Here is a 118,191-nt window from a genome sequence, read left to right as displayed (position 1 = left end):
CCATAATCTCCCTGCAGTTTTAACCATTTTTTTATCTTGGGCAGAAAAACAGATTTTAAGGCAGCTTTGTTTCCCATGCTGATTTTTCTTTGGCTAGAAATGGATTTGTGACTCCTTTTACTCTCCTTCAATACCCAGGATTATATTTTAAAGAATTATATGAAGTTTCAGAGTGGGAAAATACCTGAAAATGAGCAACTCTTAGCAGTTTATGGGAAAAAATGAGAAGGGAGAAAGGAAGGAGAGAAAAACAATAAACTGATTTTTGGTGATTTTAGAAGGCTTGATCTAGGGCTGAAGTGTTGCTTAGAGCCATGATCCATCTGTCCTTGTTCAAAGCTCACCTGGGAACTTTCCACGGGATGGGCTGACCCTGCCTGTAACCCTGTGGGGTTTCCCACGGTGCAAGGTACACCAAGCCCAAACGGATCAATACCAGCAAACGCTTCCAGAGGCAGGAACTGTGGCCCCTACACAAAGGGTCCTCTCCAGGGATCTCCTTCCCAGCTGGGAGGAGCTGGAAGAGGCTCAGTGCGTGCTTTGGAGTGTAACCTCCGAGAGCTGCTCCCAGGGGCGGGAGAAGGGATCTAATGGCTGAGTCGGATCATATCCACCAGAGCACAAAAGTCACTCCTGTGACAGCCAATTCTTTGGCTGCTATGTGACCCTTCTGCTCTTAATGTGCTGCCACTGTGGGATTGGATTTCTCCTGTTACCTGGATCAGTCAGAGATGCACAGACAGAGAAAGGAAGAAGAAAAAATTTGTGTGGAAAATGCTCAACTTCAGTTCAGGCAACGCTTTTTCTGACCAGTTCTCCCTTTCAGCACCACAGTCTCCGATGGCCAAGCACACAGGCAAGGGAAGGCAGGGACTCCTCCAGCTTTGATAGAGCTTGGACCCATTCAAATCCAGATAATAACAAGCATTCCCTCTTGTGCTGTAAGACGATCTCTGACAGGTCTCAGAGAAGAATTTTCCCACAGAGCCAGGCACAGAGCTGGTGGATACTCTGTGAGTGCTGTGCACTCTGTTTTCTGCAGTTTGGGAGATGAGCTGCTGCTAGGGATGGCTGGCAAACTGGATGGACCCACGGTCCATTCCAGGATAGGCACCTTTCATACAGGAAAGTTGGGGATCGCACTGATAGAAGTTATTCCAAAAGAAAAAACTGTGAGAAGCCACAATTATGATAAACACAGTACATCAGGAAATCAGAGGATACAGTAAAGAGTTGTAACTCATCTCCAGTGCTGCCATCAGAACTAGTTCAGAGCAAAGACTCCAGTGCACTTGTTCAGTAATGGCAAAAAAGCCTCTGCAAACACCTACATGTGCCTGTGCACAGTGTCCCTTTTAACCACAATCCAGTAAAAAGCAAACATTAAGATATTAAGCTGGAATAATTCAAAACTTCTGAATCTGCAGAAACACTGGACTTAATTTGAAGGCCTTTTATTTTCCTCTCTTTCATAAGTGTTTATGGCAGACCTTTCTCCACAGCCACAAAGATTTTATTTCCTCTTACTTTGTTACATAAAAGCTGAGACTCTCAGAAATCAAGCAGGAATCTAAAAATCCGGAATGTGAGCAATGCAGCAGTGTGTGAGCCCTGGCAGTGCTGTGACTGTCTTTGGAGACATCAAGGCAGGCTGCAATGCAGTGGAGAAGGCACGGAGGCAACTCAAAGAGCACATTCCCAATGGGAAAAAAAAAACAACTCAAAAGGAACAATACAAATTTTAGGTCAAGAATTTCATCTAAAAGTACAGAAAATAGTTCACAAGGAGCAAAAAGCAAGAGATATTAAGAGGAAACCTACTGAGGAATGTGGCCTACAGTAGGATTATGGGCTTTTGACTCTGATTCTTACCATGAGTAAGGATTAGCCTCGATTACACAACAGCTCTGTTACTATTAGTGACTTGCTCACTTGCCAGTTGCAATAAAAGCCATGCAAAATATATTTAGTTAATTTTGATACCAGAAATGCAGCCACGGGGCAGCCATTTAATCATAACTATGGGAGAAAAGTGCCATTTTTTTATATCTTCCAGGAGTAGATGCAGAGTCCAGTTTTTACTAAAATCAACGTCATTACTGCCTTCCTTCTAAAATCTCTCATATCTCTACCCCACACAAATAAACCCAACAGTCTCTGAGGCAATGCTTCCAAAGCACACTTGGTCTCAAAAAGAGTCAGGACCAAATAATCTTTCAGCAGAATCAACCAAACCCATTTGCACCCTCTTTTCACACAGATTGCCTGAAACTTGAGACTTGCAGCAGCCCACTGTCCTGGGAGGTGGGTGATTCAGCTGCAGCACAAACACATAAGAGCAGAGGTTTAACCAAAAGCATTCAGCTTGTCCAGGGGCTCCCTACACTCTTAGTCAGAGGATACCACCACAGAGGGTCAGGCTGGTTGACAAGGAGATAAATGCACAAGTTGTGCTCCCTCAATAAACTACCTTAAGGTCTGGTTTTAGGATTAACAGGATTTGATAACTTCCCAGGGACACCACAAGTCAATACGTAATAGGTTTTAGACTTCCTTTAGAGCATGTCTCCCCTGAATGTCAGGCCAAATAGTCATTAGGGCCAGGATAGATCCCATTCAGCCCTTCACCTTTCAAACTGTGCCTTATGTGCTGGGTTGTGGACTCCTGTTCCTACCAGTGTTCACTGGACTAATGGGAAAAATTGGTAAGGCTCTTGCCCCATCCATCTGTAACCCAAATAATTCACCTGAGAGCTGAGATTTGAATTTCACTGTTAAAAGGAGGAAATGGAACATACATCTGTTTATGAACACATTACATTCATTTGTATAAGTACTCTGATCACAGCAATTCACAGGACATTTTGGTTTTCAGATCACTTCTCTCCTTCTGCTGTCCTTGCATCCCTCCCCAGGGACAGCTCTGAATGTTTTGGGCATCAACTCTGAGTTACGCTTGCAGCTCCTCACTTGGTCTTGTCAAAGGTGATACTCAGACCAAGGAGGATCCTGAGGCAGCTACCAATCATGGGAAAGGAACAGGGGCATTTAAGGACTTGGGCATCTTTGAGTGTACATACAAGTTAAACTTCATAGGAACTCTGTTTTGGAGTTAGCCAGTAAGTGTTACTTAATATTTAGGTTCCTGTGGGTACAGTCTGGCAGCCAGCTGAAGTGTGCTTAAGACTGTTAGTTCTGAAAGGGCTGATCCTCTTTCCACCCTGAATGCTTCTCTAGTGCTTCTTTGGATTCACCTTCAGTGGTCTATGCAAGAAACTAAGTTTACTTTTCCTTTCTCAGATGAGTGTGCTTTCAGCAGCATCACCTTGCTGATCTGAGTGCTTGCAAAATTCCTCGAGCACCACTGCTGGGATAGACCAGGACCTGAGAAGCAGGAGAAAGCCCAGACCCTCCTTTTGGCAGCATCACAGACTGAAACCATTTTAATTCAGTTTCAAAACACATTCTTAACTACTTTAGGATATTCCCCTTATCCTAGCAAAGGTAAGCAGGAAGACACAAAGAAGTCTCTCTGGAGCATCAGCTCTGCCTATCTGTGTTATTCCAGGTGGGCAGATCACTGGTCCCAAGTCTCCATGCCCTTCCATACAAACCCTCCCCCTTCCAAAGGAACAAATTCAGGACTCTAAATCAGGAAGATAAAGGCGAAAACAGAATTGTGGCTTTTGCTTTTCACTTCACCCTGCAAAGGGTAGGGCAGCAGAGAAGGGAAGGCCCAGCTCCCTTTCTGACAGGAGGTTTGTTCAAAGTGAGGGATAGTGGGACCTTGGCTGTATCCATTTAAAAGCAGCACATCTTGTAAACTTTATCTGCAATAACTGCAAAAGTCTGATGCAGGCAACACTAAATCTACTACTAATCTTTGAACCAAGAAATACTTCCCTGTTTCAAATCCAAATTCTCCAAGGCCTCTGGAAGGAACAGGATTCTGCTTATTTAAGACAGTGTTAACACCTCCAGTGCCTGGCCTGGATTTTGAGAGAAAGGTTCAGATACTGAATTGAAAATTTAACTTTCTTAAGAGCTTTTTCCTTCCTCAGTACCTGTGTTGCCAAGACAGGTAATTCAAATTTACTATTTGAATTTTCAGAGAAAAAGCATTTGGAAGAGAACTTGAACTACTGTTATTAACTTTACCTGTCTGTCTTAACCTGAAATCCAGAACTGTAAATAATTCCCTTTACAGAAAATGATTGTAAGTACAGAAACCCTTCAAGTCCTCTACTTTTTTTTTGTACCCCACACTAGAAAGGTTTTCCAACACCATACCAAGCCAAAGGGAGCATGCAGAGTCCTATCTTTTTTCTGATACATTATTACTACTATTAATTCCTTTTATTTATTTAGGGGTCTTTTTGGTCAGTAAAGGGATTCTTTCTTTGAAGCCACCAACCTTAGTGACATAATTTGAAGTCTGTGATTTTAAATAATGGGGCTGGTAGCTTGCAGAATAACTTTTTGCATTGCTTTATTTATTAACTGACACATGTAGCTACAATTAGGGTGTTTAAAACATATTATGCTGTGTTAAGTAAAGGCAGATATTTTTTTCCGGATTTTTTTTTCAGCTGGAGAGGCCTTTTTGGGGTATTTGTGATGAACACCCATGCCCTAAGGCAGCGTGTACAAGCACAGGGTGCCCTCCTTGTGCCCCCCGAGGGGTGAGGGATGAGGGATGAGGTGAGTGCGGTTCCTCAAAGGTTTGCAGCAGCACCATCTACCGGAGAGCCCCTCGCTCCTGCCACGCCGTGCGCTCCTTTCACGGATCCAAAAAGGGAAGGAAAAGTGGTGACAACAGTTTCGGTACCGTCCGCAGCCACAGAGGGGCCCTCGGGAAGTCAGTGGGACAGAGACCTCTCCTCTTAGGCTGTTGAACATCGTTGGCTCTCCTTGTCCTTCAGGGAGAAGGACTGGAAAGGATGAGACAGGTAACACGGTCTCCTCTCCTAGGGTGGGACACACGACCCTTGCTTTAACTCCAGCCTGATGTGGTGGAGGTAGGAGTGGGATCTGTGCGTCCACAGGAGGAAAGGAGAAAGCATGGTTGCATCAGAGGATGTGGGAACACCCAGCCCAGCTCTTGGCATTAGTACCTTGCAGGTTTGGTTCTTCAGGTGTTCTTGTGCCAAGGCTTCCCTGTAGGTAAACACAGGATCCACTTTTCTCCAAAGTGATCCTTGTAAAGCGCTACAAGATCACAGAGTTAAAACAAAACAAAACTCTGGAGAGACCCTGGAAATGTGTGACAGGTTTGGATTCTGCTCTCTCTCCCCTAGACACCCTTTTTTTTTTAACTCTCAGAACAAACACTGAAATTCTGTGCCTAAAATAATGTCTTATGTAAAGGAGCAAAGGCAGTAGGATGTAAGGATCCTAAACACTGATCCTTAGAGCTTTACTAGACAAAAGTCACTAACAGCCTCTTATTCAGTGTAAGAATTAAGACGGACCAAGGAATGTGGGTTGGAGGTGTATTAAAAATTTTTATGCTGTATATACGCCTCTAAATGTGTGCCCATCCCCTAATTTAAGGGCTCCAGTTCTGCTGAAAAAGAACTTGCAATCTTGTAGGACAAACTGTCCTTCACGTCCTCTAAAGCCCTGCCATTAAATTCAAAGGCAGGAAGGCTGATCTTTAATGACATTCATCTATTTATATCTCACTTCTTAAATAACTGTAGAAATCTCTTTCAAGTGTGAACAGACTACAGAATATTTGTAAATGTGTGCAGGCAATACAATGCACGATTTTGTTCTGTGCTTGCTAGAAGTGCCATCCTCTCAGGTGGAATTACCAGGATTAATTTAAGGACCATTAAAGGACAAAGCCCTTCTTAAAAATGGAACCAGACCAATTTATCTCTTGGTTGCCAAGAAATGCATTTAGGAAAAATCAGCTCCTTTGCATTTTGAACATGAGATAATTTAGTAATGTCAACATCCAGCAAAATGGACTCGAGTGCTAAAGTGACTCTGCCACGGTGTAATTAAGGCTCGTGTCTTAAAGGTTATAAAGCAGATATACCTGTATTCCATGGGGGTTGACTCCACTGCAATGCCTAATTATTTTTTTAGGAACAATGGCAAACCATGTCAGACATCTTGCTGCTGATTAAATAACATTAAACTTCTAAGAGACAACCTCCCCTTTCCAGTTAAATCTGGAATAGCAAACAGCATTTAAAGAAGGGACAGAAAAACCATCCAGCTACTCACCTTTCGTCACACAAATACCTCAAAGCACATCATGCAATCTACAAAACGTCAAAGAATTGATTTGAAGGAGTTTAAACATATATCCACACAGGAAAACATCAAAAAATTGCATGGATCTTTTACTCAGTTTGCTAGGTTTTATTTTAATTATTTTGAAGGCCTTTTGCTTCCTTGAGTTTATTATTCATTGTTTAAATTCTTTGGGGAAGTGTTTCCTGGTCACTGCAATAACAGACTAGCTCTTCCATTTTCCACTAAACCTTTTCTAATACAGGTTGATCAGACTCAAGGAAAGCAATTCAGGTGCTGCTTCGCACAGAATCAACATAAGGTATTAAAATAGTTCAGTTCTATGCATTTCTGAAAACAGTCATATTTAACTCCTGAACATTAGACATCTGAAGGATTATCCATTACCTTCTTAGAGGGACTTCTGGATTTTTTTCCTGAGGGTCTGGAATGAATTTAGGAACTGTGTTATATCCACGTGAGTAGTTATAAAGATTCTTTCAAATATCCTTTGATGCAACTTTAACACCTAATTTCATTTCTTTCACAATGTCCAAACACCAACAGATATTGGTTCCCTCAAAGTTTCATCTGCCTCTCTCCAGCATTTAATTTGTTTCATCTGTAAATTTTAGCATCTTTTAATTCACACTGTATCCTCACTGCTAAAAGGTTGAAGGACATGAGTTATTAATCTTTGGGATACATCTCTGTAATTTTTTGTCACACTCAAAGTTCAATGTTCTGATGTTTCCAGGGTTTTTTTCCAGATTAAAAAGTAGTTACGAAACTGAAGAAAAATTAGCTCTCTCTTGACAGTTTACTTGTTCTACCAGTTTACAAGAGACACTTGAAAATCCAAATTTATTATCTTGAGAACCACAACAAAAAAAATTCTACTAGACCAGAAAGATGTGACTTTCAGAGTAGCCATTTTTCCCAAATATCTTACAGCGCAGTTATGGTTCAGTCAGGTTGGAAATGGGAATTTTCCCCAAGAACTTCTCTAATTTTTGTTTAAGACAGAATATGGACTCTTCATCCAAAGCCCAAGCATTCAATTTTTAACAGAGAAGACCTTGATGATGCTACTAGGAAGGCTGGCAAGAGCAGACATTTTCCAATGGAAAACAAATACAGACAAGATTTTGTAAAAAAAAGAAGTGTTATTTAGTAGTTCAAAGGTTTAAATGTTGAATTCTATCTAGTTTAGCTTGTTGTTTTTCAGGTTTTTTGTTCATTTCAGCCCTGTCATCTTTTGACATATCAATACCCAGCCCTGCCTTTGGCCCTCACTCCCTTAGTCTTACATTTGGTATATTTGAAATAATTTCTTGTTTGTCTTTCCATCTTCTGTTGTTTGCTCTTCAAATTCCCTTCTTAGTCTTGCTTGACTTTTTCCTGTAATGGTTTGTTCTTTCTGTTGGATCCATTTGGGCAGGGATTTTCATTTTCTCTGTTTGGCTTAAATAACCTCTTAAGCTGTACCAGCAGACCCAAAATCTGTGATTCTGATTGAGCAATTAAGATTCTTTAGGTATGTTAATGAAAGGACTCTGACAACCGAGCTATATACGTAATCACGGCCTTTTAGAACACCAGTAAAATAAATTCACTAATACTAGGTCTTTTAAACCCCATTAGAGAGCAAAGTGTCTGAGACAGCCTAAGCATTTCATCAGGTCTCCAGGTTTTTGCTGGGTTTATCTCCATGATGAGCTTCTCATTGCCAGACATGAACTTTCCAGATGAGATTCACTTGCCTGATTATTTCCCTGGGGGATGGGAAGAGCACAGCTCTAATTAGCAATCTCCTTTGATATGAAATAAATATTAATTGCCTTTTTTAATCTGAAGGTGTCTACAACCCTTGCCTTCTACTATTAACATAACCACATTGTTTGGGGATTTTTCTTAAAATTCTGAGTAGTTTGTTTTTCTTTTACGATTAAATAGACCTTAAACTTGCTCAGGCAGCATCTCATAGTTACAGGTTTGGTTTGTGCTATTATTGAGAAAGCACTGGGGTTTTTGGCTCCTTTCAGGGCAGTCCAATGTGGTGGTGCAATACTGTGTCTCAATCTGTACAACCAGGAGTTATTTTTATGTCTTCCTTACCCAGTGTGCTTTCCATGTTTCCAGGAAAAACAGAGGTTCTCAAGCAAAGATAAATGCTCTGGCGAAAAGCAGATGCAAAGCTAGGAAGTGTTCAGTCTTGAAGCATCACTCAACCTACTATTCTGATGGGCAATTCAGGATCCAAAAATTCATCAGGCACTTTGTGTTCTCCTTCCAGTAAAGGGCATGTGGTTTATTTGTCTGGTCAGCACATTTCGGGGAGGGGAAATACCTAAGCAAGATTGTACCAATCCAAATTTATGAAGGGCATAAACACAACTCTCTAAGAAGAGACACGAAAACTGTGACAGATGTCAGTTCTGTCACTTAAAGGGTGACTCAAAGTGCTCAACACTGTGGTAATGAGGATGAAATAAAACTCACCACTAAACGAAAAATCGAATTGCATCTTCTGTCTTGTACAATTAATATTTCAAACTAACACTTTGTGGTGAATGTGTTACTGTTGAACAGGAAAAGAATCTCTCAAACAGATGAAGCTTTATTTTCTTCTTCTTTCTGGTTTGAAACAACTGTTAACATGGAATGATATTTATCCCATATTTTTCAATTTTCTGATTTCTAGAAAAACCTGCAGGTTTATATTTCTCAAATACCAGCCAAATGTAAACACTCCTTTAAATTCCTTTCACAAACAAGTGTAGATAATAGATACAATAGCTTTTCTTTATAGTATTTTTAATTACTTAATAAAATGTTTAAGAAATATGGCCTAACCTCTGTAAAAATACATATCTGGAATTAATCTAACAAGTGACTGTCACTCCTGCTCAACATTTATGGGATAAGGTGCCATATATCAGGAATTCAGAGGTGGTTTTCTACAAAAGCAATTAGAAGTGCAGGGGAATGATTAATAATGAGGATGGGAAATGGGGTATGGGACTCTGGGTGTGAGGTACAGGGGTGGAAAAAGAAAAACATGAGAGAAAATGAGAGTTAAAGAAAAACATGAGAGAAAATGAGAGTTTTCCTTTCCAGCCCAGCAGTGTTTGTCCTCAAGTGGACTTTTTTTTTATTCTGAGCCATGTTTTCTTTTTAAAAAACAGTAAAGAAGCTTCTTTACACAACATCCACAGGAATCATCCTACTGTAAGAAACCCCAGGAATACAACATTATCTTTACAACTTCTCCTCTTCAGCGAGAGCAACCTGGCAGAAATAAGAGGCAGGCACGAAAGCCTAGGGAGGATTTTTTTCTTGTTATCACACCATTGCATCTGAAATAATTCCAGGATTCCAGCCAAGATCTTTGACACAAGTATTTGTAACGCGGAGCTAAAATACCAACCCAAAATGCAGTCAAGCACCATTTGCTAAGTCAGAAACCCTCCTGCAGGGTTTCTGGAGTTATCTGTCTTCAGAATGTGGGAAAAAAAAAAAAGACATCCAGAAGTTTTTCTGAGCTGATACAGCTTCAGGATTAAGGGTGATCTGTAGACAAAACATTTTTGCGAGGCTTTTTATCCCCGACATGGCAGCCATTTCACTTGAATGTTCTATTTCTGTAGCCACGGGGGATTTTTAAGTTTGCTAAAACAACTGAACACATTCTTCAAAACAATACAGTGGGTCTTTCTTGTGAGAGCAAAGTTAATCAAACACACATCCTGTGCTATTGATGTCAGCCAGCCGCTCACGGCACCACCAGAGGCTCTGCCTTTAGGCCAACAGGCGTATTCTGGACTGTTTCCTCCATCTGTTCTCAAAGCAAATGCCAAGATGGTCAAGGTGTCTGAACATCCCACTGAAAACCACATCAAAGAAGTGACCTGAGCTGCCACACCGGGACTGGAATCTCTGCAGAGACAAAATCTGTAGAAATCAAATACCACTGTGAATCTATACAACAGTTATAAGATAATTCAGTAGGAACAATCCTGGATGGGCTTTGAGGACCTGATGCTTTGAGGACCTGACGCAAAACACCAAGAGGTGTGGTTAAGGAAATGCATAATGTGACCCCACATGGCTCCAGCCAACTCTTTGTAACCTGAAATTAAACCTTTCCTCATCACAGAAAGAAAGAAAGAAGAAAGCTGGAAGGAAAGGTATATCCATGACTGGGAAATGAGGTGACTTAAGCCTTGAGAGGCTGAAAGAAGAGAAAAAGAGACAGTGGGAAAAGAGGGCGTGACTGACGTGGACACAGTGCAAGAAAGTAGGGAGAGTGTTGCCAAAGAACACCCTTTGATGGAAGCAAAACCACTTCCCTCAAAACTGACCACGGGGTTTGGTTAAAATCTCACTTGAGAGCTGCATAATATTTTAGAGACTGGAAGGAATGGTACTTAAATAAGAACAAGTACCTGGAAAACAGAAAGCACATAAGAATGCTGAGATATCCTTGGTTTCCAAGCTCCTTCGGAGCTATGGGATGTGCCACCCTCCTGACCTGGCCTGGAGAGAGTGCTGCAGGCAGAGCACAGCTCAGCACTGAGTATTCACACTTCCATCTGATGTCACCTCTAAGAAATTAGGAACTGAGCATGTCCTGGCTGAGCTTTGCCTTCCTGGGGAGCCCAGTCAGCCCAGCTGAAGCTCTCAGAACGTGTCACATCTTCCTTTAAATCCAGATGTTTACATCAGCTGCCTTCTAGACATGCCCAAGGCTCAGCCAGCCCTCCCAGCCATGATTTCACTGCCGTGGCAAGAGGCACATGAAGGAGAGGGGTAGCTACAGGAGGAGAGGAGGAGAAACCTACCTTTTGGCAAAAGCGGACACCACCACATCACTCCCATTCCACTGACGGTGGCAAGAACAGTAAATCCAAACGTGTAGGGCTGTCCATCTCTCCCTTCCTCTTTCCTTTCACTCCCCTTGCCACAGAAGGAGGAGCCAGTCCTCATCAGGGGTAGCAAAAAATCAATTTTATCAGTGCTGCCAAAGGTCCCAGGTGAGTTCTGGCCTGCTGTGCCCAGAAAAAATTTAATTGGCTGCAAATTCCAGGCAAGCACTGAAGTTTTCAGTGAGTTTTTTTCCTACAGCAATAGTCAGAAAAGCCTGTGGATTCAAAGCTTCCACTTCCATGTAAAGCACCACATCTCCCTGACTGGCCAGAATGGGCCATTATGATTTGTGTATTAAAGCCTTGTGTTTTCCACCTCTCGAGTGCATAAACAACAGTTTAACCTTTATCCCAAGGCATGTACACCCTTCTACTCCTAGAGAAATGAATTCATGTTTAGCAGTCAAATCAGTATCAACCTGACCTTTAAACACATCAGTGTTTCTTGGAAAAATATTATGGCTGGGATGCCTACTGTGGTAAACAATATTAGCTGCTCCAGCCCATGGCTGAGTCGTGCTGTGAGGAGCCTTATCAAAATAAGGGGGTGGAAACCAGCGGGGACCACAGATCTTCTGACAAACTCCACAGGATATGAAGAACAATGTAAATGTAACAGTACTGGCAGATATATTTCTATATTACTGTTCCAGAGATAACAGCTAAGGTGAATCATTTCCCACCACCTACAGTACTGAATTATTTCAAATTCTGAAGGGACCATATTTATTTCATTGGTAGGTAGCAATTTACTTAGCTGAAGATCATTATATTTATGTGTCTGTGAAATCCTCACAATAATTATATATTTGAGCTGTCTCAGAAGTGCTATATATATTCTCATTAGTCATGTACTTCCAAGGATATTATCATTTTTTTTTCCTTCAACAACCTTTGCAATCTGAGTGTGAAGTACTGCACTGCACATGAACCTCGATTCTTATAGTTTTCTTAAACTCCAGTTTAATCAAACAGCAGGGTGGCCTACATTCAAATGCAAATGTTAAGCTTGCTATGAAATATCTTCATTTCCTTAAATGACTGCTTATTTAAAACATACCACACTGTGCAATAAAACAGAGGAGGACATGGGAAAAAAGTCCTCTGTTTGATATTACTTTTGCAAGGCTTCTCCAAAAAAGGTCATGAAAATGTTTAGAGCTGGGTAAGGAGATCAAGGCAAGGGGGTTTCTTTCATTCCAATCCTTTCTGTGCCAAGCAGACAATTATACCTCATGGGTGGAGAGAGGTCCATTTGTCTTCTTCAATGCACTTCAGAAGTCTCAAGTGAAAGATATTTTCAAAACACAAAACGTTGTATGACTCTAAGTGCAAGTGGTAGTGCACGGAATTAGAGATTAATAACCCAGTGGGAGTCATGCCTGTGATTTGCAGCACACAGTGATGTTAAAACTCCCAGCCCTCAGACCTGGAGGAGAAGATGAGGCTTCCACTTACTCCCAGCAATGTTCCTGCAGGATCACCAGGTAATTTGTTTCCCCTCTTTTTTAAATGCAACAATGGCAGGAGGTGCCAGGCTAACAGCCCTGGAGCCTGAAGGTAGTTAATTTAACACTCCACCTTTCTGCAGGAAGTTTGAGCCAAAGAAACCCAAGAGTTTTAAAAATATTAATTCCTCACATCACTACTCTCATTCTGTGTCGTTTCTCATCTATTTGAATACCTTCCACAAGCACTAAGGAAATGGCCACAGTTGTATTTTCCTCTACCACTCTTGCCAGAAACAGACTTTGGAGTTTGTTTCTCCTGATTTGGCTGATGGATTTTTCTCTTTCTCCTTTTTGAAAACAACTGAGTAAAAAAAGATGTAATGTAGAATTTGTGTTGACACACCAGGTCATAACAATTGTTAGCCTTAGACCTGCCAAAATGACAAGTTACAGCTAAAATACACAAACAGCATAGGTAGAAGACTCAACACTACACCTCATGGATGCAGCGCAGTAACAGGGGACCAAGCAATCCCAGACACTGTAAGATTGTGATAGTCCAGTAAAATGCACTACAATTACCAAAATCTGGAAAGGAAGGTAAAGGCTAAGTTCTGCCTCAGACTGTGTAAGCACAGGTTGAAACAAAATTAAACAGTTCTCACTCCTTTGGCTGGTTTGGAAAACTGAGCAGTGAGGGAGATGCTGAGGAATATCAGCTCCTCTTATCATCAACCCACTGCAGCAGCAGCCTTTCCTCTTTCCTTTGCCAAATGCTGTGGTGCAGGTATTTGCCAGGAAAATTAAAGCTCTATCTTATTTTTGAAAGAAAAGTTTCACCGAAGAATCAATTAAAAAAAGCAAAAGTACAAAGTCTCCCATAAACCATCCAGGTAGCAAATGGAAATCAAGAAGTAAGTGACTTTGAGGAGTTCACAGCACCCCTCACCTTATATATTTATCTATATCTATGCCATATACACATACATGACACTATTGACTTGCTGGGGCTGTCTCCATAACTAAGCAGTGCAGTTACACACAGGATCCACCATTTCTCTTCAGGTGAGCACCTATTCCCACCCATAGGAAATTTATTTAATTATTTAGACACTCCGTGGTAGTGGAAACAAGCACTGGGCAAATGTAAATAAACATTACCTGGTAAACTGACATATCCATTGTGAAACCTGCCCATGGCAAATTAATCAGCCTCAAAGACTCTCACAGTTTGAAACTGGGCTTCCTAATCTATGATCGCTGCCACATTTAGTTTACGATGATATAAAATAAACATCACACCTTTAAACTTCTCACAGGGCTGATGAATCAGCTCGGAGGGGATGACTCTCACGAGAGGATCATGCCTGTGGTTTGCAGAGTCCCACAGATACACAAGAGATGCAATTATGCAGGAATGGCCAATTCTGGAGCTCTGGCACGGCTTATTATTTGAGTAGCAAACAAGGAACTTTTTCAACTTAATTGCAGCCTGGCTTTTCTACCACTGATCTTTTTCATCCTTCTTTTCCTTTAACTATGGCCTTCATAGAATTTTGTTTTATTTTAATCCTTTAGTCGTTGATGTGCCCATTTCCTGGGCCTGTTTTGTACCTGTTATGGATATGCACGGCTTCAGAACAAGTTAAGTGTGGCTGCTGATAAGATTCAGCCCATCACAGCTCACTTGTTAGAAATCTGTGATTCAGATTAAAGGAATTTGCAGCATTAATTTCAGCCATGCAGGGATAGAGGTTCTTAACTGTAGTGGTGCAACACTCCTGAAAGCCTAAGAAATGACTGAGAATCTGGGTGGAACGTTTACCTCTGGTTGCATTTTCAGATGATAATGTGCCTTGTATCATCCTGTAGGTATGTTTTATAAGGAATTTATAAGCACAGAGGGCAGCACTAAATATGTTTTAGGAATTATTCGTATGACCTGCGGGGTGTGAGAGGAGCTGAGCTCTGACCAGTTTTGGAGCTGCAGGTGCTGCTGATCCCCACCTCAGCCGCACACCAAGGACACGGACTCATCCCAACTGCACATCATTTCTGTCCCCCTGCAATGTAACCCTTGGATCACCCCAAACATAAGGAATAAATGATTTTCACTAATTAACAAACTGCCCTGGCACAGGGCCCAGGCCCCGGCTGTCCGTGCTCTGGTACCGGCTGGAAAGTGCTCGGCACAGCCACTGCTCTGGCAGGACTGGGACTTTAAAGGTCAAGTAATTACCAGCTTTTCGGAAGCATAAACTGCCTTTAAAGTCAGCAGAGCAAACAAAAACGATTAGGAGATCCATCCAACATTTATCTTTTGACTTGTTATCTCTGATACACATATACTGTTTGCACTGCGATGCATAAAATATTAAAATTAAAAGGCTCAGGGACTTCTGAGATGAAAAAAAAAAGAGTAAAACTATTTTAGATTCAGAAACATTGCATCAATATGTAGTGTATTTGCATACTGGAATCAGAGACTCCTGATTATGCATGTTTATTGATTTTGGCTTTGTTTTGATTAATGATAAAACTATGATCCATCTTGTAAGGTAGAGAGGCTTGAGGGAGCTCAGCACAATATGAATGCTTTGTGTTTTAAGAAATCCTATTTATGCAAATAAGGGGACATTCACATGCATTTTGCTCAAGCGTGGTTGTAACAAAGCACTCAAAACATTCTCTTTTATGCTCTGGATAATTTGGGGAGGCATGTTTAATACAAAAATGCTGCATAACAATTACTTTTTTCTTCATTATGAATGACTCCCATTATATCACCTTGGACAAAAGAACAAGCCTCAATTCCCACTGCACCTAATTTATTATCACTGCTGAAGATACTGTTGTGTGTCAGGGTGAACACAGTACTTCTAGAAATGGATTGCAAAAATCCTACTGGGGGAGTTCAAGGGGAATGAGGAGAAGTAAGGAGGAAAAAGCAAACCAGTGCTGCCTAGAAAAGTTTTTGCATCTCTGTAACAGCAATGCTGGCATGTTTGCCTCCAGTTGTTCCACTCTGGAAAGTGGGAGAGAGGTTTTCATCAGACAGAGCAGCTCTAGATACTCATTATCAGTGTGCCAGGAAAACGTGAGGACAGACTTCCAGTGTCCTAAGGACATCAAGAGTTGTGACAAATTCTGTTGCTGTCTTAGTTACCACCATTTAGACCACACACTGGGCTGAAAGGATTCTGAATTTCTCCAACCAGGCACCTGCACATCAAGAGAAATAAAATTATCAGATGGCCTGTGCTCTGACACATGAATTATCTCCCAGATCTCAGCAGGATCTTTGCCTGTATGACAGCTGCCATGTTGCCTTTGGATGCACTTTGGCAGCAAGATCAGAATCTAGAGTTTAAACATGAGACCAACCTCAGAAAAACTGAGGGAGTGGAGGTGAAGAAGATCTTCCTCCTTAAGTTACAATCCCCAAACATTTTTTTGGGATGTCCAAAGCTGTGTTCTAGAAGAAGGATACGGAAAAGAAACATCCACTTCTGCAAGCAACGGGTGACACATCTGCTAACAGACCATGTGACAATTTCTTTTTAAAGGACAGTAGAGTTTGCCTTCTGTGGCTGTTGGGGCTGGAGACAACAGGACCCCAACAGGACCCCAACAGGACACTGCTCCTCCCATTGTCCTCCCACGACCTCAGAATATTTGCTTCCACAGCAGTTTAGAGCTGCCTCATGCTGCAGGAAATCTGGTTGGATTCATAGTCCAGGTGCTCCTGTGTATTCCAAGAGACTCTCTGCCAGGCTCAGAGGCAAGAGGAGGGGTCAGCTGAACTGCAAGGAAGGGTCAGGCTGCCACAGTCATTCCTGCAGCTGAAGGCCTGGATTTGTCTTGGAAATTGGGCCTCTTAATACTTTCACTGCTTAATAAGCCCTCTCCTACTTCAGAGACTTCGTTACATGAAATAGATGAAATGCCCTCTTGCTCTTTCAGCCCAAGCTGCTGGGAAATTTTCTCCACTTTCAGAAGAAATTCCACTGCCCACTGAAAGCCCATCCCAGGAAAGCAGCACTCCTGGGCTGCAGGGAGGCCTCTGCTTCCCAGCTCCACAGGAATGTCCCTGTGGTGGCACTGAAGGGTCAGGAACAACAGAGCCAAACAGATACATTGAGGACATCACAATTCCTGAATCCAACACTGTCAATGAGGCACTCAGTGTAGGGGGGTCCCTCCCAATTCCTCTCCAAAACTGGATCATGTAAGCCATGAAATCACACACAATTTCTGCCTCCAACAAAACCAGCTCATTCATTTTTTCACTCACTTGAAAAGGCAAATATGGACTGAAATTTCAAATTTTGTAAGGAATTATTTAACCCAGAGGGTAAAGCTTTTTCATAGTTAAGCCTGAATTCAGCTTGAAGCATGAAAGAAAACTGTAGCATAAATTAGCACATACTGAAAAGGTGATGCTTGAGAAACAAAAAGTTGATTTAAATCCAAGTAGTAAACCAAAGAACTAAACTTGTTAATTTGCTGGATACTGTCACTGATTAAATAAGTAACTGCAGTCAGATTATAGGATCTCAAAGACAAAATTAAATATGTGTGGATTGAAAAACCTGTGAACTTTGTAAGCATCAAAACCCAAGACAGTGGCATATTTCCATTACTGCCTGAATCGAGTTGTTGCATTTCTCTGGCACAATTTGAGAGCTCACTGATACTTGTATAAATATGATAATTCAACTCACAGTTGTAGATCTTACACCAGTATAAATTACATATCAAATCAAGCCATTCAACACATCTGCCCTCCTATGGTACCAAAATGTATTGCATGTCACAAAATATTTTGAAGACTAAATGTTAATTCCAGTCCGAATGATAGCACGTTTAATTTAGAATGAAAATGAACAGCCCACATGCACTGAAAACCTTCCCAGCAATGCTTAAAAAATGACAGTGTGGAGTTTAACACCAGTAACAAAAATAGGATTAGGCATTTTTGAAGGAAAATATTGTGCTTCTGTATCAACAATCTTCCCCCTCCAGTCCTCCTTTTTTTTTTTTTTAAAGTCTTTAAACCTGGTGCTTAACTCTGTCCATGAAATATTACACAATATGTTGATCATGCTGGTTTTTAATTTCAACTCAACTGAAGAAGCATTGTTAAAAAGAATGACTACATCCCAGGGGAATCAGGAAATTAAACTTTATTTATTGGGGTTTGACTTTCCCAGAAGTAGACAGAGCCATATCCCATCTGATTACCATGTGAGGGGAGGCACAGCTTGAAAAACAGCACTGCCCATGTGCCACTGGGCCATTGATTAATTAAGCAATAAGATGAGGAGGTCTGTCATTTAGGGTCATTAATGCTTGTCTAAAATGCCATTTGAAGTGTCAGGTTAGTATTATAGAGCCTGAGTCCACAGGATTTACATCTGAGAACAGGACTTGATCCTCGTGTTGGTCTGTTTGCATCATTGGCACTGCCATTTGTAGGCACTGGAATATACTGGTCAACCTAAACACAATCTACATTTTTGGGGTGGGGAGGTGGGAGAGGGAGAGCAGATCTTCATTTTAAATTCATTTTCATTTCAGAAATAGCATGGTTTGTATTACAAAAATTGTCTCTCTGTAGAGTATTGTAAAGTATCATATATATATATATATAGACAGCAATTAGTTTCTTAAAATAATATACCAGCAGGCAACTAAGTCTCTGAAGAAGTTCCTAAGTGCTCCATAGCAAATCCACACCCAGGGAAAGGAGTGCTGGTGACAGCAGAAGTCCAGGAGTCAGGACTCCTCCATCTTACAGTCATGGCTTTGCTGCCAACTGAGCCATCACCCTCAGTGCAGCAAGCCACAATTAATTCATCTGCCAAATGAGTACTACCACTTAAATACTTCACAGGGCTGCCGTAAAGAGTAATTCATTGCTATTAGGTAGTGCTTTATGATCATCATATCACTATTTCCAGGCATCCCACAGCAAGGAATTAAAAAAAAAAAAAAAAAAGGTATTCTCAAGATTCTTCTAATTTTCTGAACTGGTTCCAGTAACCTGGAGAAACCACCACTTCCTCCCCCCTCTGCCAGAGCTGCTGCATTTTGTAAGCAACAGTTAAACAGTGGTCCTGGGAGAAAGCCCAGGGTTTTTCCTAGTTCAGTGGGCTGGGCATTCCCCTGGGAACAGGCATTCCTGAGTTCCAGTCCTTGCTGCAAGATATGTCCCAGCAGTCCCCTCTGAGCAGCACCTCTTGGATTCTGTTTGACTGGTACTTACCTATGTCAAACCACATTTTTCTCTGCACTCCACATTTATGAAATGATAATTTGAAATATTTCACTTCCAGGTGAATATACCAAAGGATAACAAACATGATCCCACAAGAGAGTAAGCTGATAACATGCTTTCCATGAAAGCAGCTGCCTGCCCAAATCATAAAATGGGTGCTTTACTTGTTCACTCACACCCACTGTTGCTAAACATCCAAAGTAAGGTCAGTTAGGATTGCTTCCCTGTTGAATAGACTTCCCTTCAATTAGATATTCCAGAAATTATGTTTTAACATCTTGTTATTTTATTACTTTGTCGGAACAAGAAATTTGGGATGAGGCAGCTCTATATAGTCCTTTCCCACTGCAGAGTGGAATGGGCCTCTGTCCTTGCCATCTACTGCTCATTGGTTAATGTAGCAACAGCAGGGGAGTGCTAAGGAATAATAATTTAAAAAAAAAAAAAGAATTTGCAGACTGTGGTTTAAAGATAGAGATGCCCAATCCAAAGTTTCTACCTAGTTTCAGAAAGTTTATTTCTTGCCAACCAGCATGGCCAGGGTCCAACACAAACATTTCCATTAGATACAGACCTGTACTTTTGGTTCAACATCAGCACCATCACAGTTACACCAATATTTTGTTCATCTAGGGAGAAGCTAAACCAGTATGAGAACATTTATAGAAGCTTAATATTATCCACACATGAACTATATCACAGTAAATAACTGAGCACCAACTTTGGGTTTAGACAGAGCTCCAACAGAATTGCCACTGTGTAACTGTGACAGCGGGAAAAGGGAAAGGGAAAGAAAAGAGCTCATGTCCAGTGCCACATTTGTATCATGTTCCTTCACTCTGACTAACCTCGAGAGGACATTCTAAGGAACAATATTTCAGCCACATGGAGTGATTCCATCACGAACACTGTGATTAGATGACCAGCAGACAACTTGGAAGTCAAATTGCTGCATCCCCATTGAATTCCCAGCTCCACGAGCAGCAGCACTCCCCCTTCCCAATGTTCCCCACAGGCCAGTCGGTTCCAGCTCTAAGGATCTCTTTAAGCTTCCTAAGACACCAAGTAAGCAAAAGACAAAATTTACATCTTGCCTCCTGTTGTACCAAACCCCATCTGCTATGGCACAACATCAACAGTTTGTCTATCAGGGTCAAAATGACTATGAACAACATTTCATAGGTCCCAGTATTCCATAATGACACAGCTACAAAGGCTGACATTGAGCTCACCAGGAAGCCCCACAGTCCAAGCCACAGCAGCTCTGAGGGACATCATGTCCTCAGATCTGGTTACCAGCAACCAGGGCTGAAAAAGGAAAAAAAACCCAACACACTTTAATCACGTGGAGATAACCATGAGATAAACAAGAGATAACCGTGCAGACACAAGCACAAGGCTGTAGCCCAGTGCAGCAGCCATGACAGCCTGAGAATGGAGGTGTCTGCAGCCAGGGTGTGGAAACTTCAGTGACAAAGTCGCTGCTCTTCAGCTCAGCTGGATTCATCGTGGAATTGCAGAATATCCTGGAAGGGACCCACAGGGATCATCCAGTCCAGCTCCTGGCCCTGCACAGACACCCCAACAATCCCACCCTGTCCCTGAGAGAGTTGTCCAAATGCTCCTTGAGCTCTGGCAGCCTTGGGGCTGTGCCCACTGCCCTGGGAGCCTGTTCAGTGCTCGACCACCCTCTGGGGAAGGAACCTTTTCCTGACATCCAACCTAAACATCCCCTGACACAACTTCAGGACATGTTGTGGGGTTCAGCTGATGAGCAGCAACTCATTAAACTAAAGGAACTTGCAGCCCATCCCCTGGTTTAACTTTTTTAATCAATTTTGCAATCAATTTTGTTTGAGTTCTGTATAACTAATAAACTGAAAACACTTTTAAATTAACCCAGAGGAGAATTCCTACAAACGCTGTACAGACAGTCCCTAAGTTGATGAAGGCTCAGGAGAAAAAACAGAGGGCAATGATACTCATTGGAAAGGATTCTAGGATGAAGTCTGTTGTTTCTGTAAGGAGGGTGGGGTTTTTTAAAAATAAAATAGTGACAAAAACATCCCTCTTTACCAGCAGCACCCAGAGCACAACCCCTCCCTCTCCAGCACAATATTTGGCCGGGTTAAACCACAGTACACTCATTCTGCTGAGCCTACCTAAACCCATCTGATCCCAATTAACTCCCAGCCAGGAGCACTTTCCTGCACTTCTAGGAAACCTTCAGGGGAGTTGCCAAACCCCCTCCCCTCTCTTCCATCCCCCAAGAAGCAAAAAAATAAAAAAATAAAAAAAAAATCCACTTTCAAAAATGTTTTAACTCAACAGGACCCTCTTCTCAGAGACATTATCATCCCAAGATTAAACAAATTGCTGGTTTTTATCCAAAGCACACAAAGCTATGACTTTTGGAATTTATCTGGGGAATTTATCAAACCTTTCCAAATTCAGTGTATTGTGTCTCCTTTTATTTACCCAACAAACACTGCCAGGGCATGAGATGTGTGGGAATCACCTGTTTTGTTCAACTCAGCACAGTGTATTTCAGTTTATAGGGACTTCATGATCTCTTCTGTTTCTCCTCTGGAATATTTATTATAATATAGTCGAAACAATGTATTAATTCACAGTTACTTTTTTGTTTGTTTGTTTTAAAAAAATCCACGTTTTAATCAAATGTGAAGAAAAAAGGAAGAGGGGAAAAAAAAGAAATCTGGAATGTTTCTATTGGTGTCTTAAGGCATAACTAACCACAGCAATTTATTTCACCACATCCAGTTGTAATGCTAAACCACAGATAAACATTACTAATGGAGCAAGAATGTGCTGCTTCCTTGTGATGGAGGTCCAAGATTGCCCTCTGGAGTTTGCCAAACAGCATGGGGCACTTTATTCACCATGTGATTGGCACACACTCCAGTTCTGAATCAGTCTGGAGACGAAATTGTTGGCTAAAGCTCTGGAAATTCTGACTCTAGAGCTGTCAGGCAGGCTGTCTTTACTCTGAGAAAAAAATAATTGTTTTTCACATGTTACTTGGCTTTTTATGTGGTTTTACATTGTTCATTAATGGATTTTAATGTATTGTGCAGCACCCCAAGAACTTTAGTAGGGGGAACTCATAAAAAAAAAAAAAGAGTTTATTATTTCAACATGTGATAATAAAATCATGTTTGGGGAAATACTCTAATCCCACCTATTTTGATGGCAAACAAAAAGGCCATCAGCCACTGCATGCTGATAACAAAAGATATATCTGTGCCCTGAAAGGCAGAAATGTCATTTCTTAACTTAGCTCATGTTCAAGGCAGCTCTTACAGTGCAGGGAATTCTAAGGGTTGAGGGTTTATTTTACCATTTATCTTGTAAACCAAGGAAATTGGCCCACAAACTTGTGCTTAATTTTTTTTTTTAGTCAACATTATTTTGCATAGCAACAACCTTATTTGTAGGATATTTTAAGACTCGCAGTTTGGCTTATTATTTTATTGATATTAATGGAAATGATCCAGAAGAGGAAAACACATCATTTGGAGGTCTGACTCTACAGCCTGCCACATCCTAACGTCAGTGAATATTCCAGGAGCAGAGTGCTTGGAGGATTGGTTCTGAACTCACTTCCTCAGGGACATGTAACTATAAAATCCTGAGTTCTTTTCAGATCCAGTCACCTCAAACTCAAATCTTCATGCAGCCTTTCACTTCAGCTCGAGCTTTTTCACCCCCTTACTCCCAGGAATCAGGTTTTGTGTGTGCACTCACAGTGTGCAAACATTGTCCACAACACTCTCTTTTTCCACTTCTACAGTGCTGTGCTATAATCCAACATGACAGCTGCTTTGCACAGCAATTTAATGCACAGCTCCTTTTTTATCTCCTTTCTCCAGTGGCTGGTGACCTGTCTTCACAGGCACTAAACCTTTCAGAAAGGTTTCTCTCTTACTGAACACACAGAGTTTTGGATCCCTGTTGTGGTAAACCCTCGAGGATCCAATTCCATTATGCTCCTGTGTCAACAGAGGTGCTGTCAGATGCCTGAGGTACAGCCATGCCACTGATCTGGAACCTGAGGGAGCTTTTGTAGCAAGATGAGGGTCAACCAGTATCAAATAACACAAGCACAGTCCCCACCTCTGTTCTCCTAATAGAGAGGTATTTCGAAAAATATGTACAATCTTTATAATGCTCCTCTTCATGAAAATCTTTATAGCAATGTATGTCTTCAGAGTAACATCAGATTGATTCTAGTGACCTCAACCGTACTGCCACACGAACTTTGACAAATTGTTTATTCCTTCACCATTGATTTGAGTAATGAACAGTTCAGATTTGGGAAGTCAGTGCTCCAGGGGTGTTTTTACACTTAAGATGACTTGTCTGGCTGCAGGTTTTTTGCATTCTCAAGAACAGGTTGCTCAATGCACCAGTTTGTGCCGTGGTGTTTTGGGAACCGCCTGAACCAGGGGCCCTCAGTGTTTTCATTGTTTTCATCTATCACAAAGGATGTCTGGTAAATGGTTAAGCCATCCTCACTGCTAGGGATGGATTCATGAGCCCACTCAAAGAAGTTAGTGGAGCTCCCTTGCTGTTTCTCTGGATCCAACTTCTTCAGGCCCATGCCCTGGGAAAAAAATGGAGAGAAAAATTCATGCAAACATATGACTTCCAGTCACAGCTTCACAGATGAATCTTGTAACAGTCACTACCCCACTGGGAAGTGAACGAAGCTGTTACCACAGTGATTTCAAGAACTCAGGGCTGATCTTTAGCAAGTTAAAAATAATATTGTCAGACTTGCCTGGATGAACGTTTCTGGTTGCATATATAATGGGAAATCTGCTGACCTTCCACCTCTTAGTGCTAATAAACCACTTTTACTTTGCATTTCTGTAGCATACCATGTACTCAAGGCTATTTATCTACACTCAGCTAAATTAATCTTCAGAGTAACCCAAAGAAATAGGTTAATAATTTTAAGTTCAGGCTGCAACGAAGAGACAGAGACAGACCATGAAATCTGAATCTTCAAAGCCATCCCTTGTGTGTCCAAATACAGAGAGACAGAACCTGATTTCCACACTCCACAGCTTGAAGGAAATTTATTTGGAATTATGGTTGATCAGTATCTCTAAAACTACGAGACACTGCACAAAGTGCACAGAAATGGAGGTTACTCAGTGAAATATGAATTCCAAAAAGTCTGAGAGAGTCAAAAATCAGACAAACTTTCTATATTACAATTCACTGCTTCCTCCTCTACTTATTATCCTGTGAACTGCACCATTTCTTTTGCTGCCTGGAATGATACCAACAATCTAAGTGGAAGAACATGAAACTGTTGTACATACAGAGAACTCCTAAACAATTTCAATCCTATTCAAAGCTTTGGTTTCTGCAGCATACATTTAAACAGGTGTGTTATAGAGACCTGCATTGGAAAAGATTACACTCTGCAGATGTATTGTGGGTATCCTGTGGCTTTTGGTTCAACTTCTGATAAAGATGAGTCTGAACCAAATGTTTGGGGCTGTGGGTTAGGAGTGCCTGAGACCCCTACAAAAATTCATTGCAAGGCCAATCACCTTCAGCAGACTAACAGGGCCTATAACTGGGTAGAAAACCAAAACAGGAATGCAAGAAAAGACCCAAATAATGGGGTTTTTTTGTTCCTGTTGAATTCTACCACTCTCAGTGTGTGCTGCTGTACATCTGTGACAGTCCCAGAGAAGTCCCACCCCTACACTAATAAAAAACGTCTTTTTCTTTTTTTTTTACATCTTTCTCTTCTCAGAAGTTTTAGCATCTATTACTTTTTTTGCAGGGGACAGAAAAGATACTGTGTTCAGTCTCTGGCAGACTAATAGATATGAGTTTGATTTGTCTCAGTGCTGGGTACTTACAAGATCAAAATACTCTGCTGCATTACATAGACTGTGTTTGTTGTCATGAGAAGAAAATGGGAAATTCTTGTTTCCTGCTTTCTGAAAGAAAAGAAATTATAGCAAAAAAATATGAATTTTCATATACCCTGTTTGCAGTCTACCAGTCTTAGTCCTTATATTCTGAAATTACAGCTGTGTTCTAGCACAGAAGTCATATTCATATGTTAAATATTCAGCTGCACATGATTTTATAGGGGTAATGTGGACTTTTTTTTTTTTAATAATCAGGAGGATTTGCTTATGTTTATATACATGATTAATATAAAAGTGTGACTTTTCAAATAAGAAATGCTACACTCTGTCTGCAGGCAGCAAAATGCTGGATATGTCAGGATTGCCTTGTTTGATTTAGCAGCAGGCCTAAAGCTAATTAAAATAAACTACAAAAGGGACCTCAAAACTGAATTAGTCTGTGATTTATGAACTGAATGTCATTGATATTGCTTGTTGCAGGGGAAGTGGAGGAGGTATTAATTGCTTAACTAATTTATAATCTCATTCTTTAACATGATGTTCATCCAGTCTCTTCAGAAGAAAAAAAAGGCCAACTGCAAAAGATCTATTTTAAAAAGAACTGAACATATTTAAATTTTTTAATGTTTGTTATGTATCATTGCAATATTCCAGCTATGATATTCCCCTCCAAACAGGAGAACAAGTTTGAATGTAACACAATCTAAAAGAGGTGTTTCAAGAGTAGGGGAATCTGAATCAGTTCTAAAAAGAAATGTAACTGGAGGCCTGATCCAGAAGAAAAGACCTCAAGTAGAAAATCTTCCTGCATGGTCATATGTCAGGACATTTGGTCTACTAGGCAGATTTTCTAATATATGTGTTTAAAAATAAGCACCTTCTAAGTCAGTAAAATGTAAGACTTATTAAAATATCCTACTGCAATTACTTGTCAAGCTCAACATTTCAGGAATAGTGTTTATTACTAATGCCTGTGTGCTGCAGGAACATTGAAAACCAGGATGGTAAATACTGAATATCATCTCTTGGAAGGATTCCCCATATTAACTAAGGACTAAAAAAAAAAAAAATCTATTTTAGAATAATTATGGGACTATCATGAAGTAAGAAATAAGGCTTAAACAGTATTTCTGAGAAAATTCATTAACCTCACAGCCAGGGAGTTCCCTCATGCAAAGAGACCAGAGCCATCCAGCTAAACATGCAGTGAGCTTCCAACTTTTTAAATGTCACATAAACAAACTTCCTCAGCTTGTCCCTGTGACATCACATTTTAGCCTTTCGTGCCCCTTCGTGCTCTCACCACTGATCTCATTTTAATTCTTGATTTATGGCAGACAGGAGTTCCCCTAATTCTGTTTAACAGTGAAGGGCTGGTAAAGACAGGACATGAAAGACCAGGTGAACAGTTACACTGGTGTTGATAAAAGGAGCCTCTAAGCTGGTTCTCCTTTTCAGACAGTGGCTAAGGCCAGATGTTCCACAGAAAGGCCAATGTAATACCAACACAGTGAACACTCAGGTTACAGTCTAATCTCTTTTTCACTAGCCCCAAGCTTCCCTTTTAAATACTCCTTCCAAGCCCATTTCTGCTCTTCATTATAGCAAAATCTGTGAAATGAACTCAATGTAATTGCTATGCTTATAGAAAATGAAAATAGAAAATGTTCTCTGCACAAAGTGGGTGGGTAAAGCAAAGCTCAGTGTGGTAATGGAATAAGGACATAAAAACATGCTTTTGAAATTGCAACATTTTGAATTCTTGTGATTTTAAAATACTGTATTTTGTTTGAGCCTAAAATCGTCCTGGATCTCCTCATTTTTAAGCAAGCCTTAAAAGCATTTCCAATGGGAAGCTTCCACCTTTTTAATGATCAAAAGAATAATCCTTTGCCTGAATATACAGAATTGCTGACATTCAATACAAAACAGACCTTCAGATTTCAATTAAACGTTCTTACAGGGTTTTACACACAGCTTTTGGACTGAGATTGATCCTAATGTATTCTGTGTCTCAAGAATAGAAAGGAAAAGTGACTGATGCTTGAAATCAGCAATAATACAGCAGGCCTTAGAGTATCCAAAATTACAAGTGAGTAACAGGGAAATATGTTTCTCCCTCAGCCCAGGCAGCAATCACTTTATCCCCCGAGGCACAAAGTCTGCCAAGCCCGCTGTGACTGCTCTGCTAACGACCCCAAGAGCTGTTCTTACTTACAACTTAGCAAGTGACAACTTGCAGAAGAGCTCTGGAAATCGACTGTATTGCCACAGGAACTCACCGGGTCCCGAGCTTTGTATTCCAGAGGCAGTCTGTGATCAATGCCCTGAGCTGCTGTTGAGTCCAGGACATGTCTTAGTGCGGCGCTTGTTGTTGTCTCGAACTCATCCTGGCACTCTCCAACATGAGCAAACTAGAAAATAACGAATATTATGACCCATTAAAACAAACAAACAAACAAAAACAAAAAAAAAACCTGCCAAAAATAAATCTGATCAGAAATGTGGCCGAAGTAGTGTTTTGCCATTTATTTTTTATTATTTGGATTGCAGCATCACCTAGTGGCCGCTGGAAAAAGCAGGAGCCTCACATACACACAACACAACGCCTCCCATGGAGACAAGAATATTAGGAACTTTCAAGAGAAGAATATCCAGCAACTTTCTGAAGACTATTTATACAGCAATAACCACGCAGGAAATCCACTTAACAACCTCTCCCCCCCCAGCCCCCTGCTCTTGCTGCTGCACGGCCACAGGACAAAACTTTTGGGAACAGCTCAAGCAAATGTCAGACCAGTGGGTTCAGAGCCTGAGGAACAGCTTGTGCCAGGTGGGTGTCACAGTGACCTGGGGTGCCAAGATATCCCAACCCAGCACTTCCAAAGGGGAGACAGTGTTCTCCTGAGGGTGAGAACCGAGGGAAACGTTGGCTGGAGTTTTCCACAAGTGAAAGAAAATTAGCTAGGACTAAAAATGTCAATTAATAGACCTCTCGCATTGATGAAACACCGGAAAAGAAATCCAGCTGGAGTTTGCCCCAGCACACTGCCTGTGAATACCTAGAGCTCTTTTTCCTCATAAACATCAGGAATGGGGAAACTAGTGTCTGGCTAAGAGATAAAGTCACCCTTAGCATGGTGGGGTTTTGAGTGCATAAGGATAAAGAAGCCCCGTGGGGGACACGGGGGGGCTCCTGCCCAGCCCTCACCCAGTCGCCAGGGCGCCGCTCCCTGGGATTGGTCCACCTGTCCTGGGACATGGCTCAGAGCCGCCTCCACCCTGGATATCCCCCCCGGATCACCGCGGCTCCTTGTCCTGCTCACAGCGGGGGACACGGCTGGAACCTCCCACTTGTGACCTCAGACCCTCCCTGGTGTTCCAGTGAGATCCAGGCAAGCAAAAGTAGCGCTGCTCTTGCCCATCGGCTGCAGGGAGGGGAAATTAAAGTTGGTAAAAGGATTGAATGTTGTCTTAAAATGCGAGAGAAGTGGAGTTCTGTTTAAAAACAAGTCAGTTTTGCACAAGCACTTCCAGGACACTTTACAACCTGAATGGCAACACCTTAAGGGGTTTTTTTTGTTTTGTTTTTGAATCTGAGTGCTGTCTTGGAAACATCCTGACTATTTAACTGTCAGCACACTTGGCCAATGTAATACAAACTAAGACTTTGCCTCCTTGGTCTTTACAGACTGTAAAGAATATGACACTCATCCCTTCTGGCTTCAAACTGCCAGAGGGCAGGGTTAGATGAGATATTGGGAAGGAATCCTTCCCTGTGAGGGTGGTGAGGCCCTGGCACAGGTTGCCCAGAGAGGCTGTGGCTGCCCCATCCCTGGAAGTGTCCAAGGCCAGCTTGGATGGGGCTTAGAGCAACCTGAGCTAGTGGAAGGTGTCTCTGCCCATGGCAGGGGTTGGAATGAGATGAGCTTTAAGGTCTCTTCCAACCCAAACCATTCTAGGATTCTATTTTTTTTTTACACACACACACATATATATATATATGTATATATATACCAGTCCTTTCCCAGGATGGGGCTAGGACAGCCGGGAGCACTAGGGACATGCAGACGATGCTGAGAGGCACCACTGTCCTAGCACAGAATCCCAGAATCAATTCAGTTGGAAAAGATCTCGGAGATCATTGAGTTCAACCTATGCCCCACCACCACCTTGTCAACCAGACCAGAGCACCAACTGCTACATCCAGGATTAAGTTCCTTTAATCCTTAAACCACTTCCAGGGACGGTGACTCCACCACCTCCCTGAGCAGCCCCTTCCAATGTCAAATCATCCTTTCTGTGAAGAATTTCTTTCCTCATATGCAATCTAAACCTCCCCAGGCACAACTTGAGGCCATTTCCTCTTGACAGCGGCCTCAAGATGCGCCAGGCGAGGTTCAGGTTGGATATCAGGAGGAATTTCTTCACGGAAAGGGCTCTCAGGCGTTGGAAGGGGCTGCCCAGGGAGGTGGTGCAGTCACGATCACGGCGATGTTCAAGGAACACCTGGACGTGTCACTCAGGTCTCTGCCCTGGTTGACAGGGTGGTGATCGGTCACAGGTTGGACTGGACGATCTCGGAGGTCTTTTCAACCCGAACTGGTTCTGTGACTGTCGTAACCGCGCTGTGGCCCCCGCCCCTCACGGCGCCGCCCCACAGCCCGCCTTCCCCGCGGCTTCTCGCGGAGTCTCGCGAGAGGTGGCTGTTCCCGGCCGGCCGCCTCCGGGAAGCGCCTCAGCTCCCGCTCCCTGTTCCCTGTTCCCGGCTCCATTCCCGCTCCAGCCCCGGGCGATGGAGGAGCCCTGCGGCGCGGGCGCCGCTGCCCCGCTCAGGGGGGACGCCGAGGAACCCAAGCAGGTACGGGCGGTAGAGGGGGGGGGGCCGGGAGGGAGCGGCGCTGGGGGGGGGTTACGAGCCGTGGTTGCAAACACATCCCCTAGTGGTGCTCTAATTTAAGTGGTGGCTTTGATCCTCTTTCCAGTCTGGAATGCCGCTGTCAGGGCCGGAGTGCGGTAGGCAGCTCGCTAATTATGATTAAGCGCTAATTGCGAGCGGTGTTGCTGTTGTTGTGCTTGAGTGCATCGCATTTACGTAAGTGGTGTCCTGTGGAGCTGCCTTTCCCTTAACGTGTGTCACTCCAGAGCTTCTCACACGTGTGTGACAGCCGCGTGTTTTGCCGTATTTAGCAAGAAACAGGCAGCCATGAGGGTTGTTTGTTATTACTTGAAGTGTTTAGCTTTAGTGTTGGTGTTAGTGAACACTTGGTGTTAGTCAGCACTTACTTTCTCAGACTTTAGTGGGAGTTATGTTTTGATTTTGGCCTTTCTGAGTGATTTCACGTTCCGTGGGGAGCTGACCTTAATGGCACTTCAGCCCCATGACTGTTCCCAGGTGGCCCAGAAGGCCAGTGGCACCTGGCTTGGATCAGCCATGGTGTGTGCAGCAGGACCAGGACAGTGAATATTCCTCCTGTGCTGGGCACTGCTGAGGTCACACCTCACATCCTGGGGTCAGTTTTGGGCCCCTCATGTCAAGAAGGACATTGAGGGGCTGGACTGTGTGCAGGGAGGGGAACGGAACTGGGGAAGGGGCTGGAGCAGCAGGAGCAGCTGAGGGAGCTGGGGGGACTCAGCCTGGAGAAAAGGAGGCTCAGGGGGGACCTTCTGGCTCTGCAACCCCCTGACAGGAGGGGGGAGCTGGGGGGGTGGAATTCAGGCTCTGCTCCCAGGGAACAAGGGACAAGAGGAGAGGAAACAGCCTCAAGCTGGGCCAGGGGAGAGTCAGGTTGGACATCAGGAGGAATTTCTTCCTGGAAAGGGTGTTCAGGTGTTGGAAAGGGCTGCCCAGGGAGGTGGTGGAGTGCCCATCCCTGGAGGTGTCCAAGGAAGGACTGGCCATGGCACTCATTGCTTTGGGCTGGAGAACAAGGTGGGAATTGGGCATAAATTAGACTTGATGACCCTGGAGGTCTTTTCCAACCTTAATGATTCTGTGATAAGTCATGAAGTGGAGCTTGTGTTTGACACAAGTGTTGGGATCAGGATAACTGCAATACTCATGAACACATGCAGGAGAAAGAGGTAAGTGAATACAGGACTGGGGTTTGGTCACTTACCATTAAAAGTACCTGATTAGAGAGCAAGCCTGATAGTTTTAATTCCCAACATTTTAAAAATAAAAGGCTAATTTCTCTTTGCAAACCAGGGGTCGGTGCTGTTCCTTGGAGGCAATGAAGTGAAGAGCAGTGCAGTGGTGAAATACTCCTCTGCCCCACCACAGGCAGCCTTTGCTCGGCTCCAGGAGAAAACAGACTTGAAGCTCCCCCCGGCCAACTGGTTACGTGAGAGTGCCAAGCTGGGGCCAGCAGGGACAACCATTCTGGGCAACAGCAAAAAAAGTAAACCCTTCTCAAGGTAATTATTTTCTTCCAGGCCTTTATGAAGAATTCTAATAGTGAACTTGGAGTCTGTGTCATCTAAAGGGTGAAGTACAGACTTCACCGTAGCAACGAGCTATTGCTTTGTCTTAACCATTCTCCCTCTACTTTTTCATCTTGAGTTCTTACCTTTATGCTCTAATCTTGTCTTCTTTGTAAATGATTAATGATGCTGGTAATGCTGTGGATGATTATTTTGTTCAAGTGCATGTTGACACCTTGCCTGAGACAGTCAAGCTGATTTTATATTCTTCACTGGTTGGCCAAAATTAAACTGCGTTGGTTCGGTCAGCCAGCCTGCCTGTGATAACAGGTGAAAATGGAACAAATGTGCTTCCCCTTGGAAGGCAGGAGCCAATTTATAGCTCTTCTGGATCTTTACAAACTGGATCTGACAAACTAATGGCAAATGGAATTTCCTGCTTGTATCAGGAGTGAACACAGGAGGTGAAATAAGGGGCAAACCCAAAAAGCAGTGTTACCTTTCAGTGTGAATGTTTGTTAAATAGTTGAATGACTTGAGTTCAGAGTGTTTAAAAACAGGAGGCTCAACTCCTGTGCTGAACAAGCAAATTCACACCAAGTCAACCAGTCAGTGAAATTAAACAGTTTGTGGAAGGTCTGTGTTTAAATCCTCATAATCTCTTTTAGGAGCTGTACTTTTTTGAGCAGAATGACATGTATTTCAGGGTTTTATGATTTTTTTCCTGTTTATTTTCGATATTATGTTTATTTATCAAATAGAGGCTGGCACTTGAATCTCTCTGGTGTCAGTATTAAAAAGCTGATAGCACAATTGTAACTTTGGACACTTGCACATCATGTATTTTGGGGGTTATAGTAATATCTGGTTTATTTTTAAAGAATGATCTGTACATTGAAATATTCTAACTTAAGTAGCTTGTAATTTAGAGAGGCCTTAATGAGGGTGGAGGAATATACAGGGATGTGTCTGTTACAACATGCAGGGCAGTTTTGAAAAATAAGAGGTGAAATTAGATGACAGTTACTAAAATTAAAGTATTTAACAGGCTTAATGCCTTAGGGAGAAACTCTTTGAAAAACTGTTCTTGTTTTTAGTGTTAAAGAAACAACTCAGTTTTGCTGATTTCCCATAGCTTCAATTTTTTCTTGAATTCAACAAAACTTGAAGTATTCTAGAATGTCTTGAAATCAGATCTAAGCACTTTCAAAGATATCTTTGAAAAACTTGAAGAGTATGAAAATGAAATTGTTTTGTTCATTAATTTTAAGTCTCATTACACTTGGTGATGTTTAGCTGGACTATTTTTTTGATGAAAAAACCTTTCAAAGATTTAATAAGACTTAAACCCAGGTCTATAATGTCATGCTGCACCTGTGTTAACTTGTAATATTTTTTTAAATAGCTTTGGGATGGCTTATGACTTCATTGACTCAGTTGGAAATGATGTAGATGTGGTGTCTGATTCAGAGGTATGTACAACTTTTTAAGTTCTGTCATTCAAACTTTGGTATTGCACAGACTTTATTTTAAGATACTGTCATGGCTCTCTGGCATCTTTGTGTCCTTTGAGGAAAAACAAAGATCCCCCAGTGAAACACAGATTCCTGAACTTTTGCCCTGCCATGTAAGGGAGTTGTGATCACTGAGTAAGAGATGCAGAGAGAAAATCATATTTTCTGTGGGTTTCTACAAATAATCTCCAGCTAAAATATGCAGTTTAGTGAATGCAGCACATCAGTCTTGCAAGGCAGTTGTCTTGAGTGTTTGAAATTACTTATTCAGATGTAAATTATTACTCTAAAGATGATTTTTTCTATTCTTATCTAGAAGAGAGAGCTGCCCTCCAACTTGCTGCTTCTTTCCTCTGATTTGTGTCAGCTTTTTGGTGGTGGAAATACCTGTAGAATTCAGATGAGGCTGTTCAGAAGGAACATACACACTCATTTACTGTGTTAAGATTTGGCAGATTTGTATTCAGACTTACATCTCTCTCCAGATTCCTCTGGACACCTGACAAAGTGTTGCTATTCCTGTGGTGAAGATAAAGCTTTAAAATCCAAACCATCCACTTGCATTTGTTTTGTAATGTTTTGTTGATAGCTCATCATGATTATCAAAATACAGAACATGTTTAAATGTTTAAATGTGTAGTGTTTACTGACTGCTTGGTCTCTCTCTCACTGTCATTTGTGTTCTCTGACCTCAACAAATGTATTTTCTTGAGGAATGGTTTAAAATCACTGGCACTGTAAGGTTTTACTTTCCTGAGCGTGTGTGCTGGTTTTGGCTGAGGGGAATTTTCTTCCTGGTGCCTGGTCTGGGATTGCTTTGGATTTGTGCTGAACACAGGGCTGATAATACAGAGATATTTTTGTTACTGCTGAGCAGGGCTTACACAGAGCCAAGGCCTTTCCTGCTTCTACTGCCACACTAGTGAGGGGATGGGGGTGCTGGAAAATTGGGAGGAATCATGGCCAGGACAGGTGACCCCAAATGACCAAAAGGGGCTGGGGGGGAAAGAACAGTAAAGGGAGGATGTTTGGAGTGATGGTGTTTGTCTTCCCAAGTCAGTGTTGATGGAGCCTTAGTTTGCTAAGAATTGTCTTACAGTGCAGTACAATTACACTGAATATTGTCTCTTTTCACTTTTCTCCTGCCAGAACATTAAAAAGCTCCTGAAGATCCCTTACAGCAAGTCCCACGTGAGCATGGCCGTGCATCGCATCGGGAGGACACTTCTCTTGGATGAGCTGGATATTCAGGAGCTCTTCATGAGATCCTCTCAGGTGAACCTGTTGGCTTTTGTTAAGTATGGCATCAAAATGCATTATTTCAGGAATAGAGTAGCCAGCAAGAAAATATGTATGGAAGTTCCTGAGGATCATATGTGAGTGCCAAAGGTGCTTTGTTCTGCAGCAATCAGTTTAGCCATGGACCACATCTGATGTCCTGTATTTAGGGTATTGTAGGACTAAAATTCCACATCCCACTTTACTGTAATTACTTCAGTATTGCTAAACTATTTGATTAATTTAATTTTTAGTAAATATTTGTTACTGTGCCACCTCTTATGTTTCTGACTTTTCTAATGAAGTCAAATTTTCAGTAAGAACTTAACTTCTAGAAGATAAATTTTCAATAATGACCAATTCAGGACTTCAGCTGTGAAGTTATTTTCTGGATTTCTTTTCTTGTTTTGGATGAGTATTTGCAAGTTTATAAGACCCTTTGTTTACTTTTGCTTTTTGATCTTAATTTCATATTTCTGATACTGCTTAGACAGGGGACTGGACGTGGCTGAAAGAGTTTTATCAAAGGCTGATTGATCAGAAGTGGCAAAGAAAAAAGAAGAGTAAAGAACATTGGTACCAGAAGGCTATACTTTCTAAATTTTTGTATTACAGGTAACCTTCTGTCTGCATGAATCTTGAATTCTGCACCACTTACTTTTACCTCGTTTCTGGTCCTGAAGTAAATATTAAAATTCCATTATGGTCTGTCTTATTTACTGTCTTAGCCTTACACAGAGGAAATTGAGGGGTGAGATCAGGAAATAACATGTGAATGTTTTACCAGAAATTGAAGTATTTTACTTTAAAATCGAAATATTAAAACATAAAATAAGCAGCCTGACTTAATTAACTGCATATTAGCCAAGTCATTTGTTGAGAACAGTGCATCACACAAAATTCTAAAATGGATCTGTTTGCACATTGTCAACTGAAGTTTCCAATGTTTCTTTGTCAGCATTAATGGTGATGGAGCTGCTCAGCCTGTTCCTTCCACTTCCAAACAGCACCAGGAGGGTCCTGTTGCAGGTGAGAGTGATGAAGCAGGAAGGGCCTCCTGGCCAGCTCCTTTTGAAATGCCTTCTTCGTTATCTGAAGATCCAGGTGCCTCCAACCAGGTTGGTGTGTAGAATGTTTTATGTGGCACCTCAGTGTTTGTAGAGACACAGGTGTTGAAATGCTGAAAGAGCTGAGCTAAGGCATGAGGAGAACTTGGCACGAGGTGCAGTTTAGTTTATGCTAGTGTTTCAGAGCTCCAGATTTCAGAAATTACTTTGTACTGTCACTGTAATGTTAAGTTGTTATTTATTCCAGCATTGCTGAGAAACAAAGCATTTGGCTAGGAGGAGTCATCAATGACCTTATCTAAAAAGATGTTCAAAAGGTGTGGGTGGAAGCTTAAGGTTCTGGCCTTTCTTTTTAAATCTACCATTAAAATCAGTCTTTTGTGGCCTTTAATTTACTAAGGGAAGAGGAAAATGAACATCTCTGAAAATGTTTGCAAAACAGTTAAGCAACATTTACGAATACTTACTGTGAGATTACACAAGTGAAAAGGGAGATGTTTATAGTAATTATGCAACAAACTGATTATTATCAGGCCCTAAGTCAGAGTTTCTATCTGTGACCAGACTTATTTATGAAAACTGTTAATTCCTGTGGAGTTTTGAGTAATATAAACCAGGAATTGATTCAGTTTTGGAAAGGTTGAAATATCTGTTGTATTCATTCTGCATTAAGAGAATAATGATGCTCTAGTTGTGCTTGCACAGTGTTACCAACTCAGTGTCCTGGTCAGCCAGCTTAGGGAGTTTCTAACCTTCATTATCCATAAAAATGTAACTGCATGTGTTGTGCTGTAGCAATATTCCAAAGTGGAGTAATATTTCAGTACTTAAAAGCTTCTAGAGAAAGGACTACTTCTCTCTTCCACCCTCTTGAGGAGCTATTGCCCAATCAGCAGACTGTTTATCATAAAGAAGCTGTGGAGCAGCACACTGTGATTTTCTTTAATTTATAAATAAATTAATAAAACAGCAGGAAAGAGGTTTTGCTTCTGGAGACTGATGATCTGGTGCTGCCCCTGGGTTAATCAGGAGTTCCTAGAAACACTTCCTGATTTCTTTCCAGAGCCTCTGAGTATATAAATCAAGTACAAAACTTTGGTACTGTCTGTAGAAAAGAAGCATTCTAGTCACTGACTAGAGTCTTGTGGTAGTTTAATACATACTTATTTAAAGATGTTAGAGGTAAAGGTTTTTCCCTTATGTGCTTTTGTTGTTCATATTCTCTTTGAATGGCCTAACTTGACCTCAGCAGCAGAATCACTCCTTATCCTTGTGCTTTCCACAGGGAAATGTGCCTCTTGAACCCTCATATATAGTGGGGCACGTGGCCTCAGCCCCCAAAGAACAAAACCTGACTCCTTTGTTCAATGACGGGGAAAACAGTCAGGTATGATATCTGTGAGATCTGAACCCCCAGTCTGAACATCACACACTTCAAATCTGGTCTAAATTGGAACCCAGAGAGAACCTCAGTCCCCTGTAGAAGTAGCTTTTGTGGCATCTGCACCCCGAGTCTTTTCAGTTCCCGTGAATGCGTAGCCTAGTTCATCACGTGCTGTCTTTTAGTTGCTGCTTTGGCTTTTTGCTGTCTCATAATTCCACAGAATGTCACAGAGACCAAGTCTGATGCCAGTGATTTATAGACCAAATCTTTTTTCTCTTAATGAAGGGACTTAAAAATGACTTTGTCCGTAATATCTTGTGGACCTTTGAAGATATCCACATGTTGGTGGGATCAAACATGCCAATATTTGGAGGTGGGAGATACCCTGCTGTGAGCCTGCGTCTCAGGTGAGCTTGGAACTTCAGGAAATAGCCCTGACTGATTTGTTGCTTTGCTTCCTATTTATCTATCTGTGTTTTTTAAACAGTAAGACAGAGGTATTCCAGTCACACTTTGATGTTGATCACTTAATTACCAGTCTTTCTGTTCCTGCCTCTACACAGGCAAAGAATGAGCAAAAACTTGAAACTCACTTGGTGTATTTGTCATCTTTTTAAGACACATCTAAGAATTAATAGCACCTTGCTCTTCAAGGAAGGTCTGGGAGATGATTTGGGCTATAATTAGTTGCAGCTAATACTGCTATTCCTTTAGACCTTGTTAAGTACATATGTTGGTAATAATGTGACATCTGAAACTTGTTCAAGTTTCAGTGTGGGCAAAAATTGCAAACTGCTGATGGAATGTGAGCATATTCCATTGGAGAGATCAGTAAATCTGTTTTGATATAGCTCATTGTTAAAACAATTTACAAATAATTGTTTTAGTATCCATCCACTCTCAGGTAACTTAAATCTAAATCCCATTAGTAAACATCCCTAATGTATTCTGAGCAGTAAATAAATACTTAAATAACACTAGAAATATTTGGTTTCAGGGATAACAACAAGCCAATAAATGTGCTAACAGGAATTGACTATTGGTTGGACAACTTAATATGCAACGTCCCAGAGCTTGTGATGTGCTTTCATGTGAATGGAATTGTTCAGGTAAGTCTGGCCCTTTGCATTAGGGGGCAATAGAATAATCTGTTCTCTAGTTTTTAAAGTGACTTCAGTTGTAGCAGATCTCTCTCTACTGTTCTGACAAAAAGGATTACAGAAATCCTGTGCTGCAGAATGAGAAGCCTCTAGACAGCTTGCAGCAGTCATCTAAAAATAGTGTTCTTTTTTTCCCCTGCCTTTGATGCATGCAAGATTACTTCTTCCCCTGATATATGAGAGAAGGCAAAAATAAAAAATACAACAGCAGAAATCATCTTACATCTTAAAATCTTGCCAAGGCATCTTTTTTTCTCCATTTACCATGTTTGTCACAAAGTGGATCCTTCTGAAAGCTTTTACTGAGTAGTTTAGTCAAGGTGGTTTTGCTTAAAATCATAGAAATTAACTCAATTTACCATAATTGTAGCCTTTGTTTCTTTTAGCTGTTGATGGAGACACTGATATATGAATTTTAGGGGTGTAGGTGGCAGAAAACCCTCCTAATCTCGAGTTTTAACATACATTCTTTGCAGAAATATGAAATGATCAAGACTGAAGATATTCCCAATTTGGAAAACTCAAATTTTTCTACCAAAGTGATAAAAGATATTGCTCAAAATATCTTGTCTTTTCTGAAATCAAATTGCACCAAAGAAGGACATACTTATTGGTTGTTTAAAGGTAAGTAGGTTTAGATTAATTTGAAAAGATTTATGGTAAAGTCACATTGATTAATGAAAGATTTTATTTTGCAGCAAGTGGGAGTGATATAGTAAAGCTCTATGACCTCACCACACTTTGTGAAGAGACAGAAGACAAATACCAAAACCCTTTTACAATGCCAGTGGCAATTCTTCTGTACAAGTGAGTTTTTCATCATTTTTGTCCTATTACTTAGTTCTTGGTGCAGTTGTATTAAGAATACAGACCAAAAATCATGATCAAATGACAATCACACACATAAACTTGGTAAACTTCGGTCCTACTAAATCAAAACAGACTTTCTCCTTTTCACCATTGCTCCCTGTAAGAAAGTTGTAGACTCATCCTAAAGTTTGGCAGTAGAATTGTTTGAAGCTTCTTTTTCTTCTAAGCACAAAGAAATTATCCAGGGATTTTACTGTTTTGTTCAACATTCTTTTAGAGTTGCTTGCAATATGATGCTGAAGAAAAACCAGAACAAGAAACACTATGGCACTATCAGAACATTGCTCCTGAATTGTCTGAAGTTGTTGGACAATGGCAGGCACCCTCAAGTAAGAATTCTGTGTTTTCTTGTACTTTTGTGTAAATAAATAGAAATGCTGCCATTGTAATACACCTGGTGTGTGCTTCTTCCTCCTTTCAAGGGAGAGAATTTAAATTTATTTATAATCCTTAAAAATTGATTTTGTTTTTAAAGAATTCCCACGCTACTTTTTTTTAATTAGTTGCCTTTGGTGACCCTCATTGCTGCACGAGTCTCCTGTCCTTCTCTAAAAAGGAACTTCTCATTACATTTGCTCTTTTACTCTTGTTCCCAAGGAGCCTTTTGGGAGCAGATCTTGGACAGACAGTGTAAAATATGAATATAAGAACATTTTTACTCTGAAAGTGGCTGAAAATCGGGGCAGGTCAACCAGAGAGGTTGTAGTCTCCATCCCAACTGGACAACCTGCTTGGAGCAAGTGTGTTGGGTTAGACAGTCTATAAATGATTTAGATTTAAGCTATTTTCAATTGAAAATTAATCCCAAAAATGTGATGTGAAAAACCTGACTTGTATTTAAAATTGATTTGATAATATGTGCTACACCTTCTCTTGTAAACTATTAAGAATTTCGTAGATTCCTTCTAAAGCTGTGAAAAGTCCTCAAAATCCCAGTAGAATCTTCAATTTTTTTTACTTGCATAAGATCCTTGTGCTGTCTCCTGTTGTCTACAAGCTCTTAGAACAGGCAATACTCTATCAGTGTTGATTTTTTTTTTATTCTCTTCTAAACTTGATTAGACTTGGATCCTTCTCCCTCTCAGGGAACTTGATCAGGCTCTATTTACAGGTTATTAAACACCTGTACTCTGTCCTCCTTATTCTAAGATAATTTATATTGTTCTTGTCTCTCAGAAGAAAAGTATACCTTGAAAATGACTTATTGTTTTTTCTCCTCTTTAAAAAGATTATTGCTTCAGCAAACTACATGCTATCAGAGCTTTTTCAGTTGGATGAACCTAAAAAAGAAGACAGTACAGACTTCCCTATAAATGGAAATTCTGATGAGAGTTACAGCGAGGAAGAGGAGGAAATGCCAGACAGTGATGAAAATGGTTCCTACAGCAACAGTTCTGACCCCCCAGATGACAATAAAGCAGTGGCAATAATCAAATCTGTTGGAGAGTTGTCAGTGCCAGAAAAGTACAAGTCTGTGCATCGAATACGTGTGAGTGACACTGGGGGGGCTTTAGGGGTTTTCTGGGAAGATTCAGTCCCTGTGACAAACTTGGGCAGTGAAATTCAGTTACCTGTTAGTTTTGTCTTCAGGGTGACTGAAGGGGGGAAAAGAAACTTTCCATGAGCTGCTCATAAAATTTGAGGTGTTTGAATTTTACAGTTTAATGTAGATTTTTCCCTACTATCTTCCCTATGTTCTTTAGGGCAAGATATTGCATATTCCTGTTTTGGCAGTAGAGAAAGAATTGTCACCCCGGCCATGTTTGAGATGACCATGAGTTTGTGTGGATACCTTGGGTATCTTTGTAATTTTTTCTGGACCCACATTTAATGTTTGATCTTTTCTCCAGGAGCATCAGCTACTTCATTTTCAAAGAGTTAGTCCTTGAATTCCCTTTTTTATTTGTCTTTCCAAGGTAACTGGTCAGAAGACAGCAATTTTGATTTCCTTGAAATTTTGGTTATAGTTAATTTTAAAATAGAGCTGACACTTTACTCTGCACATGTTTACATGTGGTGTCTAAGGAAACAGCTGGATGCATGTCCAAAGTATTCCTGAAACTTCCTTGGGATATATGTGCTTCATAAACTAATAATCAGAATTGTAACAGTGCTGCCTTCATTGCACATACTGGATGTTTTTGTAACAAAACAGAGGAACACAAAGGATCTGGGAAGATCAGTAAAGAAACTGTTCATAACATTTTACCTCTGATGTTTTACTTGCCTTCCCTAGGTAGGGATGTGATTATGAAGTTGCTCTAAATGGTCAAAAGTGAAACCTTTTTTCCAACATCTGTACTGAGGAGCAAAGATGATGATTTCCTAAGAATATTTGTAACTGCTATTGCTGTCTTAATTATGAACACTCCAAGGTCCATCAGTGCAGGTGGACCTTGGGCAGGTGCAGAAACATTTGAGTTTCCCTTTCTACTTTACCCCAGAAGAAAACAAAAATACAAACTTCCCCAAAAAACTCCAGGGCATCGAGTTGTTCAAAGGTGACAAAAGTGCAGCTTCATGTAGGCTGAAGAAATAATTTCTGTGTGGTATTGAACCTGCTTATCTTCCAGGGTCTGCATTGCAGACCCTCTCTGGATGCTTTTTTAATGATGTTATGGAATAGAGTCATCCCTGCTTTCCACTGTCCTTGGAATTACCAGGAGGGACCAAGGTGCCCAGGTACATGAACTGCTTACAGAGCAAAGGAGAGAAAAATACTGTGACGCTTCTTAGCACAGAATTCAGGTGTCCCATTAACACTTTTTCTTAATGCTGCCTCTCATTTGCATCTTCTGGCCAGTCATTTTCATGTTTCCCATGGTGAACACTCATTCTCTTCCTTCCTTCCCTGCTGCTCCCCTGAAGCCCAGCTGTGCGTTCCCAGTCTGCCACGGCACCGAGGAGCGCTGCCGGCTCGTGCTCAACCACGTCCTGGAGGTGAGTTCACTGCCAGCTTCCCAGTGCTCCCTCACCCACCACCCAACTCTTGATCTACTCCATGTTTGCTAAATATTGCTCTCAAGGTGAGTGAAACTGTTTCTTCCTTTTGCAGGGCTTGAAGTCTGTGGACAGCAGTGTTAAGAAGGAGGGTGACCTTCCAGCAGCCGACCCCAGCACTCCAATCCCCTTGAAATATGAAGATGAGTCCACCAGTGGTGGTCCCGAGTGTCTGGAAAAGCAGATGGCCTTATTTTTAGACAAAAGTAAGTTGTATTGTTGTGCAAATAAGACCTTTCCAGTGCCAACACAAACTGCTGCTGCTTTATTTTGATTGTCAAAGCAGTGTGCTTAAGTCACTAATTACACCACTGCCTAAGGAAAAGCAAACACCTAAAATTGGAGAACAGTCTGTTCCTTTTTAAATATGAAAAGAGAAGCTCATTTGGGATATTTTGCATATCAAAGAGTCTTTTATGAGTAAACACATAATTTTACTGGACCCTATTAAGATGTGGCTTTCAGATGACTTCCATAAGGGCTTGGTATTTTGGGCTTTGGTGTGTGGAGAACCTTAAGTTCTGTGGGTTGTTCTTAAAATAGTCTTAATTTCTTTGAGTGTGTGACTTGGATGTTTCCTGGAAGAACTTCTGCCTTCTGGCAGGATTTGCTCCTACATTATGCTTGCTGCTGAATTGCATATAAAATGTTAACTAGGATTTTGTTTTCTTTCTTTTACCTCTACAGTTGTGAAAGGAAGCAGCAAATAAAAGATGTTTTGTTATCTTAAATACCCAAACTCCAGAAGTTTCAGACTATAGTCTATTTTATTTTTCTCTGGCTTGACATAAAAGGTTCTAGGAAAGACTTTTCTTCTGAAAGTAGCAGAGTTCTCTGCAGGCCAAGGAGCCCTGTAAGCATAGCTCAGAAAGAAATTTGTCTTGCCTATTTTTACAATTCTTTATTCTTACCTTTGAAAATCTCTAAATAATAAGCCAGTTCAGTTTTGAGATACGACTTTCAGTGTCCTCGTGTTTCTCTTCCAATTTTTTGATTGTCTCTGGGATGACAATGTCCTGGAGATATACACACATTTTCTTAGTTATTATCAGATGCATGACCACAGAATTTAAGACCTCTATCAGAAAGTTGTGGTTTTGTACCAAGATTTCCTGAGAAGCTTTACCAAGGTCAGCTCAGCAAGAGCAGTGTGCTGATGGCAGCTCTCCTGCAGCCAGGCTCTGTCTTCTGCCTTCACAGCTTGGAACTGATGACACACTGCAGCTCCCTGCCAGCTGGCAGGGAGAGTGCCCACATATTCACTTGTTCAGTTTAGAAACAAGTGCTTCCTGGGGGATGTGGGAGGCAAATATTGCACAAAAAAATACTTGGTTTGATTCCTGGATCTGTACTCGAGTTCATCCCTGAAGTAGAAGCACTGCTACTTGTTGACTTTTGCTTTTCCAGTACATGGGTTTGTTTTCTGTGAGGCCAGTTATGTAGTTTCTCTACCACATGTATATATTTACATACATAAAGGAAGGATAAGTGCTCTGAATTCTGGAATTTCTAATTCAGAATAATGTATGTATACAGTGTATGTGCAGTGTGTGTGTGTGAGGTGTCACTGTGTTAGATTTATTTTTGTCATAATAGTGCTTAAAATTTTACTTACTGTATTTACTTCTTATATATTATTATAAGATAATGGCTTTACAAGTCAGGCTTTGTAGGTCCACCTGCAAGCAAGAGACTCATTTCTATGTGCAAATATTGTCAGGGCAAAACTCTGTCCTTTGGTAGGTACAGGCCTTAAATCAGTGACCTGTTCTTTCTGGTTCCATAACTGCTGCAGCATCAAAGAAAAACATCATAATCTTACACAGAGGATATCTTGAAATGAGTATGAGAAAGTCATTGGTTTTCCTTATGGGAAAGACCAGGTTATCCAGTTCCTTCTGTACTGGAGGCTAAACCCACAAATGGAGGCTTTGTCACCAAAACTGAAACAGAACATTTATCTTAAGGATTTGCTGGATGACATGACAAATTCTGCCTGTGGCTTTCTTGTTCTGTTCTTCTGCTACCTAAGGGAATAGTCTCGGCCTCTGCACCCGTGTTTCACAAGCTGTTTGAGGGCAGAGGTGAGCTGACCTGTCACTGTCTCACTGTGTTCCAGCATCCTGATAGCAGGAGGAGTACGTGGAAGAGTGCCAAGCATTGGGTCCATTTTGCAGATGATAAATGTAGTGGCAGACAGGCTGCCATAACTCTGCTTGTGCAGGGCTGTAATAAGGCAATTTCCATTCTGTCTGAGCTGATGAAGTTGTGTCCAGTGTCTGGCATGTGTTACAGAGAGATTTACTGATCAGGTTCTGTTCCTGTTGCAGTGGGCTCGTTTCAGAAGGGTAAGCATTCCAGTCAGTCAGGAATGATTCCTGGATCGTGGCAGTACAAAATGAAACTCCAGCTCATTCTGAAATCATCAAAAGCTTATTATGTCCTGTCTGATGCTGCCATGATTCTGCAGAAATATGGGAGAGCACTCCGGTACATCAAGCTGGCTTTGCAGTGCCATGGTAAGTTGTTGGAAGGGATTTGTCTCCTGTGCCACTGCCTGTAGACACCTCTCAGAATGTCATATATTGCTGTGCATGATTTATCCCACTGGTGTGCAGTGACAGGTCTGACAACCTTGTGTTTTGTTAAACTAAGTGTCTGGCTCATTATTCAGGACAGAAGTCTGTAGTGAGGATAACTTTAGTCACTGATTGATAGAAAGATGATTCCATTTTGACAGGCTGGGAAACTCTAGTGTGGATTTGGAGCTTCAGAGCATTTGAGTTTGGGGGATTCAGCCGTGGTGCCAGGGCCAAGACAGTATTCTGTGCTCTAAGTGCTATCCCTGCAAGCTGGTGTGTTTTTCCTGGAAATGCCTGGTGGTTTCCATGTCATTTAAATACGTTCTTGACTCTGAGAAATACCAGACTTGTTCATCAGCAGAATTGGATGCTCCTCTAAAATGAAATACATCTTCAAGTATTACTTGAATTTTGAGGAAAAGGAAAGAAGTTAAATCAGACTGTTCAGGCTAACAGTGCCATAATGAGAGTAGCAATTAGGAAATGCCAGTAGTTCTATAGTGCTGCTATTTGGCTTCCATTTTTGTAGGGCTTGGGGCAGGAGGAGCCTTATAAAGCAAAGCCTTATAAATCAAGCATGCTGATTGATAACTCAGACCACTCTCCAGCTTTCAGTCTCTTAAAGATTTGAGAATCAACTTTTTAGCTCTACCTTTTGGAAAGTAACTTTTCAAGCTGTATCTCATTTGAGTTAATCTGTAGAAAGTCAGTTTTCCTTTAGTCAAATCTGACATTAGCATTTATAATTACCAGAGTGCTCTTGTTAAACCATCAGCAACTATGAATTTAAAATAGGTTAGTACTAAGAAGAGCCTGTGTTGTCACAGTTAGTCTCTGTGTGCAGACAGGTCACATAAAACCCAGTTATACTGTCAGTCTGTGTCAAGCCTTGGGATGTGTAATTTTTTTCTTCCCCCTCCCTCATCCCTGGATTTTTTTCCCAATAGATACCTACTGCTGTCTCTGTGGCAGCATGCTTCCAGAGGTGTTGATGTTCCTGTGCCAGTGTTTAACCCTTTGTGGAGACATCCAGCTAATGCTGGCTCAGAATGCAAACAACAGAGCAGCTTATCTTGAAGAATATAATTACCAGACTAAAGAAGATCAGGAGATATTGCACAGTCTTCACAGAGAATCCAGGTGCCAAGGTATGAACCTGACACAAGTGCCAGAATTTGGGTATGTGACAAACATCAGTAATTCTGTTGTGTTTGTTCAAAACCATGCACTAGGAACATTTCTGGCAGAGGGTTTATTGCACTTCACTTCTGTTTTCTCCAGAGAAAGCTTTTCAAGCCTGTCATACTTGTCTAGATATTGGATGACAAGCCTGAAGCTGTAAAATTACTAGAGACAGTAATTATTTTAAGTAATAAGTAAAATTTACCAGATTTCAGTATGTTGGGAAATGTTTGACATGCAGGCTTTGCATTTTGTTTTCCAGTGTTTGCCTGGGCTACGGATTTGTCCACAGACTTGGAATACCAGCTTTCTGTCAGCTGCAAATGCTATGAAGCAGCTTATGAAATCTTACTGTTCAGTAATTTAAAAAAGGAAAACCCAGAGCAGCACATCCAGGTGCTAAAGAGGATGGGCAATATCAGGAATGAGATTGGAGTGTTCTACATGAACCAGGCTGCTGCAGTGCAGACAGAGAGAGTGGGCAAGTGTCCTTTTTTTCCATTTCTGACTATTTCATGGAGCTGCAGCAGTGATCAAGTTCACAAATAATATGAAAAATCTCATCTGTTTCTGATTATAAAGATGACATTTAAATAACTTAGTAGTTTTTTAATATCCATTTTAATTATTCGTCTACAATACATTACTGAGGCTTGTACACTGTACTTAATTGAGCCTAAACCGAGTAAGGGAATAGACAGCTTTGGAGAAATTCCTTTTAAAAAATTCCTAGAATGCCCTCAAAAATGCATGAGGGAAACTTTAAACTCTGTTATGAAAGGGAAGGCATGTTACCTTCTTGATATGTTTGGTTCAGCTCAGCATGAACAAGCAGAAGTTTAAATTAAGCATAAGAATAACTTCAGTAAAGTCAGCCTGTGAACTTTTTGGTAAGTTAATCCTTGAAGCTTTCCTTCTGGTTTATTTTTTGGTGGGCTTTTTTGAGGAAATGCAGTTGCATAAGCTGCTTTGTAGGGTCAGGTGTTCAGTGGGGTTTTGTTTCTGAATGCAAACCCAGCAATATCTTGTCCACAAGTAAGAGTTGTATAAACTAGGACAAATTAGGTGCTGGTGGTTCAGTGTAAAGAGCTGAAGCTTCCCAAATACCAGCTGTTTCCTGTGACCTTTGTCCAAGTAATATTTGAAGGATTTAGGGTTTAGACTTTCAATCTTGTAATTTGTCATCATCTCTGGGTCTTTGCAGAACTGTTATTTAGCCAAAGTCAAAGCTTAAAATACTGAATTTTACTTGTGTGTAGAAGTCACATTTTATTTGTTTCATGCTTTAAGTTTTTAGTAGTAACTCCAATACCCTGAGTGTTACTGCAAAAACAAAATCTGCTTTATCCTGTAGATTTCCTGGTGTTTTGTGTGTAATGTTATTGGAATTCTTTGGGAAGTACAGTATGTGTAGTGGTGCACTTCAGGTATTAAACCCTCGAGCATATGGAAATCTTAGGAGTATTTTCCATGAATTGGGTCTTCAGAATCGTTTCCCACCCTTAAATTCTAAAAGGTCATTTATGAGAAAGAGAACGTGATGGGAATGTTTGTTCAGTTATCTCTCAAGAATGAGTCTCTAAGCCTTGTGCCTTCACCCCAGTGAGTAAAAACGTCTCGACGACGGAGCAGCAGCTCTGGAAGAAAAGCTTCTCTTGCTTTGAAGAAGGAATTCAGAATTTTGAGTCCATTGATGATGCCACCAATGCTGCCCTGCTGCTGTGCAACACAGGAAGGCTGATGAGGATCTGTGCCCAGGCCCACTGTGCAGCTGAAGGGGACTTCAAAAGGGAGTTCTCCCCAGAAGAGGCTCTTTATTACAATAAGGTAACATCACCCTGGTTTTAGCATGGCCCAGACCCTAATGTGCCTTTTACTTGCAAAGACCTTAGTAAACATGTGTAAGTCTGGATGAAATACCTATCCTGCTTTCATACTATCCCAGTCCTTGCTGTGCAGGCTTCAATATTGTTGCTGAGGTTTGATGTCACTGCTCTGGGACTGTGCCATTCAGATGTTTAATGTACTGTAGTGCCACACACGAGAGAGAGAGAGAGAATTGCACAATCAGGATTAAAGTTATTACCAAATGGGTGTAAAGAAAATACTGAAGAAGGCCCAGATAGGTATTTTGAGAATCCTTTGATGATGAGTAAAGGGAAATAAATTTCTGATTGTTAGAAATACAGGCAGTAACTCTGTATGTGCATGATTTTGTCATCTGTAGGCTATTGACTACTATCTGAAGGCATTAAGGTCGCTGGGTAAGAGAGATGTGCATCCAGCTGTTTGGGATTCTGTGAACTGGGAGCTCTCCACCACCTACTTCACTATGGCAACTCTGCAGCAGGACTATGCTCCATTGTCGAGGAAGGCTCAGGAGCAGGTAACAGAGAGCATTCATCACATCTGGGAAAAATGTATAATTGTCTTCCTGAAAAACTGAACAGGGAGCAAAATTGGTATTGGAATTGTGGAATTACAGAATGATTTAGGTTGGAAGGGATCTTAAAGCGCATTTTAATCCAGTCTCCTGCCACAGGCAGGGACCCCTTCCACTATCCCAGGTTGCTTCAAGCCCTGTCCAACCTGGCCTTGGACACTTCCCAGAGATGGGGCAGCCACAGTTTCTTTGGGCAACCTGTGCCAGGGCCTCACCCCTCTCACAGGGAACGATTTCTTCCCAGTATCTCATCTAAATCTATCTTTTTTTCAGCTTAAGGCTTTTCCCCCTTGTCCTATCACTACATGGCCTGATGAAAAGTCCCTCTCCCAGGTTTGTTTTTAAATTTGGGCTTTCTTATTTATTTACTTTGTAGATAGAGAAGGAAGTGAGTGAAGCCATGATGAAGTCCTTGAAGTACTGTGATGTTGATACAGTGTCTGAACGACAGCCCCTGTGCCAGTACAGGGCTGCCACCATCCACCACAGGCTGGCTTCCATGTACCACAGCTGCCTGAGGAACCAGGTATTGCTACACACTGGGTTGGTTTTCTGCATCAGTTCCATCCTTAACACACCCAGTGTGTGTGGAGATTGATATTTATCCTTCTACCTCTAGCTGGGTATATTTATCTGAATTATTTAACCAAAGAAATGTGTGGTATTTCACAACAGTTTGCAAATAGAGCTTTTTAGTGGCTGCATCATGAACTGGGATTCACTGTCTGGGATTCACTCTGTGCCCTACTCTGAGTGCAGGTTGGAGATGAACACCTGAGGAAGCAGCACCGTGTCCTTGCTGATCTTCACTACAGCAAAGCAGTGCGACTCTTCCAGCTCCTGAAGGATGCACCCTGTGAGTTCCTGCGTGTGCAGCTGGAAAGAGTGGCCTTTGCAGAATTCCAGATGGCCAGTAAGTGTAGCTCTGCCTTACAACAGCTTTCCATACTCCCACTGCCTACTTGGTTTCATTTTTAAATACCTATGTTGTGTATGAGTGCAGGGGTAATCTGCTGCTCAGAATAGAATTTTCCTCAAGAGAGGAAACAAGGCATTTTTTATCTTGTTGGTTTTCAGCTGACTAGGACAGTATGTGCTTTGCTTCCTGAACTCCTGAAGATGGAAGAAAAAGTACAGTCTGTAACAAGCTATTTGTCCTTCATTTTTACTTTTTTTAGGTCAGAACAGCAGTGCTGGGAAATTAAAGACTTTGTTTGGGGCCCTGGATATAATGACCAAAACCAAGGGTGCTTTCCAGCTCATCAGGAAGGAGCTTGTGGCAGAAAGTGAACAGGTAAAGGAACCTCAAGTGGTGTGATATGTGTTCCCTTCTGGCTCTTGCATTCACAAAAAACTGGTCACTTGGCAGTTAAAATATTCCTGGGTGACTTTTCCATAGAGCTGGTTGCTCAAATAGTGTGGACAGAGTTAGAACCTGTTGCAGTTCTCTCCTAGCCTGGAAGTGGATAACAACATTCTTCTAGAACGTAATCCAGAGATGGATTAAAACTGTTCATGGGGTTCTTTGCAACTCTTATTATCCCTTAAAGGGCCCATGTTATCCCTTAAAAGCCTTACCTAAACTTCCAAATGTATGTCCAATAAAAAAGGGAGTTCTTTCTCTGTGGTGTGTTTAATATTTGATTATTAAAATGTGGAGGGCTGTCTGTAGCCAGTGTGAATAGGTTCCTGATGCCTGAATCAATAATTACTTGCAGTAATTGCTGATGTGTGTTTATCCCTTCCTGGCAATTTTGGACAAAACATGGAGTATTTAAGTCCCTATTTTCCACCTTTTACCACTCGGCTCACCTGCAGGTGGGGTTTTCTGAATCATTACCTGTGTCTAAATGGTGGAGTTCAGTGAAATGGTTTTTGGTTGTTTCTCTCCCTGTAGATCAGCAAGGACAAAAGTCCTGCTGAAGGTTTGTCACCAAGTGATTCCTCTGTGGGCCTGAACAAAGAAGAAGTCTTGAAGCTGCTCAGTATCTTTGAGTCCAGAATGTCCTTCCTTCTCCTCCAGTCCATCAAATTGTTAACTTCAACCAAAAAGAAGATTGGGTAAGTTGAACCTTGGCACATGTGTGTCAGTGTGATTGTCATCCACAAATCCCTACAAACTGTGTACTCTTAAAGTTTAAGGAAGTGTAATATATATTCTTTTATGGGGATGACCTTTCTGCATGGAGAAGGAGATGAGATATGCCTTGATTATCTAAATATTGAATATTTTCTGTGGGTTTGTGTGTAGTTGAGGGAATGACCAAGAAATATCTTTATTGAGTGTGTCTAGGAAGCTTTTTCTCTCCTCTTTCCTCATATCAGTCCAGGAGTGAGGACAAAAAAGTCAGACTTGAATGGCTGTATTCAAATAGGACAACACTAACTTGTAAATGTGATCTGAAATGCACAAAGCAGGTATCACAGAACGTGGTAAAGCATCAGTGATTCATATCTAACTTACCCTTTAGAGGATATAAATCCTCTCCTGGGTATAAATTCATAGACAAAGCAGTTTAACTGATGTGATTTTACTGGCACACTTCTCGTCTTTTGTTTAATCAAACTTTGTCCAGGGAATGAGGTGCATTATGTGGTGTCCTTTATCCTGAGACTGGGCTTCATGTGGGACAGAGCACCTGCTGTGTGCTGCTGATCTCTGGATGTGTCTTGATGATAAAATGTCAGTGTAGTTTGGCAAGCAGAATACTTGAGAAGAAATGTGGGCACATCAGTCATGTTGGAAACAGAGAGAGGGAGCAGGAGCTGTTTCTAATGTTGTATAAAAGTTAAGTTATGAAAAAGGGGCATTAGTTTTAGGGGATTCTTTTAGGCTTGGAAGTTCATAGTTTTTGGAATTGAAGTGCTGCTGATGCAGGAGGTGTTTTGCTAAAAGTAAACTGTGAAGTGAATTAATTCTGCTGCTAGTGGGAGAGTGGTGAACAGAAAACATGAGGGGAACACAGCCTGTGTGTGTTCTTAGCTTTGTTTAGGCAGTGTCAGGTGCTTTCACCTCCTAAAAAAGCTCCCACAAGGTGGCAATCTGAATATGTGAAACAGGATTGAAGGGTAATTTAAACATCACTGAGCAGATGTCCCAGCTCACTGAGTACAGTGGTTTAGTTCTCTGGTCTCATAACATGGGCAAGGGTGGTAAAACAGAAACCTCATTCTTTGGTTTGTAGGGTTTTTTCCCCCCATATTTACTTGGTTGTCGTTGTCTCTTGAGTGGGGTTTTGTAGTGAAGGTTCCACACAGGGAACACGTTTGAATGCTGTGAAATGGGGCTGTTAAAATGTGTTCAACTTCTTGAAACTTTGAGGCCAAGCTTAAAGGTACCTTTCATTTAACCTTTCTAGTGCCTTCTGTACATCCTGTGTGCTTTTCCTCCCTTCTGCTTTGCAGAAGGTAAGGTCTGTTTTATGCCTTAATAATGGGCTGAAAAGGGAGCAGATTGGAGCTCACAGGTGCTGCTTCAGGGTCTCAAGTGCAGAGGACAGGAGAACATGTGGGAAAATTAATGTTTGATAGCAAAACTTGCAGACTGGCAGTAGAACTGGATGAAACCAGTTCTATCCTCTCAAAGTGAAATGCGTGAGCAGAACAGAACTTGGCTGTGCAAATCGGAGGGGAAAAGTAATTGAAAGTAATACTTTGTTCTGGGAATTCTTGTAACTTATCCCAGAAATACTTTGCATTTCAGTGGCTTTTTATTGACTACCTGCTCTGTATAATAAATGAACCTGTCTGATTTCTGCCAAGTGGGTGAGGAATTTAATTTGCTTCAACGTTTCTCAGTCATTCCTGAAGTTCTTGCAATTAACCTGACTGCTGCCTGGACATTTTATTTATAATATTTATTTATATTTTATGCTCTTTCCTGCAGTATAAAGAGCAGGCTCGGAGTGCAGTTCTGTGAAACAGCAGGAATTTGGGGGGGGCTGAGGAAATAGGAGATTCCACAACCCCAGCCATGTGGTTCCACAGGGATACTCATCAATGTTGTTATTTAATAACAGTCTTCATAATTTGCAGAATAAAATATCGTGGCTGGGTAATAACTTGTATGATTTCTTTTCTTTGTAGGGGCATTAATGAAGAAGAAGTGGTTCTGAAGACAAACAAGCAGGTTTATTCCCTGCTCCTGCGGGCAACTGCCAACAAGGGCCTGACCCTGCTGGAACGCACGGATCTCATCCTGAATTTACTGGAGCAGCTGGCTCCAAATTCTGAGGGCAGCAACGGGGGGATCCAGTGACTGCAACCCTGCAGAGCAGCAGAACCAGTGCCTTGCTGCATGGGATCACTGGGCTGTGTTCCCATGGGATATCTGTATTTATTGTGGTGATGTTATCACCACGTTGTTACATTGGACACCTGGGAAAGCACAGATTCCTTTTTATCCCAACAAAACTCGTTCGGCTCCCAGCGTTTCTTTGTTTGAAATGCCAAGTTGGAGTTGTGGATGTAAATGTAACTGTTCTTACAGTTTCTTAATGGAGAAATTAATGATTTTTCTCTTACAGGAATGGGCTTTGCAGTGATATCCATGTTTTGCCTAAAAATGTAACCTCACAGCTGCTCTGGTTTGGTATTTAATGAAATATATTTTGTAAGCAAGGCTGCACTGGAACAGTTTAACTGCTGATGTCAGCCCAGGGAAATTTCTGTGGGATATGTGGATGCACTACTTTATTCCAGTGAGGATCCTGCACAAAAACCTTGTGCCTTTGAAGCTTTGATGTGACTCTTGCAAATTTATCGGCCATCTCTGGGATTTTGTTTTGGAAAGTGAATGGTTTCAGCTGTGTTGGAGTTGATCAAGAATAGTATTATCTTTTTCAGACTTGAAACTGTGAATAAATGAGAGGATATTTTTCAATAAAAATTTATTTATTAAATATAAACTCACAGGTCTGTCTTTTCTTGGTTATGACCCTCATCAGAGCAGCAAATTAAAAGAGAATTAAAACTACTTGAAAGGCAGAAAAAAAATCTGTTTGGGGGCTTATGTCAGCATGTGAGGACTGGGTTTTTTGAAATACACATTATTGAGATACAAAGTTTTTAAAAATACAGCATCTGATGTTCTAATGTTCTTCTACAAATAAATGTGGTTCACTATTGAAAAATAACAGTATAAAACACTTTATTTAAAGGTAGAGACAGTTTTTACATGTATGCACATGGAAGTAGAAGAGCTTTCTTTGAAGTCCCTTCCAACCCAAACTATTCCGTGATTCTCCTCCTGAGATTCCATTTCGTCTCAAGAAATGGAACTGCTTTATCCAGCCAAATACTTGTCTCCAGTTTGATGAACCCACACCCACAATCTGAAATGAGTTCAGTTTGCAGGAGCACAACTGGGCTCAGATTAACTCTTGTTCCAAGTCCAGAGCATCTCACCTGGCTGGAAATTCTGGTTGCATCCTCAGAATTAAGGTAACAGGACTGTACAGCAAATAAGGGCTTCTCTGTTATTCCAGGAACCTCAGCACTTTTGCTAACAACACAAATGATCATTTTTTTCAGGAGGATTATAATTGAGTATATTATGATTTAAATCTATGAATCCCTTGGCATTAGTGCTAAATCGGATTATTTTTCCCCTTTCACAGATAAATAATTAAACTACATCCAAAACACAACTCTAACACCCTTATAAACTCTGATAAGCCAGTTTATTTCCCTGTTAATAAACCCTCCTTTACAGGAACAGAAACCCAAACCTAATTTTTAAGACCCCATCCTGTAAGGACATTGAGGGGCAAGAGCAGACCTGAATTAGCCCCACACAGTGCAACTTCACTGCAAGAACTCTCCCATTCCACTGAGAATGTACAGTGATCATTTTTACACAAATATCTGAAAAGCAGAACAATAAACAAGTTTACAAAAGAACTTCATTGAAACGTGGGTTTTTTGTACAAAAGACGTGTCTGTAAAACTGATTATACAGAGAAATTAAAACCTGACCTGCTGGGAGATACCTGAGGTGATGTGAGGAACTGATTTCAGGGTACAGGTGTTCACAGCTAGTTTTCAAGGATAAAATATTCACATTCACATGAGGAAAGGGAAATAGTTGGATGTTTTAAGAGATGCTGGACAGATTCCACAATTCTTAGACGTTTAGGTGCAACCTTCTCACACCAGTCCCTGACAAGAGTGTTGTATATTCTTGAAAAACACTTTTTTTGCACGAAAACAGACCTGAAAGTGGAAACCCGTCCTACAGCAGCATGTTCACCTTCCCAGGCACCCTGGGCTCTCACTTGGGCAAGGAGCAGTTCTGGGTGTGGAGGGCTTTGTGGATCCCAGCGGCGAGATCCTGGGGAGTGGGGCTCCCTGCAGTGCAGCTCACAGGGATCCCTGCAGCTTCCAGGGCCTCTGCAGTTGTTGGCCCGATGGCAGCAAACTGGAATGACAAAATTTCCAGTTGAAATGGTCAGGTAAAGCATCACAACTCGGGTGTGTGCCCTCCCAGTTACCCGCTCACACAGCTGAGCTTCCTCAACACCACTGACCATTTCAGGTGGAGGATTTTCAGTATTAAAAAGAACCCATCAATTGAGCTACTGAGAAATTACTTAGGGAAGATTAATATTTATCCCATCATTACAAACATTTAAAGCTCTTAGTCCCTCGGAACAGCAAAAGTGAGAGGAATTTTAATCAGCTTCAGCCCAGTTCAAGCAAGGAGCTCCTCACACCTTCAGTAAGAGAAAATGAAGTCTATCCTAAAGGAGATGGGATAAGTTGGTTGGGGAATACATTCTAGATGAAAACAATTACTTCTTTTTTTTTTTTTAAAAAAAGAGACTTTCAGCTGACTCCAACCAAGGCCAGGTGGGATGGGGTTTGGAGCAACCTGGTCTAGTGGAAGGTGTCCCCGCCCATGGCTGGGGGTGGATCTGGATGGTGTTTAAGGTCCCTTCCAACCCAAACCATTCTGTGATTCTATGACTCTACATAATAACATTTGTATTTGCTGTGATCTGGGGTTTCCTTCAGAGAAATAAAAGAGAAAAATCAAAGTTTGTAATAGCTGTAACAACTTTCCTATCTCTCACCTGCCCACCCCAAACTTACTCCCTCTTGTGTTTCACTGTTTTTAACAGAAGATACCTTGACATGGTTGATCACATCCCCTGAAAGCTGCTGAATGTGCTGGAGGCAGAATTTGACACCAGATGGGCTGAAGAACACGACGCTTGCAGGGATTCCCTGAGTGAAAGGACGCAGAGGTTGGCACAGATCCCTCCCTGTTCCAGCAGTGCCTTGTCACAGAAATCCCTTCAGCTGTCTCCATATGGATGGGAAGGGTTTTTATGGATGAGAAACTGCAGTGAAGGCAGCAGAATGGGATTCCTGTGGCACAGCCAGCCTTGCCAAACCCCATCCTGCCACGGAATGCTGAAGTTCAGGAGTGACTGTAACCAAATACTTTGTCACAAGTTGCCCAAGTTCTCCCTGCCCTGAGATCCTCTGGCAAAGACAAGGTGATGCCTTAGAACACATGGAAGGGCTGCCACTCCCAGAATAAACTGAATTAGGATTGCAGCAGGAATAGGCTGTAGCCAAATAAAACTGCCAAATTCTGCCTGGAGTGAAGGTGAGTCCCAAGCTCAGCTGACAGGCTGGGAGAGCTGGGGGTGTTCAGCCTGGAAGGCTCCAGGGAGACCTTGGAGTCACTTTCAGTGCCTAAAGGGGCATCAAGAGAGCTGGAGAGGGACTTTGGACAAGGGCCTGGAGGGACTGGACAAGGGGGAATGGCTTCCCACTGCCAGAGGACAGGGTTGAATGGGATATTGGGAAGGAATTCTTCCCCTGGTGAGGCCCTGGCACAGGTTGCCCAGAGAAGCTGTGGCTGCCCCATCCCTGGAAGTGTCCAAGGCCAGGTTGGACGGGGCTTGGAGCAACCTGGGCTAGTGGAAGGTGTCCCTGCCCATGGCAGAGGGTAGAATGGGATGGTCTCTAAGGCTCCATTCAACCCAAAGCATTCCATGATTCTATAATTCTATGAGGCTCCTACAAATGGAAAATTCAGAAATTCAATATTGAAACAATCTAAAGCCATTACTATTTTTACAATGCACTCACTGCTCCTGAATGACCTTTACTAGATGCTTTTAGAAAAACACTAATAATTCTAGCAAACATATCTCAATACACTTTTCAACAGCATGTCAGTGGGAATTCTAACACTTATAATGAGATCAGTAAAGCATTCGTAGACTGGATAATCAGAGAAGGAACACAAACTAAGTAGGGCAGGTTACTACTGGATTCTGGTTTGTGCTATAGAGCAAAGGTGTCCAGTGATATTTCACTTACACTACTTAAAGAAGAGTACTCAAAAAAACCTCAAACTACATCAGTGCCCAGTACCTGCTGTGAGAAGTAAGTGCTCAAGGATTCCTGCAGATCAGGGTGCTGGGTTGTTTGATAAACAGTCAGGCTTTCCAGAGGTATGCCTGGAATCAGGACACACAGTCATAATTAAACAGGGTGTCTTTAATTTCTATTCCCTCAGTTAAACACTCACAACATACTAATTGCCCTTAAGCGTATTATTTTAGGCTAAAAAGATAAGATAGAAATTCTGTGAAGGATTTGTATGTCCCAGAGCTGTGGGCAGCCATCCACCCTCCCAGTGTTTACTCCCATCCTCCAACCTGCAGCCAACTTAACAGCAAGTTCCATTTGTACTTATTCAAATTTGGTACACAAGCTTTAGAGGCAACTTTTCTCATCACTGACTAATTAAAAGGAGTCCCCGGGGGAAGCTCAACCTTTCTCTCTAAGCACTGTAGGAAGAACTTCTCTTTTCAGGGCTCCACAAGGAAAAAGAAGAGCTGAGGAATTTGGTTTCTCTCCTGTAAACACACAAAACAAGAACTTTAATTAGCTCAGGTCTTTAATAAAGAATAAACATGATACATTTGATACATTTTAAAGGTATCAAGTGCTGATTTATCAAATGCTTCACCACAGACACAGCCCTAAGGTAGCTCAAAACATCTGCAGTGCAGCTGCATCCCCAATTCAGAGGACAGAGGCTACTTAGCATGTACATTAAAAATATTCCATAGCTGGAATATGAATACTTTGCCTAAAAAGATCTCCCCAAAGATAAACTCCATTTCTATTCCCCTTGCCCTTCTACAAAGGAATTTATCTCCTCCTCCTCCTCCTCCTCAATACAATCTGCCTCAATTTTATATTTAAAATCTCAGTCCCACTCAATATATGACAGATCTCTCTCTATAAAAGAATATTCAGGCAGACAAAGAAGAGGACAGAACATTTTTTTCTGCTGAAAAGTTTCAATCTATCTGCAATTCTACCTTACTTCCTCAAGGAAAAAAGGATTCTGGTTCCACTGCTGGGATGGAAGGGAATATCCTCACTGGCTTTTGTCAAATTAGCAATTTAACAGCAGACTTTTACCCAGTTTGCCTTTTCTATAAATAACGAAATAAGAGAAAATTTCAAGCTGAAATTCTACACAGCTGCTCCAGCTTTGCACTCAGCTTTCAAAAGAAATGGGAGTCCCTCAATAAATTATTTTAGTACTTATTTAGATTTGTTAATACATGTTTAAGATACCATTCCTACTAAGAGAAATGCTTTTAAGTGCTGGAAGGAGATTCTTGGTTCATGTAGCAGCAGAGATTCCTTGGGATAAAAAATAAAGGGCAGTATAGGAAACACCACATGGAAAGACCCTCATAGGAGTCACCACAGATACACCTGTCCTGCCTGTACACTGAATATTTACTAGAAAACATAGATATCCTTATCATAAATTATAGGAAGGAAGAATAAACTTGGCTCAGAATGCAAAAAAGGTTTTAAAATAAGATATTTCAGCATCAATTCTCCTGCAACTCCTGTCAGTTAATTGAAATATGAATATGACACCTGCAAAGAAACACAAATCCTTTTGGACTTGTGTTTACAAAGGACAGAAAAGTTTCTTACTAAGCCTGAACAACAACAAGTATTGGTATCCTCTACTTCTGTAACCAAATATTTGCCTTGAAAAACAGTAAAGCCAATTGGCCAGTTACAGAGTTAATTCCTTTATTTCTCAACCCTTTAGGTTGAAATATTTTTTGAAGTACAAAAGGTAAACAACAAAAAAATCTCATTATTTCAGATTTTCCTTTTATTCTGACAATAAATTCCAATGCTATAAAAAATTCAGAGCTGTTCTTTTCATCTACTTCTTTTATGCTTAAAAAAATGAGTATATACATACTAGGGAACATGATATAATTGAATCTGTACTTCTGAGGTTGTTATAAACCAATTGAGAGCACAAAAATGTGCACAATCCAATAAATCCTCGAGGATGATTATATGTATCAACAACAAGCAGACTCCAACGACTGAAATTCACTGTTTGGTTGAGTTTTTTCGTATTGCTACAACAGAACAAAGAGGTATTTCTCTTGTCTTCCTTCTCAAAAAAAAAATCCCTGCACCTGCCAACTGGCAAACATTGAATTCATTGCCAGAAGTAGATTTTCTAGCATTAAAAAAATCAGCTAACACCTCTCTTTGCTTTAATGTATCTGCTGAAGAACAGAGATGGGTTGTTTTCCCCTTATGGCCTTTTTGTATTGCAAGCATAATTTTTAGTTTTCACAATTTATTATTCAATCTTGTGTTGGCAACTCTGCCTTTTACCATTAAATACTCCACATAGTTAAAATGTTTTATTTTCCAGTGAATTAGAGAACACTGTGCCCAGGAAAAGCAATATTTGCCAGCTCCAATTGTATTTTCCTTTTACCTATAAATCTCTGCTACTGTGCAGACTTTGCTGATCAATTCTCTAGCATCTGTACAAAAACACAGCCTCTTTTTTCACAGTTTGTACTGACCCATCCAATCAAAAAATAATCAGCCCCTAAGCCTAGAAATGTTTCTTGTTACTACTGGAGATTTTAACAAATTACAATAAAAAAAAAGAGGAAGAGGACCAACAAGACTTTAAAAATTACCCAATAATCTGATAATTTGATGCAGCAAAGATCAGCATTACAGCTTTAATCATAATAAAATGGTTAAACAAAACTTAAAGCATCACTTTAAATTCTTCAAACCCACTCTTCTTTGGTGCTCAAAAGCAGACCCCTCTGAAACCATGTGTTAATTCAGCATTTAAACCTTATGATTAAGCAGCAATTTCCAATCTGATCTTTCACTAAACTTTGCCTACTGGCTCATGTATTATTAATCAATTAGAGAGTCTAAGATTTCATGTAAATTAATATCTTTTATTGTCTGTCAGAGTTATGACCCAGAGGCTGAATTCACAGGTCCTGCAAACGAGAGAGATTTGCAGCAGGTATTTTTCTGTCTCACTGTGCACTTGATTTTATCTTTAGGAAACTCTGAAACAATGGAAGGTACCTTAATTTGACTAGAAAATTTTAGCTACTTACTTGAGCAAATATACTCAGCCAATTTTTCAGCATTTCCACACTTTTCTCCTTGTGGGGTGAGGCCAATTTCTTCTACTATAACCAAAAGGAGCAGAGAAAAGATTGAAAACAATGAGAACAATTCAGATTTACTGTCACAGAAATAAGGGTTGAAAGGGAGACTATGTGTACAGTCTCAATCAGGTTATAATACCTCTCACCCAATTTCATTTCCAAACAGAATGGAAAAACCACATGCAAATTAAGAACAAAGGGGTGTTTTTCCTGTTTTGACCAAATTTTTTCAATTAGTGACCATCACTGTGCAATAAAAGGAGCAGAAATCCAGAAGGCAGATCCTGACTGAAGCATAGAAAGTTCTAATGTGTATAAAATTACCTATTTTCCAAATTATTCAGTTAGAAAACTTGCTCATATTTTTTTCTGAGTACCCTTGAACACCAGCTAATATTCCAAAAATGGTACTAAAAGCCAGATTTACCTAAGATTTCTTTTTTAAAACCAGCTTACCTAAAGAAGCTGTAGCTTTTCCTACCACATACGTTGGTTTGATATTCCACATTTGCTTAAGAGATTTTGACCAGGCTGAAAAACATTGAGTTAAGTTAAATTAAAGCATATGGCAACAAAATATGAATGCTAAACGATTATTTGGACTTCTTTTTAATCTACAAATACAGCAAAATAATAATAATTAATATTCCCATTACCTATTGCAGCACTGGATGTACAAAATGATTTTAAATGTGTTTTTTTCATTGTGTAAACAGCAGTCTACAACATGTTTTTAAAAGCCTAATTTAAGTAACTAGTTCTTGGCTGCTTTGGTTAAGTAGCATTTCTAATGTACACTTTGCCCTGTGCAAGATCCCAAGGAACTTCCAATGCTCATTTTTGGCATTAAAAACTTACCAGAACTCGTAGGGAAAAAAGGCACATTGTACAAAGGGAGATTTAGACATAGAAACTGCTGGTTTAAATTGAGTATTGAGGCAAAAAACCCCAAATATAATATTCTATGACAACAAACAAAAGGGCAAAAATCTGCAGCAAAATATTTCTTGTTCATGAGATAACCACAAGTGGAAAAGCTCTCACTAATTAGTAATTTGCACCAAAGGCTCCTTCCTTTCATTTTTAAGCGCAGAAAACCCAACCCTTAAAAGCTCAATCCACCAGGAGCCCTTTAGGATGCCACAAGAACTATGAGATACAGCTGTTTTTAAAAAGTCATGCTTAAAAACATCTACTGGTGGGTGAAATAAAATGCAATAAAATACAGATTTCACAAGATACTGAAAGAGAAAGACCAAGGAATATAAATATGCACTTACCTTCTTTTTTACTGATCTCTTTTAAACATATTTTGATGGCTTCTAATGCCCTTGGACTGGTAAAAACTAGGCCTCCATAGCACTCTGGATGAGAAAGCTATTTATAAACAGTAAATCAAGAAGTGAACAAAAAACAATTAGTAAATTAATTTAAAAAGCAAGTTGATCAATTCTTTACAACCTTCAGAGGAACAGAACAGCTTCAAGAGATGTCTGAAATGCCCCAATACTTGTGTCTGTCTATGGTCCATCAACTGAAATGTGAATTTTGTCTGACCAACTTAATTCTTTAACAAGTATGGACAAGATCCCTGATGTTATCCAACCACTGGACTGTGCTGTACACAAAATTTTATTATACACAGCTAAAAAAGGTACCACAAAGGGCACAATTAAACCAAGATAACACACGGGATCTTGGCAACCATGGCCTAAATTTTGTTGAAAATAAGACAACCAGAATAATTTAGAACTTACCTTTTCAAATAAGCTTTCAAGAGACAGGAATTCAAATGACAAAACTGGGATCAACGTTGCTTCAAGGCCATACAGTCCTAATTCCTATCAAGAAAAGGTTTGCAGCTCTTGAAATAGGTTCCAAAAAACAGTTTTTCAGTCTTTCAAAGAATTGACTAAGTCAGCATAAGTATTTCTTTTTACTGAAGTAAAATTAAAAGGCCTTTGATTTCCTTTTACTGGTAAATCTAGTTTGGTTTGTTAGTTGTTTAGCATTACAACATAGTATTAAACAAACAGCTGTGGAATGGAGGCCTCCTGAGTTACAGTGTAACTCTGAAATCCCCAGTCCTGAAAATATTCCTGGACATCTCTGTAATTCTGTAAATAAGGTTCTTCTAAACAATGCATTCTTCTAAAGAAATAATTCCTGTTAAACAGAAACTCTTCAACAGAACTGCTCTTACAATAAGACTCACTCACATAACTAAAGGCAGTAGCAGAAAGGACCTCACCAACAACTAACCCCTATTTCACATTACATTCCCAGTGAGAACAGTAAGAATTCTTGTAATCTTAATTTTATCCATATGAACATGATCACTATTAATTAACTAAAATGAAACTGATTTAATATCAGTACTTTGCTGAGAGCTGTAAAAGTGAATTCAGTAAAAATGCCCCATAACTAACATAACTTTTTGCAGTAAGACCATATCTTCTAGGACACTTCTTCTCTCAGCATAATTTCAGACACGTACTCCTATTTTTGATTATTTTCCTCAGAAAATATCACAATTTCAAACATCCACTCCTGATTTTGATAAAGCATGTTTTCCACCTGAAACAGTTACATCCACCTGACACTATTATTTAACAGTGAAGTGACCCATTTGTTTACTTTTTTAAAAGTTTACTCACTTTAATATATGGATCTGGTCCCGAATCTTTGTCTTTGGGATCCTTCAGCAGCAGAACCTTCATTGTTCACCAAGGAAGTGCACCAGAAATCTAAAATGCAAGAATGGAATTTATCTAAATTAGATCTACTTGAAAAGTGACTTCAACAGCTCAGCTCCAAAGAACTGGGTTGCTACCAGTTGTACAGCTCCCTACACAATGAGTAAGCAGTTACTGGGCATTCTCTGGGCAGGAATATCCACCCTGATAAGGCCAAAAAATAGCATGCTGCCTTGAGATAACACTGCTCAAGGAACAGGCTCCAATGAAAGTCATCAAGGAGAACACATTTTAAAGAGTATTTTGTAAAAGCAGTAACAACCCCTACAATGCCATCACATTCTGCAATGTGATCAGCTCCTATCTATGGAAAAGTTATTTGTTCTATTAATTTCCGTGCTGTTTTTCATCCTCTGCTCATCATAATAATTATGTAAAGATTTGATTTGATGCATTTTGGGATCTCACCCTTTTCTAAAAGGAAAACAGTGTTTCAACATTTTTTTTAAATACAACATATGTGTGTCTACGTGAATATAATATATATAATCATAATAGTCACATGCTTTCTTTCATGTATCTCTAGTTAACAATGCTACACTGAAAACACACATTCTGCCATTAAAATGGAAGATGATAGTTCTCAGTTCCTTAAAAGCTTGCACTTTGGTGTTGAATTCAGTTACAAATGTACCAACCATAAAAACAGAAATCCATTCTCTAACTGCACATTTACCCTAATTATCCACATTTACCCCAATTTTCCTGATTATATACACGCAAATTTTCTTTAAAATAAATTATTATAGAGATCTAAATGTTTTACCACAATTAGATGGGTTTAATAACCAGGGAAGATAAAACCCCACCTGTAAGGGTGCCATGGAGCATGGTCCAGAAACCTACCAAATTCCCAGATAATCTAAGACATATACAACCAAGTAACAACAACAGCAAAAGATTTAAGAATAATTCCTGCTATTTGGGTGTCTAAGTCCCAAAACTCAACAACAAAACTGGTTCAGAGGAGCAGCAAAAGGCTCCAACCCTTCTACTATATCATGCATTTTTACCAAAAGCAGTTAGTCATTAGTAATTAATTTCAAACACAAATTCACAAATGAAATGGAGAACTATACACACATAGACTGCATCCCCAGAAAGGCAGTTTTAGTGCAGCAGGAAAAATCTGACAATTCACCTTCCTACACTGAATTCTTTCCCTGTGCATCATTATTCACATTTTGGCAATGAACTAAGAAATCCCAGAGCATGTATAGCTCTCAAAAAAAAAAAAAAAAAAAAAAAGAAAAAAAGAAACAGAGGAATGATTGATGCTTTAAAGGAAACAAAAATTTTAACCTACTTGGTTTGTATTTATAAAGCTGGAATCGCATCCCAGGCCCTGTGCCTTGCTCTTGTGGCTGACAGTAGGAGTACTCAGTCCCCTTCTTCAGTGACCTCATTAACACCCACCTTTCTTCGTTAATTAGACAAAAAGACTTAAATGGAGCACGTTCGACACAACTGATGCTCAGTCATTAGTCACCACTTCGGTAATTTCAGTGCTTAGGAGTTTTCCACGTATTTTCCTGACTGGTGTTTTCCATACAGAGAACATTCACACTGTGCTTACTGTGCTGTACCACGCTCCCTTTTGTGTTTGTTAGCCTGGAATTATCCGGAACTAGGGAGTCTTGTTCTGGGGAATCTGGGAATTATCTTTTTTTTTTTTTTTTTTTTTTTTAACGAAGCAGCAAGCGCTTGATCCCTGTCTCAATTCGCAATTTTTACTAACTTCTACTAATACGAATTTTTACTAACACTAATTTTTAATCATGTCAGCGATGCTCAGGATACCCTGTTCCTTTTAAAGCGCAGAACCCCGGAACCACCGAGGTTGGAAAAGCCCTCCGGGATCACCGAGCCCAACCTGTCACCGGAGCACCGAGTGCCACGTCCAGCGGTTCCTTGGGCACCTCCAGGGACGGGCACTCCACCGCCTCCCCGGGCACCCCCTTCCAGCGCTTAACAACCCTTCCCATGCAGGAATTCCTGCCGGGAGGAAGTGACAGCAGCAGCGCGGAGAGGAAATCCGGGGGTTTGGGGAGAGGGGAGGCCCAGTGCCCTCCCCAGCACCGCGCTCCAGCCGCCTGCCCGCCGCGCCCCCCCCATCAGCGCGACTCCCTGTCGCGACATTCGGTGCCTTTCGGTGACACTCGGTGCCATTCGGTGACATTCGGTGGCCCCCGGCAGCGCTGTCGCTGTGCCGGCCCCGCAGCCGCACGTCCCTTCCGCCCGCGCCTGCGCCCCGCCGGCCATGGCCACGCCGGCCAAGCGCCGCGCTCCGCAGGGCGGGGACCGGCCCGGCAGCGACTCGGGATCGGAGTCGGGATCCGGGGGATCGGACGGCTCGGAGGGCTCGGACTCGGAGGAGCCGATCGATGAGGTGAGAAGGAGCGGGCCCGGCGCCGAGCCGGCCCGGCCGCGCCGCTCCCGGCGCCCGAAGGAGCTGCGGGAGATGGGAGAGAGCACCGGGAGCGGGGTCGGGAGGGAGCTTGGGAGATGCTCCTGAGGGTGTTCGGGAGGGTTTTTGTTTGGGGGGATGTTCCTGAGGGTGTTCGGGAGGGTTTTTATTTGGAGGGATATTCGGGAGGTTGTTTGGGAGGGAGTTTGTTTAGGAGGATGCTTGGTAAGGTGTGTAGGAGGATGTTCGGGGGGATGTTCGGGAGGATGTTTCGGGGGATGTTCGGGAGGATGTTTGGGAGAGTTTGTTTAGGAGGATGCTTGGTAAGGTGTGTAGGAGGATGTCTGGGGGGATGTTCGGGGGAATGTTCGTGAAGATGTTTAGGAAGGTGTTTGTTTAGGATGTCTAGGGGATGTTCCGGACGGGGCTGTGCCCCTGTGATGTCCCTGTGATGCCCATGGTGGGGCGGTGGGTGCTCCTCCCGTTCCTGTGCGAGTGCAGCTCCCTGTGTGTCGGTAATGGTGATACAAAGCGTGTTCGGTTTGTTGTTGTTGTTGAAAGTCTTTAGTTTTTAGACTCTTTGTCAAATGTCGGTATGCCCAAGGCCTGAGTTGTACAGACCCAGCCCGTGGGGTGTCCGTGTCTGCTCAGGTGTGGGGCTGGAGCTGCTTGGGAATAGTGATCTCAGCAGAGAGGATTTGCTCTGATTTCCTTTTATCAGAGAATCCTAGAATGGTTTGGGTTGGAAGGGATCTTAAAGCTCATCTTATTCCACACCCTGCCATGGGCAAGGACACCTCCCACTGTCCCAGATTGCTCCGAGCCCTGTCCAACCTGGCCTTGGACACCTCCAGGGATGGGGCAGCCACAGCTTCTCTGGGCAACCTGTGCCAGGGCCTCACCACCCTGACAGGGAAGAATTTCTTCCCAAGATCCCATCTAAAGCTACCTCCCTTCAGCCTAAAGTCTTTCCCCCTTGTTCTGTCACCAGGCCCTTTTCCAGAGTGTTGTACCAGGATTTAGTCTCATAAGAGCCTATAGCTTTAATTCCAGTTGTTTCTTTGAAAATGCTTAGTTTAGCATGTTGAAACTTCAAAATGTTTGGTCTGTCTTTTTAGCCTTATTACACCTGTTGTACCTGGAATATTGCTAGAATAATGGGAACTGGGGTGGCTACTAACTACCTGAAAGGTTGTAGCCATGTGGGGTTTGGTTTCTTCTCCCAGGTAACAAATGACAGGACAAGGGGGAACAGCCTCAAGTTGTGCCAGGGGAGGTTTCGATTGCATATTAGGAAAAAATTTATCCACCAAAACAGCTGTCCAGCCCTGGCACAGCTGCCCAGGGCAGTGGTGGAGTCCCCATCCCTGGAGGGATTTGAAAACTGTGAGGATGTGGCACTTGGGGACAGGTGTTAGGGGTGGCCTTGGCAGTGCTGGGGAAATGGTTGGACTCGGTGGTCTTAGAGGGCTTTACCAACCTAAATGATTCTGTGTTTCTGTGCACTGACTTTGAACTCTTACTAAAATCTTCAGATAAGACAATCTGTTATTTTCACAGAGCTTAAAAAGGCCAAGAACAGAAGCATCTGTGGATTCTAAGTTGGTACATTTTAAATTAAGTATTTTGCTGCAGTGATTGTGTTCAGTAGGAATTCACTTTTCGTTAATTATTTTCCTTTTTTTAGATGAGGCCTTACTTAAGTTAGCAAATAAAAAAACCACAAACCCTATCTTTTAAAAAAAATATGTCTTGATAAGAAGTGTAGGTTTAATTGTGTTATCAGTTGTAGTAACATGATGGAAAAGCACATTTCCCATTTGCTAGAAACGTGTGCCATGTTGAATGGGCACTGCCCTGGTTTGATCTAACATATGTTGAAGTTCTGGACTGGCACTGCTGGTACTGTGTGTCCTGTTCAGTGTTTGTAAACTGGTAGAAGATAGTTCACTACTGTTTCAACGCTAAAAAATTAAAGCTATTGACAATAATCCTTTCTTTTTCCTCCATTTTCTTAAAAGTGCACAACATCCCTGCATAATGTGAGTAGGACAGTGTTTTTTTTCAGTTCAACTGGATAAAATTTGCAGTATAACACTTATTTTAATTTAGTAGCACAGCTTTTGAGGATGATATATCACTCTTACATCTGTTTCAGTTTGGAATTCTTGACATGTTGAGTTTCCCTCAATTCTTCTATAAGACATCAAGGTGTGCACTGTCATGTTAAAGAAATGTACTGAGCATTTATAACTGTGCAGAACTTTGTAAAGTAATACTTTAAGGGCATTTTTACTTCTGCCATATTAGCCTTTCCCTTCAACTCCTAACAGCTTGCTTTGCAGGCTCTGGCTTTGCTTTGGAAGAAACATGGAGGGAGGAGATGAAGCCCATAGCAGCAAGACAGGACACACCAAAATATATGATGAGTCTGTATTTGCTTATTTTTTTAATAGATGAAATATGGAGGATTTGTGATCTCTGTCCTACCAGGGTGTTATTTTGGATAGTGGAAAAGCCATGAAGCAAGACTGGTGTTAGAACATCCAGTGCTCCCTTGGTTTATATCAAATTTATGTCAGTGATTTGCACAGCATTCAGAACAACTGTGAACTGTGTTTTGTTCTGAATTTACTGGCTTAATCATTCAGTGAGATCCTTGAATTTTAAAGCTGTCAGAAAGTTCCTGGGTGCCAGGAGTGAATGCTGTACGTCCAGGTAGCTTTTCAAGTAAATCATGTGGTCTCAGTTACCTCTGTAGACCTTCCTTGTCTTACTAGACCATAGGAGAAAATCAGAATCACAGAATGGTTTGGGTTAGAATGGACCTTAAAGCTCATCTCGTTCCCCCTGCCCTGGGCAGAGGCACCTTCCACTAGACCAAGTTGCTCCAGGTCCCATCCAACCTGGCCTTGAACATTTCCAGGGATGGGGCAGCCACAGCTGCTTTGCTTCTTTCACAGAAGAAATGATAACTAACAACTGCTGAGGTTGCTGAAACATGGAAATAAGTTTTACTTCTGATATCTGCCATTACTTGTCTTCAAGTTTAGATTTGTTTTGATACAGGTTCTTGCCAAGTGTGTTTGATATCCTCTGTTTTACTTCTTCACAGGAAGTGAATATTGAATTTGAAGCACATTCCATATCAGACAATGACTACAATGGGATAAAGAAGTTACTGCAACAGGTACTTTGACTACTTATTAGCTTGGTTGGTGTGTCCACTGTGATAAATAATATCTAAAGAGTGAAGCAGAGATATCAGTTCACATTCTCTGTATTGATTTATAGTTTTACTGTTCTTCAGCTCATGGAGATCAAATAGTTACAGCTGCATGTGAACATGTGTCTCCTAAACCATGGTTTCCATAACTTGACCCAATGAAATATAGGATTATTCTTTCACATTACATCTTTCTGTCTTCATAATGTTAATTGCTGCCCAGGAAGCCTTGTGTGTGGAGGGTCCAGGAGAAAGCACTTCACGAAGCTTATTTTTAGTCTTTACAGTATTATATTGAAGGAAGTTAAATAAAAAACCTCACTAATTAGAAATTAAAAATGGAACAGAGAATTCCATGGCAACTTAGAGACATTACTGACTTTATTTTCTACTAAGTGGCCCATGATATATTATCAGTGCCTAAAACTTAATACTTATTTCCTGTCTTCCAGTTGTTTCTAAAAGCTCCTGTTAACACTGCTGAATTAACTGATATATTAATACAACAGAACCATATTGGAAGTATTATCAAGGTAAGACAGAATTTATGTTTGTAAGTACAGTACAGTAATTGTTGTTGAAATGACATAATTTCTGTATTTCAGAAGGGGATGCTTTAATTTGTATCTTGCTTTTTGGCTTTGGGAGTAATTGTTTTATGGGAGCTGAAATTTTCTGTGCCTGCTTTCAACCAAAGAATGAATTTGATTTATTATTGGTTTCTTTTTACATATGAAAGTCTTTTCACTTTCTGAATTTTGGTGTAGTAGGGAAGTAATGCCAAAAATGCTGTGGAGAAGTTTGTTCTCATCTCCATAAGAAATAGGAGCTTGGGACTTTCCTGCATTCTCAGGAGGTACAGAAACAGAGACCAGAAATATCCTCTGTGCAGATTTTTTTTGTGCAGAGTTCTTTGGGCATAGAAAAGGATCCAGGGATGAATCCTAAACAACTTCTACTGGCTCAGGAAGCTGCTTAATATTGTGTGGTGCTCAAGATATCATGGCCACATTGCTTTCAAACCCAAACAAGCTGCCCCCATGGCACAGTTGTGCTGTTAAACCATTGCTATACATCCACTTTTTGTCCTGTGCCAGCAGTTTTTCTGTCCAGGTTTAATAGATCCTTCTGTTCCGGCTGCATGATCCCCAATTCTTTCCCCAGATTTTTTTATTGTGGAGTTTAGTTGAGCTCTTTGTCCCACTCCCTATCAAGGCTTTATTGCTCTGTGGTTTTTAAGACATTGCAGGTTTACTTCCCCTACTTTAGAAACTGCAGAAAATTGCTTTTGCTTAAGATATTGCTGTACCTTGGACCGAGATGCTGCTTATTAAATGTGAGCTATCAAACTTTAGTGCCTTTCAAAAGCCCCTGCTGCAGAAGATGCATGACCTGGCTTTATATAAAGCTGGCTCTGAGTACAGCAAGATGTTCAGTGAAGCAGCACCAGAATTTGCAGTTTATGTTTGTACAGATCACCTGGATGGTTGTCATCTGCTGAGCATCTCCTGGGAAGACAAACAGCTTTTGCTGCAGAGTGGAAATAGAATGTCAGTCTGAGTTGTTGCTTTTTCTTTCTTTCAACAGCAGGCAGAAGTCCAGGAGGACAGTAGTGATGATGATGATGATGATGATGATGTCTTTGGTTTTATAAGCTGCCTGAACTTAACAGAAAGGAAGGTTGGTATTCCTCATTAACATCTAGTTAGTGATAAATGAGGCTGCATCCTGCTTTCTGCCCTGTGTGACAAGCCTGGACAGCTGGATCAGGATTTTGAATTCCAACATGGGGTCATAAAATCACACGTGACTTAGATTTTTTTTTTTGGTTGTAGTAAATTGCTGAAGGTCAAAGAGTGAAAACTAAATCCAGTAATTCCAGGGTAACTGAGCTGTCAGTCACTTGTGTTTCTCCACTTTCATCCTCCTCAGTTTGGAGTTTTGCTGTGGAGTGCTCTGTGTTCCCATCAGCTGCCAACCTTTGCCCTCAGCTTCAGGGCTGCTGAACGATTTCAGAGGAATTGTTTAGTGCTTCGGAGGCTGCTCGAGGAAATTGCCACCAGGCTTGCAGGAAATCCCCTTGAAGGTGACATTCAAGGTTTTCTCATGTGAATAGTCCTTCTGCAAGGTAAAGAAAATACACCTTTTGATTGCAGGGTACACAGTGTGCTGAGCAAATCAAAGAGCTGGTTCTGAGTCGCTGCGAGAAGAGCTGTGACCAACACGTAGTGGAACAACTGAGTAAACTCCTGAGTGACTGTACAAAGCCTGTGGGTCTCATACTCAGTGAAAGATTCATCAATGTCCCACCCCAGATTGCTCTGCCCATGCACCAGCAGCTCCAGTAAGTTTGTTGGGTTTTTTTTTCTGACACAATGTTGAATAGTACTTCATATTTTTTTCAGAAATCTTACTTATGTGGAGCTATGTTAAGACAGGTGGTACTACAGGTGTAAGTAAGGCAGGAACAGAAAAAATTGGTTTAATCTCATATAAGGTCTTCAGTTAATTTTTAAATTTTCTTCATATCTTTAGGCTTGGGAAACTCTTTGTACTTTAAAATATAAAAAAATTTAAGAATATAAAAAAAATACAAAAAAGAGGATATAAATTAAGAATATGTGCATTTCTACTACAGAAATAGTTGTGTGTAGCTTATATTTAGCTGTGTTTAGTTTGTCTTTGTATTGCAGATTATTTTCATATTGATCTGGGAAAATTTAAAAATGAGAACTTTTTATAGGGTGCTGATTAGGAGCAACTTGGATGTTTCTTCTCATGTGTTAGTGCCTGGCTCTGGAATGGAACATTTGGATTGAGGGACAAGCTCATTTAAGGAATTAAGGAGGCCTTTAAGGAATTTTAACTTGGATATGTAAGGTAGGGTTGGTCAGGAAGGTTTTTAGAGGAAAAAAATGAGGTGCTTGAAGGCTTAACTTTGAAGTCACCACAAATACAGCACTTGTGACAGCTGAAATTCAGATTTCAGCCTCTTTCTCCTGAAGGTTTTGGGGTGTTTCAGTGACAACATGTTTAACATAAGGTTGGGCAAGAGTTATTTTCAGTGTTTTCAGTTATAATTCCTCATGGAAGTGATAATGTGATGTATTTTTAAGGAGAGTTGCACTTAGAATCACTTCACAGACTGTCTACCATGAACAAAATTCTGGGAAAAAAGGGTTATCTTGTGAGGTGTGGAAAGACATCAGTAATTTTATTGTTTTAAAGTGCAAATAGTGTATTTATGTACTAGGAATAAACATGCAAAATTTATTTTCTGGGGCACTCATAAAATAATAGGCTGCAATATGAATATCCTTTCTATGCTAATGCAATATAAGGTTTATGATATGCTTGTTTAGGATTTAAATTGTTTATCTAAACACACTTTTAAATGTGTAAATATTTGTTTATGTTTAGGAAAGAGCTGACTGAGGCACAGAAGACAAATAAACCTTGTGGGAAGTGCCACTATTATCTTCTTATCAGCAAAACCTTCACAGAAGCCACAAAGAATAATTCTAAGAGGAGGGAAGGGAGAAATCAGCAAAAGGAGGAATTAATGTTTGCAAATGCAGAGGAAGAATTCTTTCATGAGGTAACACATGATACTTTTAATTTAAGATGTTAATTTTTCTTTATGTATCACTGAAAAAGGTGTTTTACCTTAAATTTAAGAGGAGCTTTTAACAAGATATGATCACAACTCCTTTTAAATTAAATCCAGGGTTTTTTAGAGTAGTGTTGAGAGATGAGCAGTCAAGCTATTTTTGTGTATTGTTTTGTGTTTCCTTCTGGTCACCTTCTGTTACTTTCAAAAAATGCACAGAATAAAAAACTTCTGAAGATCCAAACAAGTAGCTCTCATTTCCCTTTTCTGTCTCTTCTACTCAGGGCAAGTATATTATTAAAAAGTGCTAAAATACTGAGATGAAAATATTACTTCCTATCTCCTAAGGCAACCTGTCCACACAGTTCTGGTCCCAAGCCAAATCAGGTGAGGGGAAGATGCAGGAAATTAAATAAAAAACGTGCTTTGAAATGCAAGGAATTTTTTGTCACGTGGTGGGGTTTTTTTCCCAAGCTTTAAAAAATCCTATTCTACAATATTATTGCTTTGTCAAGGGACCATTATTTTTCATTTCTGGCAGTGCCTGCAGGATGAAGTCCTTGCACATGCACTGTGTGGTTAATGGCCAGGGTTACTGTTTGTGATCATTCATGACTCAGTGAGAGGCTGTGGTAGGGCTGTAATTTTATTTCTTGGGAAGAAGGAACATGTAAGTGGAGGAATTCATTCTTAGCCATAGGAAATGTTGTTGCCTCAGTGCAGTAACAAGCTGGGGATTTTCTTTCTGTGTTCCTGCCACAGCAGCTGAACCTGAGCTCCCTGCAAACGTGTGGCTGAGAAGCTGACAGGGAGCAGCCTGTGATGCCCGTGTGTCCCTGGGTGTCACATTCCAGAAGGGCTGTTCTGTGTTCCTCTCTGCTTTGTTATTTTGGCTGGCATTCTAAAGGCTAATTGTGTGCTTTCAAGTAAATTGCAATCATTTTTGGCTCAAGTGGCTGGACTCGAACTGAACGTGCTTTTCTTTTTTTAACAGTCTTTAAAAAAAAAAAAATCATTTTAAACATTGTGGAGGGTGTTAGATGAAGTGGGTCTCTGCACTTAATAATATGTGTGTGTTAAATTAGTGTTGGAGTATATATCCTCCCTGATCACACAGAAGGTTAATTAGATTGCCATAGAATGGTATTAAATGTGATGAGGAAGACACAGCCATATAAAACAGAGAGAAACCTTTTTGCACTTGGCAGTTTCCTGGGCTTTATTCTGTTCCTTAAAATTACAACCAGGAAATCTATTATAACCAGACTTGGAACTGATTAAAGATTTAGGGCTTCCATTGCTCAGTTGTTCTTGAGCAAAGCCCCTCATTTAACGTGGTGGTTCTTCAAAAATTAAATTTACAGCCTTGAGATACTGTTAGTGGGAAGCAAACCTAAAAGGAGACTGGATTTTAACTTTCTCTGCAAAGGGAAGTGGTTAGGGAAGTTTTTCTACCAAATGGTTCAGCTCATACTCCTTAATCTGACTTGTGGGAAAACCAGAAACATTTGTTAGATACATTTTCCTTATCCATCAGGTACTTTGTCTAGGAAAGCTAATAAAAAGGGACTTTGTATGCAGTATATGTATCCCTGAAAAGAAATAATACACATTATAGACACCTGCCTATTTGGAGAAGCATAAATACGTCTTCCAGGGGCTCCAGCCTTTCCAAGAGCTTTTTGAAACTCTCCTCAGGATTCATATTGGTGCCCATGCCCTTAATATTGATTTCTACTGGCTGTGTGAAAGAGGGGAATTACTGTTCCTCATATCCTTACAGATAAGTTAATTTTTAGGACTCTGAGCAGTTTTAAGAGTAGGCCATGAAGGGAGCAGAGCCTTCTCACAGCCCCAGACCTTCCAGATGTTGTCCACACCAATCCATCATCTTCAGTGCAGGCTCAGTCCCACCTGCATTCTCCTGCTGTCCCTTTTATCTGGGTTTTGGCTAATTCTCAGAATTACACAGTGGTTTGCTCTTGTTCCAGGGTTGAAGGTCTATTAAAAGCCTGATTTTCCTGTCCAAGATCCCTGTTAGTTGCACAACAGCTTCTAAAGGATTGGCCTTTCTTAGGGTGATCGTATGGAATGAGGTGCTGCCATAAAACCATCTGAAATAAGGCACAGTAAGAGTATAAAGGGGACATTGATTTTTTTTTTTTTCCCCTCTGTCTTAGGTAATTTTTCTGATCCTAAACTAATCATAGCAGAAATTTTAGAATTTAATATGAATCATATAAATCCTGTGAAAAGCAGGATAGTTTAAAACGCTTAATAGCGGAATTTTTTTGGGTGTATCTTTTGAGATGGGAGAAAACTTCTTAATAAGCATGGCATAATAGGTTCATTATTTTTGCTTTGTTTAGGTGATGTATTGTCTTCATGCTAATGAAGAATTTTAACCTGAATGCTTTTATTTTCTGTTGTTCAGAAAGCCCTTCTGAAGTTCAACTACTCTGTGCAAGAGGAAAGCGACACCTGCTTGGGTGGCAGATGGTCCTTTGATGATGTACCAATGAAGCCTTTGAGGACTGTTATGATAGTTCCAGCTGATGGAATGAATGCCATTATGGAGAAACTCAAAGACTACCTCTCACTCTGAACTCCCCTGCAAACACCAGGTTTTTATAAGGCAGCCCTTGCAGAACTCTGACTTGGCAATATTTTCACACAAGACTTGGTGGTAACGGTTTTGTTCCACTCAAATGCCTCCTCTGTGCTCCTAAAAACAGCCATCAAATTAATATTTTTTAAATATTTCATCTGAATTTACTTTGGTATCATCATCAAGCAGTCAATAAAATCCTAATGTCAAAAGAAAACTTGAAGATCTGCTCAGTGTATTTTTAACCAAAACTAAGTCACGTATTTTTGTTATGAAATAATGGATGCAACTCCTTTTGTTGAGAAAAGTGCTTTTTCTTTGTGTTTCTTCTGTCAAATACATTTCTCAAAAGTTTGAAATAATTACATGTGTTAAGGTGGGGGTGTACTTTGCATATATTGCTTTTATTTGTAGTTGTCCACTATGTCATAGTTCAGTCTAAAATCACTGAATGACACATCTCTGTTCAGTGGGAGCCTCAGTGGGAAATTCCTCATTTTCTTTGTTGTCATTGGTAGTTTTCTGTTCCTCCTTTGTGGTTGAAACAGGTGACAAGTGATTGATCACTTCCTGCAGAATATCCTTGCTTTCACTAGGAGGAAGATTGCTAAAATAATACTGAGGTACCAGCTCAGCGAATCTGGGGAGGAAATGAGACAAAACATGATTATTTTTTAATTGAATTCTGAAATATTTGAATAACTATTTCCACTCATACACAAAAGGTGATGCATAACAGCTGCCAAGTTGGTATTTCAACCCAAAATCTAACCTGTCTGTAAGAAACCAAAATTCTCTGCAAGATATGGTAGTATTTTGTGCTTTCAGTAGACTTGCATTTAATATACTCAGTCCTCACTTGAGGTGATTGTTGTTCAGTTCTCAGTGGTGCAGATGGCATTAAACAGTCATTTTCCTGGTTTGGAACATACTGGTTCAATAACATTATGAAAAAGGCTCTCCTATAAACATGGGAAATAGAAAAGCTAGGACAGGGAAATGTATATTCTTGGTGTAAAGAGATTTTTGCAGCAGGAAGACTGTAGCCTCTTGAATCCATAGAGAGTTGATACAGGATGATTCAGCTGGCTGGGTACAGAAAACATGTTGAAAAAAAGATTTGCTGGAAAATAGGTTTTCAGGGAACAAAGACATTTCCAGCTGGATTAATCTGTGAGTACACTGGTTGGTTAACTCTTTGAATTTTATTTCTGGATATTTTACTTTGTAAGAAGCTTTTGCAACTTATGAGGTATTTTTTTCAATTCATGACAGTTACAGTGGCAGTTATTGAGACTTAGTTCAGTACCTGAACAAATCAACACATGCTGGGAAATGCAGAAGGCTGACTTAAATCATGTTTTGTTTTGCCCAAAAATAATGGTAAGGGCTGAGATCACTCATCTTCCCATTTTTAGTAGCTCTGAGCCTTAATGCAATGAAGGAAAATGGAGCCATCAAGCAAAGCTACACAGAGTGACAGAACAATTCTGGCAACAAAGAAATAAAATTTATCCCACATATATTCACCAGTGAATATAAAAAGTGTGAAAAGCAACAATTTCTTCATCTTAGAGTGATGCCAACTCCTCTTGCTTGAGTAGGTATGAAGATTATCCTTTTCTCTTATGCCTCTTTTACTGATTTATTGGTTTTTATCCCCACAAGGTGATGATGTGGTAGAGGCAGGAGGGAAGAAGCAATTTCATCATTGTTAACTTACAGATCGGGTGATATCTCGGAGACAACTCGGATGGAATTGTCTTCTGAGAGACTGAACTCATGGAATAAAACCCACTCAGGAATCCTTCTGGTGTTGTAATAGGATGAGAAAGGATGGAGCTGGGCCACTTGTCTGTGTGTCAGCATCAGGTAGTTCCCTGAGCCATCCACATCACGAGCAATCTGAAAAAAAAGAATGCAGGGAGTCATCCACTGCTCAATTGATCACTGTTTGCCTAATATATTAAAACCAGAAATTAAACTTGCCTTCAGACACTTTCAGCTGGAGAGGCTAAACCTCTTCCCAAATTTGTGTGGGAAAGCTGGGGGCTGGATACCATGAAATGAGGCTTAAAGAATATATTTGTGTATTTGAAAGGAAACTGCAACAGATGAGGGCAGGTGAGTACATAAGTGTCTGAACTTGGCTTTGAAGGGTCTGTGTGAAAACATAAACATATATTCTTTAAGATATAGACTCTTCATAGACTTCAAAATACTATGTGTGACAGGACACTTGAAATAGTGTAGTTTGGAGGAGTCATTCTTGTGCTGAGATGAAGCACAGTGATGTGAAGGAAAACATGTTCCAGTGAGAATAAATTAATCTTGTTTATGTTTACAATTAGAGTATCTTACTAGGCTGAGATGAAGTAAGCTGTGTATTATGTGCACCTAAATATATTCAAGTAATTTCTCTATTTCCAGGGTGTTTTCACAGAAACACCTTCAAAAAGGAAATAATGTTTAAGAGAATATTGCAAGGTAGAAGAATTTTTTGAGGTAAAAGAGTTCTTTAAGTGAAAGTCATTGTAATGGTTGACAGTTTTCTTGTTATTTCTTATTCTGTGATAGCTGAACTCCAGAGAAAAAGTTGGAATGGGTGGAAGTGTTTGATACACCATGGAAAAAATGGCTTTTATCCTTTTTGGTGACCAAGTGGTTTCACTAACTTAAATTCTCTGAGAGCATTTTATATGATTTAACAATGCAGCAAGATCAAACCACGGTATTTTTCCTTACATGCATGAAGTAACCCGATAAGAGAGCTTTCTTAATGTTTAGTGCATTTTCTTTTGATCCAAAGTCTGGTTGTGAAATGGGGAGTTCAATGCGCTTCATAATCTCCACCAGCTCGGCTCGGATGATTCCTGCCATCCTCAGAGCAGGACAGCTCAGGAAATAATCCCGACACCACTTCTCAGTGCTGGACTCTGGGGAGGAAAAAAACCAGTATTTTGACTCAAAGCAAAGTGTTGTTGATAGGTACAATCCACAGAGATCCTGCTCTGAAATGCTCTCTGAGTAGAGCAAGAAATTAAAACCATTTTGGAGGGAGTAGCTGTGTCTGGACTGTCTACAGTTCTGGTAATGAGCCACACAGATGTCTTGGGCTCACTGATGTTCCTTGTAAAGTCAGTGGGCAGTTCCCGATATCCTCACTTAGTTTTATAGAACTTTAACTGTTTCTTTCTGAATAAAATCCCTTATTTGGTCTGTTAAAAGTAACAGCTTCCAAGAGAATGAGTATCAGCTCTGTTTTTCTGGCTTTCTGGGTTCAGGCTGGGATATGGAGCTGAAATCACATCTGTAGTGCTGGTGATGGCCCTGCATTCTGGAAAAGGACTGGTTCTCCTGGACTTCCCTTCAGCATCCAGCATGACTGAATGGGAAATAATCTTACTTTCCCGTCTAAAGGTTTTACTTAGAGTGTGCAGATTTATCCCTCCATGGTCTAAGCACTGAACTCAGGTTTAATGACCCAGAGCAAGATGTTTGAGCACAGGAAAATGCTGTGAAGAGCTGCTGCTGCTGCTGTGCAGTCCCCTGGCTTTTAGTTGGTTTCCTGTAAATGTGACCTTTACTACTTTCCATTTTTCCCTTAGCTTTTCTTTGAGTTGACAGCTATCAAAAAACCATCGGAATTGTTGGGCTGCTGAGGGAATCAAGGCCCTCCTGAGCTGTGTTTATGTCCTTTCACATCTTAAACCTGGATTTGGGCTTTTACAGAGGGAACCATCGTTCTGGTTTGGCACAGTGTCACTTCAAATGACTACTGGAAAAGTACTTGCATATCCATGTTGGATGTGGGCTGCTGTCCTAGGTCATTTTCAATTAGTTAATAAACTAATATTCATTAGCAATAGCTACTCTCATAGGTTTCTCCCTGCAAATCAGCAGTTCTGGAAGGAATCATTCAGGAAGGGTTTATGACAACAGCTGATCAGATTTTCGGTTTGTCTTTTCCAAATTGGTCCCAGTGTGCTTCATTTTGGTATGGGCACACTCACCTTGGTTTGTGGAGCTGGCACTGGCTTCCTTGAAGGCATTGAAGATGTTGATAAGAGTAAAGTGATCTCCTGCAGGGTGGGAGAACCTTCTCCAGCAGGTCAGGGCGATCTCCTCTGTCCCAGGAGGAGTGTGTAAGAAGCAATTAGGAGCTTGGAAAAAAATCAACACAGTGGTTATGTTGGTTTTTTCCTTCCTCAGTTTCCTTTGGTGTCCAGCTGCTGAAGAGCTGAACCCACTTAGGGTTTATTTAATAGGATTCCTCTCAGTCTCTTGTTGAGTTAATGTGTGCTGTGGACACAAAGGAAGGTGAGCAGCTTTCTCCCAGAATGCTGCCAAAAATGCCTCATAGTGGCATGATCCAATTTAGCCAGAATCCATATGGTTTATTTAATATAGAAAGAAACTAAATTTATGGCTGTAATGCCTTAATTTGCCCCTATATACTGAAATTTGTGCCTCCCAGTGCATTTCACTTCTGTTGTGTCTTTGGAGGTTGTTGAATTTTTTTAAAACTAAGTTATGCCTGTGCTCAATCTTTTACATTTGTTACATGTACTTAAAAATTTTATCACAAGTTTAGGGCCACTGTTAAAAATCAACCCAGCTTGGGCATAAAGTTGGAGAACAATTAGTATATGGAGAACAATTAATGCAGCTTGATATCCTGTGGGTTTATGTCCTTCCTACCTGAGATTACGAAGTTATGTTGGTTTTATAACATACTTGAAGTAGAGAGACAAGTTCACAAAGTAATTCTTTGTAGGTCAACAGTTCAATATTGTTTATAATCAGAACTTCCCCTAACTTTGTCTGTAACAAATGTAGATTAATATGAGATAAGAAAGTTAATATTGAAGGGATGTTTCTGGCAAAAGACTGGAAGCCCACGGGCAGCTGAAGCATGGAAATGGAATGCTACTTATGGAGTCATTACTTACATTTCATTACACACCAAGGCAGGACTTAAAACAGCCAAAGATATTAATGTATTTGTAATAAGCAGGATGAGAACAACAAAAATTTGCTTTTGTGGATAGACTTGGAAAGAAAGCCCATGGATTTGGCAGGTGACACAAGCCAAGCAGTAAGACATGATATCTGGTACCTGTTACCATGGCTGCAATGGTGAGCATTTCATCCACACACTCGAATTCACACGAAGCCAGGAGTGACTTGGACAGTTGTGGGTCCAGGGGAAATTCTGACATAATAATTCCAAATTCAGAAAGGTTTCCATCGTTATCCAGGGCTGCCAGGTAATCCAGATCTTCCAAAGCCTGCATCAGGCTTTCAGGAGCTGAGAGAGAGGACAGAGAATTCAAATTCTTGAGAATGGCTACTTAAAAATGAATGAATGTTCATTATAGTATTTCAGTTTTATATTTCTTGCGTAAAAATGATAGAAGTCGACTTCTTTTATTTGATAATAAGTAAGAAGAAAAAGTAATAGAAGAAAGGAAGGCTGAGAACAGTCTGGAGGAATAAAAGAAGAGGTAACAGAGAGCTGTAGATAACTTGATTGGTAATTTTTATGTTGGAACAGTTTTTGTCAAAAGCCCAGACACAATGCTAAATAGTTTATTGCCCCCAGACTGTGTCAAAACTCCTTCCACTATTGGCAGCCTTCAAGTGTTTTTTTGGGTGCATGTTTGGTCTTTTTAAAGAGGGGTGGTCTCATTTGAGGGGTGCTGAGAGATACAGAACAGCCCTAGGAAAGAGCTTTTTAAACAGACAAACAGTTACAGAAATTGTAACTATCTTATTCTTACAGGTATTTGGAGTTGGTTGCCTTTTTGTTTAATTTTTAATTTTTTTTACGTAGTTTCTCATGATGTCAGAAGAAAAATGGGATTGTAATAAAAGAAAATGTATCTCTAGCAATTGGCTGGGCTTTCTCACTCCACAAAATTAACTGTTCAATTTTCTCTTATTGGAGGCTATAACTTCCTTACAACCTCCATAGGTAGCAGTGAGAACAGTGAGGTGAAAACATAATGAAAATATAGGAAAATGTCCTGAAAGGACAGGATTGAGCAAATCAGTACTTAAAATTAGAACTTGAGCAGGTCTGTAGGAAATCTGATGATGATGAAAGTAGGTCCCTGTGGCCAAACAAGCAAAGAGCTTCATGGAGCATGCTGGCTCCAGTCCTGGGGCTGGAGAGAGGGAACCTGGAGGCTGGGTAGAAGTTGTCAAGCCTACACTCCAAAAAGTAGTTGCTAGAGCATGAAAGACATTGGGGGAAATTTGGGAGCTTTTGAAGTGTGAAGGTTCTTTCCTCCCAGCTCTTTTCAAAGATAGATTTCTACCCCAGGTCTTACTGCCATGGTCAACGTGTTTTATGAGTGCCAGTTCATTTGTATCCATAACTGCCCTCTGGTCACTGCAGCAACTCCCTCCTTATGCCAGTTTTAGGAACTGCTTGATGTATCCTCAGTTTTATGGATAACGAGTTCAATTCTAGTCCCCTTGAAGCTGGTGGCAAAAATTCCACTGCAGCAGGACTTGGCCTCATCCCCAGCCCTGGAAGTTAATGAGTGCTCTGGCAATTTGTCAGCCCTCTGTGGGCTGCTGGCAGTTTGCATATTAATGTCAAATAAACCTCAAAGTAAAATAACCAAGCCCCAACCACAGCTGCCCACCCAGGCAGGGGGTGTATTTGGACTTGTGTCTTCATTAGGTGACTAGAAGTAATTTCTTGCATTTGTTGGGAATGGGAATGTCTCTGGCAGGCCAATTCTGATCACCGAGGTTAAAAGCAAAGCAAGGCTGTAATTAGCTGGTGGGTCCCATTTCTCCATAACACCACAGCTGCAAGAAGATCTTAAGAGGAGTTTTTTACTTCACTGGCAGTGAACTTTTAGTTTGTTGCCATCTCTCTGTAATTAACTACTTATAATCAAGTAAGGAAAAAAATGTAAGATGGGAGGCAAACAAGCACCTGTTGTTTTTAACCTTTTTCTGTTGCTAATGTCTGAAGGGGAAAAAAAAATTATTTATTATTTCCCCTTGCGTGAGTTTTTATACAACTTCTCCAGTGTGTAAATCTGCCGGTGTTGTGGCTTCACTCTAAAACACCCAGTTTTCAGACAAATACTCTCAGGTGTCTGTAAATTCCTGTTAAAACTGTGGACCTTCTTCACTCTCAGAGTTCCTACTTCTGCCTTTACAACATGAGGGCTTTCTGTCTAGAGAGAACTTTTATTGCCAGGTGTATGAGGTTTAATGGGATAAAAGATGAGCCCTTACAAAAGCTGAAGCATCTGAGAAGAAAATACTTAGGGGTTTTAAAGAAATGAAAAGTAACAGCTGATGATGACTAAGAGTCAGTGACAGGAAATAAATATCAGTGACTGAAAATACAGGGAGAGTAAAATGGTCATTCAGATACATGGTAATTACTAGGAAATCATGGAAAGCTAATTTCCAGAAATCAACAAAGTAGTTTGTGCTAGAACTTACAAAATATATGGTTACATGGCAGCCAATTTCGATCTCCTGATAGCATCAGTAATTTGCATTTTTATGCCCTAGAGTTAGTTGTCTTGAGATTTATAAGCACAAATTACTTCCCTGTCTTGCTATGAGTGTTCTGAAAATAGAAAAAGAAGACTCCTGGAGTTTTATTGCTCTAGAAAGGACAAGATAGTAAAGGATTAGAGTAGGTGAAGGAACAGTAAAAAATAAAAAATACAGAGTAGGGCTTTCAGATATGGGGCTGCATTTTGAGGCACAAAATCAATAAAAAGTCAGTGTAAGAACAGCAAGTGCTCACTGGAGAGCTTTTTATGGTGTGATCCTATTTAAATAAGAACTGTGACAAACCAAAAGTAGCGGAGATGTTTAGATATGGAAAACCCTTCTTTAAAGAAGAATTCTGCATTGTCTTACAATTATTTCTAGCCAGCAAATGCCATTATTTTTAGGGGTTTATGCCAACTCCAGTCACTGCTGAACCACAAAGCTTTGTGGCTCCACAGCTGCTTTCACAGGAGCAGAGTTTAAAAGAAGCTCTCAAGATGTGTCCTGTGCTTTCAGCAAGAAACTGTTACATCCTTGGAATTTTAAAAGGTATTTCCTAATCTGATATTGTCTTTCCCTTGTCTGTGTTCTTTGGTTGCTCAAGTCTGGGTTGCTCTGGGCTTGTTTCAGGAAATCTGACCAGTTTTATATTAAAACAGACCCTGCTCTTGATCAGGCTTAGGAAAGCAAATATATAATTAATTGTCATTGTTAGCACTAAACTAATTTCTCTGAGAGACTCAAACTACTTAAAATGATATTGTTTCAGTTTTTTGTAACTTTGACATGAACAGTGAACTATGTCTCTAAAGATAGCTGCACCTGTAGTCTTTTCAGTATCACATTCCACATGGCTGAAATTAAGTGCTCAAGTGACCAGATAAATACAAGTATTATTATTGTTGCATAAGGAACAAGTGATTTAGGGGTTTGGTTGAAGCTCACAAATAAGTGAATATTAGAGAGAGGAAACTTAAATTTCATAATTTTTAATAGTCCACTTAGGATCCACAGCTCCTACGTTCCTTCTGCTCTGTGCAAACATTGAGTAAGTAAAATATCTTTTTCTTGGTAGATCTTTTCTTTCCATGGAAATAACTGTTATAAAGTTAGAGCTGACATGAGTGTCAGGTGAAGGGATGTTGTCTTTAAAGAGCTGATTCACTGCCTGGCAAACAGCAAGTTTTCCAGCTCCTGTTGGGCTGAGCAACAGGAAGAACTGCCAGAGTAATTACTGCAGGGAGAACAGTTCTGGGGAATGCTGCTACTGTTTTTCAACATTGCTCCTTGGATAGCAAACTGAAGATATGGAGAAATATAGTGCCAAGTTTTCCTCAAATCATGCAAAGGCTTTTCTTCTCCAAGCACAGGCTTCTGTGTACAGGTTCCATCCTGATTCTCTTTTTTCCCCTGTAACTGAGGGAGGATTTTTCAAGAGTCTGTCTTGCTCTGAAGCCACCAGTTCTATAACTATTATTTTGAAATTATAGTTGATCATTAAACATTACTTTTCCAAACTCATAATTTGCAGTCTTTCCATTCCCCCTTACGCTGCTTCATCACTCCAGTGAGGCTGGTCATGGTCCCTGCTGTGTTTTCTGCCAGCAGGGACAGGCAGGGCAGAGCCTGACCTGCGTTTTCCTGACAGCATACACTGAATAATATCTGCACACCAGGGATAGCACTGACTGCTTAGCAACATTTGTTTTCTGTCTGCTCTGTGTGACCCTCAGAGCACCTACATGACTGTGCAACATGTATATACAGAAATAGAATCATTTAAATAATATTATGTATCATTACTGTCCTCCTTTTTCTCATTTTTCATCTTAGCCTCACAGATTGGTTTGGGTTGGGAGGGACATTCAGGCCCATCTTGTTCCACCCCCTGCTATGGGCAGGGACACCTTCCACTGTCCCAGGTTGCTCCAAGCCCTGTCCAACCTGGCCTTGGACACTTCCAGGGATCCAGAGGCAGCCACAGCTTCTCTGGGCAACCTTTTGGGATGCCCTTTGTGATACCAGCTCTAAGGAACTGGCTACTTTCAGTGGGGTGTGGGCTCAGTTATTAGGCTGTATTAACTGCCCTGACCCTTATTCCTGCTGCCAAGGGACAGGTTGTCCTTTATTTCTTCGTCTGCTGTCTGGTCCTCACCTCCCCCAGTTCTTTTTATCCTTTTCCACTGATTTGTATAGCACAGACCATGACCTACGTGGCCATGTCTATGCTATCAGAAATCTTTTCATTAGGAGACATAACACTACTTAACTGATGAAATTCAGAAATCAAACCATCAAAGAATTAACAAGTAAACTTGAGATACTAAATCTGCCATGAAGTGGTCTCTGTTGAGCAGACCTTGCATGGTACATTGAGTTTCTGTCTTTGACAGTCTGTTTCTACTGAAAAAATAAGCAAACAGTTTTCTTTCCTGGAACAATTTGAAATTATACACATTTATACAACTTCTGTTATGATGGATTTTCTAGAAATATATTCTTGGTGGGGTTGTAATAGCGCAGCTGTCAAATTTCATGGTCTCCGTGACCATCAACAAATACTTTATTCTGAAAATTGTTTATGGTAATTGTGAATGAATGCAGAATCTGCAAACTGCTTCCACCTTGATTTCTTACAGAAATTTTACACGGCTTCATCTTTATACTGATTTGCATAGTTTAAATAAGGATTTTCCAGTGATTTACAAAAACACATAACATTGCTGCAATCCATGGGACTGGAATTCTTTTGTCCCATTATAAAACACAGTAAAATCTATCTGATTAACTGATGCAAATGTAAACACATCCCTGTTATAGTGGCACAGGAATTCCGGTAATGCACTTCAGAGCTGCAATGCCAGATACATTTTCATATGGCTCATGAATCCTAAAAAGGGTAACAAGCTGCATTAGCTGCTCTCAATTATGGCATGAATTAAATGCAGCAGCTGTAAGCCTGACATGTTTGTTGCTTTCATAATGCAGTAATGAGTCAGAGTTAATCCCAGCTTTTATTTTTCCTCAAAGAGCAGAGGAAAAAAACCCCTCGTGCACATTGTTGCTGAGCAGAAATGAAATGTTTGACTGATGTAATTTTTACCTCTTATCTGCTGTATGTTCTCTCCTTCACGTGCAGGAAATGGACTGTGAAGTACTTGGAATTCTTGCTGTGAATTTCAGTGTCCTTCTGATTAGTTTATTCACCAGTTCCTGTCCATACCTTACTCATCTCAGTGAAAACATTATTTTCTTTAGGAGAAATTCAGCATGGATTAAAAAAACCCCAAGCCTCCATCTTTGCAAAGGAAAGGTGAGAATGTGAGTTGGGCAGAAAGGATCCAGAGGAAAACCTGTGGCACATGGGAGATGCTGCAGTGTCTTTACTCCCTTTACTCGAAGGGAAATCCAGTCCAAGGAGGTGAAGACACATGGAATAGTCAAACTCATGGCAGGGAATTGAAACTAGATGATGTTTAAGGTCCCTTCCAACCCAAAACCATTCTGTGATTCTATGATTCTATGATAGATAATGAAGCCTTTTTGAGAAGGTAAAATCTGCTCAAGAGAGGACACTTTCCCTCTCTGAGAGCTCTTCTCTTTGCCTGCTCTGCATCACTGTCCTGCAGCACATAATCCAGAGAAGGTGTAACACCTATTTGACCTTATAACTAGCAATAAAAACCTTCAGAGCTCCCTTGTAACTGGGTACCAGTGATATTTGGAGCCGGGCAGCAGGGGCTCCATGGTGTGATTTTAGGGTCAGTCTATTTTATATATTTTTATATATCTATTTATATAATTCTGCTGGATTTTGTGCTTCTTTAACCACTGGAGATCACTGTGGCATTGAGTATCTGTGGCTGGTTGGGTCTATCTTGGCACAGAATGAGAAAACTTGGGCTTTCACAGGCTGGGATCATTGACCCAAAGCTCTTGGGAAGATGAAGGACCCAAATTCCATCCCGGGAAGTGTCCTAGACCATGTTGGAAGGGGTTTGGAGCAACCTGGGATAGTGGAAGGTGTCCCTGCCCATGGCATAGGGTTGGAATTGGATGATCTTTAAGGTCTCTTCCAACCCAAACCATTCTGGGGTTTATGTGCTTGAAAGCCTGATGTGTGTTTTGAGTTCTGTGAGTTGGTCTAATACAATAACTGACTCCCCTTACAAATTCCTTCCTTCAGTGTTCCTGTTCCTTTCAGACAAATGTGTTTCACAGCAGGTCCTTCAGACTGTGTTCTGATCATGTCAGGTTTACAGGGGGGATTGTGGTGGGGGATCAGTTTACTACCAGTAGGAGAAAAGTTCATTGCCTGCTCCAAAGTGGAGAGAAAGCCAATGTGTGACCTATCCTAGGATAAATGAAGAGCTGTATTAGACCATTAAAGCTCTGTCTCAAATGTTTAATTGTGTGGGGCCTAAGATGGGAAGGAGACCAGGAAATGGTGCTGACTTTCTCATCTCCTGTCTGGGGACTCCTACAGAGTTTGTGGGATTTTTCCTTTGTTCAAACAGTTTGTCTGACATTCCTCACGCTGTTTCAGTAATTCCTAAAACTATTCAATACTCAACCTCACACTTTTGAACTAGTTAGCACAAACTTTTTTCGTATTTAACGCCCATCCAAGTAAAGCTGATGCATTCACCAAATGCCTTCATGATTTGTACTCATCAACACAATGCTTTTCTTCAGCTGCGTTATCCAAAATACAGCCAAAACTTAGAATCCCTACATCTGTGAAATCCTTAAACGCCTCTAGCATTTCATTTTCTCTGAATGCCTTCTCCATTGTGTCTTTAAATCCCAAAATGTGAATGCTTTTCCTGGTATAATTTTACTAATTCGTTCCACAGTTCGAGAACAACTTTCTTCGTATCCAGTAAAAAAACTTACGTGTTTTAGTATATTTTTTTGTAGTAAAATACATTTTAAATTTGGGTGGAAGACAGCTGTATTCCATGAGCATTTTCCACGCAGGTTTCCTAGATTCAACACAGGAGGTGACACTCTCAAGGACAAAATACTTTGATTCTCATCAGCTTTTGCACAGACTGGCAATGTTTTTTCATATGTCTTTTAGGCATGTTTCTGCTAAAGAGAAAAGTAGAATTTCTTCCTAAAAATTCCACTTCCAATCTATTGCAACATCCAACAGTGGGAATTAAGCTCTCTATTACCGATTAATTGCAGTGCACAACACGTAGAAGACAAGTAGTTGTTTCAAATTCAGGTGTGTCCAAGAGGAAAGGCAGAATAATATAAGAATTCTTCCTATTTGGACTGGAAAATTGTCTGGAATGAAACCATTATCCACCTCAAACCAATGAAACCAGTGCTATTTCCTTCACTTTAATGGGTTTCAAATCAACAGCAGGATTTGCTGGGTGTTGTGATAGGCCAGAACAGAGAATATTCTTCTATAGAAAAAGTCCTAAATTATGAAGTCAGGAGAAAAAAAAAGCAACTTCCTTCATGCACTTACATCAAAATTCAGTGTATTCCCTGTCTAACACTGCAAGTTTATTTGGGTTTATTTTATAAAGACTATTGTCCTTAAGTAACAGCTCATTGTAAATTTGAGGTGGGAGATGCTGGAGGATAAGAAGGAAGCTCATTTCCTCCACATATATCCCCCAGGTAACAACAGTGCTTTATTTGGGTTGTAAACTTTTGATTAAAGGAATCTGTTTTGTTGGATATCTGTACAATGGGACACACATTTTCTTTATGGGTCCCAGGAAAATAATATGAAACTTAGATGAGAAGATATTTGGAATATTGATTTTTTTTTTTTCACTCCAATTCCATTCAGATACTTTATGGTATTTTTTTTAAGTGCTGCTATTGAATTGGGAACTGTTGTAGGAGATAAGTGGTAAAAGCAGAGTAATATTATTACAAGTACTTAAATAAAAAACAACACTATGAGTAACAGGGCAAAACTAATGTTTAAATACCTTCAAAAATAATAATAAAAAGATGAAAAATTGGAGCATCCTCCTTACCTGGGCTGCTTATGAAGTCACAGTGTGCAAAGCCAGCAATGTCCATCCTCTTCAGGAAGAGAACCAGGCTGATTAGGTTGGATTCCTGCACTTTGGCTGGGACATGTGGTTTCATTTCTTTGTCTGCAAATTCCTCAGGATACAAACAGAAGAGTTTGCCTGGAAGAGATTTCGGGAAAAATTACCTCTTGTTAATTTTTTTTTCTCACATTGCAGTTTGATTCTATTAATAATTTGAGCTAATGGATGTAAATGTTGAGCTGATAATTCTACCTGATGGAGACATGCCCAGAATTTGTTTATGCATCTCTGCTTGACTTTTGCTGATAGGCTGGGTTAGAACAGAGTCTGCTCTGATTCTAGGATTGTACACCTTTAAATGAAAGAGATATTAAGCATCAGATAAGTACAAGAAGGCTACAAAGATATTAATGGTCTGTATTGAGTTCTTCTCTAGGTCATTTTACAGAAAGTGTTGTAACAGTTTCATTTCTTTTTATATCACCAGCTTGGAAATGAGAGCAGTCAGCACTCACAAAATGAGAGTTTTGCAGTAACTCCAAGTGTGCTCTTAGATAAATGTCTTTGTTCTGAAGAAATGCACCTTACTAAAGCAGAAAATGGTGTCATCTAGAAAAGCATTAAAAAAGTTATTTATTTCTTCCAATAACAGTCTAATAACATTTTGTTCCATAAATCCAGATTTTTGTCTGAACACTGAAATCTGACAATTCAGTACAGGAGACAACAGCTGTATTAAAGATGTACAATGCCCTGTTTCTTTTTTTTTTCCTTGATTATGCTTTATTTTGATTAAACTGAGGAGCTGATTCACTCACTGTTCTGGTCACCAATGATGTCCATAACTCCCACAGCGTTCAGCAAGACATAAAAGGGCTGTTTGGATAAGGCGACTTTTTAATCATGACATCTGAAATATCTTTGTCTCCTATAAGCAAGGTCTTATTAAAAAAAACCAAACAAACCATCCTTCAGTGCAGGGGACAAATTTTTTTTCCTCCAGGTAAATATCCCAGCTGTGAGACTTAGGAGGGATTTTGTTTTGCACTAAACTTTCCCTGTTCTCTCAATTTTCAGCCACACAGGTTGGATGTGTTTGAATTGCTGAGGGACGAATGTTACAGGACTAAACTTCAGCTGTTAAGACAAAATAATTGAATTAAAGGTAAAAATGTCATAACCAATAGTGGTGTTTTGATGGCTGTCAGGACTGTTGGAACTGATTTGTTCCCATTGCTTCGTATTTTAGATTCACAGAAGTCTGGAAGCACTGAATTTTACTTCGGGCTTCATGTTAACTATGGAAATGAGATTCATTTTTGGCACCCAAAAAACCTGGAGTTTTAGAAATAAGCTGGCTTATCATGGTCTAATTGAAAACTGCTTTTAGGCTCTTCTTCCTTGCACACCAAAGTAGGACTTTTTTTTTAACTTGACTGGAGTATGACTTAGTTTATAACCCCCATATGAGAACCTTTAAAAATGACATGTTTTTGCAATGAAAATGAAAGGTCCTGGTAGTTCACAGGCTTCTCCCTGAACTGTTTTCAGAGCTAATAAGGATTATTGACCCTGCTCCAAGATTTTAGGAATGCTTGACTTCAATTTTGGTTATTCCACCTTGCATTATAGAAAGCAATTCTATTATATTGTTTCTTTTGCCTATTACTGGAATATTTATTTTGACTAGTAGGCCATGTGGGACAGTTACAAAGTCTGTAGTAGTGCAGCTTTCAAACTCATGTGTAATGACATGTTCCTACATAGTTGCTCATTCTTTAGTTCATCAGTTTGGTATGAATGAAAGAAATGAGATATTTTTTGCAGCTGCACTAGCCCTTCCCAGGGTGGGAAACAAGAACTGAGGACATATTTAGAATAAACTGTAAAAATTCAAAGGTTAATTAGATAGATTGCAGCATTTTGAGGTACTTGGATGGTAACACATATCCAGAAGGAGCACAAGCAGCTTTAAAAAGGAGAGTTTCCCTGTGTGAGCATCCCGTAGTGTTACATGATTATGGCACTACATGGATTATTTACTCATTAAACTAAGAATGAGGTTGATCTATCTTTATTTACCAAATCAGGAAATCTGCCAGTAGGTACCCAAGAACTGATTGTATTTTGTTTTAAATATAAGATACTGAAGAGATAGTTAGGACCAAAACTAAAGTGAGATACATTGGTTTGGTGCTCAAATGAGTGGCAGTTTCATCTGGGTGTGTTAATCTGGCTTTAGAAACTTGAAATTTTTGGTTTCTGACTGAATTTAGGAAGTAATTGTGACTTCTTGCTTGGTTTTCACATGAGCTATCCATGAAGATTATGTAGATTTTATTAATTTGTATCTTAAAAATACAACAGAACCTGATTTACAACAGAAAAGAAAAATATATGATCCTTTTGTAACCATTTGCAGTAACCTGAGCTGCACATTTCCCTTTCCCCCACCGTGAAAAGGCCCCTCTGCACAGTTCATTTGTGACAGACTCTGATTTGCTTTACTGACCTTTCTTCTTTCAACACCGACATCGATGACAAAGGTCACGTTTTTAATCCAAATCAAAGATTCTCCAAAGCTTGTGGTGAGCAGCACTTTCCTCCTGTATCTTTTGCAGCATTTCTGTTGGTCTGGCATTGGTTTGGGAATTGGGTCTTGTTTTGTGGGGTATAAAGGGATGGGGATGAGTTCGCCAAGGTCAGGGTTTAAATTAGGCTGCTCCTGTCTGATCATTTGATAAGCTTTTTCAATTTCCTGTAATCAAGAGAAATGCATTTTTCCTCATGAAACTGTTATGTTCTTACTCCAATTGCAATATATAAAATTATCAAAGTATTCACAAACCTCCCTACTCTACCTTAATTATTATATTTAAGAAGATACAAGTATTGTACAGGTCTGTACACTGTACTTTACCTTAATTATTATATTTAAGAAGATACAAGTATTGTACAGGTCTGTACACTGGCGATAAGATATTTATAGGCCACCTAAAAAGAGAAATATAAATAATTTCTTGATTAAACCCAGAAATAATAGAGTAGGTCAATCCCTTACCTGTTCACACGCCAGGAAGATCACAATGTCCCCCTTCTCCTTGGTGTGGTGGATCTCGAGGAGCAGCCTCAGGGCAGCCCCAAAGAGGTCCCTGTGGGTGGAGCAGGAATACACGACCTCAGCGTGGTGCTTCATCTCCACCCGGATCACGGGAATGCCACCACAGTAATCCTGCAGAGTGCTGCACATGTGGGGGGCAGTGAGGACCACCAGCCTCAGCTCAGGCCTTGCTGTCAGCACATCTTTGAGAAGGCCAAGCAATGCATCTGTTGCAACAGTCCTTTCATGCACATCGTCCAGGATAATAACCCCGTAATAGCTCAGGAGGGGCGTGGACATCATTTCCCTCTGCAGCATATCATCTGTACAGTACCTGCAACACAGAAACAGGAAACTCTGCAAAGTTGCTTGGAATATTCAGTCAGGGGCTTGGGGACAGCTTGGTTCTTTCTGTTCTAACAAGAAAGATTTCATAAGACACAGTCTCAGCTCCATGCTTAAATCCTTCTTTAAGTAGTCACACACTCGGTGAGATTCAATGGCACTCAGTGGCACTGTGGTTGAAAGGATGCTCCAGGCAAAAGAAGAAATACTTCTGCCCTAAAATCATGACTTGTATTACCTTTTATCTTCCAAACTATCTAAGCATATTACACACCACAAACAACTCCTGAGCTTGGAACTAATACTTTCAGATGAGGAAAAGAAGGAGCACTTGAGGCAGTGCCAGAACCAAGATGAGAGATTAATTCATACCCTCACTTTTGTCCCTATTATTCCTGCTCCTGAAATTCTTTTTAAAGGATGTTATTTTTTTGTTGTGTTGCTCAGCAGGACTTTGAAATTTTGAACCAGGTTTCGACGTGTGAGAGGACAGGATTCATCTCCCTTTCCCAGCTGGAGCAGCTGCGGCAAGTTGTGCTGCAGGATGAGGTTTACAGCGTTCTCCGTGAAAAGAGAAAGGATGTGCAAAAGGCAGAGTGGCTGAAATTGATTTTCAGAAGGGGTGAGTATCCTCTTCCCCACTGGAAATCAGTGGCTGGGAAAAAGGTTTGTGATCCAGTTTTGTACCTGCCATGTTAAGGAACCGGAGAAAATAACTCTCCTAACTTTCTGGGAGGCTCAAAAGCTGAATCTCTGTGTTGCTGCTGTCATCTGCCTATAGTTAATACACTAAGTGCATTTCTTGTCTCTTAAATATCCTCCTAAATACTTTTTTCTCTTGTTACTGAATGTACCCTCATCTAGCCATGATTTTGGATAGCTTTTGAATTCCAGCTTTACTTTGAGACAGATTATCCCACGTTCTCTTATGATAATGAACATTCCTGTCCTGAAAAATAGAGGAGGCAAAAGTAGAGACAAAAAAAGGAATTCACTGAGGTGCTTGATGAAGTTTTGCCCACTTAAATCTCTACTATTTAGATTTTAACACCTTCAAACCCTTTACTGCTTCTTGATTGATCACAAATCTGCATTTTAAAGTATTATACATAGCTATATAAAGCAGCGTTGGGTTTCTTTGTTTTCAAGAGCTAAGAACTGCAGAGCTTCAGCTGCAAACTTTTGCACTTGCAAGGAGCTGTGAGCTAGACATTAATCACAAAATCACAGAATGTGCTGAGTTGGAAGGGACCCACAAGGATCATTGAGTCCAACCCTTAGCATCAGGACCATCCCCAAGAGTCACACCATGTGCCTGAGAGCATCATCCAAACAGTCCTTGAGCTCTGGCTGCCTTGGGGCTGTGCCCACTGCCCTTGGGAGTCTGTTCAGTGCCCAACCACCCTCTGGGGCAAGAACCTTTTCCTGAGATCCAACCTAAACCTGCCCTGATACAATTTCAGGCCATTCGCTGGGTCCTGTCCCTGGTCCCCACAGAGCAGAGATCAGTGCCTGCCCCTCCCAAGGAAATTGTAACTGTAGTGAGGTTTCCCCTCAGTCTCCTCTTCTCCAGCTGAACACACCAAGTGCCCTCAGTGTCCTCACACGGCTTCAAATCAAGGCCCTTCCCCATCTTTGTTGTCCTACTTCGGACACTCTCTCATGGCTTCATATCCTCCTTATATTGCGGTGCCCGAAACTGCACACAATATTCAAGGTGAGTCTGAAGACCTTAAAACCCCAAATGCACCGACCTCAGGATAGTTTCTGGTATGCAGCAGCTTTCAAAAGGGATGAGATACCCCACTTCATGGCCAAGGTTGACATCCATCTCATCAGCCACACGCAGGGCCAGCCTCACCGCTGTCTGCCCGTGCGCCTGCGCACACACCACCACGCCGTGCTGGTAGCGGGCAGACAGGCAGTGCTCAGCACACCACTGAGGGATCTGCAGGGAAACAGGGAAAAAAAAACCCCATGATTTAGTGTTTAACATGTTTAACAGAGGCTGTAATTCAGAAGCTGACAGCATAGAACAACTAAATCAACACGAGCACCCGCTGCGCTCGCTCGGAAATCGTCTGCCCTGATAAATGTCAGCGCTTGGAATCTCGTAAGTGCTCAACAGGAATGAGAAGGTTTACCTGGGAATTTCTCAACTGGACTCAGATTAGTTTGAATATATTGCAGAAGGGACAGATTTGGCCTCCAGGGAGGAGGTGGCACCAGCAGTGTCGTAATAAGGACCTGCTGGTGGATCCAGCGTGGTTAGAGCAGTTGTTATCGGGCTGCTGACAGGAATAAACCTGCTTGTGTTATATCATATCCATAGAAACACATCCCACAATGAACAGGACTTCAAACTGACAAATGCCACAGTAAATATAGGTAATTTCAGATGAATTACTCTGCAAACAGTGATCACTGAAACTTGAACTGCTCCAGCAGCTTACACAGCAGTGCTCTAATTTATAGATTTACATAAAATCAACGCTGGAAAATATTCATGTGTTATTGTCATTGCATTATAAATATTATTTTAGTGAAAGTATTAGATTTCAAATCCTTTACTTAATCAACATATAAAATCAGGTGCATCTGCCATAAATAATTTATTTGATATAGTTATATATGTATTTCTAAAAATGTTTAAAAACCAGCCAGCAACGTGTTACATCTTATTCAATTTGTTTAAGGACAATTTAAAAGCTAACATTTCTTACCAAGTAGTTTGTTATTATACAAAGTTTGCTGTGTATAAATTACAGTCAATAACAAGAAAGATTGCTCTCCAAAAGTCATTCCAGGCACCAGGTGGGTATGTGTGTGTCACTTTTATAGGAACATAGGAATTTTCAGTGGGAAGTGTGATGTCTCTAGTTCAATATGTGATCTCCAGCAGCATCCAGTATCAAAGTCTCTGGCAGGTATGAGAAGCCCTTCAACAGCAATTGTCCCACAGCTTTACCTGCAGGAAAGTTTTCTCCTGTTCCCAGTCACAAACAATAATATTGTGGCTTCTAACACTTGTTTGAAAATTCTCTCTTTACTATGGCAACAGACTGAGATTGTTATATATTGTCAGAGCAGAATTTGATAGTCCTGATTGATGTTTGTGTGCTTAGAATCAACTGACATCTTGGCTTCAGCGATGTCTTCGCATGAGTTCTGCAAAGTAATTTTGTGTTCTTGGAAAAAGTGTTGGCTCCTGGCTGAAGGGAGGGAAACACCATTAATTCTCCCTGAGAAACAGCCCTACTGATTTCAATCCTTCATTCCCTGAGTACTTTTATCACCTTACTTATGACCTGACAGCAAATCCGCTCTATTTTTTTCCTGATGTAGCACTAATCAGAACCAAAATACACTTTCCAAGTAAGAATATGCATTGAATCCAAACCAGGCATTGCAGAGTTTGCCATTTCCACTGGGGTTCAATGTGATGATGGACAAAAAGAAGCAAAAAAAGGCAAGTTTAGTCAGGATTAAGGAGAAGGCAACAAAATTCCCAAAATTAACAAAAGAATGGCCAGCTAAATGTAGAAGGAATTATTTACTGCTAAAATACTAAACCTAAGTCCTAAAGTATTTTACAGTTAGTCTTGGTCTATGTGCAGACTGTGGAAATACACCTATAATTTCAGGAAGGAAAGATTCCAGCTGATACATTCTGTAATACATTTAGAAGTGTACATTTGGTAGGTTTTCATGTTGAGATGTTACATTGGGATATAAAAACAAAACAAAAATGAACAGTGAACATACTGGTGGGTACAATAATATTTTATACAGAATTTTTCTAAGGCTGTGTGTATATTTGGTTCTGGATTTTATACTGTAGCAGTTCATACACGTGGTCTGCAGTGTTCAGAAAGGACTTGATATTTTTAAATTTAGTATTTAATACAGAAAAGTTGTAGTTTGAGATTTTTATTAGTTGTTTATGAGCATCTGAGACAATCTGAGAAGTGTTACTCTTGAGCTTAGCTTACCCTGAACCCTAAAAACACCATCAGCCAAGTAAAACTTGCTTGTAACAGACAAACATAAAGTACCCATTTTCGGTGAACATTTAAAGAAAGTTGTTTAAATGTTCCATATATTTTAAATCCGTGTTTGACTGCATTGATGTTTATTCACCTCCTGTGTTTCACATCTGTTTCTGCACTGAGAACTGCTAAACTCAATACAACTGTGTGTGCTGCACCTCTTCAGAACTGGGTGCTTTTATTCTGCAATACCAGACAGTTCTCAGCATAACACATACAAGGAAAATGTAAATTTGGATATTGATGTGCCCAATACAGGGAAACAGCTGTGTATACTGAATTATTGCAAAATTATTTTTTAAGAATATATAGTATTAGTGAAATAGTTATAGCAAAAGAAAAGTGGACAACATTAAATGTTCTAAAAATAATTAAAAAAGACCCCAGCCAAGTCTGTTGTACTGACCTGGGAACTCTTGCCAGTCTTAGCATCTCCTGCCACCATCACAATTTGATTATGAAGCAAACTTTCCATGAAAGTATATTTCTCTTTCCATATTGGAAGCTCTTCTCTCTCTTTCAGAAGTTTATAATAACGGGAGGAGTAAGGCAAGCCATCAAAAGGATTAAGCTCTAAATCTTCTCCACATACAAGTATTTCCTCTTCATCACCATCACTGCTGTCAAGTAACTCTGAAAAGCAGTGATTTTCTGGAGAAAAGGTTAAAAACTCCATTTTTCTTGCATAAACGATTCCCAGCAAAAACACATTAGTAGTGGAAGGAGTCCTTTGTGTACTGATGGATCATTCTGGCTCCCTAAACCTGAGGAAATCCATTTTTCCTTGCCCCGGGATTAGTATTTTGCATCTCTTCGGTTTAAAAGTTCAGTCTTGGGCTCCAGCTGCCTTTGTGATCTGCTTGTCCCACTCCAGGTGGTTTAATAACCTTGAGAAAATATATTCAAAAAATCATCCAAACTCTTCAAAGCCACGATGATTAAACCTAAAGATGTTAAAGAGAAGCTGAGTAGCTTTTGCACTCCAGTAGCCTGTGAAGTCCCAGTGTGTTTGCTCTTGTCTGCTCCGGCTGGGCCAGGCTGGAGAATAACTGGGAAAGAGCACGCTGAGCCTGACCTTTATCACTCCTGCTGCCGTGAATAGGAGGCTCTGGAGCACTTATTGTGATTGCAGGGATGTCATGTGGGAGGCTAATCCCGGCACAATGGGCTTCACCCCTGGGTGCTGCAACAACAGCGAGCGGGGAGGCGACGGAAAGAGTCCGTCGGGAACAGCCAGTGCTCTGGGGTTGTGTTGTTTGCAGTGTTTTAGCAAGTCAGAGCGGTAAAGAGTCGTTTTATATACTCTGTGTATTAACTCAGAGATCTTGCAAGGCTTTGACAGCTTTTGCCACTGTTAAAATGCGCTTAATATGTTAAAACAAAGCAGAGCAAGTCCAGTTCTAACCCTCCAAGGGCACCAGGAGTGGCCTTGAAAGATGGTGGAAGAAAAACTTACTGACGTAAAGTGACTCCAACTCCTGGGGCTCAAAAGTAACAAAATAGTGTTTCCTAATCTTGACTGATCTGTACTGCAAGACAAATATTAAATAACATTTGTTATTTTAGCTCCAGAGGCAAGTGTCCTGCTGAACAATGATGCTGATAATGTCTTGATGAACAGACTGGGAGCACAATGCTTGGATGCTTTTTCTATATCAAGCTTTTTCTGCACTAAGTAATAGAATGAAAGTTATTACCTCTTCTTACGAATTTTTCTTGTTTCATAGCTTTGGACCATCTTGGCTTTGATGCCCTAAATGCAGCTTCTGATGGCAGCAGCACAGGAAACCAGCAAAGAGAAGGAGGAGAAACTCTTTTGTTCAGCAGCCTGGATATCTCAGTACAAACGAGATAAGTCTAATTATGTGTCTGTGCTGCTCACAGAACAGGCTGATTATTGGCACTGGGAGTGCCTGGCACCAGGGACTGACAGACTGCCCAGTTTGGGGACCAAAACTGAGTGTGATTTCCTGGGAGAACATCTCTGAGGGGCAAAAGGACCAGGTGATTTACCTGCCCCCTCTCTGGTGTTACAGCAAATGACACTGAATTAGGTCATTCAGCTGAACTTGCAAACCACTTTTCCTATGACCTTCATGCATAACTCTACCCTGTGGGTTATCTGATTTTGTGTTACATCCTTCCCTGTTTGTTGCTGCAGACTCCCTACTGTTGAGATCTCTGCTTCTCAAATGTGCCCAAAATTACTCAATAAGGCAAAATGTCATGAAAGGCTTGGAAAGGATATCCTCTGTGCAGTGCAGGTTTGCCTTCAAAACACTAAGAACTGGACAGCAATATTTTCTGGTTCACTGAACAAATTTGTATAGTCATATCACAGCAATATTTTTATTTTTCCTCATTTTTGATTTGGTGATACAAAAAAGCAAATTTAAATGTTACCAAATCAAGAAAAATGTTTATTATTATTTGAAATATCATGAAACTAATACTCCTTTTATGATACTGGATGTTTTAACAGACCAGGTTGTTAAATGATTGATAACCTCATTACTAGAGCTCTGGAATTCTCTTCCAGAGGATTGGCTTCTGCTCCTGCCTCTGTTAGTCCTTAATTTTGCTGCCTGTCCCTTCTGTCCTGTGCTGTCACTCCACCTGCCTTTGACCACCCTGTTGAATGTCTCCTTGTTGTTCTTGGCTTTGCCTTTACTATTTAGCCAGATCTCTTCTTCCTTTTAGAGTGGTTCACCCTTTTCTGATGAGGCTCCATGATCATCTCTTCTGATTGTCATTATTACAGCAGGCCCTTAAGGACTTGCAAGATGTAAATTTTAACATAATAGAGCAGGATTTTATTAATGCTAATAAATAACAGAAACACTGCAGACGAGTGCTTTTAGCAAATGAGGGTATAAGCTGCTTTAAAAGATATCAATGAGAACTTTGCTATTGATTTAAATTATATGTTGTTGTTCAAGTGCTTATGATAATGTGCTCTAGGAAAGCAATAAATACCACATAACATATTCTGGATTTTTAATAAAGACTTCTTAATATATAGGCACTCTTGGCAGCTTTGCTGTTAAATCTTTCAGAGGAGGAGGATGTTCTGTGTGTAGTTTAAAATAATTTAGATTTGTGATATCAGTGGCAATACAGAGTTCTTTCTTTTTCTGCTCCATTTTGCTTCCCCTGTTTTGGCAGCAATAGTTTGCAATAGCAATTGGAATTTAAGGGTGTCACTTATTTTTTTTCCCCCCAGAATGTTGTTTAAATAGAGGATTTCAGATTTAATTTACTTTATAACGAAGCGAATTAAGCCTGTGAAATATGAAGGTGAAACATATTGTATTTTAAAAAGCAGAATTATAGTTTACTGTTGTTAGATGAGAACCAGCAGATGCTGTCAAGAGCAGTTCCTCTTTCCATCCTGTTTTGCAGCACAAACTCTTTTGATGCCAAATCCCTCCAGCACTCGTACGTGTGTCCACTGGGATGTGGAACAGCATCTTTGCAACTGGAAGTGGAGGGGCTGTTCCTAACCTTGAATTAGGTTAGTCCTGAAGGCTTTGCTAATTTTCCCTTTTAACATAATAATAGTAAAAAATACGTGTTCTGGGGTATTTCTGTATTTCATATTTTTGTTTGTGTGCCTGGTACAACACCTGGTGGCTCCACTGCACTTTAACCCAGGAGCTGCCACCACTGTTAACTCTGTTTGTCCTAATGAGCCAAACAAGGGCTATGTTTTACCTGCCAGAAAACTTAGTTTATTCCTCGGGACTGGATTACCTTGCTGAGCCACCTCTGTTTTACCATGGCCTGAGCCTGGTGGACTCAAGGGCCTTGAAGGTGTCCGGGACAAGGAGGAGCCCAGTTTTTTCCTGGACATACAGTTCCTCGTCCACATCCACCACGGAGTCACTGTTCCCCGGGGCAGCCAAGGAGAGGGGTGCAAGTGGGTGGGTTGGGGGATAACTGAATTTTGGCATGTTAAACCCTCACTGAAGATGTTTTCTGTGAAAAAGCAGACCAGGGCATTGTGTATAACAAAGCTGACCTTGTGACCTCTATGCACAAACCAGCTGGAGCCCACTGCAGGGGTGAGCAGTGCCCAGCACCAGTAGAACCTGGAAGTGAGAACATCACCACGATTTATGGAGTCCTGCTGCTAAAAATGACACTTTCATAGTCTCAGCAGGATTTTTTTTGTTGTTGTTTTGGTTGCTTTTTATGATGCTGTGAATATGAAAGCTTGGTGCCTGGCCAAGAGTCAGCAAATAAATGTGAAAAATACCCATCTCATTTGAAGACTCTGTTAAACTTCTCCCTTGGCTTATGGACAGCAACATTTAACCTTGCTTATACTGTAACTTAATTACAGTTTATTGAGCAAACTCTAAAGGTAGAATAGAGGATTTCCATCACATGAAAGAGGCTGCAGCAGCACACACCATTCACACTTCTATTGTGTTTTAATTTCCTCTTAAGGATCTGTTGTCTGATAAAATACTAGCTTTTCATTACTGCTTTTTAAAGTACTGACAGCCAATGACAGACTGATTTTAAAAAAGTGTTTCAAATTAAGACATTAAAAAATATCTAATTTTTACTCACTGGTTGCCCAGCATTGGATGAGAATGGTATGGGAATTGAGCTGAAATTGTGCATGTATATGAGGCACACTTGCTTGTGTTTGAGATTCTTCATGTTCCCATTTATGTGAAAGTGAGGGAAAAGTATGTAAGACACTCCAAGGTTCTTTGTCTTGTTTGCTAATTGTGGATTTAAATTAATATCAACTTAAAATTACAGTGTAGTTTTTTAACATATTCACTAATATTGAAATTTAAAAATGTAATATTTAAAAATCCCAAACAGATTTATTAAAGAAAAGGACGTGTGGCCCAACGGCCTAATGGAAAATGTAACGTGACTGGATTTTTTAGATTAGTGTAATCCTGCAAGACTTAAATTAAGAAAATATTCTCTTTTCTCATGGAGACTTTGATGGTCAGAAGCTGTTTTGTCATTCCAGCAGGTTCTGGGCACAAGGGAGTGACTTTGCTCAGTTTAGTAGCAGCAGTAAATGTAAAATACTCAAGTATTATTTCTACTGAGTTTGTCACAGACTGACACGATGTTTACGTAAGTTTTATTTTTAAATGAATGAAAAGTAAACTAAATATATATTTCAGTAATTTTTTAGTGTTCAATATCCCAAAGAGGTAGCTTGAGCAATTGTAATGATTTTTATGATAGATATCTGGTATCCTTTTGTAGATAAGGATAGGTAAGATTAATTTCTGTACCATTTAAAGCTAACCAGCACTTCTGGAAAGACCTGGTGCTTTGTCCATGAGGCATAGGAGGTGTTTGGTTCCCATTAGCATTGTGGTCATCACACCTTCTGAGCCAATTTGGAGCTGCTGGGGGTTTGCTGGGTCTGCTGAACACATTAATTTCTGTGCTGGGTGGTTGGAAGAGGAGATGGTGGTGAAGAAAGAGGTTGGGTTGTCACTGCCCTCCACCTCCAGGTCACCTCCAGGAAAGGGCTGAGGGATGGACTGGATGAGAGTGGAGCACAATCTGAATGCCCTTTCACATTTAGAAATAAATTTTCACATTTAGAAATAAAAAACTACTCAAACCAAGGGATTTTTTGTGTGTTACCATGTTCATCCCCACCATTTGCTTAATAAAACCATTGGCTATCTCATTATCTGCAGTATAGCTGTGCTAGGACATTGTCCACAGAACTGCCAGCCTGGCATCAGGTCTGGGTTTACTCTCCATTTGAATGATGAAAAGCAAACCAGTTGCTCTGTGTGTCTTTTGCAAGTATGTTTTTTCCTGAGCTGTTTTAGAGAATAGCTTTAAGCATAATTTAAACACTAAGATACCTTAAGAAGACAGATGATAGGAGACCTAAATGGAATTTTATTCTAATTTATTAGTGGTTTGGGTTTTTTTTAATGTAATGGGATGTCTTAATCTGTTTTCTCTTTCTATTGTTTAGAAAAAACAACACCAGCATTGTGTTTTCAGTTCATTAGTATAATATTCATGTGTGCTGTAGAGTTAATGCTTTAGAGAGCCAGAGGAGGAGGAAGAAACAGAGATAACTCACAGGGAAGAGAATAAAAGATATTTTGGACTTGGATTTGCAACGAGATGAAGAGTCAGCTAGACAGTGTTAGTACAGTTTGTTCCAGATGACAGGAACAAGAGACAAGAAGTTTGGGTGGGGGCCAAAATGTCTGATGGGGCAGCAACAAAAACTGGTGCTGTAGCAGTGCAGGGAATAGAGACACATCAGACTGTTTGTCAGAGAGATGCTGCTTCAAAAACTGATGAAAAATATTCCCTGGAAGTTTCTTGGAACATGTTAGGAATTGTGTGAAAATACCCATGATGTGGTGATGTTTCTCTTTGAACGAAAAGGCAGAAATATTTTTTTGTGGCCTGGAATAGGAATTTGTGGATTTTGGAGGGGTTAAGAGGAGTGTATGGAAGGAATGTTGAGCAGTGAAAGAGGAAGATGTGCAATGTAATGGAAAAGGAGCAAGGTGAAGCTACTACAGACTGGTAAACAGAGGTGCTGATGGATTTATGGGCAGTTGACAAGGGATGAAGTGGAAGGCAAAGCTTCAGTCACCTGGTGGCAGTGGGTGAAAAGGAGCCATGATTCAACCCAAAGAGTTTGAGGAGCAGTTAGGGGGGTTATTCAGATGATCTCCCTCTGAATTAGAAGATGTTTCCAGCAGCAGAAGAGGTTTTGCAAAGATGAGCAACCCTGCTGTGTCAGCAGCATGAGGCTCAGCAGTTGTTTTGGGAATTCATGGCTTCAGTTTTCTTTACAACTTTTGGCAGCAGTGAAATTTTGAGTGGTCACTGCTGCTCTGACGGATGATAGAGAAGCCTTTACACTCTAGAATTAGTTTTCTGAATTGTAAGATATTCCAAATGCCTCTTTATGATTTGATTGATGTGGCTGGTTTTTTATATTTGCCCAATAAAATATATTACACCCCCTTCCCCAAGTGTTTTTATGTCCCAGGTGTTTGCCTTTCTCTGCACTGAGGTTTATTCCTTTCTCTGTGGGTATGGATTTCTAATGCTTTCAATCCTGCACAACACAGTGCATACATAAATTTAACTTAGTTTCTTTTTATTATATGTATAAAAAAAGTATTTTGTGTCTACTTTGTTGTAAGTACAAATTCTATTGATTTGTCTCACATTGCAAAGATTTTCATTTATTTGTGCTTGTTTACCCTTACTAGTTTTTAAGGAACTTAATAACTTATTTAATGAAGCATGAGATGTGAAAATGTTGCACATCATGGATGTCTCCTGATGAAGAAATTCTGCACTCCTGCCCAACACACATAAAAAAGAGGTAAAAGGGTGAGAACTTTGCCTTTGGGAAGGATTGACTGTGTATGCTGGGGTTGGACATTTTTTTGCCATTACTGTTTGAACTGAGCTGACGTTGTCATGGTTGTTCTCTGGTCACACAGTCACTGTCACTGGGAGCTGGCAAGGATCAATGTGCTCTGAAATAAAAGTTTGGTTTGTTTTGCCATTAGGTGACTGTTTTCATGTGACACTGCCCTGGCTCAGAGCACTGGGCCCTGTCACTGTCACCCTGTCGCTGCTGGGTTCCGTCACAGAGCTGTTGTCACACCCTGATCACCGAGAGCCACAAAATCCCACGTTGTGGCTTTGGACACATTTTCTTGTCACAATATTCCAACCCTAACCAGGTCAGTGGGAGTTTTGTCAAAGACATAAATGGAGTCACTCTTCATTCTTTGGCTTTAACCCTACAGTCATTATTCCAGCCAAAATCCTGGGGAAGTCACTGTGCCTGGCATGGCTCTGCTCTACCAAATCAGGTCCTCGTTGGTGTTGGATGTGCAGATGATATTTAATATGAATGTCTGCTTCAATACAAACGCAGAACTAAATGTTTGGCCTTTGATTTAAATGGGAATTTTTCCACTGATAGAAATCAAGCCAAATTTGTCTTCCAGAAAATGTTGTTAATGTATCTGTGACATGTGTGCGATTAAAAGGATTATGAAAATGCAGCTGATTTTCTCAAGGTAGAGTAACCCTTTCTGTGGGGTCAAACTTTATTATAGTTTTCAAAAAAGTAAATGTTAGATAATGAGTGATCTCTTGACCTTGAATTTCTGTTCAACTCCGTAGAAGAAAGAACATGTAATTGTACATGTTGATTAAGAAAAATACCTGCTTTATTATTTTTTTCTTCATTCCCAGTAATTGTGTTGCTTCTTCTGAGAGAATTTCACCTTTATGTCACCTTAACTTTGAAAGCTTCCAGAAAGATAACTTTGACTTTTTCCTTTGATGGTGCTGAAGCAAACTTCAGCACTAGAACATTTTTGGAGTGTGTTAGGAAGGGCTATATGGACATGGGAATGAAAATTGATATCTCTTATAATAACAAATACTGTGATTTAAAAAATTTTACAGTCTCTGAAAGGGGAGGGAAATATAATAACTTTGCCATTTGTAGGTGCATTTCATTTTACACATCAGACCATTATGGGATGGACTAAATGGTATTGTTTATTTTTAAGGACTACACAGGTTTTCTTGAGCTTTGAATGAACAGCTGAATATTCAAATTCACCTGCTCATTATTTCTACACTCTTTCCTTTCAGTAACTTTCAGTCATGACCTTTATTGAATAAATCATTAAGAACAATCTTATACAAATGGGACAATACATCACAGTTTGGTTCTAGCAAGTTACAAAGAAGCAGGTTTTGTTTGTTTCTCTCTCCCGTAGGTAAAATACATCAATTAATAAGCACTCTGTTGTTTATGCTTTACTGCTTAATGAAGAGCAACAGTGAAACATCAGTGAAGGGAGAAAAATGTGACTCAAATGTGTAAGGGGAGATCGGGGAAAAGCTCTTAAGAAATAATTGTTAAAGCAATAAAATCATACTCAGAGAAATCTGTGTGCAGATAAGCTTTGGTTTCTTGGGTGGGGAATCCAGTGACCAGATCATGTCCTGCAAATATGCATTTGAAAATCATTCAGGAAATGTTTGAATTTTTAAGTTCCTTTAAGTAGGGTTTAGTTATCGGGCTGGCAGCTGAAATGGAAGTGTCCAAGGCCAGGTTGGATGAGGCTTGGAGCAACCTGGGCTAGTGGAAGGTGTCCCTTTAACATCCCTTCCAATCCAAACCACTGTGTGATTTTCTAAAACAGCAGTTGGATTATGTGATCCCAACCATTGCTGAACGTTTCTTTGGCCAAAGAACTCAGCTGGATTGAGACTTCGATTCCTCTACTAATGAGTTTTTAGTTTTCTAGTTTTTAGGATTTCTGAAGGTTGGTGGTAAGTCTTGAAGGGTTGTGTTTGCTAAAACGCCGTTGTTCCTTGTGTGCTTCTGGGAACTACACAAATTGTAGTTGACAAAGTGTAAAAGATTAATGGAGCAGGAAGCACAGGCTTTTCTTCAAGTTACAGACCCCACCTGGAGTTCTGTGTCCAGTTTATTCTCCCAGACTCTGGAGTCACTTTTACCAAACCAATACTTTCCGTGTGCTTAAATAATTCACTTTTTAGGTACTACCCCAAAAGAGTCCTGAGGATTTGTTTCCCTTTCTTTGGAACTAAATATGGAGTGGTGATGGTGGTTAAATCCAGAGTTGGCTGGTTTGGTTATAAAGGCTCCACACTTCGGTTGTTTTCCAATAGATAAATGTATTTTCTAGGTAACGTCCTTCCAAAATTTACCTAGGAAAGTTTGTCACTAGGTGGCACAATTAGACTGTATTAGTACCTACATTTCTTGTGATTTGTCCAGCTGGCTTCTTTCTGTTCTCTAAATACCCCTTCGATTACACCCACCATTCAAAAATACCTAAATGTTATGATAAATTCTAATAAATGCAACGGTTTTGAATGACTTTGGTGTTTGGTGGCTTTTTTTTTTTTTGAAATAGCAGGTGTTGTCTGCTGGACTTCAGGATTGTTTTAAATAGTTGATTAATATTGGCTTTGGATTTAACACAAAACCTGCTCATTTTCTGAAGAGTCTTAGAAGTATTTTAGTATTCAAATTTTTAGATGTAAATAAAACCCTGCTGTTCCCCTTTGGTGTTTTCCGAAGATGTCTAATATTCAGATGTTGCTTTAACTACATGTGCAGATTGAGATATTTATGTATGAAAATGTCTTTTCTTGTCTCTAAATTTTTCATATGAGAACTACTAATCCACAGCCACAGTTGAGGATACTTAGAAATAATTTTTTTCCTTTGAGGGCCAATTTTAACTCTCTTTATTTTGGGACATGAGCAAACTGAAAAAGCTCTAAGTGGAAAACCAGTGGTTATAGCATTGGTATTCTGGTCTTCATTTATTATATCCAAAAAAATCCTAGTTGGAATATCCTGCTGCCCAGATGCATCAGCAGGAGCAGCGATGCACAACCCCAGGACATTTTTTCTGAGGGATAAAACATATGCTTGAAAACACTGTAGAAACATCTCTGATCACTGGTTATGTGCTGAAATGTTTGGAACATTTGAAGGAACATATGAGACCTCCTTGTCTTTTTAGGGATGTGCCACACAGCACGTGGTGGATGACTGTGAGCCAAGAATGTTCTACAGGTGTAGATTAAAGGTCACCAGCCCTAAAGGAGCTTTTACTTATAGTTCAGTCATCCCTGTGTTCACCAACAGAAAGTAGTACAGATCTTAAATTTTAATGAAATGACTAATTCAAGGCCTCTTTAGTTAGATTAAAAAAAAAAAAAATCTTAAAAAATGTGTTTTCTGAGCAAGCACAAGAGGAATCACATAATTTTACTTCAATCCTCAGGCTAACTAATATGGACTGAAGTTATTCTGTACATTAAATTAATGTTACAGGGGGTCTCTAGAGTGCTCTCTAACATAATTTTAAAAATTATGATCAAAATGTTACTTGATTTTCTTCTGGGTTTTTTAAACTATTTTTTAAACTCTCTTTTCTTTAGCCAAGTACTGGTTGTTCAAGGTAAGCAGGTGGAGAAGCATCTGTGTACTTTTTATGTAGATTGCCTCATGCCTTCTGGATTTTGCAAGAATGTGATTATGATCCCAGAAATGTTTCTGTCAAGGAAAATGTAGACATGCATGCTCTTACTTAGACAGAATTTTTTCTTGAGAATATATTTACATTTCTTTTCAGGTGTCTGAACAACTTCTGAAGTTGTTAAAAATGGCTTTTGGAGGTACCCAGTAGGATGAGACCAATTACAGGAAGGGTTTTCTAACAGCAAGAGTAACTTCTGTAAGTGGGAGATGCTCAGCTATGAGGAAAATAATATGAAAATCATTAACAATGAAATAATAAACACTTTTTTTCCTAATAAACATTCTCAGTCTTGCATAACATCTGCTTGGAACCAGCCAACTCATTTTCAAGGTTTTCAGGAGTTCTAGTTTTGCATATTTTTTAGATGCCACCTGAAATCACTTCAGGAATTAGTTTTTTTACCAGAAGTATTTTTCATTAAATCTCCAAGTTGACATTGCAGTTGTTTTTTCCACAGTGAAGGAATGCTCTTCTAAAAGGTGAACATGTTTTTATAGATGCTTTAAATGCCTAAAACTGATAGTATTTAAGAATTTTGTGGAATATTGGAGACTTAGATGCAAGTAAGCTTAAGTAGATTCACTTGTTTTGAAGCAGACCTTGTAGAGTTGAGATTTATTTCTTCGGGCATTTGTTACAAACCTTCAGCTTTTCAAGGAATCAGAGCTTTCTTGAAATTATTTTTTTAGTTGAAAAGTATCACTGGACACATTGCCCAGATCATTCCAGGCAGCATCTCATCTCTACCATAACCTGAGCAACAGGATTTTCATTTGAAATTCTTGCTCATGGCTGAACTGGAACAACCGTGGAGAATCCACTACAGTAGTAGGTAAATTGTTCCAGAGATTAATTACCCCTGTTAAAAAGGTACACCTTGTTTCTGGTGAATACTTCATTAGTTTCAGTCTTCACTCAATGCATCTTACTCTGGTTTTCAAACCACGCTGAGGAGCTGAGGTGTCAGCAGCAGTTTTTGCTCCCTGTTTGGACACATTTTCTAACTGCTTTTTAGCTTTTATATTTTACATCAGCTCAAAGCAGAAATCTCTTTGAATAGTTTTACTGTAGGTATCTCATATACATATATATAGCATACATATGTGTGTATGTGTACATATACACATGTGGACTAAATAGAAAAGGAAGGATGGTTTAAATCTGAAATAAATTCTTCACCAACTGGGGTTTTTTTCCAGTTTATTTCTGATTAACAGTCCAAATATTTTAACTCTGATTTTTCAAATCATGTCTGCATATTCTATACAACAAAGCAGAATAAGTTTCTAATTTGTATTCAGCTGGAAAAATGTTCTATAAATCAAAAGAGAAGTCTTCTCTCCCCCTTTGGTGAAGTACAAGAGAATTCTGCTTAAATGAAGCATGCAATTTTAATCAATTGTACCCTAAAAAAGAAGACAAACAGCTGCTGCTGGTTAATTGGTGAATGTCTCCACCAATGGACTCATCATTTATTCACTGCCTTATATCCTGAAAATAAAGGTGTTCTCACCATGCAACAGCACTGCCTGCACATTTGCAACTGAACAGCTCAGATAATACATGGAGAATTTATTTCACAAGACAAATACGTGACCTTCACCCTTCCAGGGTCATTGTTTTCATCTAATCACCACATTTCCTGTGAAAGGTCAGATCTCTTGTGTGAAGCCAAGGGAAAAACATATTTAATCTCTCCAGCTACAAGATTCATTTCTTCTTAGAAATTATACCAAACTGTGAAGATTTCCCCACTCTGGAAAAGGGTTCTGGGTTAGAACCACAGACTCCTGTGGGTTGGAAGGACCCACGGAGGTCACCTGGTCCAGCCTTTGGCTCAGATCAGATCCAACCCCAGCAGGTCACTCCAGGCCTTGCTCAGCTGGGTTTTGAAGCTTTCCAAGGGTGGGGATCCCACAGCTCCTCTGTGCTCCAGTTCCAGTGTTTGACCACCTCATTGTAAAATAAATTCTTTTCCTTACTTCAAGTCAGAATTTTGCATCGTGCAAGGTGATCACCACTCATCCTTCCCCTGTGCACCTGGGGGAAGAGTCTCTTCATCATCTCTTCCTCTTCTCCATAGCTCTTCATTTACTTGTATTTATTTTCCACAACCTCTCTGCTTATAGCTCCACTTCAGGGTTGGGATTTTGTCTTTTCCCTCTTTCTGAGTGCTCCTTTGCAGGCTGGCAAACTATTCCAGGGAAATATCACAGTGAAATACAAGCCTTCAATTCAACTTGACAAAAGTTTGAGTGTTTTGTTCTTCTTTCCTTCCTTTTCTCTCTGGTCTTGTTCCCTTCTGGATCCCCTTTTCTTTTCAAGTCGTTTTTGCAGCCACTGTGCTCAGTTTTTCTGTGCTTATCTTTTCTTTTGCCCTTGCCTCTGGGTTTGTTCTTCGTATTTTAGTTTTGCAGCTTATTTCTTTGAGCCTTCCTTGTCCTTGTTTTCCCTCTTCATCCATGGTGTAGCTGATAGGGGCCTCTCCACATGATCCCGGGACTATTCCAGTGTTAGGTATTTACCTGGAAAATATTTGCTTTGGGTTACCCGGCTGATAAAAACAAAGAGTTATAAAACGCAAAACATAAAAATAATCTCTGGGTTTTTCTTCGTAAAAAAAAAAATGGCTGAAATTAATTGACAACTAAAAGGATACAAACACTTCACTTGATCCTATTTTGTTTCCTTTAAAAGATATTTTAAAGGTAGGTTCTGAATCTATTTCTAAGTCTCTGAAAGAGGCAATATCTGAAATATTTTGCCATAATAATGATATCAGATCTTATCTCAACTTTGAATAATCTATCACATGAAACACACCTAACTGAGAGGTGTGGAAGGAGCTCTGTTGTTGGAGTAAATAAACTGGAAAATAAGTAATATCAGAGTATTGTATTATGAAAAGTGAAGATTAATCGTCTGCAGCAGTGGTGGAATCCTGTATAACTAAAAGGAATATGTTCAACTATTTTTTGGAAAAAAATGCTTTGTGTCTTTCTTTCTATAGGAGAAGCAATGAATGGAGAACAAGTCCATTGGTTGTTACAATGTAAAGGCGTTTTCTGACATTCTTCAAGGAGAGTAAGAAAATGTTCTGGGCTAAAAGAACAGATTTAGAAGTGTTAAATAGCATTATTATGTTATTTAAATGTTTTAATAATGGCGTTACACAATGTTCTGTGAATGTTATTTACATTATAATTGCTATTATAATGTTAAAATACCATAAATGAGATGCTATTGTACTTCCAAAATTCAATTATCAGTGTATCTCCTATTATATCAGGCTTAGCTATTTTACTGGCAAATTTTATCTAAACCTTACTCTGCAAACATCCATATTGAAGCAAAAAGGGGCAGAAGAATGGAACTTTAAAAGACTCAGTGAGAACAATGAGAATCTATTTTGTATATGATACAGGGAGACCATGTGATATACAAACATTTCTGTATATATTTCTGTCATATTAATATCTATATTAAAGTAGATAGTAGTACTTTTTATGTCATTGCTTTTTCATACCTGGAGATTATGATTTATAATCTATTTTAGAACACAGTTAAAAACCACCTTGTTAATTTTTGTCTTGGGTTGCCTGATATTTCCCAGATTTTTCTGTAGGTGTTGGAAGGTGAAAATAATCCAATGCAATAACCTGCTTTTGCCTCATCTCTGAGCACTGAGCATTGTTTGGGTCTTTTAGGTGGGACCCAAAGAGAGGAAACTTCCGCACTATTAATTCTTTATGTGTTTCTGAAGGTCTGTAGGGACTTGGCTCTAACCAATAGTGATTTTTCCCCTTCACTAATCCATGTATGTATTCGTAGATTTGCAAAGAAAGAAATCAAAGAGAATTATTCTCTTTATTTAAAAATTTGAAAACGGCAGACCTGAGCTAGTCTCTAACAGACTTCCCATAACACAGGAGCGCTTCCAGGTAATCAGCAGGCACCTTTCCTGTGTCAGACCTCCCCCTTTCATGCACATTTTATGAAGAAAACCTATTTCTCTGTATTCAAAAGCAGAGATTCACTCTACATCACTGTGCTGTGTGTCGTCCTGATTATCTCCCCTTGTAGACTGGAAGAAGAATAATGCGATTTTCACTGAAAATCCAGTGTGTAGCCAAATGCCAGATTCTGTTTGTTGTAGGTCAGTTTTTAAATCCCTTTTACTGAAGGATTGAAAAGCTACAGTGAAGTAGCTCAGGCAGGTGAGTTCACTGTGCTGGGTGTGCAGCAACATTGATTGAAAACAGAACACTGAGGAAAGAGGAAGAGTACTCTGAATTAAATTAATCTGCATTAGGTATTGCTTTTCCTCTACAGAATGTAAGGAATTTTCAGTAGACCATCCAAATAATGTCACTTTAGGTCTAAGGTTCTGTAGTGGGTAATTATGACTTTTAGGCTGTTACCAAACGTCGCCTTCATCCTGTGGGTTGAAGGGGCTCAGCCAGGGCAGCTCAGAAATGACAGATCCTCAGCACAACGACTTCTTTTGGGATTCAGCAGATATTTCTTCCTTCAGCTGTAAATCCATAAAGATCCCTGCACACTGATTGCTGCATTGTTTGACACCCATTCAGCCCCAGGGTTGGCAATCACCGAGCTGATGAAGGTGGGGAGGCTGATAAAAGTGTTGTTGGCCTCCAGCAATCCTGTGCTCAACACCTGTATTCCTGGAGAGGATTTTTGTGAACTGTCTTGGATTTTAATTCCCTGGGCAGGGTCATCCTCGGAAGTTATTTTTCCCAGCTGTAAATTGGTATTTTAGTAGGTGTTGTCATATTTGGTGGGGCAGCCACAGAACTTCGGTAGCTCTTTCCCTTGGAGCATCCATGTGTTTTCCAGCTGCCTTCTGCTGATTTTTCTCAGTATTTTGGTAACTAGTGCTGGTTCTCCTAGGCAGCTTTATGCCCCAAAGGCAGCTGTGCTGTTCTGCATGGAAATTTGATAAATTGTGCAGGAGGGAAAGATGTTTCTTGGATTCTTTCATGACCTGTCCATCATTCCTGGACTGCTGAAAGTATTTCAAGAATTGTTGGAATCACTTTTTTGTAAACATTTTCTTACACATATTGTCCCTAAGTGTGTGAGGTTTCTTCTGCATTCCTTAAAGAAGTGGATGTTACAATTTACTGTCTTTGCTTGAAAAAAACCTGCTTTGTGCTGTGTTTTCATCTCTGACAAAGTACAAATCTGCAACCAAAGACTCAGAGTTTGAAACCCTGCTTTCTGCTTAACTTGCTTGATTTACATTTTTACTACACACTTAGTAAATGTATCAATGTGGTATAGAATTATTACATCAGTGACTGGGTAAGCCAGTATAATATTGTATTTTGAATCACATTATACTTTGCTATATCCAAGACAACAAGACTTTTAATGGGATTTTAACCATAGTGTCACTGACACTTTTCCATGGTGGTTGGTCTGCTTGCTGGTGGGATAAATACATCCTAGTACTGGGGAAAACACTGTGGTAAATACAGATGATTTCTCATTTAGAAGTGAAAAAAACCCCAAAACAACAAACCCATAAAATTTTATTTATCCGTAGCTGGAACTTGGTTTTGAAGAGATTGACACAGGAATGTTATTTGGCCAAGCATTACATTGACGACTCATTAATTGAGAGACTCTTACAGTTTTGTTAATTGTAATCTCTGAGAGATGAATGCAGATAATTAATCACCTCTCAGAGTTGGGTCTGACTATAATGCAAAGAGCTGAAAAAAAGATAACATTCTCGGTACAAGTAAGTTTTCTACATCAGCACAGTGAGATTTTTGAAATAGCTGTCCGGCTAGAAGGGTAAAATTCTCATTCCACTGAGGACTATACGTGCTAAATTTGTGAAAGACATAAAATAATATGGTTGGCTTGGGCAGCAGGAGGCTGGACTTGATGACCTGAAAGATCTCTTTAAGTCCTGTACTGATAAATTCTAGGATAGTAGTGGAAGGTGTCCCTGCCTGTGACAGGGGGGTTGAAACTACACAAATTTTAGGGTCCCTTCCTACCCATGCCATTCTGTGAGATATATATATATATATATATAATTACTATATGCAAAAATGTAGTATAACATGAGAGGTGCTGTGGTACCATGCTGAGGGACAGGAGAGTCATAGTAGCAGAGGATGTCAGCTGAAAATCATCTGGTATTTTATTCATTTAAGAAAATAAATAAAAGAATAATCCCTGGTGAGCTATTGCTTTAGCTAGAGTGCTAAAACATTATAGGGTTCTTTTCCAGTATTTTTATTCTATTAATATATTACCAAATTCTTGTATTTATTTTTGTTTCCCATAAAGGTTAAGGTTTTGAGAACCAGAGGTTCTAAATGAAACCATGGGTGTGGGATGGAGCATTTGAAGCACAATATCCAATAAAAAGGGAGAAAGGATGAGAATGCAAGACACACACTTGTTAGGCTAATGTTTTATACATCAGTCTGTCCAGTCCTATAGGTGCTGAAAGTCCACTGACAACTTGCCAACAGGCATGAACTCAGGCAGGGGAGGTTTCTGGCTGGGCACAGGGAAAAGCCCCTCACTGTGGGGATGCCAAACAGTGGAACAGGGAGCACAGAGAGGTTGTGCCTCCTCTTCATCCCCAGACATTTTCAAATCTGAACTAGATAAATCCCTGAGCAACTTGGTCTGGCTTCAGAGCTGCCCTTGCTTTGAGCAGGAGTCAGACTAGAGCTTTCCCAAGGTCCCTGCCAGCTTTTATGATCCTGTGATTAAGGCAGACGTAGACATTCAGTGAAGAAAAGGTGCAGAGATGAAGATCTTAACATTTATGCTGGAGATAATGGTTAACTCGAGAGCTGATGGAGGCATTAAACAGCTGCTGGAAGCTGTTCCAAGCACACACTTGACAGTGTTAAAGCACACGAAGAATTATCAGAAAGACCTATCTGCTGGTTTTATTTTAATGTTTAGTGCCACTGGCCTTCAGCAATAGGTGACAAACCTCTGAGGAATAAAATCATCTTAAGCACCTTTGCTTTTTAAGTATGAAAGGGGTGTTTTAAGAAGTTACCCAAGAAGAAAGAAGTCTATTTTCAGAGCCACACACTGTCTCTTTTGGAATGGAGACATAAGTCCAGGTCCTTTAGGTTTTAATAATTTCCAGCTGATGTCTGGAAATATAAAGGTCACACCCTTGTACCAGAGTGGGAATTGTGAATTCAGTAAGAAGAAAAAAGACATTTGGTGTGAAAGGTAGATATCGTAATGACATCCCTTTTCTGAACTAATGGATGGTAAAGGTAGTAGGAGAGTTGAAATTTAAATGTGGATTTCTCAGTGTGTGTTGCTGTGCTTGTCTGTCTCTTAATCTCCTCTGAAATGAGGCAGCTGTTCATGGGGTTTCAGAAAGTTCTTAGAAGTGCATCAGCCTTTAAAAATATATTTATGGTGTTATTTCCTGTCTTCACAAGGTCAAATATTTTCAGATCCTTCACGTGTTAGAGTTAAGTTACAACAGGGACATTTTTACTCTTATTTATCAGAATTTACAGGGTATTGAACATATTTTTTTTTTTTTTTAACATTGATAATGATGTCCTGGTTTGCAGCAGGGTAATTTCCTTTTCTTCTGTATTTTTCCTAGTGATGTTAGCTACTTCTTCTGGTCACCTGAGCATGATTAAGTACCTGAGATCACCAGGTGCCTCCTGGGAAGGCAGAGATCAGGGAAGTCACACCACTTTTCACTGGGCTGCAGGCAGAGGACGTGGATCTGTTATTGGATGGATGGCTGATGATGACTGTGATCATCAGAGGTGTTTCATCTCTACATTTTGCAGCAAAGGCAGCATTGTCCCAGGTGTGAACAGGTTAATTTTTATGCTCATGTTAATCCTTCACTGATACATTCCTGAATCCTTTGGGCAAAGGGGTGCAGCTGCTTAATGGAAACTTATTTGCCCAAATGGATGCTGGCAATTGTGTGGGTTCAGAAAAGTGAAGAATGGTGTAAATGACTGAAAAATGAAAGAGTGACTAAGCCCCTGCTAATATCATGGCAATAAATAGAATAACCTCCAAGTCTTTAGGGCAGTGAAGCTTCCACTGTGGTTCTGTAATTAGATTTATTCTCTTTAGTTATATTCAAGTAATGGGAAAATAGCAGTTCCTTAGTAGGCAGGAGGGTATAAGGAAATGTTCTCATTAGCATTTGATAGAGGATAAAATAGGGAGCCTTCCTTGCTTATAATGAACATTTTTAATTTTAATGATGGTACAATATTTACTTTTATTTGCAGGTTTCTATGAAAAAAGAGGCAGGGTTGCCTGGTTCTGGATTCACAACATAGACGCAAATGTGTGTTAGCAAACAAAATTGGACATATTTAGTAATGGCTCAGTAAATATTAGCAAATGGATGGTATAATTTAATCAACGTGGTTGCAGTTGATAAGGTGCTGAGGAGCTCTGATCAAGCCTGCTGGTGGCTAAATGAGGAGCTGAAGATTCAGAGAGAAGAATTGATGGATATAATGTTATTTTAATTGAGACTGGGGGAGAACATAAAGCACTGAGAAATTAAATTGGTGACCTGTAAAACAAGCTTAGATTAAAAAATAAAATCAACCAGATTGATAGAGGCTCCTGCAGGAGGGCAGAGAGAGGGACCAGAGAGGGCTGGGCACATGTTGGATAAGCTGAAGTCTTTCTGATGTTTTTCTCAAAGATGGTCAGGATAATGTGTAATAAGTAGGGTGTGTAATAATGGGTGTGCAATAAATGTGTGATAATGGGTGTCATTAAAACTTCTGTATTGTGGAATAGAGTTTAGTCTTGTATTCCTTTTATGGAACTGAGTGTGAGGGTGGTTTTTCTCTCCCCTTACAAATCACCTCTCTTCCCAGGGCTGCCGTGTTTGGGAGCTGTGAGATGCGGTGAAATTCTCTGTCCCTTGATTCCCATCTCTTTGCTCCCACCATTAACTAAGCATATGGTGCCTTAGTTCTGGCACTTCTTTGGGGTGAGGGAGAAATGTTGCTTGGGTGCCTTTGGAAGAGAGAAGGAGATTGTAAACTATGGAATTTGGTGCCTGTAGCAATGACAGCTCTGGAGAGCAGGATGGAGCAGAATACCCTCATTAGTTAACAGTTATTGCTGTCCCAGCCATCAGTAGGTACCAGAGCTTCTGTCTTAGCAGCTTTAATGCTGCTGGATATTTGTTTCTTTAGGAATTTCATGGTTAAGGTGCTTACAATTATTTAATTTTTTTTACATTCACTGGGAACTGCTGTTCTCTGGGAGACATTGCCTCTGGACAGGTTCTGCCAGGGGAAGCGTGTCCTGAGAGGTGAAGTTTGGAAAAATTCCTGTTCACCAGCTGCTGCTCAGAGACATTTCTCTAGACCTTTTTCATGCTCTTTCCAGAATGTAAGGAGCAGTGATGTTTTTTGTTCCTCAAAAGGCAAGAGACTTTGAAGAGAAAGGGTACAAAGCAGCACAGAGCCTCTCCAAGAACTATGAAATAACCTTTCTTCTTTAAACTTTTGCCCATTTTCTTGTTGTTCTGTAGTTGACCTCGGGCTGCTATTGGAGATGAATATCAGTGGGAAAACTACCAAATCCAACACATTCTCTTGCAACCATAATGTTTTTATTTTTCTTATGTCAACATCCTCAGTACTTGAAATAGGCACGTTCTGTAAGAAAGGGACGGAAGTTGTGTGGTATCTGATGAGATGAGCTCTGTTCACCGTGAAAAAAAATTGCCAAATGATTTTTTTTATCTGTACTTAAAGCATTCTGAGGCTCTATGGTCTATACAGTCACTCGGGACAGAGATTTCTATGACTTTGATTTCCATTCTCTGTCATAAGCTTCTATTGAAAAGTTGTGCCTTATTTTTTGGTGTGAAGTTCTTGTAGCTGTACCCATTCTAATGGAGTGAGATGATGATTATCTTTGCTTGGATGAGTTTCTGATGGCACAAACTGGGCTCCCAAGGAGACTTTACTCACTCAAAAACCAATGTAGAGAATCTGTGATTAGAATTTGGTGCTGGGAGAAGAACTGGCTTTGCAATAGTAGTTTTTAAGGAATTGTCTTCATTGGCTGAAGAGGTGAAAAAAGAAGTGAATAGGGTTAAGTCAAAGTTCCAGGAGTAACTAAACCTTGTTGGAAAAACCAGGCTTTGTTACAGCCCTCAGAAACTTCAGAACATTCCAGGTGGGGGGAATGTAAACAGTCAGACTTGAGACGGTGCTCAGGATGAAGAATGAAGAAACAAGATCTCAGGGAACGTCAACAGTGGAGAGAAGTCAGAGCTGTAGGAGAAGAGAAATCTGAACTGGGAGCATATTGAGAGTGTAATTCATCTATTCTGATCAACCCATTTGACTATCTCCCCTGTTATTTATGGTGTTGCTTCTGGAGATTTATAGTGTGCATCTGAGGTTGCAAAGCTTTGTGGCAGACACTAGACACAAAGTGGGGGAGAAAATAAAGAAAGAAAAGAAAAGATTCCTTAGAGAGAGTTTTACAAAATCGTCTTCTGTAAACACCTTTAGGTTTGGGGTTGGCTTGAAGGGCTAAAAAAAAAATATAAAAATTGGTCTGCCAAGAGAATTGTGCCCCAGAAAAATTTTTGCTGCTCTACTCTGGGGTTGAAAGCTGACACTGGGAATTACTGAAGTAGTAAATCCGGAATTTGGCTTTTTCCTCTGGCCTGGCACAGCAAATGAGCTGTACCCACTATGCTTCTGGGGACCTGGGCCTCTCCTTGCCTGTAGAAGTGCCAAGTGTGCCCCTCTGAGCCAGTCATGGTGCTGCCCTGGGAAAGTCTGGAGTCTGCATGCCTTGGAAAAACAAAGATAGTGCTCAGAAGACAGACCTGGCTGGAATAAGAAGGGGAAAAGAAGCTCATTCATCTAGAGGATTTATATAAAATTGGCCCGGGGAGCTGTAAGTCTGTCAAAAAGACATGGGAGCACAAAGCAGATGCAGCAAAATGAGAGAATGAAGGACAGGAAAACAGCCCAAAAGTGATGAAGAGGGAATGTGTGAGGAAAGGGTTTGCTGGATGTGGAAGGGCCAAGGTTGTGCAGACTTTCTTCTTCAAGGAACTGAATAGTAAAATGGGAATTTGCTTGTTTTAGGGCTGCTGAGGGGCAGATACGTGGGTGTTGCACTCTGGGCACCCTCTTGGGCCACAGGGAAGGACACCCCAACTTGACACTGGAAATTCAAACTTCAGAAGGTTAGAAACATAGAAATCACATCAAAGCAATGGTCCTGTAGTTTGTTATATCTTATTGAATGCTGGAGGATATTGGAATTTTATGTAATTCCCTGCTGTAGTAAATCCAGAGTATTTTCTGCCTCCAGAACTGTGATTTTTGTCTAATTTAGGTTACTAATTTACGGTAATAGGTTGAAGGCAATTAGAAAGGAAGGAATAGCCCAAAGAGTATCCAAACCACAATTTTAGGGAAAAGAATTGTAACCACTAGATGTATTAATTGAGTGAATATATTTTTCATACATTCCTAATGCACTTCAAAATGTTTGTGATAAATAAGGAATTTGATTAATTTCTGCAGCTTTTCCTGACCTGTGTTTTTATATAAAATATGTGTCTCATTCAGACTACCTAAGAATCCTCTTAAACCATCTATTTGTTGCAATTTCCAAGCTACTAGGCTTTACTTACTGCCAGAATCAAGTTAGTGGTTTCTGCACCAGCCTAATGACTCTATTTTGCATCCTTGTGTGGGCTCTGAGTAGCAACAGGGGTATTAAAGCACTTTGGTGCTTTAGGTTTTGTTAAAACCTTAGTTGATAGTTTAATTCCAGTCAGCAGCACCCTGGATTACTTTGGTGTAGGGTGGAGATTATACCTTTCAAACAGTATTAAAGGTTATTTTTCAGGATGTGCTCCTCCAGGACAAAGTACCCAGACCTGCAGGTGCAACATCCAGCTGGAGAGATTTTTGCTCAGGTATTTTTTAGGATTTTATTTCTAATGTTGATGATTTGAGACAGTTTTGACTATCATGGTTTTCCTTTAAGTCTGTAGTCAGGACTGGGGCTGTGCACTGTTTGTGTTGGCATATGCTGGGGATCAAAAGCTCTTCTGAAGTGCTCTTCATCAAAATTAAAGGTGTCAGTGTTACTAACAAGAGAATTTGTTCTCTGGTATTAAAAA

The 118,191-nt window shown here is 40.3% G+C and overlaps 5 protein-coding genes across 14 annotated transcripts; 2 read left to right on the top strand and 3 right to left on the bottom strand.

Annotated features, from left to right (window-relative positions):
• Positions 1–23,179: 23,179 nt before the first annotated feature.
• On the bottom strand, positions 23,180–28,933 carry TEX36 (testis expressed 36). Its single transcript, XM_027655332.1, has 5 exons — positions 28,841–28,933; positions 28,035–28,251; positions 27,106–27,237; positions 24,809–24,889; positions 23,180–23,529 (listed from the first exon to the last, which is right to left on the bottom strand). The coding sequence occupies exons 2-5, from the start codon at positions 28,083–28,085 to the stop codon at positions 23,272–23,274; spliced, it is 522 nt and encodes a 173-aa protein (XP_027511133.1). The 5' UTR covers positions 28,086–28,251; positions 28,841–28,933; the 3' UTR covers positions 23,180–23,271.
• Positions 28,934–29,522: 589 nt separating this feature from the next.
• Positions 29,523–52,633, top strand: EDRF1 (erythroid differentiation regulatory factor 1). Of its 3 annotated transcripts, XM_027655128.1 has the most exons (25): positions 29,523–29,684; positions 31,032–31,240; positions 32,652–32,718; positions 33,910–34,035; positions 34,529–34,653; positions 34,997–35,156; positions 36,391–36,492; positions 36,775–36,896; positions 37,487–37,598; positions 38,126–38,273; positions 38,348–38,456; positions 38,737–38,848; positions 39,748–40,008; positions 41,388–41,459; positions 41,575–41,725; positions 43,850–44,038; positions 45,049–45,249; positions 45,546–45,764; positions 46,887–47,110; positions 47,511–47,669; positions 48,103–48,252; positions 48,486–48,639; positions 48,905–49,020; positions 49,624–49,787; positions 51,813–52,633. In XM_027655128.1, exons 1-25 carry the CDS (start codon positions 29,619–29,621, stop codon positions 51,982–51,984), a joined length of 3,690 nt encoding a protein of 1,229 aa, XP_027510929.1. In that variant the 5' UTR covers positions 29,523–29,618; the 3' UTR covers positions 51,985–52,633. The 3 variants fall into 3 exon arrangements, with proteins under 3 accessions (XP_027510929.1, XP_027510931.1, XP_027510930.1); XM_027655130.1 differs by lacking the exon at positions 36,391–36,492; XM_027655129.1 differs by lacking the exon at positions 36,391–36,492 and having other exon boundaries at positions 43,832–44,038.
• On the bottom strand, positions 52,601–64,167 carry UROS (uroporphyrinogen III synthase). 6 transcript variants are annotated; one of them, XM_027655139.1, is made up of 10 exons: positions 64,147–64,167; positions 61,897–61,986; positions 60,997–61,080; positions 60,520–60,616; positions 59,696–59,770; positions 59,186–59,260; positions 56,522–56,605; positions 56,118–56,203; positions 54,855–54,953; positions 52,601–54,144 (listed from the first exon to the last, which is right to left on the bottom strand). In XM_027655139.1, exons 2-10 carry the CDS (start codon positions 61,957–61,959, stop codon positions 53,998–54,000), a joined length of 810 nt encoding a protein of 269 aa, XP_027510940.1. In that variant the 5' UTR covers positions 61,960–61,986; positions 64,147–64,167; the 3' UTR covers positions 52,601–53,997. The 6 variants fall into 6 exon arrangements, with proteins under 6 accessions (XP_027510940.1, XP_027510937.1, XP_027510938.1 ...); XM_027655136.1 differs by lacking the exon at positions 64,147–64,167 and adding an exon at positions 63,302–64,075 and having other exon boundaries at positions 61,897–62,010; XM_027655137.1 differs by lacking the exon at positions 64,147–64,167 and adding an exon at positions 63,748–64,075 and having other exon boundaries at positions 61,897–61,994.
• Positions 64,168–64,239: 72 nt separating this feature from the next.
• Positions 64,240–74,069, top strand: BCCIP (BRCA2 and CDKN1A interacting protein). 2 transcript variants are annotated; one of them, XR_003529649.1, is made up of 8 exons: positions 64,240–64,384; positions 67,518–67,592; positions 68,081–68,161; positions 69,216–69,308; positions 69,785–69,972; positions 71,049–71,226; positions 71,523–71,625; positions 73,673–73,783. XR_003529649.1 is itself a non-coding variant. In XM_027655134.1 (7 exons), the coding sequence occupies exons 1-7, from the start codon at positions 64,256–64,258 to the stop codon at positions 73,841–73,843; spliced, it is 915 nt and encodes a 304-aa protein (XP_027510935.1). In that variant the 5' UTR covers positions 64,241–64,255; the 3' UTR covers positions 73,844–74,069. The 2 variants fall into 2 exon arrangements, 1 of the variants encoding a protein (XP_027510935.1); XM_027655134.1 differs by lacking the exon at positions 71,523–71,625 and having other exon boundaries at positions 64,241–64,384; positions 73,673–74,069.
• Positions 74,070–74,229: 160 nt separating this feature from the next.
• DHX32 (DEAH-box helicase 32 (putative)) lies at positions 74,230–96,166 on the bottom strand. Of its 2 annotated transcripts, none has more exons than XM_027655132.1 (11): positions 95,312–96,166; positions 92,611–92,804; positions 90,473–90,845; positions 89,924–90,169; positions 87,664–87,763; positions 87,391–87,549; positions 78,966–79,157; positions 77,860–78,009; positions 76,592–76,782; positions 75,570–75,751; positions 74,230–74,486 (listed from the first exon to the last, which is right to left on the bottom strand). In XM_027655132.1, the coding sequence occupies exons 1-11, from the start codon at positions 95,579–95,581 to the stop codon at positions 74,291–74,293; spliced, it is 2,253 nt and encodes a 750-aa protein (XP_027510933.1). In that variant the 5' UTR covers positions 95,582–96,166; the 3' UTR covers positions 74,230–74,290. The 2 variants fall into 2 exon arrangements, with proteins under 2 accessions (XP_027510933.1, XP_027510934.1); XM_027655133.1 differs by lacking the exon at positions 95,312–96,166 and adding an exon at positions 93,001–93,100.
• Between the last annotated feature and the right edge of the window lie 22,025 nt (positions 96,167–118,191).

Source organism: Corapipo altera, unplaced genomic scaffold, assembly GCF_003945725.1.
Source record: "Corapipo altera isolate COAL_440 unplaced genomic scaffold, ASM394572v1 180, whole genome shotgun sequence".
Lineage (NCBI taxonomy): Eukaryota > Metazoa > Chordata > Aves > Passeriformes > Pipridae > Corapipo > Corapipo altera.
Note: the sequence above shows the minus strand (reverse complement) of the source record. Positions and strands in the feature narration are given on the sequence as shown.

Excerpts from the sequence above, each read along its gene's own strand:
- TEX36 (XM_027655332.1), bottom strand. The coding sequence starts at position 28,085 with ATGTCCCAGGACAGGTGGACCAATCCCAGGGAGCGGCGCCCTGGCGAC. Across the intron at positions 27,238-28,034 it reads AGCGGCGCCCTGGCGACTGG|TTTGCTCATGTTGGAGAGTG; the intron begins GTGAGGGCTGGG and ends GTTATTTTCTAG. Across the intron at positions 23,530-24,808 it reads CAGCAGAGTATTTTGATCTT|GGCATGGGCCTGAAGAAGTT; the intron begins GTAAGTACCCAG and ends TTTTTTTCCCAG.
- EDRF1 (XM_027655128.1), top strand. The coding sequence starts at position 29,619 with ATGGAGGAGCCCTGCGGCGCGGGCGCCGCTGCCCCGCTCAGGGGGGAC. Across the intron at positions 32,719-33,909 it reads ATGTGGTGTCTGATTCAGAG|AACATTAAAAAGCTCCTGAA; the intron begins GTATGTACAACT and ends TTCTCCTGCCAG. Across the intron at positions 47,111-47,510 it reads AGGCTCTTTATTACAATAAG|GCTATTGACTACTATCTGAA; the intron begins GTAACATCACCC and ends TGTCATCTGTAG.
- UROS (XM_027655139.1), bottom strand. The coding sequence starts at position 61,959 with ATGAAGGTTCTGCTGCTGAAGGATCCCAAAGACAAAGATTCGGGACCA. Across the intron at positions 60,617-60,996 it reads TTGAAAGCTTATTTGAAAAG|CTTTCTCATCCAGAGTGCTA; the intron begins GTAAGTTCTAAA and ends GTTTATAAATAG. Across the intron at positions 56,204-56,521 it reads TACAGTGCTTAGAGAGAAAG|GCATACCTCTGGAAAGCCTG; the intron begins GTTGAGCTTCCC and ends TCCTGATTCCAG.
- BCCIP (XM_027655134.1), top strand. The coding sequence starts at position 64,256 with ATGGCCACGCCGGCCAAGCGCCGCGCTCCGCAGGGCGGGGACCGGCCC. Across the intron at positions 69,309-69,784 it reads TGAACTTAACAGAAAGGAAG|GGTACACAGTGTGCTGAGCA; the intron begins GTTGGTATTCCT and ends TTTTGATTGCAG. Across the intron at positions 71,227-73,672 it reads AGGAAGAATTCTTTCATGAG|AAAGCCCTTCTGAAGTTCAA; the intron begins GTAACACATGAT and ends TCTGTTGTTCAG.
- DHX32 (XM_027655132.1), bottom strand. The coding sequence starts at position 95,581 with ATGGAGTTTTTAACCTTTTCTCCAGAAAATCACTGCTTTTCAGAGTTA. Across the intron at positions 90,170-90,472 it reads TCTTCCTGGCGTGTGAACAG|GAAATTGAAAAAGCTTATCA; the intron begins GTAAGGGATTGA and ends TCTTGATTACAG. Across the intron at positions 87,764-89,923 it reads TCGGTGTTGAAAGAAGAAAG|GTGTACAATCCTAGAATCAG; the intron begins GTCAGTAAAGCA and ends TTTCATTTAAAG.